The sequence below is a fragment of the Mobula birostris genome, chromosome 15 (genome assembly GCF_030028105.1).
Source record: "Mobula birostris isolate sMobBir1 chromosome 15, sMobBir1.hap1, whole genome shotgun sequence".
Taxonomy (NCBI): domain Eukaryota; kingdom Metazoa; phylum Chordata; class Chondrichthyes; order Myliobatiformes; family Myliobatidae; genus Mobula; species Mobula birostris.
This window is the reverse complement of record NC_092384.1, coordinates 35698372-35842550: the sequence shown is the minus strand read 5'-3', so window position 1 is coordinate 35842550 and position 144179 is coordinate 35698372.

The following is a 144179-nucleotide window of genomic DNA, read 5'->3' as shown; positions in this document are numbered from 1 at the left end:
GCTTTTTTTCTGGGTGTGACAGATTATATTGCTCTCCTAGCCTATTAAAGAAGACACTGACAAGACTTTAGTGGAGTTCCTTTTGTATTGTGGATTTTCATAATTAATCAATATAAAAGAAAGAGGAAAGATTATCAAGGAAAGATACAATAACAGCTAATTAAAAGGCTTGTTCACCTTTTACGCACAGGGATCTTTATAACTTTGCTGGCTTATTAAACTACAACACGTTAAAACAGTGTTATCTAGCGGCTGCACATGAATCCCTGTGACCTGATTCACTTAATTATGTTTTGCATAATTGTGCTTTTTTAATTTCCATAGACATTGTTTATCGCTCTTCACATAAAACAATATGAGAAAATCATTTTGTGTGAGTTGTAAAAAGCTCTTTACAATTTATGTTTTATTAAGTACTTTTAGACGGGAAGGAAACAGATAAACACATAATGGATGCAATAAAGAATTGCCAAGAGTCTAAAACTACAAAGTGTTCAGGTGATCTCCAGCTGAGGATGTACTCATGTGTGCAAGGGGCTTTTGAAGTACTTACCCATGTGGAACTGAGTAGCTGTTCCTTGGCCATTCATTAAATGGATCAACTCTTCAGGAATTCTATTTCCTTAGCAGAACAGTAAAGCACTTTACAAATTTAAATGTTTCATATTCTCCATTGTTAATTTTGAAGCTAGTTTTTGCACAGCTTTCTTTGCTCTCAATATTCTAACAATGATCCCCATGGTCCAGACCTTTTCCTAATTCCTTACATGTCTTTACACAAACAGAATGGCAGCTTGCTTGTTTCAATATAACATTGTATTGTGCCACAAGACCCTTTCCAAAGAGGCAGCTGATATTACATCAGACTGATGGCTTGAAGTGAGAAGAAATTTTATTTTGAAATAAGCAATAATCTGAAATTAATAATATTTTAATTGGATCAATAACCTTTAGGAAGAAAGTACTGATATAGTTCAGGCTCCTCTTTGTTATTGACAACATTTAACTACATTATAAATTCAGTTTAGCTTTGCATTTTGCATTGCAGTTTTCTTAATACATTTTCTTCTTTAACTCCTAGCTCCTCTCTTTAAGTTGGTGGATTGGACAATATTCAGGGATTCATCTTTGAATCTGAACTAATACCCATAGTTAACACCAACTTCATCAAGAGTGTGTACCTTCGAGAACATACTGGACATACCAAAACAAAAAGCTGTGGATAAACCAGCGGATTTGTAGTCTGCTGAGAGCTATATCTATGGCATTCAAGATTAGTGATTCAGAGGTGTACAAGAGATCCATGTATGAACTATTTTAAGAGTGAAAAAATACAATTCCAATTGTTAGAGATGGAATCAGATGCACACCAGCTCTGGCAGGGTTTGCAGGCCATTAAGTCCTACAAAACAAAATCTAACATCGTGAATGGCTGTGATGCTTCACTCCCAGATGAGTTCAATGCCTTTCATGCATGCTTCGAAAGGGAGAATAAAACAGCACCTGTGTGAATCCCTGCAACTTCAGGGTTCAGCAGTGGAAGTGTGGGCAGTTTCAAGCTCCTGGCTGTCAACATCTCTGAAGATCTGTCCTGGGCCCAACATATTGATGCAATTACAAAGTAGACATGACTCCAGCTATATTTCATTGGGAGTTTGAGGAAGCTTGGCATGTCACCAAAGACACTCCCAAGCTTCGACGGATGTACTTTAGAGAGCATTCAAACTGGCTGCATCACCAGTATGGAGGGACCATTGGACAGGATCAGAAAAAGCTGCAGAAAACTGTAAACTCAGCCAGCTCCATCATGGGCACTAGCCTCGCCAGCATCGAGAACACCATAAGACCATGAGATAAAGGAGCAGAATTAGGCTGTTTGGCCCATTGAGTCTGCTCCGCCATTTCATCATGGATGATCCAATTATCCTCTCAGCCTCAACCTCCTGCCTTCTCTCTGTATCTCCTCATGCCCTGACTAATCAAGAATCTATCAACCTCTGCCTTAAATATACATAAAGAATAGATCTGTATGGCTGTCTGCTTCAAAGAATTCTACGGATTCACCACTCCCTGGCTAAAGAAATTCCTCCTCATCTCCATTCTAAATTGATGCCCCTCTATTCTGTGTTCTCTGGTCTTAGATGCTCCCACCAAAACATCTTCAAAAGGCAATGCCTCAAAAAGGCAGCATCCATCATTAAGGACTCTCATTACCCAGGACATGCCCTCTTCTCATTGCTACCATCGAGGAAGGGATACAAGAACCCAAAGACACACAGTCAACTTTTCAGGAGCTACTTCTTCCCTTCCACAATCAGATTTCTGAATGGACAGTGAACCTATGAACACCACCTCAATAGTTTTTCCCCTTTCTTTTTGCACTGCTTATTTAATTAAATTTTTATATCTATACTTCTTCTAATTTATAGTTCTTTTTCTTTTATGTATTACAATGTACAGCTTCCAAATAACAACAGATCTCATGACATATGCCAGTGAGATTAAAACAAATTGATTCTGATTTTAAGCATTCATAGTCTACAGGGAACAGAAAGTAGTGAAGGGCTCTCTGTAGAATGAGTCACATATAAAACACATAGTGAACCCCTCTCCTTCCTGTCTTCTCCTATCATTTTGGATCTCCCTCTCCCCCTCCCACTTTCAAATCTCTTACTAGTTCTTCTTTCAATGAGTCCTGACGGAGGGTCTTGGCCCGAAACGTCGACTGCACCTTTTCCTATAGATGTTGCCTGGCCTGCTGCATTCACGAGCAACTTTTGTGTGTGAATTTGTGAGCAAGCTTTGTTAAAGACAATTGCCCAAATCCTCTGAAGACAAAAGGCAGACCTTAACTAATACGAATATGGTGGATGTATGATTGTATGATTGGGATGTTACAATTTTCAAATGCAAATTAAATGCTTATGTTATATTTCATATCTCCTTAAGATAGGAGGTCATTTGGCCCATTGAGTCTCTGCTTAAGTTCTAAGTTCAAAGTAAATTTATTACCAACATACATATATGTATGTCACAATATACAATTCTGAGATTAATTTTCTTGTGGGCATTTACAGTAAATACAAAGAAACACAATAGAATTAATGAAAATACATATAATAAATACAGACAACCAATATGCAAAAGACAGTAAATACAAAAAGAGAAAAAAAAATGATATTATTAATAATAATAATAAATAAGCAAAAATATTGAGAACATGAGTTGTAGAGTCCCTAAATGTGAGTCCATAGATTGTTCATAGGCTGTGGAATCAGTTCAGTGTTGGGGTGAGCACTCTCTGGTTCAAGAGCCTGATGGTTGAAGGGTAAAAGCTCCTCCTGAACCTGGTGGTGTGGGACTTGAGGCTCCTGTACCTCCTTCCTGATGGCTGCAGTGAGAAGAGAGCATGGCCTGGATGATGGGGGTCCTTGATGATGGATGCTGATTTCCTGTGACAGCGCTCCTTGTAAATTCGCTCAATGGTTTGGAGGGATTTAGTTGTGATGGACTGGGACATATCCACTATTTTTTGTTGGCTTTACTGTTCAAGGGCATTAGTGTTTCTATACCAATGCATGATGCAACCAGTCAGTATACTCTCCACCACACATCTATAGAAGCTTGTCAAAGCTTTTGATGACTTGCCAAGTCTATACTAATTTCTAAGAAAGTAGAGGCACTGCTCTGCCTTATTTGTAATGGCACTTATATTCTGGACCCAGGAGCGATCCTCTGAAATGATAATACTGTGGAATTTAAAATTTGCCCACCCTCTCCACCTCTGATTCACTGATGAAGACTGGCTTGTGGACATCTAATTTAGTCCTCCTGTAGTCCTGTCGTCAATAGTCAGCTCTTCAGTTTTGTTGTCATCGAGTGAGAGGTTGTTGTTGTGGCACCACTCAGCCAGATTTTCAATCTCTCTCCTATATGCTGATTTGTCACCGCCTTTGATTTGGTTAATGACACCGGTGTCATCAGCAAACTTACATATGGAATGGGAGCTGTACCTTGCATTGCAGCCCTAACTGAGTGGAGTAGGGGGCTAAGCACACAGTCTTATGGTGCACCTGTACTGATGGAGAACGTGGAGGTGTTGTTGCCAAACCGGAACTGACTGCTGTCTGAAAGTAAGGAAACCAAAGATCCAGTTGAATAAGGAGGTACTGAGGTTTAGGTCTTGGAGCTTATCGATTAGTTTTGAAGGGACGTAAGTATTGAAAGCAGAGTTGTCATCAACGAAGTGCATTCTGGTGTATGCATCTTCACTGTCCAGATGTTCCAGGGTCGAGTGAAAAGCCAATGAAATGGTTCCTGCTGTTGACTTGTTGTGACAGTAGGCAAATTGGGGTGGATCCAAGTCAGTCCTCAGACGGGAGTCAATATGCTTCATCAGCAACATCTCAAAACACTTCATCGCAGTGGATATAAGTGCTAATGCACGATGGTCATTAATGCAGGTTACCACGCTCTTCTTAAGCACTGGTATAACTGAAGCCTGCTTGAATCAGGTGGATAGCTCAGACTGCCAAACAGGATATCATTGAACACTCCAACCAGTTAAAAGCAGACGTCTCTAGTACTGGGCCAGGTACTACACCTGCGCCAGATGATTTCCACGGGTTTGCTCTCATGAAGGATGCTCTCATCTGGGATTCAGAGACTGAAATCACAGGGTGTTGGAGGTTGTGGGAGTTTGTGAAGATACCTCCATGTTTTACTGCTCAAAGTGAACATAAGAGGCATTGAGCACATCTGGGAGTGAAACCTTGATGCCCCATATGTCACTTGTTTTTACTACATAGGAGGTGATAGCATTCAAGCCATGTCCTTCTGTAATTCCCGTTTGGTCCGGGATTGTCACTTTGCATGGGTAACTTTGATGATGAGACTCAAGAAAACCAACACAAGCTTCTGTTAAACCTAGTATTATTTTCTATGGAACGTGCAAGTTATTTAACGCACAGTCCTTTGTTTCCTATCAGAACATTTTATCAGGAGGGCAAAAAGGAGGCAAGAGATGGGTCTGGCGGGTAGGGTTAAGGGGAATCTTATAGCGATATTAAGAGTAAAAGAGTGACTAGGGAGAGAGCAGGTCTCCTTAGAAATCAGCAGGTCTGCCTGTATTTTGAGCTGTAGGAGATGGGTGGGATTTTTAATGAATAAAAATCATGATCATGTGTTTACATGATCATGGCTTCACAAGAGATAAGGGAAACGGGCGATATTTTGGAGGACATTCATATTACAAGGGAGATGTTACGTTCACCCTTGTAGTGTATTAAGGTGGATAAGTCCCCAATACATCCTCAGACTTGAAGGCCGGATATTGTTTTTAACAAGGCCTCTGACAAGGTCTCACATGTCACGCTGGTCTCAAAGGTTAGATTTAATGGGATTCAGTGAGAACAAGTTAGGAGGTTCAAAATTGGCTTGGAAGTAGGAAGCAGAGAGTGGAGTTAAAGAATGGAGGCAGAAGCCAATGACTAGTAGCGTGCATAGGGATTGCTGTTGGAACCTTTGTTAATTGTTACTTATATAAATGATTTGGATGTGAATGCACAAGGCTTGATCAGTGAGTTTGCAAATGACGCAAGATTAGGAGGTGTTGATAGTGAAGAAGTTTAGATTACAAAGGGATTTTGATGAGCTGATCATGCCTCTGGCAGTCAGTTCTTTCCACTGATTTCAGCGGGGTCATTGTACTTGTTCAGTCTGGGAATTGGGAATTCTGAACACAAAATACTCTGCAGATGCTGGGGTCAAAGCAACACTCACAACATGCTGGAGGAACTCAGCAGGTCGGGCAGCGTCCATGGAAATGATCAGTCAACGTTTCAGGCCGGAACCCTTCATCAGGACTGAAGAGGGAAGGGACAGAGGCCCTATAAGGAAGGTGGGGGGAGGGTGGGAAGGAGAAGGAAAATTCTGGGAATTCTGTGCTGCAGAGTCCAAGGAGTCACTAACTCAACACAAGGTTGGTTCACTGTAGGTTGGTAGGTCACTGTTAAACTTACTTCCTATATGCAGATGAGTGGTAGAATCTAGGGGGAGTTGATAAGAGTGAAGGGGAATTAAAAATAGGATTGAAGTTGGATGAGTGTAAATGGGTGGTTGATGATGGTATGAACGTGAAGCTTCTCTTTTCGACTCTTATGAAAGACATCACTGTTGCTGGCTTTAGGCAACTGCAGTGCTGGGCTTTGTGGAGAAGTGGCAGTAAACCTCAATGAAGCACTAGTGGCTGGACAGAAGACCTGTATCTTGTTTCTGAGCTGAACACCAATGAGGCCATTCAGTTGCCGTGGTAGTGTAGCAGTTAGTGCAGTGCTCTTACAGCTTGGGGCCTTTCAGAGCACCATGGACTGTGTGGGTTTTCCTCACCTGCTCCGGTTTCCTCCTTCAGTCCAAAGAGGTACTGGTTAATTGGTCATTGTAAATTATCCCATGATTAGGTTAGGGCTAATTGGGTTTGTCAGGAGTTGCTGGGGCCATGTGGCTCACAGGGCCGGAAGAGCCTACTCCATACTGTACTGCCACATAAATAAACAAACAAACAAATAAGTAAACAAATAAGCAAGACAGCGCAAAGGAAAGGAGGCATGGTGGACACAGTAGGTGAAGCAGTAAACGTGAGGTGTTTGATTCTCATTCTGAGGAAGATCAGGCAGATTATTGTTTTTCATTAGTCATAGTCATAGTCATAGTCATACTTTATTGATCCCGGGGGAAATTGGTTTTCGTTACAGTTGCACCATAAATAATAAGTGGTAATAAAACCATAAATAATTAAATAGTAATATGTAAATTATGCCAGGAAATAAGTCCAGGACCAGCCTATTGGCTCAGGGTGTTTGACCCTCCAGGGGAGGAGTTGTAAAGTTTGACAGCTACAGGCAGGAATGACTTCCTATGACGCTCTATGTTGCATCTCGGTGGAGTGAGTCTCTGGCTGAATATACTCCTGTGCCCAACCAGTCCATTATGCAGTGGATGGGAGACATTGTCCAAGATGGCATGCAACTTGGACAGCATCCTCTTTTCAGACACCACCGTGAGACAGTCCAGTTCCATCCCCACCACATCACTGGCCTTCATTCAAGAAATATAAACCTTTGGCAAGTGATGAAAACTAAGGAACCACTTTGTAGCCAAAAGTTCACAGCTTTTGCTTGAAGGAGATGAAGATAGTTTTTGTCATTATTAGATCAATACAAATGACTTACATGAGGTCCATGAGTACACTACCCTATGTGCTTATGAATACCCTGATGTATGAACTTGCTGATATGATCAAAACAAATCAAAAGATTTTTTCAGTTTGCAAATCTCCCCATGCAGCCGGTGGCAATGTGCAAGAGAAACATTTTGACAACGTCACAATACCACACAACATTGTTTTGTGGCATTCTCCAACTATAACAAGAATAACTTTTGGTTATTTATAATCTGTTATTGCTGTGAAAATTTTGCAAGAGGCAAGACAAATTTTAATGGTGTGTTAATCCTTCATTATTGTTTAACCATCCCTTTATCCTTAAAATTAAATTTATGTTAGTGGATTAACATTTCCACAGAAAAAAATACACTTAAATCTCACACCTGCTTGAAATAATGTTTTATTATACTTGTTAAAGCTTAAATTTCAACTCTATCCTTCATCTCCTATGTATGTTCCAATCTTTATTATGCTTTTAGAAATGTTTAAAAATTAATTGTAGTACTTCTGGTCTACAGTCCGAGAGAATTATTCAATAGTGAACAGGTAGTTTAATGCAGGTTACCAGAGATCATGTACTGCCTTCACATAATCCTTTCGATGTTTGCATTCGCCAAATTTTAATTTTTTGTTGTAACATTCAACTTGATTGTTGATGCCTTCAAATTCTTTGTAGTTTCTAACTTGTTGATGGAGTGAAATTGTTTCATTTTCACGGCCAGCCGTTTCTGGCATCTCCAAGCCTCAATGCTTGAAACTGCAGTGAGAAAAATGCTTCTAAATTGTCTTACTGCTTATTTCTCACCAACTATCAGTGACAAAACTCTTTGCTCTTTGAACGCAAATGCACACAACTGACACTATTTTAAAACTGTTCACTCTAAGCATGGTGTAGTGCCTAATGGCCTCACAAGTACACGTGACTGATGCTAGTTAGAAACTGGCAGCATTCTTCTGCCCAGTTAAGCACCACAGTGTCCCAAATAAACAAGGGAATCTTGGCTATTTTCTTGATGAGCTTTTGTTCTTTAGGAGTTAGCCCAAATGAGTGGCTGCCCTGATTAACTGTCAGCCCAATTACCAGTATATACGTAGTTTCAATACACCACTAATGAAGGACATTCTTTATTTTTCCCATAGACTAGCTATGTTCAGCCACTAAATGGTCCACTTCTAATATTGTATCATCCAACACCCCTCTGGCTTTGCAGGCATTTATTTTCATTTTAAACAAATGGAGAAGTTATTTAAGAATAATGCATTCATTGAGGACGGTTTGGGTTCAGGAGCAAACGCTTCACTATAGATTCATGCCAGCAATAATAATGCTTGAATATGTTGTAATTTCTGTCTTCCACCACGTGCAAATGTTCAGAGAAACTCACCTGAGATTAATTTGAAAAAGCAGCAGCAGACTTGGCTGTTGGAAAGTGTAGGTAATAAATAATAGAATGTAGGAGTCGCATTTGACTGTGTCCTGGCCAGTATTAGGCTGAACAAATTTTATTGATGCAGGCAATGCAAAACATCCATGGCTAATAAAGGAATCGTTCTTTCTGTTATTAACAGTAATTTACTGAACCCCCTCTTTTGTGACTCAGTCACCAAATAACACTATGACAGAAATGCAATTCTTCTTTCAAAGTTAAACATAACTCTGTATTAGAAGTAAATGGTATTACCAGCTCCCAGTTTCTAACTTGTTCACAATCTTCCTCGAAGACTGAGTGAATTAATTCTTGCTTATAGAGTCATAGAAAAGTACAGCACAGAAACAGGCCATTTGGCCCATCTAGTCCATGCCAAACCATTTAAGCGGCCTAATTCGGTGAGTTACATTCATCTCTATATTTTGGCAGGTTTTAACAATGCGATGAAACAAAATGAACTAGTTGAAACTGTAAAAACAAAACTGCAGAAGCTGAAAATCTGAAATAAAATGTGGAAACACTTTGCAGCTGCAGCAAGTTAGGTGGAAAGAGAAGCAAGTTAATAAGTCAAAGATCCAGGAATGGTCAGGAGATGTTATCACAGATAGTAAATTTGTGGGGTAGACAGCGAGGGTTGGGAATAGCGAGCCCTCCAGGATGAATGGAGGTGCTTTGCTAGGTTGTCTTTTAATCTGTGTGTGGTTGCTCCAGTGCCAAGGAGACCTCAGTGAATTTAATGTACTTGACTGGAATGAGGATTTATTAGGGATAATAGATAGCTTTGTGCAGGGGAAGTCACATCTTACAAACAACACTGGAATTAGAATTGGAATTATTTTACTATTGTCACATGTACTGAGATCCAGTGGAAAGCTTGTTCTTGCATACCGTTCAAAAAATCAGGTGGTTACCCAGTGCATTGAGTAGAACAAGGTAAAACAGTGACAGACTGCAGAGTAAAGTGCAACAGCTACAGAGAAATTGCAGTGCAGGTAACCAATAAGGTGCAAGATCATAGCAAGACAGGTTTTGATGATTTTGAGGGATAATGATGATGATTGATTAGGGTAGTGCAATGGATGTTGTTGTACATGGACTTCAATTAAAAATCGACAAGCTTTCCTCCAGGTAGGCTGATCCAGAGGTTTATGGTACATGGGATTCATAGAGGCATTTTTTATAGGGCCTCTGCCCCTTCCCTCTTCAGTCCTGACGAAGGGTTCCGACCCAAAATGTTGACTGATCATTTCCACGGATGCTGCCCGACCTGCTGAGTTCCTCCAGCGTATTGTGTGTGTTGCTTTGACCCCAGCATCTGCAGAGTATTTTGTGTTGACACTTTTTATTTATTGACATACAACATGGAACAGGCCCTTCGAGCCACGCCCATCACCCGGTGCAGGTAAGGCCCAAGTGCGGAGTGAGAGACACTGAAGCAGGTCGATAGTTCACAGACCTTAATGCGAACGGTATTAATGAGAAAAGAAAATAATAAACGCTAGGCCAAACAGGGCAGTTAACTAAAACTCTCAAATGGATAACAAAGCCTACAGTGCGGCTGAAAAGAACAACTAAAACGAATACCGCTAGTCTTCAGAGTCAGTTGACTCGACAGTCCAATTTCTCGGGCAAGGCAGAATGCAAGCAGGTAGTGAAGCGTCGTTGTGTCCAAGTCTCGACAAATACTATAACGGAATGAATGGAGTTAAATACTACCAGGATGAAATAATAATTAGTTGATACATGCATATTCACGAAAACAATTGCTGTATTTACTGCACTGCCGATTCCATGGTTGTGACAGGGCCCCCCTCTCCAGGCGCAGCCCCTGAGGTGCCACAGACCTGTGCCTGGTAGAAGTCCTGTATGAGGAACTTGTCCAAGATGTCCTTTAGTGATGCTGGCAGGTAAGTGCCATGGTGTGCACTGCCAATATTGGAGCCAAAGACTTCCATGTAGAGACAGGAACATGAGCTTTTACAGAGGTAGCTTGAACAAGTGACACTGTGAGATGGATCATGCTCAAAAATGTGGACCCTCCGATTGGAGCTAATTGGGCATCTGCTTCAACAATAAAACTAACACAGAATCCCTGAGCCTATCAAAATAAACTTAAACTTAAATAGAAAGCACCAGGAAACCGCATTACAAAGAATGTGTCACTCGAGAAAAAAGGAACTCTTAAACTACTAATAATTGTTGTTAAGCAACAATTAACCAATTCAGGTGCTCTTAAAACCTCAGAGCCCAATGCTCTCTGATGCCCTGGACAGGCCTGAAGAAGTCATTACAGGAACCCCTCCCTATAGCTGGCACCAGATGACCCAGAAAGACCTGAAACCTTGAGATCCAGAGATGACTCACAAGATCTGGGGAACTTGAGAGGGAGGCATGGGGAACTGAAGAAGCAGGGAGACTCGGGGATCCAGAGAGACTGGGAGACCTGGGAATCCTGAGACACCTGGGAACCCCAACAGACTGAGAGACCAAGAGACCTCAGGTGGGGCCAAAAGGGAGGCTTGGGAGTCCTCCAGATGAGGGGGACATTGAGAAACCTTAAACACATTGAATAAGCCTGGGAAACAATTGGAAAAAATAAAAACCTTGGGAACATTAGGAAAAGTCCTTGGGAAACCTTGAAAACATGAAACTTGAAACCTAGAGAAGGAACCTTTTCAAATTTTGTTCACGCTATTTTATCTTTCACAATTTTTCCAGAGGCAATTAGGATATACTCTAAATTTTACAGATCAAGACAGCATAGACAGGTTTCTTTAATCGCTAAGCTAGACGGCTCTCCGTAGATCTGGTTAATTTACTACATGAAAGTTCAATTTTCCCAGTCTGTACTATGACTTTCATCAAGAGGTTAAAAATACTCTTGGTAGGGTTACACTACTTGTGTACTTGCACACTGCAGCCAGGGATCAGCTTTTGGACTAGGGCTCTTCCAGAATTTCCACTATTGACCTGAATGATGGTTTGTTGAATCAATTGATAAGCTTGCTGGAAGCGCTCATTTGTTACGCAGACCTGAGTTATGGGACCAGAAAGCTGGGAACCCAGGTACTTGTGACTTGAAAAATTTGGAATGGATACCGGAGAAACTCAATGTAGACTAGAGAACCTCGGTATGTAGACTCAAGACTCTCGGAATGTAGAGTCAGGATATGCACTCAGAATAAAGACACTGTCTCCTCAAGCTACCAATATCAAAACATCACTATTCAAACTTCACTGGGTCCATTACTTGGCAAGACCCTTCTGTCACGTTGGAGACAGAAACAAGAGCTCATACATAGGAATTCCAATGGAACATTGTTGCCTCGACAAATCACTCTGACCATTGAATCCCATGGCCAAGGTCAGCTGCCCTCTTCCTGCTGGGTCCATCTTTGTGTGGTCGGGACTTGCTGTCACCCAGTTCAGATATGGACCAAGTACGGAGTTAGAGACACTGAAGCTGGTTGACGGTTTGCAGACTTTAATGCGAACAGTGTTAAAGGGAAAAGAAAACAATAAACGTTAGGCCAAGCAGGGCCTTTAACTAAAACTCTCAAATGGAAAATGAAGCCTACACTGCGGCTGAAAAAAGCAACTAAGAATAAAACGAATACCTAGTCCTCAGAGTCAGTTGACTCGACAGTTTAATTTCTCTGGCAAGGCGGCATGCAGGCAGGCAGTGAAGCATTGTTGTGTCCAAGTCTTGACAAATACTACGATGGAATGAATGGAGTTAGATACTATTGCAATGAAATAACAATTAGCTGACACGTGCATATTCACGAGCACAATTTCTGTATCTACTGCACTGCCGAATCCGTGCTTGTGACAACGCCGCCCAGCAAGGTCCGATTTAACCTTGCCTAATCACCGGGCAATTTGCATTGACCAATTAACTTACCAACCTGTACGTCTTTGGATTATGGGAGGAAACAGGAACATCCGGAGGAAATCCACACAGTCATGGAGAGCACATACAAGTACCTTATAGAGAGTGGAGGGAACTGAATCCGAGTTGCTGGTACCATAAAGCATTAATTTGGATTAAAAATTGGCTTGAATCTAGGAGACAGAGGGTATTGGTGGAGGGGTATGTTCCTGACTGGAGGCCGATCACCAGTGGTATTCCATTAGTGCTGTTTCTAATCTAAGTGATTTGAACAAAGAAAAAGATGAGCGTATTGAGAGGCTGGCCAGGAAAACAAAGGAGCATGAGTCACTTAAAGATTGCTGGGATCAAGCAAGTCCCTGGACAAGTATAGAGGATGCAGGAGTGTAGTCAAGAAACGAATTAGGAGGGCAAAAATAGAGCAGAGAGGAGATAAAGGAAAATCCAAAGATATTATATATTAAGGGAAAAGGAGTAGCTTGGTTGAGAATAGGGCTTCTTGAAGACCAAAGAGGACATCTTTGCGTATAGCATTGGGAGGCGGAGACGGTCCTTAATGAATATTTCTCCTCAGCTTTTACTGTAGAAAAGAACATGAAAACTTCAGAACTAGAAAAGGCAAATGGGGAAAGATGCTGAATGACTTAAAAGGTATGAAGGTAGACAAATCTTTAGGGCCTGACCTGGTATTTCCAGGAAAAATGTGGGAGGCTATAGAAGAAGTTATGAGAGCTCTGGATAAAATAGCTGTAACATCAAGAACTAGAGAGCATAGCTTTAAAGTGAGAGGGGGAAAGAATTAATAAGAACTTGAAGTACAAACTTTTTTACATCAAGGGTGGTATCTATAGCTGCCAGAAGAAGGCACAATTGAGGCAGGTACAATAACAACTTTTAAAAGGCAGTTAAACAGGTAAGTATATTGGAAAAGTATAGAATAGTGGTTTCCAAAGTGGGCACTATCAGACCCCTGGGGGCAGCAAGTGTTTCTAAAGGGGCTTTAAAGATAAGGGGGGTGCTTGGCAGCAAGGAGGCTAGCTGAGGGATTATAAGTTTAATATAAGAAATTACTTACTTATTATAAGCATTTGATCCTCAGTGCCTCATAATTGATTACAATGATCACATAATCACCTCATTTCTTGCTAATTCACCGTTCTCTTAGATTTTGCTTGAAGCATACTATGGTTGTTGAAAAACATTGTGACATTTCTGTATTTGGCATACCATGAGAAATCTGGACTGAAGAAATCATGTTATTTCTGGGATCGGGCCACGCATTATTGCCATTCACTACTGTAGTACTGTGTTAACTAGTACGATTCCCATAGTGCAAAATAATACATTTCTTGTGAAATAGGATATGGCATTCAATGGGGTAAAATTCAGAATCTGTAATCTGTCCTTTCGAACGGTCTTGACTGCATTTCTCTAGCCCATGGCCCAATCGAGATATTGCTGCCCCACTTTATGTACCTTCAGGCAGAAGATTAATTTTGCCTGAGCAATGATGATAATCTAGATTTAGCAATGAACAATGAAATATTGCATGAAGCACACAAACTGTCACTGTTTTGTGCAGTGCTGGGAAACCTTTTTTGAAGTGTTTTCTGCTTTTGAAAGTTTTCACGAAGAGACTAAAAGTAAACCAAGTCCTTGTTTGTTTTATCAGACTGAAAGAAGCTGCAGAAGATCATGAACAGGACGCAGCACATCACACAAACCAATCCTCCGTCCGTGGACTCACTTTACACCGCACGCTGTTGGAGCAGTGCTGCCAGGATATTCAAGGACAAGACCCACCCAGCTAACACACTTTTCGTCCCTCTTCCCTCCAAGAGAAGGTTCAGGAGCTTGAAGACTTGTACGGCCAGATTTGGGATCAGCTTCTTTCCAACTGCGATAAGACTGCTGAACGGATCCTGTCTCGGATCTGCGCCGGAACCTCCAAATATCCGGACCTGCCTCTCGGTTTTTTTTTTGCACTATCTTACTTCCCATTTTTCTATTTTCTATTTATGATTTATAATTCAAATTTTTAATATTTACTAATTTTAACTATTTTTAATATTTATAATATTTAATATTTGTAATCCAGGGAGTGTGAAGCACAGAATCAAATATTGCTGTGATGATTGTACGTTCTAGTACCAATTGTTTGGCGACAATGAAGTATAAAGTATAAAGTATCTGTTCAAATGTTCAAGGAGCCTGGATAGTTTCATTCCCTCATTTGAAAAAACTTTTGGAGAAGAACTGATTCTGCCAGTACTAAAGGAGGTTCTGAGTACAGTTTTGCATAAGCCTCCAGACTGGAAGTTCTGGCTGAAAGTAAAGGTGTGCTCCCTACTAAAAGCTGCCTTCAAATCAGGCGACAGAACAGCCAGGAGTATCCTCATCTTTGCCATCAAGAGGGCAAAGACCAGCTGGGCACAAAAATTTAGGAACACTTGTCTAATAATGATTCCGGTGACTTACAGACTATGCAAGGAGAAACAATGTCATCTGTACCAGTGATGCCTCTCATCCTGGTGAACTAAGCAGGATTTATGCATGCTTCAAGGCATGCAGCACACTGCCAGCCACAAAAGCTACATCCCTCCCATGTGAGCAGCCACTGTCTGTAACAGGAGCAGACATAAGAAGGACTATGCGGAGAGCCAACCTCCATAAGACGGTTGAGCCAGAACGTCCCAGGCTGAGAAATCAGGGAGTGTGCGCACTACCTCATTGACGTCTTCATGGACACCTTCAACACTTCACTCATCTAGGCTTCTGTCCCCACATGTTTCAAGTCAGCCACCATCATTCCTGTAGCAAAGAACTCTACATATACCTTCAGAAATAAATGGCTACTGCACAGTGGTGCTGACAACAGTCATCATGAAATGCTTTGAATGGCTAATTGTGGCACATATCAAAAATTCCATTGCTGCCACATTGGACACTCACCAATACAATTACCGACAGAACCACTCTACAACAGATCCCACAGCATCTGTCATGCACCTGGTCCTGACACACCTAGAAAACAAGGACACTTATGTCAGAATACTGTTTCTTGATTTCATTTTGGCATTCAACACTATTGTCCCACAGACCTTGGTAAACAAAACTTGGTCTAAATATACTACTGTGAAATTGGGTGTTGGACTTCATAACAAATAGACCTCAGATAGTCAAGATGCACAACCATTCCTCTCTCCCCTTCATTCTCAATACAGGTGCCCCCCAGGGCCGTGTGCTGAGCACATTGCTGTACACTCTGCTCACACTCGACTGCATGGTCAAACACACGAGCAAGCACGTTGTCAAATTTGCTGATGACATTAGAGTGGTGAGACCAAAAATGATGAGATGGCCTGCAGAAGGAGGTGGAAGAGCTTGAGGCCTGGTACCAGGCAAATAACCTCTTCCTCAATGAGAACAAGGCAAAGGAGATGGTTATCAATTTCAGGAGAATTCATGTGACTCCCACCCTTCCTCTGCATCAATGGCACAGCACGCACAAACTCTCATGGTTCCAAAACACATCCTGCACAGTTAAGAAAGCTCACCAATGCCTTTACTTTCAGAGAAGGCTGAACATATCTGAACTTCACTCATGCATACTTATGACATTCATCAGATGCGCAATAGACAGCATCATAGTCAGCTGCATCGCTTCTGGGTACAGAAAATACACTGTGTTAAATATGAAGGCTCTACAAGGGTATTCAGAACAGATCACTGGTACAAGCCTACTTGTGTTCAAGGGCACATATACAGAAAGGTGCTGGAAAAGAGCCAGGAATGTATTGAAGGATCCCACAGACTCTGCTCATGGACAGTTTGTCCCATTCCCATCAGGGAGGAGAGTACATAGCATCCACACCAGGACCACCAGACTCAAAAAGAGTTATTTTCCCCAAGCAGTAAGGCAGATCAACACCTCCAACCACTAACTCCACCACTACTTGATTATTTCCCATCAGTCACCTTATGCACAACCTAACATCACTTTTTGGACATAACAATCAATCTACGTATATAAGCTATTTCACGTATTTATCTTTATTGTGTGTTCATTATTATTATTATTATTATTATTATTGTGTTCTTTATCTTTTGTGTTTTTTTGTGCTGCATCAGATCTGGAGTATCAATTATTTTGTTCTCCTAACACTACGTGCAGGAAAAGACATTAAACAATTTTGATGCTTGAATCATGAATCTTAAAATGATTGCACTCAGTGATAACTGTTCAAAGATGAATAGATGGAATGTCTGAATGTGGAAGACACATTGTACGACATATTCAGGACAACAAAATTTGCCCTGCAGTTGCATGAGTCAACTTTGCCAGGCAACAATTCTTTGCTTCTCGGTTATGTTCATTTCATAAAACATTCAAGAGTTATTATTTGCAAGGGATTAGAAACAGAATTGAAGGGCTAGTCAATATTTGGGGGGTTGAACTTTGTTTTCAAAGAGAAGGATATTCTGCTCACCAACATTCTTTCTTGTGCAACAGATGAAGCATTATCAATAGCCACTGTGGGGCTATTACATTCTTGAAAAAAAGCTGTACCTAACATATTTACCATTGCCTGTGTAATTCACAGACAACAACTTATCACAAACAACCGAAGTGATTGGCTGCACAAATCATTAAATACAGCTATCACAGCAATAAATATAATCAAGACCTATGCTCTCAATTCTCAACTATTTTGAGAGTTTTGTATTGAAAATGAAAAGTTTGAATATTTGCTGTTGCACACAGAAGTTCAAAGTTCAAAGTAAACTTATTATCAAACTACACATATGTCATCATATACCACCCTGAGATTATTTTCTTGCAGGCATCTCAATAAATCCATTATAGAATAACAACCATAATAGAATCAATGAAAGGCCGCATGAACTTGGGAGTTCAACCAATATGCAAAAGACACAAACTGTGCAAATACAAAAAGAAAGAAATAATAATAATAAATAAATAAGCAATAAATATCAAGAACATCTGATGAAGAGTCATTAAAAGTGAGTCCGTAGGTTGTTGGAATTATCCCCTTTGGTTCAAGAGCCTCATTGTTAAGGAATAATAACTATTTCTGAACCAAGTGGTGTGAGTCCTGAGGCTCCCATACCTTCTTCCAGATTGCAGCAGCGAGAAGAGAGCATGTCCTTGGTGGTAGGGGTCACTGATGATAGACGCTGCTTTCCTGTGACAGTATTTTATGTCGATGGTGGGGAGGGCTTTACCCGAGATGGACTGGGTCATATCCATGACTTTTTGTAGGATTTTCTGTTCAAGGACATTGGCGCTTCCATACGAGGCTGTTATACAGACAGTCAATATACTCTCCACCACACATCTTCAGATGTTTGTCAAAGTTTTAGATATCATGCTGAATCTTCACAAGTTCCTATGGAAGTAGAAGTGCTGCTGTGCTTTCTTCATAATTGCACTTACGCGCTGGGCACAGGACAAGTCCTCCGACATAATAATAATTGAAGTCAGATAGCTGTCAAAAGGAAACTGCCCAAAATGCTTTCGTGCGCTTTTTGAAACTGTGATAAATTTATATGAAGACTCAAATTCTTTATTCAGTAATCTACTCAAGAATATTAGGCATGACATTGCTTATTTTTCAGTATTATTGTTAGAAGTTTAAAGTTTTAAAGTTTAATGAAATCAATCTTTAGTTTAACAATCAGTCATCTCCATATTTCTGTCCAATTTAACCTTATTTAAGTGCAACAGTGGCCGTAGTGACCTCTTCCAATTTCCAAGCCCCCCTGAGTTGGAAGAGAAAGAAGGAATACCAGATGATGATCTTCAAGTGCATTGTGCCCACCTGGATGAGCTGCATAAAGACATGTCAGAGAAATTTCAGAATATTCTTTCAAATCCACATTCCTGATTGGGTAATAAATCCATTCTTGAGCACTTGTAATGAGAAATTAACAGGACGAATGGAGGAAGAACTGATATAGCTACAAAATAACTTTGAGGTGAAGCTGAGGTTCAGAAAATCATAAAAAGACTTTTGCTTGTATAAAGAAATCTCTGAACGCCATCCTGCACAGTGGAAAAAGGTCAAGATGTTCTGTATTGCATTTTCAACATCATATATAGTGGAACAAAGTTTCAGAACAGTCACCCCACTTCTATCAAAGCAACAAAACAAACTGCAAGCTACTGAACATAGGGTTCTGAAACTGCTGAGTGACACTCAACCTGATGGGGGGAAGCTGATATCACTGCACCAAGCCCACTGAAAGGTGAGCAAGCAATGAAGTAGTGATTAATTGGACTACTAATGTACGCTCTAAAATTGATGAAAATTGTATTTACTCTAATTAACTAAAGAAATAATTTTATTTGTAGCCTTAAATAGATTTTAATGATTTTTACAATTATTTGTCACTATTTTGAATTTGCAGTTCCTATTTTCTTTCACTGTGCATCATAAATCAAAAAGATTGGGAACCATTGGTTTAGAAGGTTGGATGGGCATTTTGGTGTAGTTGGGTCAAGGGCCGATTTCTGTGTTGTAAAACTCTAAAAATGGAACTGTGAACAGAGAGAAGGTTGTGAAAGGATAAAACATCAATTGGAAATACGGGTGAAGACATGCAGGTGGAGTTTAATCCAGACAAGTGCGATGTTTTGCACTTGGGGAGGTCAAACATAAGAGGAAACTATACAATAGATGGCATACTCCTTTAGAGCATTGATATATAAAAAGACCTTGAGGTGTAAGTCCATGGCTTCCTGACATTGATGTTGGGATTGGTTTATTATAGTCACATACAAAGATACGGTGAAGAGCTTGTCTTGCATATTATTCATATAAGATCAAATCATCATACAATACTTTGAGGTAGAATAAGGTAAAACATTATTAATGTAGAATAAACTGTAAAAGCTGCCAAAAAGGTGCAATGTAGGTAAATGATAAAGTGCAAGATCTTAATGAAGTAGGCCAAGAGTCCATCTTATCATACAAGAGGCTCATTCAAGGGTGTGATAACAGTGGGATAAAATCTATCTTTGAGCCTGTGGTATATACTTTTAGGCTTTGTATCTTCTGTCCAATGGGGAAGGGTGAAGGGAGAAGGCTATAAAACCATAAGACGTAAGATCAGAATTAGGCCACTCAACCATTGAGTCTGCTCTGCCATTCAATCATGGCTAGTTTATTATCCCCCTCAGTCCCATTCTCCCGCCTTCTCCCCGCAACCTATGACACCCTTACAAATCGAGAACCTATGAAGTTCCACTGTAAGACCATAGGAGTGCCTGTCGGGTCTTTGATTATGCTGGCAGCTTTACTGAGGCAGCAAGAAGTAGAGACAGAATCCGTAGAGAGAAGGCTGGTACCCGTAACATGCTGATATGTGTCTACAACTCTCTGCTGTTCCTTGTGGTCACATGCAGAGTAGCTGCCTTACCAAATTGTTATACATACAGTCATAATGGCCACACAAGCAGATAGTGGTAAAGACAGGATGTTGTACACAGGCCTTCGTCACATGGGGTAATGAGGATAAAGTAGGGAAGGTATGCTGCAGCTTTATAAAACGTTGTTTGGGACTCATTTGGAGAACTGTGTTTAGTTATCATTACCGTATTACAGGAAGGATGTGCAGGCTTTGGAGGTTTACCAGGATTAGAGAATATTAGCTATAAGGAGAGTTTCGACAAATTTTGATTGTTTTCTCAGGAATGACTGATCTAAGGGCCAACCGGATAAAAGTTAATAAAATAATGAGAGGCATAGATGAGTAGATAGTCGGAGACTATATCTAAGGCTGGAAATGTCAAATACCAGAAGGGATTGATTTAAGCTGATAGGGGGAAGTTTTAAAGGAGAAGGATGAGAATTATTTTTTTTCACAGTGGCACTGAGAGCTCTGAATGATGCTCTGCAGCTCTCCTGTTTCTGTGTTCTGGAATTGGAATTGGAGAGAGAACATTCCTTTTTGTCTCCTGATCCACGCTGCCATCCCCACCAACCACTCCCCTGTCCTTGGCACCTACCCTTCTGCTCTTTTAATTTATCCCTTCCCACCATCCGGGGATCCAAACAGCCTTTCCAGGTGAAACTGTGTTTCTCTAGCACATACAAGAGTGTACCACGGGACAGGCAAAAACCTCCTCACCCGCCCCCCCCCCCCAACCACCCCACCACCACAATGTCTGTGTCAATCATGATGTCAAATTAAACTAATCTCCTCTTCCTGTACACGATCCATATGGCTGCATTCCCTGCCTGTTCATGCTGGAGGAAGCATATACAACAGCAAGAAACAACCAGATCAGCATGGATTTTAATGGTGAGCTTATGAAGTACCTGGCCTGTCTGACACCCAGCTAATAAAGATGGAAATTGAAGTTTCCATTGACTGCACAAAATTCTGGTTGCCCAACTGTGAAGACTTTGGAAGGGTGCAGAATAGTTTTAACAGGATGCTGCCTGGGTTGGAAGGTATCAAAAGTTCAAAGTAAATGCATTATCGAATTACGTATCTGCTACCATATACTAGCTTGTGGTCATTTGCTTGCAGATATTTACAGGGGGAAAAAAAAAGAAATGCAATAGAATTTTCAAAAAATTATACATGATGAGGCCAAGGGTGATAAGCAAGCAGTGTGGTAAAGAAGACAAACTGCAAATAAAAAATAACACCGAGAGCACGAGTTGTAAAGCGTCCGTGAAAGTGGGTCTGTAGGTCATAGAACGAATTCAGAGTTTTGTGACTGAAGCTGTCCGTGCCACTTCAGGAGCTTGAAGGTTGTCGAGCAATAACTATCCCTGAACCTGTGGCACGCGACCTAAGGCTTCTGTACATCCCGTCTGATGGCAATAATGAGAAGAATGCATGGCCTCGATGGTGGACATTGCTTTCTTGTGAATGTAAATGTATACAATGGTTGGGAGGGCTTTGCCTGTGATGGACTGGTCTGTAGCCTTTTCCATTCCTGGGCATTGGTGTTTCCACACCAGTTGATGCTGCAACCAATTCGGATATTCTCCACTGTGCACCCATGGAAGTTTGTCAAAGGTTTAGATGACATGCCGAATCTACACAAACTTCTAAGAAATTAGAGGTGATGAATGCTGTCTTTGTGACTGCACTTACGGCCTTGTGCCAGGACCGATCCTCTGATATGTTAACACTAAAGAAATAAGAGGTTGGACAAACGAAGCTGTTTTCTCTGGAACACCAGAAACTGGTTGAAGTTTACAAGATTGTGAGACAATAGAAAGGGTAGACAGGCAGATTATTTTCTCCAAGGGGAGAAATGTCAAGTACTAGATAGAGGACATTCATTTAAGGTGAGAAAGTGACAGTTTAAAAGAGAGGTGTGGGGCAAATTATTTACACAGAGTGCAGTAGGTTCATAGAATGGCACGCTGGGGTCATTGATTGAAGCAGATACTACAGTCGAGGTTAAGAGGATGTTAGATGGACACATAAATGTTCAGGGAATGGAGGGATATCGATCATGTTGAGCCAGAAGATATTTAGTTTTCCTTGGCATTGTGTCAATACAGAAGTGGAATTAAAATTGGTGGCTACTGTGAGATCCTGCTTGTTCTGGCGGATGGAGTGTAGAATCTCGGCGAAGTGGTCTCCCAATCTACGTCAGATCTCACCAATATACAGGAGGCCACACTGGGAACACCGAAAACAGTAAATGACCCCAACAGATTCACTGGTGAAGTGTTACCTCACCTAGAAGGACTGTTTAGGGCCCTGAATGGTAGTGAAGGAGGAGGTGTACAGGCAGGCATAGCACTTGTTCCACTTGTAAGGATAAGTGTCAGGAGGGAGGTGAGTAGGGAGGGGTGAATTGTCAAGGGAATCACGTAGGGAGCAATCCCGTGGAAAGCAGAAACTGTAGGGGCGGGGAGAGAAAGACGTTCTTGGTGGTTGGATCCCGTTGGAGATGGCGGAAGTTTCGGAGAAATATTTGCTGGACACAGAGGCTTGTGGGGTGGTGGGTGAAAGCAAGAGGAACCCTATCCCTGGTAGGGTGGCGGGAAGATGGGGTAAGAACAGACATGCGTGAAATGGAAGAGATGCGGTTGAGAGCAGTTTTGATGGTGGAAGAAGGGAAGCCCCTGTCTCTCTCTCCGGAGACAACTTATCCACCGAGGTCTATTATAAACCCACGGACTCTCACAGCTACCTGGACCACACCTCTGCCCGCCCTGCTACTTGTAAAAATTTCTCTCAGTTCCTCTGTCTCTGTTTCATCTGCTCTCAGGATGAGGCTTTTCATTCCAGGATGAAGGAGATGTCCTCCTTTTTCAAAGAAAGGGGCTGCCTGGCCTGGCCTGCTGAGGTTCTCCAGCATTTTGTGTGTGTTGATGGGAATGTGTGTGACTGGTGCAGGGCAGGCGAGAAGGAATCACTCTGTAGTGTCTGTGCACAACTACTTGGCTATCAAATAAAAGCACGCATCAGGGAGATGGCTTTAACTGAGGTATTCACATTGCAGCGAGAGAGTGAGAGAGATAACAACAATGCATGCGAAGACAATGGGTCAATACGTAGTGCTGGGGGGGGTCATTGCTCTAAAAGAAATAAGATCCATATATTACACTTCCTCCCCTTTTATATTAATGCAACATAAACTGTATATGGACAAAACATTAAATTTCCTTTTCATAAATGCATGTTCCAAATAAACATGCTTTCAGCATAACAGTTCATAACTAACTTCACATTTCTAAAGATTCAATCTTTTTTGTAGTGCTCTGTTTCTTTCAGGATAGCGCATCTGGACCTTATGGAGTGGCATCAGGTTTGGTAGGTGTCTTGTCTAAGACAACATTTTTGGTTTCCGGTGTCACGTTGCTGTTAGTGATGTCATCACTGAGAGGCAAGTCCGGAGACTGTAATGTGTCCGTCTTCTTGGATGCAGTCAACTCAGGTGTGTTCTTCGGTTGAACATCCAGTGTCTGGTCCACATGATGTCTCCATATCTGATCTCCAACTTCCACTGTGTACCTCAGAAGTCCAGTCCTTGTAGCTATCCTGCTGAGTGTCCACTTGTCTTCTCGGTAATCACGTGCGAGGATTTCCTGTCCAATCTTGAAGCTCCTTGCTGCTTCACTTGACAACTGGATGAGCTGTTTATTCTGCACTTCCCTCCATAGATCTGGTTTCAGGAGGTTTATGTGAGAGCTCAAATTCCTGTTCATGAACAGCAATGCAGGTGTTTGATTTGTCATCACATGAAGAGCTCTGATACACAAAAAAGAAGTTGTCCACCTTGTGCTGTGGAGAAATGTCCTCCTTGTCCACAGCTTTAATGAACTTCTTGAGGGTTTGGATAAACCTTTCAGCTAACCCATTCATTGCTGGGTGGTGAGGAGTTAACTTGAAATGTCTGATGCCATTTTTCTTCATGAACAGTCGGAATTCTTCTGACATGCATTTTGATTAGTTTTCACTCACAATTTGTTCTGGTAAGCCGCTTCTGGTGAAGATAGTCCCCAGGGCAGAGACACTCTTTGCTGAGGTGGTTGACTTCATTGGTATAACCTCCAGCTGCTTCGAATGAGCATCCACGACAATCAGAAACATGGAGTCCATGAATGGCCTATGGGGGTACATTTTGAACTCTCTGGCATCCCAAACTGCTCTTGGCCAAGTTTTCAATCTGTTTATCTATTCCTGGCCACCACACATAGCTCTGGGCAAGGCTCTTCATTTTGACTGTACCCAGGTGTCCTTCATGCAGATGCTCTAACACTCTGGTGTGCAGTTTAGAGGGAACCACAACACGAGATCCACACATCAGTGTTCTTTGACATACCGACTGTTGTTCTTGTCTTGCTGAGACCTCTGGAATCATAGGGCTACCATGAGCTGGCTATCCTTGCAGGGTGATTTCATAGTTTTTTGACAATGTCAGATCATTCCCCGTTTCCCTCTGTATTTCGGAATTTGTTACCGGCAACTGGTCCTCCAATGCGGTGTGGAACAGTTCTGGTGGGTCACAGTATGAAGACTTTTCTTCTTCAGTTGCCAATAGTGGAAGACATAACAAGCCATCAGCATTGTTGTGTTGTTTGGTACCCTTGAACTCTATGTCATAAGAGTGGGCTCTGAGAAATAGTGCTCAACGTTGTAACTGGGTAGCAGTCATGACCGAAATTCCCTTCCTGGTTTTGAAAATGGACACGAGGGGCTGGTGATCTGTCACTGGAGTAAACTTTTGCCCGTAGAGGTAGTAGTGGAACTTCTTTATTCCCCATAAAAGACTAAGGGCCTCTCGGTTTATCTGCGCTCACCGATGACCTTGAGGCAAATGCAATCTGGCATTCAGAACCAGCTTTCATAGTGTGTGACAAAACATCTCCCATGTCATAAGGGGATGCATTGCATGCCTAGTCTGATGGGCAGAGATGGGTCATAATAGGTGGGCGGTTCATCAGGTGTTATTTGTCTCTTTGTTTCTGAAGGCTTTTTCACATCTTTCTGACCATTCCCACTTTGCTTCTGTCTGTAACAGTGTGTTCAATAGATGCAGCACTGTAGCAATGTTTGGGAGAAACCGGTGGTAGTAGGTTACAAGACCCAAATATGACCTGAGTTGTGACACATTTTCTGGTTTGGGTGCCTGTAGCACTGCTTCAATCTTTTCTTGTGACTTATGTAAGTCATGCTTGTCAATGACATGTCTACGATATGAGATTTCATTCTTGAAAACTCATATTTCTCAGACCATACTCACTCATCCTGGTAAGCACTTTATCAAAGTTCTGGAGGTCCTCTTCATCATTTTTGCCAGTCACGATGATGACATCAAGCTAACATTGTGTTTTTGGTTCATTGCTCTTTGCCAAATTGCTGGAGCCGATGTGACAAGACAAGTATACTGGAACAGTCCCTTGTGAGTGTTGATTGTGGGGACCTTCCTGCTTGATTCCTCAACCTCCATTTGCAGATAGGCCTGTGACAAGTCAATCTTTGCAAACCTCTCCCCACCTGCCAAAGATGCAAAAATGTCTTTTATTTTGTGGCAGAGTATACTGCACAATAAGCAGCACCAGGTCGATGTTCACCTTAAAATCCCCACATATGCAAACGGTCCCGCCCTTCCCTTTCTTGATCACTGTGAAAATGGGCATGGCCCAATCGCTCCCCTCAGCTTTGGAGAGAATTCCAGACACCCCCAAGCTCTACAGTTTAGGACGCAATGTGTAAGGCACTGGATGCGCTTTATGGAGTCTTGGTGTTGCTATTTCATCCAGTTCGTGATGCAGTTTCATGCAGCTTGTGATATTTTCTGACATTCAAGTTTGTACTCATTGCCAATTTGCTGTATTGATTAAATAAAAGCACGCACACGGGAGATGACTTTAACTGATGTATTCAAACTGCAGCGAGAGAGAAAGAGAGAACAATGCTCATGTGTAGACAACAGTGCATGCGCAGACAACAGATCAATACATAGTCAACAACAGGAATTCTGCAGATGCTGGAAATTCAAGCAACACACATCAAAGTTGCTGGTGAACGCAGCAGGCCAGGCAGCATCTCTAGGAAGAGGTGTTGTCGATGTTTCAGGCCAAGTCCTGACGAAGGGTCTCGATCAATACGTAGTGTTCAGGGGGAGGTCATTGCTCGAAAAACAGTAGATCCATACATTACAGACACAAATAATGGTGGTGACGGCTGTGAGAGGGTGGTGAAGGAGTGATCATCATAAATGATTTTGTTTTGGAGGCGTTGTCTATAGAAGCAGATGAAAACAGAGGAGAGAAACAAAAATCAGGTCTGAAACATGGATTACAAAATACGTCAGATACTGTAAATGTGAAAAAAATCATCAAGTGTTGAAAATACTCAGCAAATCAGGCAGCTTCTGTGGAGAAGAAAACAGTGCTAGTCCTAAAGGTTGCAGATCTCAAGTTTACCATATAATCATATAACAATTACAGCACGGAAACAGGCCATCTTGGCCCTTCTAGTCTGTGCTGAACTCTTACTCTCATCTAGTCCCATCGACCTGCATTCAGCCCATAACCCTCCATTCCTTTCCTGTCCATATACCTACCCAATTTAACTTTAAACGACAACAACACGGGCTCTTGGATCTCTTTAGCTCTCCTCTCATTCTCCCTTTCATCCCACTGCAATGAACCGTAAGTGTCCATTTGATACTTCCACCATCTCCCTCCCAAACATCTTCTTAGATTTCATGTTCTCCAAACTGCTTGCCAGTCATTTCCATGTACTAAATTCCTAACTGGTTATCTTCCTAACACTCAACCTCTGCTTTCTTGGAAGTTGGACATAGTAAGCTTAAAGTCATTTCAGTTTGGAAGAATGAGAGATTGTCATATGGAAATATATGATTTTGAGGTGATTGATGCACTGGATGTTAAATTGGTTGTTTCCTCTGGTGAGTTTATCTAGAACTAAGGGCACAGTTTCAGAAAGAAGCGTTACCCATTTAACGTAGAGGTGAGGAGGAGCTTGTTTTTTAAGCAGTCTTCAGAATTCTCGACCCCATATGGTAATAAAGGCAGAATATATTGAAGAGGAAGACTGACAGACTTCACATGGTTACTGAGAAGGTTTGAGGATGAAAATTATGTCTGACTCAGTTCCCTTATATTAATTCAATATTTCCTCACAGACTTTCTGTCACTTGGAAACAGTTTTCCTGTTAATACTTAACCTCAAAGAATAACTGTTTTTTAAAAAGTTTTTAGAAAAAGCAAACATAATTATTATCATACTCTGTCTGAGTCTTGCTTGAAGCACTGAACAGATTGCCCACTAAGAAGCATTTTGTGAGCTTTCTTCAAAGTGCTTCCATTGAGTCAGACTGTGACATGCTGGGAATTGTCATCATAGGTGCTGGCTGTTATTGTGTAGGAAGATCATCTACTCAAGCCCTAGGCTTTTCAGAAAGGTGGGGGCTTCCAATGGAAATCATTGTGGGATACATTTTAAAAATAGACCACATGGTACGGCTCTATTTAATGGTTTTCTTGTAAATTTTGTACTTTACTTTTATCTGTTGTGTTGTAAAATGACTTCCAGTGCCATGCTTTGTAGTTGGTGACACCTCAAATAGCTTTTCAAAGACATACTTCAAATGATTTAATTCAGTGTGATATTTTTATGGTGGATCTGCTACCAACCATGCATTTTAGTATGCAATTATTTAGTCAATATCACTCATGCTGTAAACTCCTGCTGATGTTAACGTATCAATGACCTGTCCTGGACCAAGCTTATAGATGCAATCATGAGGCATATAAACCAGCTTCTTTACTGTCCTTTTAGGAGTTTCAGCATGTTACTGAACACTCTGACAAAGTTCTACAGCTTATTGTTGGAAGTATCCTGACTGGTTGCTTCATGGTCTAGTATGACAATTCAAATGTGCAGGAATGTTTTAGAAAAGTGTTTGACAAGGTTATCAAAGGTTATGTCGAGAAGGCAGGTGTATGGGGTTGAGTGAGATCCGGGATCAACCATGATGGAATGGTGGAGCAGACTTGATGGGATGTAGGGCCTAATTCTGCTCCTATGTCTTTTTAAAAATTTTATTTTTATTTGGATAATGTATTCACAAGTAATACACAAACCTTTCTTTTACATATATAGCCTTTTCCATTTTTTATGTGAGTAAATCTATATTAATTTGTACATTCACAAGTGCACATTGAGATAATATAGAAAATAATTAGGCACTCAGATAGATGTTTATGTGCAATTGTAATTCCATTCTATTAAACTAAATAATGGTAACAGTTGTTATAAAAATATTAATAATAGTGGTTGAATACTAATTTCCATGTATCTCTTCTGGTCCATTTCTTTCTGGTCCAAAATTTCCCTAGATCTTTTCTTTACTTGTGTTAGTTCCACATTTTCCAAAAAAAAAAGAACAGTAAACATTCGAGCCAAGGGTGCTTACGTTAACACTAATGCTATGTTGGTGAGACAATGCTCCTATGTCTTATGGTCATTTAGTCTAAGGGTTCCCATGATAGGCTCATTCAGAATGTCAAGGGGCATGGAATCCAGAGAAACTCCAGTAGCACTTACATCCACTGTTACAAAATGCTCTGAGAGGCTGATGATGAAGCATATCAACTCTTCCCTGAGGAGCAAATTGGATCCACTCCGATTTGCCTACTGTCACAACAGGTTCACAGCAGATGCCATTTAATTGGCTCTTTACTCAAACCTAGAACACTTGGACAATGAAGATGCATACATCAGGATGCTCTTCATTAAGAACAACTCTGTGTTCAATACTCTCATGCCCTCAAAACTAATCAATAAGCTCCAAGAACTAGGCTTCAATATGTCCCTGTACAGCTGTATCCTCAATTACCTCACTTGCAGACCCAGTCAGTATGGATAGACAACAACATCTTCTCCACAATCACCATCAGTACAGATGCACCACAAGGCTGTGTGCTTAGCCCCCTGCTCTACTTGCTTTTTACTTATGACGGTGAGGCTAAGCACAGCTCCAACACCATATATAATTTTGCTGAAAACACCATTGTTGTTGGCCGAAAAATTATTGACTACAAGAGGAAGAAAATGGAAGACCATGAGCCTGTCCTCATCATGGGATCAAAGGTGCACGGGGTTGACAACTTTAAATTTCTCAGTGTTATCATTTCAGATGATCTCTCCTGGGTTCAGCACGTAAGTTCCATTATATAGAAAGCATTGCAGCACCTCTACTAGAAGTTTGCAAAGATTGTGCATTTCATCTAAACTTTGACAAATTTCTATAACTGTGCAGTGGAGAGTACATTGACTGGTTGCATCACAGCCTGGTTTGGAAACACTAATGCCCTTGAATGGAAAAGTCTACAAAAAGTAATGGATACTGTCCAGTTCATTACAGGTAAAGCCCTCTCCACCATTAAGTGCATCTAAATGGAATGCTGTTGCAGGAAAGCAGCATCCATCAACAAGGAACCCCCCACCATCCAGACCATGCTCTCTTCTCACTGCTGCCATCAGGAAGGAGGTACAGGAGCCTCAGGACCCACACAATCAGATGTTACACCTGAATTACCAGGCTTCTGAACCAGAAGGGATAACTTTGCTCATCTTCACTCACCCCAACACTTAACTGTTCCCATAACCCATGCACTCACTTTCAAGGACTCCTCATCTCTTGTTCTGAATATTTATTGTTTATTTATTTACTACAATAATTATTATTACTATTAGTATTATTTTGTTTCTTTGTATTTACTGTGAATGCCTGCAAGAAAATGATCTCTGGGTTGACATATATGTACTTTAATAACAAATTCACTTTGAACTTTGAATTTTGAACTTGGCTGTGTGGATTCAGATTTGAAGGCAGAATGTGCTAATAGATGGTCTGTACTCTGCCTGGAGATCTGTGACTAGTGGTGTTTCACAGGGATCTGTCTGGGATCCCTGCTTTTTTAAATTTTTATAAATGACTTAGATGAGAAAGTGGAAGGGTGCATTTGTACATTTTCAGATGACATGAACTTTGGCAGTGTATTGAATAGGGTAGAAAGTTATATTAAATTATAATGGGACATTGTCAGGATGCAGAGCTGGACTAGGAAGCGGCAGATTAAGTTCATCCAGGGAAGTGTGAAGTGATACACTTTGGAAGGTGTAACTTGACGGCAGAGTTCAAAACTGATGGCCGGATTCTTAGCAGTGTGGAGGATCAGAGGGATCCTGGGGTCTAATTCCATACATCCCTCAAAGTTTCTATGCAAGTTGATAGGTTGGTTAAGAAGGAGTATGGCATGTTTATCTTTGTTAATTTAAGTGTTGTGGGATAATGTTGTAGCTCTATAAGTCCCTGGTTAGACCACACCTGGAAGACTGTGTTCTTTTCTGGTCACCTCATTATCGGAAGGATGTAGAAACTTTAATAGAGTGCAGAGTAGTTTAGATCTTCTCTTCGGTGGGAGTTCAGTGAAGCTCTCTCTCATTGCCTCCCCTCTGTGATCTCTGCTGCTCTCGACTGTATGACCATGTACCCACCCAGATATGCTACCACAGCCAAGTGTCCTTTCTGGGAACTATCTGCCCATCACCTCCCTCTGGTGCCATTCCTCCTTCCCTTTCTTCCTTTGCCCACTGTCCTCTCCTATCAGATTCTTTTTTTCAGCCCTTTGCCTTTTCCACATCTCACCTCCAGCTTTTGACTTCATTCCTCTTCCCCACTCACCTGTTTACACCTATTACCTGCCAGTTTGTACTCCTTTCCCTCTTCCAACCTTTTTATTCTGGCTTCTTTCCCCTTCCTTTCTAATCCTGATGAAGGGTCTTGGCCCGAAACATCAACTGTTGACTCATCTGTATAGGTGCTGCCTGAGCTGTTGAGATCCTCTAGCACTTTGAGTGTGTTGCTCTGGATTTAGAGCATCTGCAGAATTGTTTGCGTTTTGTGAGTGCAGAGGTGTTGCTTGGAGAACATGCCTTATGAGGAAAGGTTGAGTGAGCCAGGGCTCTTCCTTTTGGACTGAAGGGGGATGAGAGATGACTTGATAGAGGTGAGTAAGATGATGAAAGGCAGAGATAGACTCAGCTGCTATGCAAGCAAAATTTCCATTGCATTTCAGCATACGTGTACTTAGGACAATGAAGTTGAATTTGACTTTGTATTTTTAGATCTTGATGGATAGCCTATTGCATTGACAATTATTTGTGTTTTATAAGTTGGACCAGTCAAATCTACATAAGCCATAAATCTTTAGATCTCAGAGAAACAGTATTTTTTGCTGGTGTACAAGAACATAAATGCAACAATACAAAATGTATGCAGTATATAGGTACACAAGAATGTAGGACAAGTTGGCTCTCAAGACTGTTCTAGTTTTTAAAAATGCCATGACTGTCTATGACCTGATCATTAACTGTTAACTCCAGAATAATTTTAATTAATGAAAATCTATTAATCCCAGATGCTAAATTAGTAACTAGCCAATCAGTTAGCAATTTGCAGAAGAGAACTCCAAATTTCTCCCATCCTGTTTGGAACACTGTTTTCCAAATGAAGTGTCTCCAATACTTTAACTATATACCTCCTGTAGACTCTCCACCAGGGAAACTAAATTCTCCCATGAGCTTCTCTTAATATACTGTAATGAAAGGATCAATCAGTCAAATGGTTTCAGTTCAAAAGAATGCAACAATATTTTTTGTAATTCTGTGAGGCCTCCATTGGTCGCGGTCATCCATGGATGTTGTGTCCTAGCTACCTATAGAGTCAATACACAAACTAGTACACAAGACAGGGCAGTATGATATTGAGAGCAAGCTGCTACCCATGCAGCAGGCTCCCCCTCCACGCAGCTGATGAATCTAAAGGAACAGCAGAGACTGTTACAAATCGGCACCAGCAGCGTCACAATCAATGTTGAACTCAATGTAGGACAGCCTTAGATTGTTAAATCCAGCTCCAGATTTTACCTCAGGGCTTAATCCCAAAGTTTTGCCCACGAGTGGGTATAGCTGTAAAGTCAAGGCAGATGAGGTTTGAGATCAGAGTTTTCCTTCTCCTAGAGTAACTGCCAGCCATAAGTGACGAACCCCATCTGCAGGACTTTGTAATTCTACTGCAAAGCTAAGCACAGAGTTCAGCTAACATTCTTGTAAATCGAAGAGACAGACTCTCCTGAGCCAAAATATCCTTTCTGAAGTGTAATCTCAGAGATGCCGCACAGCATTCCACAGCTGTACCATTGACTATCTTGTTTCATTCCAGACTGGCAATACAAAAGTCACCACTCTGTTAACCTTTTGTTTATTCTCCTTGTGCGTCCATGACGTCTTAACAATCCATTTGCCCAAATGCCTCTGTGGACTTCCATTATTCAAAAAGTACTGTGTCACATTGAAATCTATTTGCCACAGTTCTGTCCATTTACTCAATCCACTCATAGTCTTTTGTAACTTAATAGCTAATTTCATCTACACTGGTTACAATGCCACCTATCTCTGAGCTATAACAGACTTGAGTATGTGGCCTTTAACCTCATTATCTAAATCATTGATAAAAGGAGGGTAGTCATAGAAACCAAGAGTTACATCCTGCTAATTATTCCTACTTCTGGTGTTTTGTCACTCACCCAGCTTGAGTCATAATGATAATTTGCCTTGGGTTCCATGAACTTTGCCTTTAGTTAACAGTCTCTTTAAGTTCATCAAGATTTATCAAGAACCTTCTGGACGCCTCCAGACTGATATTTCAATCACGCCTTAACGAAAGTTTAAATGGACTTGTCAGCTACAGTCTAACTTCACAACTGCACGTTACCAATCATGATTAACTGATAATTTACCATCTGTTGATCATTTTATTCTGAATTATAGATATAATTGTATGTTTGGTTATTTGTCTGCAATTCTTTGGTGGTTCCCTCTCTGCTTTCTTGTAAGGCAGAAAGGGATTTTCTGACCAATAGAAACAGGATCCATGGTTTTCTTTGATTTGTGGCTGTTCCATGGGTGCCTGTGGGGAAGACAAATCTCAGGGTTGTATACTGCATCCATACTTTGAATCTTTGAAAAAGATGAAAGAAAGATTAGCTTTATTTGTCACATGTACATTAAACATTGAAATGTACAGTGAAACGTATCGTTTGGGTCAATAACCAACGCATTCTGAGGATACACTTGAGTAGCCCACAAATGTCACCATGCTGTGGGCCAACACAGCCTACCCACAACTTACTAACCCTTACTGACCTATACATATTTGGAATGTGGGAGGAAACTGGAACACCCACACAGTCCCGGCGAGAACACAAACTCCTCACAGACTCTGGCGGGTATTGAACCCCAATGGCTGGTACTGTAGTGCGTTACACAAGTCGCTATGCTACTGTGCCAAACGAGGATTTCCGTGTTGATTAAATTTTGGAAAATTATACACAGGACTTTGAAAAACAACGCACACAAAATGCTGGAGGAGATCAGCAAGGTCAGGCAGCATCCATGGAGAGGAATAAACAGCCAACGCTTTGGGCCTGAAATTTTGACTGTTTTGTAGCGGTGTGCTACACACAGCGCTAGAATAACCACACGGAGTCGGTGAGTTAGAGTTGCGATGAAAGAGATTTATTCAAACTTCGCGGCCTGTTTTAAAGCCTTCCCGTTCCCGCCCTCCCTGGGGCGGGACTGCTGTGGGGAATGCATATTCCCAGAACCTTTCTGCGTGCGGGATTTTCCCCCTGCTGGTGAAGATGGCCTGGCGCCCTTTTTGGGGCCAGCCCTCTGCCTACGTGTGCTGTTGTGAGCCGGTTTGTGGGTGCCAGAAAGTGGGTCGCCACATAACCCCCCCCACAGAACCGGCAATACCTCCCCCAATGTCCACAGTCTGGATCGGCCTCTGTTTGGGTGGTCTGCCCCTACGCCGCGGTGCCTGAGCCTGGACCGGCTGCGCCAAGTCTACATGGGCCGGTTTGAGTCAGTCCACCGTGAAAACCTCCTCTCTCCCCCCAATGTCCAGCACGAACGTGGACCCGTTGTTCCTGATCACCTTAAACAGCCCCTCGTAGGGCTGCTGTAGTGGTGACCGGTGTCCGCCTCGTCGTACAAAAAGAAACTTACAGTTCTGCAGGTCTTTGGGTACGCAGGTCGGGCTCTGTCCTCGCTGTGAAGTGGGGATGGGGGCCAGGTTACTGAGCCTCTCCCGTAGTCTGTCCAGGACTGCTGTGGGTTCTTCCTCTAGCCCCCTTGGGGCTGATATGAACTCTCCTGGGACTACCAGGGGTGCGCCATACACCAACTCGGCCGACGAGGTGTGCAGATCCTCTTTGGGCGCCGTGCGGATTCCCAGCAGGACCCAGGGAAGCTCGTCCACCCAGTTAGGCCCCTCCAGGCGGGCCATGAGAGCCGACTTCAGGTGACGGTGGAAGCGCTCCACTAGTCCGTTTGACTGTGGCTGATAGGCAGTTGTGTGGTGTAGCTGAGATCCTAAAAGGTTGGCCATAGCCGACCACAGGCTGGAGGTGAACTGGGCGCCCTTGTCGGAGGTAATGTGGGCCGGTACCCCAAAGCGGGCTACGCAGGTTGCGATCAGTGCTCGGGCGCAGGATTCGGAGGTGGTGTCCGTGAGCGGGACTGCCTCTGGCCATCTGGTGAACCGGTCTATCATAGTTAGGAGGTACCGCGCTCCTCGTGACACTGGCAGGGGCCCCACGATATCCACATGGATGTGGTCGAACCTCCGGCGGGTGGGTTCGAACCGCTGCAGCGGAGCCTTGGTGTGCAGCTGCACCTTGGCCGTTTGGCACTGCATGCACGTTTTGGCCCATTCACTGACCTGCTTACGAACCTGTTGGCGACCAGCGGGACGGTTGTCCTGATGGAGGGGTGCGCTAAGTTGTGAATGGACTCGAAAACCCGCCGGCGCCAGGTTGCTGGGACGATGGGGCGGGTTTGGCCGGTAGCTACGTCACATAGTAGGGTTCTCTCACCTGGGCCTACGGGGAGGTCTTGGAGCTGCAAACCGGAGACTGCAGTCCTGTAACTGAGGATCTCAGTGTCTGCCTGCTGTTTTGGATGCGTCCACCGTGAGGGCAGTAGGAACGTCCGTTCTGGGGTGCACTAGCATCGCGGCGTTTGCCAAGGCTTCTTTGGTTTTAACGAAAGCGGTTGCGGCCTCTTCGTCCCAGGTAATGTCCTTGCCCTTACCCGACATTAGAGTGAACAGGGGGCGCATGGTTCGAGCTGCTGAGGGGAGGAAACGGTGGTTGAAATTCACCATACCCACGAATTCCTGCAGGCCTTTGATTGTGTTGGGTCCGGGGAAGTTGCGGACCGCGTCTACCTTGGCGGGCAACGGGGTTGCCCCGTCTTTAGTAATCCTGTGGCCCAGGAAGTCGATGGTGTTGAGTCCGAACTGGTATTTGGCTGAGTTGATTGTAAGGCCGAATTCGCTCAGGCGGGAGTAGAGCTGGCAGATGTGGGACAGATGCTCCTGCCGACTACTGCTGGCTATGAGGATGTCGTCCAAATAGATGAATGCAAAGTCCAGGTCGCGTCCCACCGCGTCCATTAGCCGCTGGAAAGTCTGTGCGGCATTCTTTAGACCAAACGGCATTCGGAGGAATTCGAAAAGTCCGAACGGGGTGATAAGTGCTGTTTTGGGGATGTCATCCGGATGTACCGGGATTTGAGGGTATCCCCGGACGAGGTCTACCTTGGAAAAGATCCTTGCGCCGTGTAGGTTTGCTGCGAAGTCTTGAATGTGCGGCACAGGGTAGCGGTCTGGCGTTGTAGCCTCGTTCAGTCTGCGGTAGTCACCGCATGGTCTCCAGTCCCCCGTTGCCTTGGGCACCATGTGAAGGGGGGAGGCCCATGGGCTGTTGGACTGTCATATGATCCCCAATTCCTCCATCTTCTTGAACTCCTCCTTCGCCAGTCGGAGCTTGTCCGGGGGAAGCTTTCGAGCACGGGCGTGGAGGGGTGGTCCCTGGGTCGGGATGTGGTGCTGTACTCCGTGTCTGGGCATGGCTGCCGTGAACTGCGGTGTCAGTACTGATGGGAAATCCGCCAGGACCCTGGTGAATTCGTCGTCGGACAGCGTGATGGAGTCTTGGTGTGGGGCTGGCAACTTGGCTTCACTCAGGGAGAACGTTTGAAAAGTCTTGGCATAGACTAATCGCTTCCCTTGCAGGTCGACCAGCAGGCTGTGGGCTCGTAGAAAATTCGCCCCCAGGAGTGGTTGGGCCACAGCAGCCAGTGTGAAGTCCCACGTGAACTGGCTGGAGCTGAACTGTAGCCGCACCGTGTGGGTGCCGTAGGTTCGTATTGTGCTGCCATTTGCGGCCCTCAGGGTGGGTCCCGGTTCTCTGTTGCGGGTGTCGTAAATCGTTGGAGGTAAGATGCTCCGGTGTCGACCAAAAAGCGGCGTCCCGACTGCTTGTCCCAGACGTACAGGAGGCTGTATTGATGGCCAGCCGCCGTAGCCATCAGGGAATTTGCAGGGTGGTCTGCAGCGGTGGGCCTCTGTGCCCCACCGCTGGTGGTAGAAACACTATTGTTCGTTGGGCTCCTCACTCCCATCGCTGGTTTTGTAGGCTCTGCTGCCGGGCCTGGTCTGGTCTGTCGTTGGGCACGCGGCTTGGTGATCTGTGCGAAGGGCGCCCCACTCTCTTTCCTGGCATTCCACAGCACATCTGCTCGGGCCGCCACCTCCCGGGGGTTGCTGAAATCAGCGTCGGACAGCAGCAGGCATATGTTCTCGGGCAGTTGCTCTAGGAACGCCTGCTCAAACATGAGGCAGGGTTTGTGTCCTTCAGCCAGGGCCAGCATCTCGTTCATTAATGCTGACGGCGGCCTGTCTCCCAAACCATCCACGTGCATTAAGTGGCGTGCTCATTCGCGCTGTGAGAGTCCGAAAGTCCTTATGAGCAGGGCTTTGAATGCTGTGTATTTGTTGTTCTCCGGGGGCGACTGTATAAACTCCTCAACTTGTGCAGCTGTCTTCTGGTCGAGTGAGCTCAGCACGTAGTAGTAGCGAGTGGACTCCGAGGTTATCTGCCGAATGTGGAATTGTGCTTCTGCTTGTTCGAACCATAAATGGGGCCGCAGCGTCCAGAAGCTTGGCAGTTTTAACGAAACTGCGTGAACAGATGCAGCGTCAGTCATCTCTGGTCCAAATATCGTTTGGGCTGTCGGGGTCACCAATTGTAGCAGTGTGCTACACACAGCGCTAGAATAACCACACGGAGTTGGTGAGTTAGAGTTGCGATGAAAGAGATTTATTCAAACTTCGCGGCCTGCTTTAAAGCCTTCCCGTTCCCGCCCTCCCTGGGCGGGACTGCTGTGGGGAATGCATATTCACAGACCCTTTCTGCACACGGGACTTTCCCCCTGCTGGTGAAGATGGCCTAGCGCCCTTTACGGGGCCGGCCCTCTGCCTGCGCGCACTGTTGTGAGCCGGTTCATGGGTGCCAGAAAGTGGGTCGCCACAGTTTATTCCTTTCCGTAGCTGCTACCTGACCTGCTGAGTTCCTTTAGCATTTTGTTTGTGTTGCCCTGGATCTCTAGCATCTGCAGAATCTGTTGTATTTAGGACGTTCAAAAAGTTCTCACACTTTTCTTAATAGTCTGAGACAATTTGATACTGTCATCACTTTTAAGCCAATGTTATTTTACTTAATGTTAATTTTGGGAAATCTCTGTTCTTCATTTAGCATCTTTTGGCTACATTTTTATTTAGTCAAAATATTGAAGTGAAGTGACCATTCAACATGTTCTTAATTTTCTTATTGTCACTTATAATATCAGCATTAATCATTTTAAAGGGTTTATACTTTGAATTTATGATATAATCTTAATTTTTTTATTGTCAGATAAAAAGCCTACACCCATTTTCTGACGGTTGAAATATACATTTGCATCTCTTCTCACCAGAATTTGCACTTTTTATTTGCCTTTTCTGTTCCTTTGCTTTGATTTTCTTCCTTATCTGATTAGTTACCAGTGGTTGGTTGTTTTGACAATGGAAATACTTATCCCTCAGAATTAGAAACTGGTACATAACATTTCTCTCCCAGCAATATGAAATATTTTTCTACCTCTGAGTAGTTTCTCCACAGAAAATATGCAGCAGTTAAACGTTTCCCTCTAGGAGTCACTTTGTATTCTTCACTATTCTTCTTCACTATACTTCTTCACTATCTTCCTCACGTATTATTCTCAACTGAACCTTTTGATATCTTCTCTAATTTCTCACCTGCTCAGAGGTTTCAGTAGTTGGGGATATTATCTTCCTCAAAGATGTTACGTAAAGTGGTTGCTACATTGTGAGTTTGATTTGGCATGGTGGAAGATAAAGCATATAAATGTAATTCATGAAGCTGGATTTGAATATTGTACAGTATTTTGTCTTTCTATTTGGCAGTGAAGTCATCAGTCTGCTCATGATTTATACTGACTACTATAGCCTGAACAATTTTAAATGGTAGAAGCTCTGACAGGCAACTTTTGCACAATTCTAATGTGCAGTACTAACAGTGAAAGGGAAACAGTGGAAATTTACTGTGCACAGTCACTGTAACTGTGACTCTCTATAAAAGTACGAAAAAGAATTTGTGGCCTGCAAGCTGCCTGGGTGGTCATTCTAAGGGTGAAACGTTGTACCAACTGGATGACCTAATTCTGAAGCCCAAGCTTGGCCAGTGAACAGATTTGTTTACCTGTATTTGCCAAGTTAAATCTGTGCTGAACTGTGTTGCTGGGAGTAAGGACATGAAGAATTGGGAAAGGAAGAAAAAAATGTTGAAGTTAGCTTCATGATGTGGAAGCCCATGCCCTGTCATTCAAGGACAGAGCAGCCTCAACAGGGGCTGCGGAGGTGTGCACAGTCCAGGCACCAAACTCATAGCAGAGAGCCAGCTGTTGGAAGGACATGGAGGGAGAAGGAACAGAAATGTTAAAATTAATCATCCTGAGTGGATTCTGCAAACAGAGCCCATTTGGTTTCACCCACTCTGGAAATTTGGTTAGGTACTTTGCTGAATTCAGTTTCCGCTGGGTTAGATGTAACAGAATAAGCCACCTCTGATTTTGAAAGAGAGTATAACTGATTTGTTTGAAAGGAATTTTATAAAATGGTTAAAGGAGACTGACAATTTTGATGCAATTACTTTTATATGGAGCTTACGCTGAAAATTACAGGAAGCAGTAAAGCAGACTGGATTGCTGGCTTCTTTTTCTTAAAAAAAGAATCAGCTTTCCTTTGAATAAATATACAGGATTAATATAGATGCCTGGAATTTTTCTTCTGGAGACTACAGCCGCAATATAAATTTTTATGGCAACACAGTTAGCCACAGTGCAGTGTTTATGTAGCAAACAACACATAGATAAAGCTCAGTGGATTCAGCAGGCTCTACAGCAATTGGAAATCTTCACAATATGCAAGTATCTATAAAATTTGAGCAGTTTCTTTCAGTGCAATTTTTGGCAAGTATCCTGTTACAGATAAACCAAACTGTAAAAACATAATGTTATCTATTACAGTGTCACTTGCCACATTGGCTGACGTATGTATTCAAAGTTAAAAGTGAATCTATTATCAAAGTACATATACGTTACCATGTACAACCCTGAGATTCATTTACTTGAGGGCATACTCAGTAAATCCAAGAAACATAATTGAATCAATGGAAGATCATACCCAATACGATGGACACACAACCAAAGTGCAAAAGACAGCAAACTGTGCAAACACAAAAAAGCAAAATAAAGAAATAATAATAATAAAAAATAAAAGCAATAAATATCTTGAACATGAGATGAGAAGTCCTTGAAAGTGAATTTATAGGTTGTGGGAACAGTTCAATGCAGGGGTGAGTAAAGTTGAGAGAAGTTATCCCCTCTGGTTCATGAGCCGAATTTCTGAGGGTTAGTACCTGTTCCTGAAACTGGTGATGTGGGTCCAGAGGCTCCTGCTCCTTTACCCTGATGGCAACCACACAAAGAGATCACGGCCTGGGTAGCAGGGGTTCTTGATGATAGATGCTGCTTTCCTGCAATTGCACTCCATGCAGATAAGCACAACACACAAAATGCTGGAGGAACTCAGCAGGCCAGGCAGCATTTATGGAAAAACATACAGTCAACGTTTTGGGCTGAAACTCTTCGGCAGCACTGGATTTCCAGCATCTGCAGATTTTCTCCTGTTCGTGATTTTCTCCATGTAGATGTGCTCAACAGTGGGAAGGGCTTTACCCGTAATGGACTGGGCCATTTCCACAATTTTTTCCATTCAAGGGAATTGGTGTTTCCACACCAGGCTGTGATGCAACCAGTCAATATACTCTCTACCAAATTTAGAAGTTTGTCTGTAGTTTTAGATGTTATGCTGCATCTTCACAAACTTCTAAGGAAGGAGATGCACTGCTGTGCTTTCTTCGTAATTGCACTTACGTGCTGGGCCCAGGACAGATCCTCTGAAATGATAACACAGAGGAACTTAAAGTTGCTAACTCTCTGCTCTCTAATCCTCCAATGAGGACTGGCTTATGGACCTCCAATTTCCTTCTTCTGAAGTCAATAATCAACTCCTAAGTCTTACTGACATTGAGTGAGGGGTTGTTGTTGTGGCACCACTCAGCTAGATTTTCAATCTCCCTCCTATGTGCTGATTTGTCACCATCTTGGATTCAGCCAACAACAGTTGTGTTGTCAAACTTAAATATGGCAGCTACCAACCTGATGGCATGAACTTTGACTTCTCTAACTTCTGTTAATGCCCCTCCTCCCCTTCGTACCCCATCCCTTATTCATTTATCATTTTAAATTTTTTCCCTTTTTTTTCTCTCTCTTTTTTCTCCCTCTGTCCCTCTCACTATAACACCTTGCCTGCTTTCCACCCTCTGGGCTCCGGTCCCCCACTTTCTTTCTCTCTAGGCTTCCTGTCCCATGATCCTCTCCCTTCTCCAGCCTAGTATCCCATTTGCCAATCAACTTTCCAGCTCTTAGATCCCTCCCTCCCCCTCCTGTCTTCTCCTATCATTTCAGATCTCCCCCTCCCCCTCCCACTTTCAGATCTCTTACTATCTCTTCTTTCAGATGGTCCTGACGAAGGGTCTCAGCCTGAAACGTCGACTGTACCTCTTCCTATAGATGTTGCCTGGCCTGCTGCTTTCCACCAGCATTTTGCTTGAATTTCCAGCATCTGCAGATTTTCTCGTATATGGCATTGGATCTGTGTTTAGCCTCATAGTCAGAAGTATAAAGCGAATAGAGCAGGGGGCTAAGCACACAGCTTTGTGGTTCACCTGTGCTGATGGAGATTGTGGAGGAGATGTTGTTGCCAATGCGAACTGACTGGGGTCTTCAAATGAGAAAATTGAGGATCCACTTGAGGCCATGGTCTTGAAGTTTATTGATTAGTTTGGAGGGGATGATAATATTGAATGCTGAGCTGTAGTCAATGAACAGCATCTGTCCTGATGCTCCAGCGTTGACTTAAGAGCCAATGAAATGTCATTGGCAATGAAATTGGGATCTAGAGATGAGAAAGTTCAAGTACAAAGGGGCTAGATGGAGTAGTGGGGAAAGCAAAGAAACATATGCTAAACAGCATTTACTCATAGTTCATTTATTGGAATATACGCAGATAAGCTAAGGGATTTGCATCAGCTCAGCATTAACACCATATGGGTAGTTTATTACAAAGTAATTACTGCTTGGTCTAAACTGACAAATCACAATCAGAGAGATGGCAGATGATAAATAAATAAATGATTCCACCCTGCAATTAATCTCCGCACCCAAACAGGTGATTATAAGGAATTACAAGAGATTGATTTATCAGAATTGTGTGACTTCTGTACTTCTTTTAAATCCCATGAATAGAAATGGATGCATAATATTTTATTTTCAATTTCAATAATTTATGACTATATTTCACTGACATGAGCAACTAATAATCAGAAAAGCTTCCATACTCAACCCACTTATCTGGAGAAAATTGCCCATTCTCCCATTTTACTTATGATGTCTGGATAAAGCTTTACAAATACAGAAGGCAAATACTTTGATAATCAGGTCACATGTAAAATAGAAATGAAGACAATGTCATTTAAATATTCAATTTGATTTGGGGAATATTGGGTGTTATTTTGAGTGCCTCTTTATGCAGGGTGCAGGGAAAGTGATACATGGAAAAACCACACCAGTTGCATCAAATGCAGTAGGCATGCTGAAACACTGCGTGACTGCAGCATCCAAGCCGTGTTAACATTGGTCTTTATTGACTGGATACATCAAGAGGAGGGCGGTGGGGCAGATATTGTGAGTGCTTATATCTGGTTAAAGCTTTGCTGTACCTCTTAAAGGGGAGGCTCAACTGAAGCAATTGTCGAGCCTTGCTGGTAGGTGGACCTGATGTGGAAGAGAGAACAGCAAAACAAAATGAGCTGCTGTAAGAACTCAGTGGGTCAGGCAACACCTACAGATGGAATGGACAATTAATGTTTTGGGTCAGGAATAGAGGGGAGATAGTATAAAGAGGTGGGGGTAGGGATGGCAAGCGATAGGTGGCAAAAGAGGAGGCACGATTGCTTGGCAGATTGGCAGTGACAGAGGCTGGGAGGTGATAACCAGAGACAATGATAGACTATAGATTATGGATTTTGGTAAAGATTACAATGATAAAGGTTCAAAAAAATTCGATAAAGAAAGAAAGGTGAAGAAGGGAAGAAGTGAGAAAAGTTGGTGCCAGTGCATTCTGCTGACCCAGATGACTTCTTCCAGTTCATCCATGAAACAGCTTGTTTCTCTCCTCTTATGCCTTTCTCCTTTTTTTTAAGGTGGTTGTGGTTCTGTCGGAGTCCATGATCTACAGTTCAAACTACGGTTCTTCACAAGTGGTGGGTTTTCAGACTGACAGCACGGCCTAGTGCTTTGCTAGCTCCAGGTCCAGCCTGAAAGGTGTGTGCCCTTGAGGCCGGGAGGTTGGCAGTCAGAGTAGTGGCTCTGTGGACGACCTGGTTCCTTGTCGATTTTGCCAACTGTAGCGTCGCGGGAAACTGAAACGTCGAGGCCGGAACATTGAGACAACAGGTGGTGTGTTTGCTAATGGCCGGCTACTGCTGAAGCAATCCCTCTCTGTCTTTCAATGAAGAGAGAAAGACTGTTAGTCCTCGAGACGGAGTGCTTGGAGAAGCAATGCAGAAGATTGTAACATCGGAACAGCAAGTTGCTGGTCTCCACTTTCATTGTTGCAGGGGTGCGAGAGAGCCTATCGGAGATACCAAAGTGTAGGTTTGTGGACTGGGATTTGATGGACTCTTTGGTGCTTCTACTGTTGTTTGCATGGTGCAGGGTGGGGAGGGGTCGATGCTTCTGCTAGTGTGGGTGGGGGGAAGTCAATGCTTGTGCAAAGAGAGGGGGTGGGAGACTTTGATATTTCTATTGTTCTATGTGGTTTCTTTGTTTCGTGGAGGTCTGTGAAAAGAACAAATTTCAGGTTGCATATTGTATACGTACCCTGATATTAAATGTACTTTGAAAATTTGAATGGAACCACATATGGAAGGAATGGTAAGTAGTTGGGAACGGTGTGGGAAGGCGACAGGAACTCAGTGAGAGGAATGTATGGCTGTTGGGAAATAGAGTTGGGAGGAGGGTAAAGAAAGTGGGTGATATGAGGCCAGGAAGGTGGAAGATTGGAACTAAGCAGGGAGTCACAAAGAGAGTGGTCCCTAAGTAAAGCAGAAAGAGGCAGGGAATGGAAGGCATGCTGGTGCTGGGATCACACTGTATCTAGCGCAAATGTTGATGAATGATGTGATGGACGCAGAAGCTGGTTGGGTGAAAGGTAGGGACAAAGGAACTGTATCCCTAACCTATCTGTGAGGGAGGCAGAGTGAGGGAAGAAGTGTGGGAAGTGGAGGTATGAGTGAGTTTTATCATCCATTGTATGGCTGGGGGCGGGAGGCACACTCTCCTGAAAAAGATGGACATCTCAGATATCCTGGAGAGGAGAGCCACATCTCAAGAACAGTTGTATTAGAGACAGAGACACTGAAAGGGACAGCATCCTTATAAGATACAGGGTGGAAGGTGCAATCTGGGTGGAAGAGAGGGGAGAAGGATCTAGCTGTAAGGTTTTCTGATGCTGTAATGTTGGACAGATATCTTGTTTCTCCAGATGGCTGAGGATGGTACCTGCAAGTGCAGGGAACTGGAATGGAGACAAAACTAGAGCAGGGAAAATCAGTAAAAAATTTTACACGGATTTTAATAAACAAAACATTTCAGGAATCTCAAACAGCCATTTCATATGAGGACAATGAGCCTTGCTGGGGATTCCTGGATTGGGATATCTCCTACACAATGTCTATCACCCACTGCTTTGAAATTCTTCAGGTGCATAAAATTCGCGAGCACATGAATAGTCATCGTTAGCAGCAATGAAATTCAGAGGAATCTGAAGTTGAGTGTTAGAATATTTTGATCAGGCGAGACTGGCAGCAATCTTAAATGTTGCAGTTGAACACTTATCCTAAACAATAGGTAAATAATGTTTCTGTTTGTTGTTTCCAAACTTCACATTGGAAACTAATTTTAAAGGATTATTCTGTACAATTAAAAGTGCTACACATCTTTTACCTGGAGCACCACACCCCTCAAATATGCATGAAACTTGACTCAAATGTGTTTCTACACCTAGAGCTATTTAAATTTAGTAGATTGTGGCGACCCACTTTCTGGCACCCACGAACCGGCTCACAACAGCACACGCAGGCAGAGGGCCGGCCCCGAAAAGGGCGCCAGGCCATCTTCACCAGCAGGGGGAAAATCCCGCACGCAGAAAGGGTCTGGGAATATTCATTCCCCACAGCAGTCCCGCCCCAGGGAGAGCGGCAACGGGAAGGCTTTAAAGGAGGCCGCGAGGTTTGAATAAATCTCTTTCATCGCAACTCTAACTCACCGACTCCGTGTGGTTATTCTAGCGCTGTGTGTAGCACACCGCTACAATTGGTGACCCCGACGGCCCAAACGATATTTGGACCAGAGATGACCGACGCTGCATCTGTTCACGCAGTTTCGTTAAAACTGCCAAGCTTCTGGACGCTGCGACCCCAATTATGGTTCGAACAAGCAGAAGCACAATTCCACATTCGGCAGATAACCTCGGGGTCCACTCGTTACTACTACGTGCTGAGCTCACTCGACCAGGAGACAGCTGCACAAGTTGAGGAGTTTATACAGTCGCCCCCGGAGGACGGCAAATACACAGCATTCAAAGCCCTGCTCATAAGGACTTTCGGACTCTCACGGCGCGAACGAGCACGCCGCTTAATGCACCTGGATGGTTTGGGAGACAGGCCGCCGTCAGCATTAATGAACGAGATGCTGGCCCTGGCTGAAGGACACAAACCCTGTCTCATGTTTGAGCAGGCGTTCCTAGAGCAACTGCCTGAGGACATATGCCTGCTGCTGTCCGACGCAGATTTCAGCAACCCCCGGGAGGTGGCGGCTCGAGCAGATGTGCTGTGAAATGCCAGGAAAGAGAGAGGGGCATCCGTCGCACAGATCACCAAGCCGCGTGCCCAACGACAGACCAGACCAGGCCCGGCAGCAGAGCCTACAAAACCCGGCGACGGGAGTGAGGAGCCCAACGAACAATAGTGTTTCTACCACCAGCGGTGGGGCACAGAGGCCCACCGCTGCAGACCACCCTGCAAATTCCCGGGAAACGCCAGGGCCAGCCGCCGCTGATGGCTACGGCCGCTGGCCATCAGGACAGCCTCCTGTACGTCTGGGACAAGCAGTCGGGACGCCGCTTTTTGGTCGACACCGGAGCAGAGATCAGCATCTTACCTCCAACGAGTTATGACACCCGCAACAGAGAACGGGGACCCACCCTGAGGGCCGCAAATGGCAGCACAATACGAACCTACGGCACCCGCACGGTGCGGCTACAGTTCAGCTCCAGCCAGTTCACGTGGGACTTCACACTGGCTGCTGTGGCCCAGCCACTCCTGGGGGCGGATTTTCTACGAGCCCACAGCCTGCTGGTCGACCTGCAAGGGAAGCGATTAGTCCACGCCAAGACTTTTCAAACGTTCTCCCTGGGCGAAGCACAGTTGCCAGCCCCACACCTGGACTCCATCACGCTGTCCGACGACGAATTCACCAGGGTCCTGGCGGATTTCCCATCAGTACTGACACCGCAGTTCACGGCAGCCATGCCCAGACACGGAGTACAGCACCACATCCCGACCCAGGGACCACTCCTCCATGCCCTTGCTCGAAGCCTTCCCCCGGACAAGCTCCGACTGGCGAAGGAGGAGTTCAAGAAGATGGAGGAATTGGGGATCATACGACGGTCCGACAGCCCATGGGCCTCCCCCCTTCACATGGTGCCCAAGGTAACGGGGGGCTGGAGACCATGCGGTGACTACCGCAGACTGAACGAGGCTACAACGCCAGACCGCTACCCTGTGCCACACATTCAAGACTTCGCAGCAAACCTACATGGCGCAAGGATCTTTTCCAAGGTAGACCTCGTCCGGGGATACCCTCAAATCCCGGTACATCCGGACGACATCCCCAAAACAGCACTTATCACCCAGTTTGGACTTTTCGAATTCCTCCGAATGCCGTTTGGTCTAAAGAATGCCGCACAGACTTTCCAGCGGCTAATGGACGCGGTGGGACGCGACCTGGACTTTGCATTCATCTACTTGGACGACATCCTCATAGCCAGCAGTAGTCAGCAGGAGCATCTGTCCCACCTCCGCCAGCTCTACTCCCGCCTGAGCGAATTCAGCCTTACAATCAATCCAGCCAGATGCCAGTTCGGACTCGACACCATCGACTTCCTGGGCCACAGGATTACTACAGACGGGGCAACCCCTTTGCCGGCCAAGGTAGACACGGTCCACCACTTCCCCCGACCCAACACAATCAAAGGCCTGCAAGAATTCGTGGGTATGGTGAATTTCAACCACCGTTTCCTCCCCTCAGCAACCCGAACCATGCGCCCCCTGTTCACTCTAATGTCGGGTAAGGGCAAGGACATTACCTGGGACGAAGAGGCCGCAACCGCTTTCGTTAAAACCAAAGAAGCCTTGGCAAACGCCGCGATGCTAGCGCACCCCAGAACTGACGTTCCTACTGCCCTCACGGTGGACGCACCCAACACAGCGGTCGGTGGAGTGCTGGAACAACTCATCGAGGGTCGCTGGCAACCCCTGGCATTCCTTAGCAAACACCTACGACCACCCGAACTCAAATACAGTGCTTTCGACCGGGAGCTATTGGCACTATACCTGGCAATCCGGCATTTCAGGTACTTCTTAGAAGGTAGGCACTTCACCGCGTTCACAGGCCACAAACCGCTTACTTTGCGTTCATGAAGGTGTCCGACCCCTGGTCATCCCGCCAGCAGCGACAACAGTCCTACATCTCCGAGTACACGATGGACATCCGGCATGTCTCTGGAAAGAACAATGTCGTGGCGGACGCACTATCCAGACCGACCATACAGGCGATGTCCCAGGGGGTGGACTGTGCAGCGCTGGCAAAGGCACAGCAGGCAGATGCTGAGATCCCCAGTTACAGGACTGCAGTCTCCAGTTTGCAGCTCCAAGACCTCCCCGTAGGCCCAGGTGAGAGGACCCTACTATGTGACGTAGCTACCGGCCAACCCCGCCCCGTCGTCCCAGCAGCCTAGCGCTGGGGGGTTTTCGAGTCCATTCACAACTTAGCGCACCCCTCCATCAGGACAACCGTCAGGCTGGTCGCCAACAGGTTCGTGTGGCATGGACTGCGTAAACAGGTCAGTGAATGGGCCAAAACGTGCATGCAGTGCCAAACGGCCAAGGTGCAGCTGCACACCAAGGCTCCGCCGCAGCGGTTCAAACCCACCCGCCGGAGGTTCGACCACATCCATGTGGATATCGTGGGGCCCCTGCCAGTGTCGCGAGGAGCGCGGTACCTCCTAACTATGATAGACCGGTTCACCAGATGGTCCGAGGCAGTCCCGCTCACCGACACCACTTCCGAATCCTGCGCCTGAGCACTGATCGCAACCTGTGTAGCCCGCTTCGGGGTACCGGCCCACATTACCTCCGACAGGGGCGCCCAGTTCACCTCCAGCCTGTGGTCGGCTATGGCCAGCCTTTTAGGATCTCAGCTACACCACACAACTGCCTATCAGCCACAGTCGAACGGACTAGTGGAGTGTTTCCACCGTCACCTGCAGTCGGCTCTCATGGCCCTCCTAGAGGGGCCTAACTGGGTGGACGAGCTTCCCTGGGTCCTGCTCGGAATCTGCACGGTGCCCAAGGAGGATCTGCACACCTCGTTGGCTGAGTTGGTGTACGGTGCACCACTGGTCATCCCAGGAGAGCTCATACCAGCCCCAAGGGGCCAAGAGGAAGAACCCACAGTAGCCCTGGACAGACCACGTGAGAAGCTCGGTAACCTGGCCCCCATCCCCACTTCACAGCACGGACAGAGCCCGACCTGCGTACCCAAAGACCTGCAGAACTGTAAGTTTCTTTTGGTACGACGGGGCGGACACCGGGCACCGCTGCAGCGGCCCTACGAAGGGCCGTTTAAGGTGAGCAGGAACAACGGGTCCACGTTCGTGCTGGACATTGGGGGGAGAGAGGAGGTTTTCACGGTGGACCGGCTCAAACCGGCCCATGTAGACTTGGCGCAGCTGGTCCAGGCTCAGGCACCGCGGCGCAGGGGCAGACCTCCCAAACAGAGGCTGATCCAGACTGTGGACATTGGGGGAGGTATCGCCGGTTCTGGGGGAAGGGTTATGTGGCGACCCACTTTCTGGCACCCACGAACCGGCTCACAACAGCGCGCGCAGGCAGAGGGCCGGCCCCAAAAAGGACGCCAGGCCATCTTCACCAGCAGGGGGAAAATCCCGCGTGCAGAAAGGTTCTAGGAATATGCATTCCCCACAGCAGTCCCGCACCACGGAGGGCGGGAACGGGAAGGCTTTAAAGCAGGCCGCGAAATTTGAATAAATCTCTTTCATCGCAACTCTAACTCACCGACTCCGTGTGGTTATTCTAGTGCTGTGTGTAGCACACCGCTACAAGATGCCTCTTACAATTAAATTCCTGCATCACAATGATGCTCCACTGCGTATGCTTTACTGAAATCTTTGCAGGAAGGTGTTATTGGAAGTTGAGCATGCCACAACTTTTGAGTGAATAATTCACATCGCTGTGGAGCTCAGTGTTCCATTTATTTTTATCCTTTAGTCTGTAAGGGTTGTAGGGCTTCTTTAGAAATAATTAATTCACTTTGGTTGCAGACTCTTGGAGATTTATCAAGATCTCAACTCCTCTGTTAATAAGTGCTGTGGAATATTGCACAGGTGTTTCAATGCAGTCTGGGCAGTGCTGGTGTAAACTTGAGAAGGCCCCATTTTTAGAAAGCCTGAAGTTTCTCTCTTTACTGCAGGTTGTTTGGATCACATGGGGCATCTGTGGCTTGTATAATTTAATATTGAAACACATACTGACTGATCCTTGTCAAGTTTACTGGAAAGAAATCTGGCAAAGACTCACTGGCATTGTCTGTTTCACTGGAACTGGCAGTGCACTGTTCATGTTGCTTCATGCTTATACTCCCGCAGAGTATAAGTGCTTGATAATTAACAGTCTCCTCACCCACTGCAACTTGGTGAGGCTGAAGTGCTGGTGGTGAAAACAGTGCCCGGTTTAGAAGTGACTTTAAGCATTTGCCCCTAGTAACATAGATTCTCGTTCTCCTTTTCTATTTCTTCAGTACTTCCAATAAAAATAACTTTTTACTTACTATTGAGAGATTTGAAATTACCTGCCCAGACGTTAATAGCGACTGCCAGGGGAATATGGGAATCTACTTAAAATCCACAACTTCTGTTCATGGAGCCCCTCAGTAGAGCTCAAACTCATTGATGTTTCCAATATTAGGGTACAGGGTTCCACTGACTTCAGTGGGAATTGAAGGACTGCAAGGAGTAGAAGGTAAAAGCATTGTTATTCATATTGATTTGTATTTTGTTTCAGATTTTTAATTACTTAAGTATGTTTATTGCTGATATTTTTAATTTGTTAATTATTTTTTATTGGTTTAAAAATTGTTACTTACTTTTAGAAACCTTTGAAATCGTTTTCTTTTTCTTTTTTTTCCAAATCTTTTTATTATTATTATATTATTCAAAAAATAATACCGGTACACTGAAGAAAGCAACACTTACAATATCTCAAGGAAAAAAAAACATTATTTTAAAGATTGAAAAATTTTGGTGATAATAAAATAAACCTACTAAGCAGAAAAAGTGGGGGAAAAAAGCCATTAGGTGTACAACCCCGGAGCCATGTGTCATACAAAAAGCTTCAAAAGATAAACATTGAAATCTCATAGCTTTGACAGCTGACAAAGCAGGGCTGCTCTGGTGTGTTGTTAATGGCCCTGGCACTGGTGAGGCTTATTGCTGGAGTCTGGACCATTTGGGGCCATTGACGTAGACCATCTATATCTTGGTCAGACAAGTTCTGGGTGTATCTGCCATCCTGACTGCATCTTTCTTAAACTTGAAATATTTCTTAATAATGGACAGTTGAGTTTACAGTTTGGGCACCGCCCAACCTCTAGTTCGCAAATAGAAAAAGATCATTACTAACGTGGACAGAACTCATTATTCTTTAACCAAATTTGTAATAATATTGCCCAATTTAAATAAAACATTTTTAGAGGCTTCATTTAAACCACAAAGTAGTGAAAATAAGGGACAAGATAATTTTTAAAAGATCTACCTTTTGGGTTGGCTGAAGCCTCATCTTCGGGGGATTTTGACTGCATCCTTCAAGCATCCTGCTCCATTTGCAAAGTGCTAGAGGAGCTCAGCACATCGGGCATCATCCACTGAGGAAAATGGACTTTTGGGTTGAGAGCTTTCATCCAGATTACAGGAAAATGTGGAGATAGCTCTCTCTTTCTTTCAATCTATGTGGAGGGTCTCAAGCCAAAATGTTGACTGCCCATTCTCCACCCTAGATGTCCTCTGATCCCCCAGCACTTACTGCGTTGCTCGAGATTCCACCATTTGCAGCCTCCATTTAATACTTCACTTGCCTGACGTGCGGCCATTTTGGGATGTCTTAGTATGTAAAAGCAAATAACTATTATATTTCCTTTCACCAAATATCCAGCTGTTGCTTTGTGCTGGAGCTCTGCTTACTGAGTGCAACCTTCATAGAGGGTCTTGTCAACAGCTGGAAGAGAAACTGAACATCTTTTGTGCTCAGTAAGTTGGTAACCTTTCAACTTTACTCTGTGTGTTCATTTGGCTCAGGCAAATCTAGGCAAATGGATATTTGATCTGTTATAATTAATGTTGGCAGCAGAATGAAAACAATGGTCACATCATGAAATAGTAGTCATAGTCATACTTTATTAATCCCGGGGGAAATTGGTTTTCGTTACAGTTGCACCATAAATAATAAATAGTAATAGAACCATAAATAGTTAAATAGTAATATGAAAATTATGCCAGTAAATTATGAAATAAGTCCAGGACCAGCCTATCGGCTCAGGGTGTCTGACCCTCCAACGGAGGAGCTGTAAAGTTTGATGGCCACAGGCAGGAATGACTTCCTATGACGCTCTGTGCTGCATCTCGGAGGAATGAGTCTCTGGCTGAATGTACTCCTGTGCCCACCCAGTACATTATGTAGTGGATGGGAGACATTGACCAAGATGTCATGCAGCTTAGACAGCATCCTCTTTTCAGACACCGCCGTGAGAGAGTCCAGTTCCATCCCCACAATATCACTGGCCTTACGAATGAATTTGTTGATTCTGTTGGTGTCTGCTACCCTCAGCCTGCTGCCCCAGCTCACAACAGCAAACATGATAGCGCTGGCCACCACAGACTTGTAGAACATCCTCAGCATCGTCCGGCAGATGTTAAAGGACCTCAGCCTCCTCAGGAAATAGAGACGGCTCTGACCCTTTTTGTAGACAGCCTCAGTGTTCTTTGACCAGTCTAAATAACCAGTTAATTAGTTATTCATAATGAATAATTTCTTTAAAATCTACAATATCTTTTTCCTCAATATCAAATCTGCACACAATTGCAGAAGAATTTTAAAAATTCAACAAGATGCAAGGAATTGTTGCAAACTCAGGGGGGATAGCTGATTGGATGCTCGTGCAAGATGGCTCTATCAATAATTCTCCTGATTTCTATGTATTTTGAAGACAATGGAGAGATGTCAAACAGGTGAAAAGACTGATATTGCCTACTTTATGCAAAAATAACTCCAAATCCGAAGTGTTGCAGAGAAACGAAAATAAATGAATGTTTTAAAGAAATAAAAAAAAATCATTTTTGCTGTTGTAACTGTGATCGAAGTCACGGGAGAGACATTGAAGCTGGTGATACAGAAGTCTTTATTTGTCACAACAAGCAGGTCATCATTCTGAAGATACTCTCAGCAGATGGTCACAAACCTAAGAGTACATTTGGTAAAAAATAAATTTAAGATCAAAGTAAACAGTAGGTGATTCAATACAATTTTATTGGTTACAATGACATTGTTTACTTCAACACTTTGGGTTGACGAATGTTTCCTTTGTGATACATATTTACAGTGGAAGTGCATTGTAATTGATAAGACACCTCTGAAGGTACAAGCACCTTTTCTTGGAAGAAAATAATCAGCACAGATACTCTAAAAAATTCTGACGACAGACAGCAGGGCACCCAAAATTAATGTTGACAGGTCTGCACACACAAAATGCTGGAGGAACTCAGCAGGCCAGGCAGCATCTAGAAAAAGAGTACAGTTGAAGCTTTGGGCTGAAAACTGGAGAAAAAGCTGAGGAGTAGATTTAAAAGATGGCGGGATGGAAGAGAGAAGCACAAGGTGATAGGTGAAACCTGGAAGGGGAGGGATGAAGTAGAGAGCTGGGAAGTTGATTGGTGAAGAGACAGAAGGCCATGGAAGAAAGAAAAGGGGAGAGGAGCATCAGACGGAGGCAATGGGCAGGCAAGGAGATAACACCTCGGACTTCAACTACTGCACAGAGTCTTGTCATCTTCAGAAGTTTTCGGATGACTCTGCCATAGTTGGAAGCATCAGCAAGGGAGATGAGGCTGAGTACAGGACTACGGTAGGAAACTTTGTCACATGGTGTGAGCAGAATTATCTGCAGCTTAATGTGAAAAGGACTAAGGAGCTGGTTGTAGACCTGAGGAGAGCTAAGGTACCGGCGACCCCTGTTTCCATCCAGGGGGTCAGTGTGGACATGGTGGAGGATTACAAATACCTGGGGATACGAATTGACAATAAACTGGACTGGTTAAAGACCACTGAGGCTGTCTACAAGAAGGGCCAGAGCCGTCTCTATTTCCTGAGGAGACTGAGGTCCTTTAACATCTGCCGGACGATGCCAAGGATGTTCTACGAGTCTGTGGTGGCCAGTGCTATCATGTTTGCTGTTGTGTGCTGGGGCAGCAGGCTGAGGGTAGCTGACACCAACAGAATCAGCAAATTCATTCATAAGGCCAGTGATGTTGTGGGGATGGAACTGGACTCTCTCACGGTGGTGTCTGAAAAGAGGATGCTGTCTAAGTTGCATGCCATCTTGGTCAATGTCTCCCATCCACTACATAATGTACTGGTTGGGCACAGGAAGACATTCAGCCAGAGACTCATTCCACCGAGATGCAACAGAGAGCGTCATAGGAAGTCATTCCTGCCTGTGGCCATCAAACTTTACAACTCCTCCCTTGGGGGGGGGTTAGACACCCTGAGCCAATAGGCTGGTCCTGGACTTATTTCATAATTTACTGGCATAATTTACATATTACTATTTAACTATTTATGGTTCTATTACTATTTATTATTTATGGTGCAACAGTAACGGAAACCAATTCCCCCCGGGATCAATAAAGTATGACAATGACTACGACTATGACTATGAAAAAGGTGATGGGAAATGGTGAAGACGGGGTGGGGGACATTATCAGGTTACAGAAATCAATGTTCATGCCATAAAGTTGGAGGCTACCCAAACAGAATATAAGGTATTGTTCCTACAACTGTGGCCTCACCACGATGGTGGAGGAGGCCAAGAATGGACATATCAGAATGGAAATGGGAAGTGGAATTAAAATGTCTCTGACTACACAAGCATCTTGGGTACACAAAAAACTATTGATTGCTAATACCTATGACCGTGTTTCATGTGCTAAGTGACAACTTAATTTTCCAGTTCCATGGGACAGAGCCTCAAGATTCGAGGGGGTAGATTTAGGACGAAGATGAGGAGGAACTGCTTTTCCCAGAGAGTGGTGAATCTGTTGAATTCTCTGCCCAATGAAGCAGAGGGAGCTACCACAGTAAATATATTTAAGGCAAGGTTGGATAGATTTTTGCATAGTAGGGGAATTAAGGGTTATGAGGAAAAAGAGGTAGGTGGAGTTGAGTCCATGGTCAGATCAGCCATGATCTTATTGAATGACGGGGCAGGCTCAGTGGGTCAGATGGCCTACTCCTGCTCCTATTTCTTATGTTCTTATGTTCAGTTTAAGATGGCACAGACGAAGCATAGCGATGACTTACTGGCAGCCAACAAAACTACTAATTACTTTATTAATCACACTTTTTCTGAAAAACTGTCACTGCAGTCAATACCCTGTAACTTCCTTTTTGGAGCTGAGTTTTTGAACTGCTTGTACGACCTGGCATTTTTGTGATGTGAACTGAAGTCTTGAAGGTGCAGGATGATTGTGGTGTGATGTGTACTGGCCATTGCTGGAGCAGGCTTGGAGTCAATTCAAAGCAGCAGATCCGAAGCGAGGCAGAGTCGAGGTGGAGGGGCCTGGGATGAAAAGTGAGGGACAAGTTGATGTTTGACAGATTTAAGTGCCGGGCCAGATTGGAAGGGTCAGATATGGGCCAAATTGAGGTGCAGGGTCCAGTGCCTGAGAGCATATCGGAATGGCAGGGCCTGGCTCCAAAAGTGGGGAATGCCGGGCTAGATTGAAAAGGTCAGGAAGTTGAGGCTGGAGGCAAGGGAATGGGCCAGTACTTTTTCACTGCTTGCAAGGCTTACTGATCTCTGCACTGAACTGAGGCTGTGGCCTCTAATTAACTAAGTGTTCTATAGCCTGGATCAACTGTGACTGGCTTCGTGGTTAAGACTCACTTTCATGAACTTTGGTTCTGAATGCTCTTTGCTTACTTTTATTGTTTGTACAATTTGTTCATTTTTTTTGCACATTCGGTCTTCTTTAATAATTGGTTCTCATTTTTTTTTGTTTGTGGCTGCCTGTATGAACATGAATCTCAAGGTTGTATATGGTATACCTACTTTAACAATAAATGTACTTTGAACTTCGAACTTTGACAGCATCAGTCTAGTCTGCTCGCTTGAACTCAAGTCGCACTGGTGCAAATAAATTAGACAATGTTGCCTGGATTGATGCAAGTTGATTAACAAAACCCCATTGTCTTAACATTTGGCTCATGCATATACAAATGTCTTATGGTCACCATTTTGCAAACCATATATCTTGTCTGTTGGCTTTAAGCTTCAGTTTATTGCTTGCAATTTACAATAGAAACTGAACACTGGTTTCTGCTTAAATTAATATCTGCTATATTCACATCCAGTAACCCCCTAACAGTTGCTTTGAGAACAAGTTACTTACCACTTCAAACCTCTGGATGGGGAAGTTGCGGAAACAGTACTGCCAGACATATGTATGGAACAGGAAATATGCTTTTCTCAAGATATTTAAAGCACAGTTCATTAATTCATCCCAGAATTAATTTGCTATTATAACTGTGTAAAACTGTTATTTCACTTGAATTCCTGTGATCATAACTAACATTGAGACCCAGTCAAAAATCCAAAAGCCAGTGAGTTGAAACAAATAGCATATACCTAAAATGGTATACTTGTAGTTACAGTTGATTATTAGTGTTTCTGAAACTCCTATATCTATGCTAAACATTTAATGGAGTGATTAAATATAAATATTCTCCTCAGTCCACTGTCACTGTTTCATGTACTTGCATTATAAAGTACTTATCTGGGAAACTAGCAATAAAGCCCTGATGAACATTAAGATGACACGTGCACGGTGCAGTTTATGCGAGTAGATGGAACAAGGTGCAGGTGTTTAAACTGTTGTTCATGTCTTTTCATGATTCATTATGTTCTTGACATGAGATACTGTTAGAAAAAAAAATTGGAGACAACGATACAATGAATAGAATTCATATGGAAAAATCAAATTTTAGATCAACTCAGTTCTTCTGCACAAGAGAGATTTTCTACAGCCTGAGAGGCTCCCATGTGGATTCATAAAGATCAAAAGAACTAAAGATCCTAAAAATATGAATCCAAACCAGAAAATACTCAGCAGGTTAGGCAACATCCATGATAAGAGAAAAAGAGCGAATGCTTCAGGCCAAAGGTCGTTTGTCACAGACCAGATGACACAGGAGCAGAATTAAGCCATTTGGCCCATCGTGTCTGCTTCGCCATTCCATTGCGGATGGTTTATTTTCCCTTTCAAACCCAATCTCTTGCTTTCTTCCAGTAACCTTAGACGCTGTTACTGATAAAGAACCTATCGCCCTATGCTTTAAATATACCCGATGACCTGGCTCCACAGGTGTCCGTAGCAATAAATTCCACAGATTCGTTGCCATCTGGCTAAAAATATTCCTCCTGCTCTTTGCTCTAAAAGAGAATTCCTTGTATTCTGAGGCTGTGCCCTTTGGTCCTAGACTACCCCACTATAGGAAACAGCCTCTCCATGTCCAGGTCTTTTAATATTTAATAGGTTTAAATGAGATTACCAGCCCCCTCCCATTCTTCTAAACTCCAGCAAGTATAGGCCCAGAACTATCAAATGTCTTCATATCTTTACCCTTCATTCCGGGGATCATTCTGGTGAACCTCCTCTGGGCCTTCTCTAGTGCCAGTATATCCTTTCCCAGATAAAGGAACCCAATAAGTTACTTGCAGATATTGCAAACATACTCAGATTTTTGTTTAACCAAAGTACATTTTATTCATAATAAAAACTATTTGTAAGAATAAACCATGCTTACATTTTCATTCTTACATTCATATTTAATGTTAACTTACATATTTAAAAAACAATAGTGTCGATGCACTCATGTGACCCCCCACCCCCGGCGTGGTACACTACTGCATTCATTACGGGCTTCCTCACCCAACCCAGCTTCTCCCTGTCCAGTAGCGAAAGAACGCTGTACTGTGATCCTTCCCAACCAAGTCCTTGTGCTGGCTGCACCAAGCTTCAGTGCATCCTCAGCATGTACTCCTGCAGCCTGGAATGTGCCAGTCAGCAGCCATTCCTCCATGGACATCTTGATGTGCTGGCAGACCATAGGCTGTGGCCAGAAAAGGTGTAGCCAGTCCAATAAAGCAGTAATCACATTGCAGTTAATTAACTGTGTCAGGAATACAGCCATTAAACTAAATAGGCACCCAAACATGCCAGCTGTTCTGTTGGGAGCAGCAGCGCAAGAAGAAGAAGTCAAAATGGTTATTAAGCCTTGGAGGATATAATCAATTGTGTGAAACTTACAAATACAAAATGAGGTTTAAACCAATCAGTTTGGGTCAATGTGGGATGAGTGTGATGGGGTAGTTTCAGAAAGAATGGTGAGTGTTCATAGCAACTTAAGGACAACTGATCAACTTACAATACAGAGTAGTAACCTAAATAATGATAAACATATCTGTCAAAAACAAAGTGGCAGCACAGTGGCATATCTTCACCAGTCCAGTGACCAGCGTTTGCTTCTCACCTTGACTGCTCTTTATATGGAATAACTGTGGATTTCCCCCATGTGATCTGCTATCCCTCTGTATCTCAGAAACCATAGGTTAAACACCATTTAAAATCACCATTCTTGCCAGTAGGTGGAAGGAGATTCTGAGTGGAGCTGCTTGACATGTGAAATAGATTGGGTTACAGGGAAATAAGTGGGAGAATTGGATTGATGGGGTAGTTCTTTGAGTCAGCAAGACATGTGAGGATGAATGGCCTCTTTCTAAGTAATACAAAGATAAAAAATAATTCAAAGTAGAGTAAGACCAGAAAAAAAGATAGAAAGGTAATGCTGATTCTTTATCTGAGTGCACTCAGTAATTGTCACAATGCAGAGTGCAGTGTGAATAAGCTTACCTTACTACTGTAAATTGTTCTTGTGTGGAGGAGTGTTGGTGGATATTAAAATGAAATTAGTGTGTGTGGTGAAGGAGGGTGAGGACCTAAGTTATTGAAAAGTGGTTCGGAAATGTGGCAGATGCCCAGCAGGTTATGCAGCGTCAGTGGGAAGAGAAAAACTGAATTATGTAATATGAATTCTCATTTTTTTCTCTCTCTCCCTCCTTTCCTCTCTCTCTCTAATGCAAAGAGGAATCAAGACAATATGAAAAAGACAACTAAATGTGAGGACAAGGTTGAAATGTCATGTACAAAATTGTGACATATTTGGTTTTGGTGGAGAATGTGCAAAGGTGGAATAAGTATTAAACAGAGAGAGATTGAGAGGTAGGTGTTCAGAAGGACTGGGTTTTCTTGTAAATGAATCATTGCAAGTAATTGTGCAGGTGCAGCAAGCTGTGAGGAAGGCAAACATGTCAACCTTAATTGCAAGAAGATTTGAGCATGGAATAAAGACATCACACTGCAATTACATGGGGACTTGAGACTAAACCTGAATATTGTGTACATGTCTAGTCTCCCTATTTTGCAACTGGGGAGTGCAACAAAGGAATTCATAAACACAAGAGATTCTGCAGATTCTGGAAATCCAGGGCAACACACACAAAATGCTGGTGGTATGCAACATGTCAAGCAGCAACTATGGAAATGAGCAAAAAGTTAATATTTTGGGTTGAGATCCTTCATCAAGCCTGGAAAGGACAGGGGAAGATGCCAGAATCATAAGATTAATTCCTGGGATGGTAGGATAGATGTACTCCAAACACAAAGAAATACTCAAATGGCAAAATATTATAACTGTGGCTGACAAGGGAAGTCAAAGTTAATGTAAAAGCAAAAGAGTGGGCATACAACAAAGCAAAAATTAGTGGGAAGATAGAGGATTGAGAAGTTTTTAAAAACTTGAGAGCAACTAAAGAATCATTGGCGGGGAAAAGAGGAATTATGAAAACAAACTAGCAAACAATATCAAAGTGGATAGTAAAAGCTCTTTCAAGTACGCAAAAAATAAAAGAGAGGTGAGAGTGGGTATTTGGCTGCTAGAAAATGAGGCCAGAGGAATAATAGGGGACGAGGAAATGGCAGATGAACTAAATGAAAATTTTGCATCAGTCTTCGCTGTGAATGACACTAGCAGCGTGCCAGATGTAGAAGGGTGTTAGGGAAGAGAAGTGAGTGCAGTTACTATGACAGTTCACACCACTCTTTAAGAAAGGAAGAAGGCACTACTACTACTACTACTACTACTACTACGTCGACTCAGGCCTAGGGGGCCGGCATTGGGCACGATGATGGACTCTCCACTTCTCCCTCTCCCTCATCAGTGTGTTCAGTTCATCTACATTAGCTGCGTCGCTGTCTTCTAGGAGCGTGTTGACCATAGTCTTGGGAGGGTGCCCAGGGTTCATCCTCCCGTGCTTGTGCTCCCATATGATGACTAGGCTGGCAGGTAGCTCGGGGTGGCATAGACAGTGCCCCGCTAGTTGCAGTCTTCTCACCTCGATTTTAGTGGAGAGCATCAGTAGGTTGTTATGGAGCTCAACGTTCATCATGTGCTGTTGCCAACTCACATCAAGAGCCATCTGGAGTATTCGTGTATAGCAACCATCTAGAGACTTTCACATCATCTTGGTGAGTGTCCACGTCTCGTATCCATACGTGAGAATGGACTCTATGACCACTATGAAAATCCTCTTTTTAAGCCCTCTGGTCAGGTCCGATTTCCAGATTTCCTTCATGTCGTTCATAGCCCTCCACACCAGCGCCTTCCGTATCTTTATGTCCTTCTCCGAACTCATTTTTCCTGACCTGATGTACTTGTAGTCAAAGACTTTCTCAATGGTATCATTCTCTACAGTCTTGAGAGTACCTTCTTCTCAGTTAAACGCCATGTACTCCCTGTCTTTTTAGCATTTAGGTGAAGTCCAACTTTATTGCATTCTATTTCCACTTTTGTCAGTAGCTGCTGTGCTTCCTCCATCTGGTCAGACAGCAGGACTATGTCATTTGCAAAATCGCGATCTGTGAGTGTAACTGGTCTGACCCTTTTGGTTCGCCCTGGTTTTATGGTAAAACCAAGCTTATCATGATCTTTGGTAGCTTGACGCAGGGCGTAATCAAGGACGATTATAAAGATGTAGGGTGCCAGAGTATCTCCTTGCAGCACACCAGCTAGGAGCTCAAACACTGCTGTTTCTCCGTCTGGTGATACAACTTTCGCCATGGTTTTGGTATAGCTGGACTCTATTGCTCTCAGTAGATGGTCTGGCAATCCGTAAGCTTTCAGGATCTTTAGCATTTTATCTCGATGAATGGAGTCAAAAACTTTGCAAAAATCAATGTAAGTAAGCACGGCTGGTAGGTTGTTCTTCTTGACTTCCCCGATGATCCTACAGAGAGCAAGTATTTGCATTACTGTTGTGTGCTTCTGCCAAAAACCATTCTGATTAAATCTTAGCTTAGGGTCAATGGTGGTGCGTTGAAGGTTGAGATGATCGTTTTTACCTTACCACGCAAAAGAGGCGCAGTTTGCTCAGCCCCCTTGTCGGACTCAACCCTCCCTGTGGGCTTTGAGGTTGCATCTTCATACTGCAGGAAGGAAATTATAGACAATTAGCATGACCTCAGTGGTTGGGAAAATGTTGTAGTCATTTGTTAAGGATAAGGTTATGGAGCACTTGGTGACATAAGACAAGATTGGAAAAGATCAGCATAGTTTACTTGAGGGAAATTCTTGCCTGACAACCTGTTGGAATTCTTTGAAGAGATTACAAGTAGGATAGATAAAGGGGATGCAGTGGATGTTGTATATTTGGATTTTCAGAAGGCCTTTGACAAGGTGCCACTCATGAAGCTGCTTACCAAGAGCCTTTGGTATTAAAGGAAAGATTAGGAGAATAGACAAGAAAGTGACAAAAGAAATACAATGTTGGAAAATGCCACTTTGGTAGTAGAAATAAATGTGTGGACTATTTTCCAAAACGTGGAGAGACTCCAAGAATCCGAGATGCCTTGGGAGTCCTTGTGCAGAACACCTTAAAAGTTAACCTGCAGATTGAGTCCGTGGTGAGCAAGGCAAATGCAAATGCCATGTCAGCATTCATTTCAAGAGGTCTACAATACAAGAGCAGGGATGTGATGTTGAGGCGTTATAAGGTACTGGCATTATGTGCTGGCATTGGAAAGGGTTCAGAGGATGTTCACAAGGATGATTCTGGGAATGAGAGAGTTGTTGTACAAGGAACGTTTGATGGCTCTGGGTCTGTACTCGCTGGAATTTAGAAGGATGAGTGGAAATCTCATTGAAACCTTTCGAGTGTTGATAGGCCTAGAGAGTACACGTGGAAAGGTTGTTTCCCATGGTGGAGGAGTCTATTAGAAGAGGGTGCAGCCTCAGAATAGAGGGGCGTCCACTTAAAACAGAGATGCAGAGGAATTTCTTTAGCCAGAGTGTGGTGAACTTGTGGGATTTGTTACCATAGGCACCTGTGGAGACCAGATCGTTGGGTATATTTAAGGCAGAGATTGATAGATTCTTGATTGGACACAGCATCAAAGGCTACGGAGAGAAGTCCGGGCAGTGGGCCTGAGGAGTGGAGGAAAGGATCAGCCCTGGCTGAATGGTGGAGCAAACTCGATGTGCCAAATGGCCTAATTCTGCTCCTTATGGTTATGTCCTGCATGGAGAAATTAAATCAACTGGACTTCTACTTGTTCGCATTCAGAAGAATGAGAGGTAGTTTCACTAAAACATTCGAAGTCCCTGTGAAGCTTGACGGAGAAATTGCAAAGATGGTGTTTTTCTTGGTAGTGGGACCTTCAAACGGGTATCAGCATCTCCACAAAAGGGGTCACCTATTGAGGACAGAGATAAAAAGAAACTACTTCACCCTAAAGGTGATGAAGTTTTGGTGCTATCTATCCAAGAGGGTTGTGATTACTCAAAACAGAGATAGATTTTTGGGCATTAAGGGAATCAGAGGAAATTAACTATTGCAGGAAAGTGGTATGGGGTAAAGATCAGCGTGATCTAAATGAATGGGAGAACAGGCATGAGGGTACAATTGGTCCACTCCTGCTTCCAACTCTTGTATGGAAGCATTTGTTAGAGCATAGTAGTAAAGTGGAAACTGGTGGTGATGGTGACTAGGCACCCGCACTAATCATTGTTATTCCCTTTAACCAAACAATGTCTAAAAAATGCAGTACATTGGCAAATTGTGAATTGAAAAGTGAAATATGTTTTGTTTTCTTAAGCAATGTAAAAGTTATGGGATTACTTTTGGAAATTATAGAGAGCAATAACACTCGAACTGGGAATCAGCAGTTGGGTGGGACTATCAGCATGTGTGTTGTGTGCTGTTGGAGGACTTATCTGGCACTGCACCTTTATCACTCTGCATTGTATGGCTAGTTTGTTTGTGGCTCAGTGATGTGAAGACTTAATCAAAATTATTAGAATCTCATATATGCTGATGTATATACATTTTACAACATCTATAGAGATAGCACAAAATAATGCAAGTGATTTTCATGCAAAGCAAGGTACAGATACAACACCAGCTTAGTCACTGAGCAAGAGTGAAGGCTACACTTTCAATGCATGTATGTCAATGCAAATCTGAATGGTGTGATTTTGTCACAGTTGGGAAGTTTTCACACTAAAAAGCCACAGAGAGGGTCTACATGCATTGAGGCTTATGAAATCAAAGGAGAATTGGGCTTATACAGTGCTTGTTTCATTATAGGCTACATTAGAATGCATTAAGACTTCAAGACAAAAGAACTATTAGTAGACAGGTCAGTAAGTTGTAGCTTAGCATAATATCTAGGTAAGTTCAGTCATGTTCCGGTGGGAAAGTGTAAAGTGATCATAAAATGATACTCAGGTAAATTACTGAAGATGTTTGGACAAATGAAATCAGAATAGTCAGGAATAAGAACCACAAATCGGGGGACCGCTTCATCGAGCACCTCTGTTCCATCCACCAGAAATGGAACTTCCTGATGGTCGAAGATTTTAATTGCCATTCCCATTCCTGTCCGACATGTTGGTTCGTGGCTTCCTCTTGTGCAAGATGAGGTCACTCTCAGAGTAGAGGAGCAATACCTAATATTCCTTCTGGGTAGCTTCCTACTTAATGACATGAATATTGATTTCTCCTTTTGATAAAAAAAATTTCCTTTTCCTCTGCTCTTCTGTTATTCCCCACTTGGACAAAGGTGTACATGGTGAGTGGGAGGCCTTCAGAAGTGAAATTTTGTGAGTACAAACCCTTTCAGAATAAAAATCAAAGATGACAGGTTTAGGAAACCATAGTTTTTGAGAGATATTTTGAGAGCCCTGGTAAAAGTAAAAAAAAATAGGTACATAGCAGTTATAAGCAAATGAGGTACTTGAGTATAAAAATGCAAGAGAACAGTTATGAAAAAAATCAAGAAGACAAGAAGAAGAAGGCATTAAGTCATTCTAGCAGACAAAGTGAAGGAGTATCTAAGGGATTCTACAAATATGTTAAGAGCAAGAGGATTGCAAAGGACAAATTTGGTCCACTGGAAGATCAGAGTGGTAACCTATGTGTGGAGACAAAAGAGATGGGGGAGACCTTAAACTGATAGCAGAGGAGAAGGTGTTTGCTGTCTTAAGATAAATCAAGGTAGGCAAATCCCCAGGGCTTGACAGGATGTTCCCTTGGACCCTGTGGGAGGCAAGTGCAGAAATTACAGGGGCCATAGCAAAGATATTTAAATCATCCTTAGCGACAGTAAGGTATTGGAGGATTGGATTGGACAATGTCGTTCAGCTGCTGTTTAAGAAATGCTCCAAAAATAAACCAGGAAATTATAGGCCAGTGACCCTGACACCTGCAGTGGGAAAATTGTTGTAAGGTATTCTAAGAGTTTTTTGAGGAAGTTACCAGAAAAGTTGATGAGGGCAAGGCAGTAGATGTTGTCTAGATGAACTTATGCAAGGCATTTGACAAGGTCCCGCATGCGAGGTTGGTCAAGAAGATACAGTTGCTTGGCATTTAAGATGAGGTAGTAAATTAGATTAGACATTGGCTTCGCTGGAGAAGCTAGGGAGTGGTAGTAAGAGACTTTTGACTAGTGGAGTGCTACAGGGATCAGTGCTGGGTCCTTTGTTGTTATTTGTCATCTATATCAATGGTCTGGATGATAATGTGCTGATACCAGGATTGGGGATGTAATGGACAGTGAGGAAGGCAATCATGGCTTTCAGAGGGATCTGGATCAACTAGAAAAATGGGCCGACAAATGACAGATGGAACTTACTACAGACAAGTGTGAGTTGTTGCACTTTGGGAGGACCAAACGGGGTAGGTCTTACACAGTGAGCAGTAGGGCAGTGAGGAGTTTGGGAGAATAAAGGAATCTGGGAATACAGGACCATAATTTTTTGCAAGTGGTGTCACAGGTAGAAGGGTTATTAAAAAAGCTTTTAGCACATTGGCCTTCATAGATCAACGTATAGAGGACAGGACATGTTATGCTGGTTGTATTTGACATTGGTGAGGTATTGTGTGCAGTTTTGGTCCCCTATCTACAGGAAAGATGTAAATAAGATTGAAAGAGTGCAGTGAAAATTTACAAGGATTTTGTTGGGACTGGAGGACCTGAGTTTAAGGAAAGATTAAGTATGGCGGAACATAGAAGACTGAAGGGAGATTTGGTAGAGGTATATAAAATTATGAGTGATATAGATAGGGTAAATGCAAGCAGGCTTTTTCCACAGAGGTTGGGCGAGACTACAACCAGAGGTCCATGGGTTAAGCGTGAAAGACGAAATGTTTAAGGGGAATATGAGAGAAAACTTCTTCACTCAGAGAGTGGTGAGAGTGTGGAATGAGCTGCCAGCTCAGGTGTGAATGTGATTTTGATTTCAACATTTAAGAGAAGTTTGGTTAAGTACATTGATGGGAGGGATATGGAGAGTTGTTCCAGGTTAGGTCAATGGGACTAGGCAGCTTAAATGGTTCAGGATGGACTGGATGGGCCAAATGGCCTGTTTCTGTGCTATGGTTTTCTATGACTGTGATTCTAATAGCTTTGCGACAATTATCCTTAACACTAGTGCCCAACAAGGCACTATTTTTAGCCCCCTTCTTTATGCTCTGTTCATCCATGGCTCCATCTAGAAGTTTGCAGATGACGCCATCATAGTCGTCTGTATCTCAAATGATGATGAGTCAAAGTAGAGGAAGGAAGTAGACATGACAACATACTTACCCTCAAATTCAGCAAGCAAGAAGAGCTGGTCATTGACTTCAATAAAGGGGGGAGGTGGGTTTGTGGTGCACATGCTGCTGTTTATATCAATGGTGCTGACAATCTCCAATTACCTGTCCTGGTTCGACCACGTAGATATCAGGGCCAGTTGAGTAGAAGATACAAAAGCCTGAAACCACATACCACTCAGCGGAAGGATAGTTTCTTCCCGCTATTGAACACACACATTGTATAATAAGATGGTCTCTTGACCTAACATCCACCTTATCATAGCCTTTCACCTTATTTTCTTCCTGCACCGCACTGTCTGTGTACCGCAACACTCTATTCTGCATTCTGTTATTGCTTTTCCTTTGTACTGATATGATGAGATCATCGGTATGATGGCAGGCAAAACAAAATTTATCACTGTACCTCAGAACATGATACAGCAATAGACAAATTTCCTAAATTATTGGTAATTGCAAGATAATAGTTAATGATGAGTGATCCCCTTTACAATCTTTACAAGGAGCCAGGTGCAGACGTAAAGATAAAGATATAAAGCTTAGCCTTACTTGTCACATGTTCATCAAAACATCGAAACATACAGAGAAATGAGTGATTTTCATCGATGACCTACACAGCCTGAGAATCTGCTCGGGGCAACCCGCAATTGTCACCAGGCTTTAGATGCCAACATAGCAAACTCACAACTTACCCACAGTCACTAGCCTGTAGGTCTTTGGAACATGGGAGAAAACTGGTGCACCTGGAGGAAACCCTCGTGGTCATGGGGAGAATGCACAAACTCCTATGACTATGACTCTAATAGCTTTGTGACAATTATCCTTATCACTAGTGCCCAACAAGGCACTATTTTTAGCCCCCTTCTTTATGCTTTGTAGCCAAGAATATAAAAGAGGATAGTAAAAGCTTCTTTAGGCATGTGAAGAGGAAAAAATTAGTAAAGACCAAAGTGGGGCCCTTGAAGACAGAAACGGGTGAAATTATTATGGGGAACAAGGAAATGGCAGACGAGTTGAACAGGTACTTTGGATCTGTCTTCACTTGGGAAGACACAAATAATCTCCCAGATGTAATAGTGGCCGGAGGACCTAGGGTAACGGAGGAACTGAAGGAAATTCACATTAGGTAGAAAATGGTGTTGGATAGACTGATGGGACTGAAGGCTGATAAATCCCCAGGGCCTGATGGTCTGCATCCCAGTGTACTTAAGGAGGTGGCTCTGGAAATTGTGAACACATTGGTAATCATTTTCCAATGTTCTATAGATTCAGAATCAGTTCCTGTGGATTGGAGGGTAGCTAATGTTATCCCACTTTTTAAGAAAGGAGGGAGAGAGAAAACAGGCAATTATAGACCAGTTAGTCTGACATCAGTTGTGGGGAAGATGCTGGAGTCAATTATAAAAGATGAAATAGCAGCATATTTGGATAGCAGTAGCAGGATAGGTCTGAGTCAACATGGATTTATGAAGGGGAAATCATGCTTGACTAATCTTCTGGAATTTTTTGAGGACCTAACTATGAAAATGAGCATGGGAAAGCCAGAGGATATAGTGTACCTGGACATTCAGAAAGCCTTTGATAAGGTCCCAAGTAGGAGGTTAGTGGGCAAAATTAGAGCACATGGTATTGGGAGTAGTGTACTGACATGGATAGAAAATTGGTTGGCAGACAGGAAACAAAGAGTAGGGATTAACGGGTCCTTTTCAGAATGGCAGGCAGTGTATAGTGGGGTACCACAGGCTCGGTTCTGGGACCGCAGCTATTTACAATATACATCAATGATTTAGATGAAGGGATTAAAAGTAACATTAGCAAATTTGCAGATGACACAAAGCTGGGTGACAGCGTGAAATGTGAGGAGAATGCTATGAGAATGCAGGGTGACTTGGACAGGTTGGGTGAGTGGGCAGATGCTGGCAGGTGCAGTTTAAAGTGAATAAATGTGAGGTTATCCACTTTGGTTGCAAGAACAGGAAGGCAGATTAGTATCTGAATGGTGTCAAGTTAGGAAAAGGGGAAGTAAAATGGGATCTGGGTGTCCTTGTTCATCAGTCACTGAAAGCAAGCATACAGGCACAGCAGGCAGTGAAGAAAGCTAAAGGCATGTTGGTCTTCATAACAAGGGGAATTGAGTATAGGAGCAAAGAGGTCCTTCTGCGGTTGTACAAGACCCTGGTGAGACCCCACCTGGAGTATTGTGTGCAGTTTTGGTCTCCAAATTTGAGGAAGGACATTCTTGCTATGGAGGGAGTGCAGCGTAGGTTCACTGGATTAATTCCAGGGATGGCAGGAATGTCATATGTTGAAAGATAGGGGCGACTGGGCTTGTATACACTGGAATTTGGAAGGATGAGAAGGAATCTGATTGAAACATATAAGATTATTAAGGGATTGGACACGCTAGAGGCAGGAAACACGTTCCCAGTGTTGGGGGAGTCCAGAACCAGAGGCCACAGTCTAAGAATGAGGGGTAGACCATTTAGAATGGAGTTGAGGAAAAACTTTTTCACACAGAGGGTTGTGGATCTGTGGAATGCTTTGCCTCAGAAGGCAGTGGAGGCCAATTCTCTGGATTCTTTCAAGAAAGCGTTAGGTAGAGCTCTTAAGGATAGCGGAGTCAAGGGATATGGGGAGAAGGCAGGAACAGGGTACTGATTGTGGATAATCAGCCATGATCACAGCGAATGGCGGTGCTGGCTCAAAGGGCCGAATGGCCTACTCCTGCACCTATTGGCTATTGTCTATTATCTATTGTCCTCACAGACAATGGTTGGAACTGAACCGCAATCACTGGGACTGTGAAGCATTATGCTACCCACTACATAACCATGAGCTGGCAGAAACCAAAGTTTTCACCAAACTATTCCAGTCACATGCTAATGCTTAATTAAATGTTGATAAGGAAAAGAGTAAATTTGCAATTCAATACATACGAGGGTCTTTAATCAACAACAGAACATAAGAACATCAGAAATAGGAGCAGGAGTAGGTCATCTGGCCCATTGAGCCTGCTCTGCCATTCAATAAGATCATGGCTGATCTGGCCATGGACTCATCTCCACCTACCTGCCCTTTCCCCGTAACCCTTAATTCCCCTCTCCTTAATTCCTTCACAAAAGTAACCTATGATGTAAATTCATTATTGAAGATCTTTCAGGCAATCACAGATGTGACCTAACTGCATAAAAATCATTACCAATGCAGCCTTTGAATATGAGGAGCAGTTTAAGGCAGCGTCAAAGAAACAGCAAAAGGCTCTAAGAAAACAAATGTGCATTTTTATAGAGAGAAGTAGTTTATCTTGGACTAAAACTAAATGGAGAGGGATAGCAAATGGTGGAAGCAGTAATGAGAACAGTAATCTCAGCAGAGACAGACACCAAAGGTGCTTTTCTAGAGCTGGCAATGATCAATGAAACCTTTTTAAACACACTAGTTATTGGAAGAAAGTGATTGATGAGCTTTTTTCTCTCAAAATGGGTCAACGTGGAAAATAGTGGATGTTGTCCAGGTTCCACTAACGTGGAGGACTGTACTAAGGACACAAGGTTGGTAGGGTTGCTGTTTGGTGTTCTCCTATCCAGACTGTTGTTGGTCCATGGCACCTTAGATTTCTTGGATATAACAGTTACAGCTGATGCTTAGGCGTCAAATAACTGATTGCTGCTGACTGGAGACATAAGAAATGTGAAACTGTCTATAATCTCCAGCAGCACATTTTAAATGCTGATTGATGTACATGACATTTATTTAGCTGATGCTGGTGGTCAATTGAATCTCTGGAAAGGCACATGAGAGCCCATTTATTAGCTATTAGTTGAAGTCAGTGAAGAGTAATTCCCTGATGAAGACCTGCCACACCTTTGTCTTTCAAGTAGTTCTGTTTCATAAATAGATGTCCTCTATGGATATGCTAATGTCATATGATGATAGGAGCGAGAACAATATGGTAAAGAGTGTTAATGCAAGAAGACAATCCTGTTTGATTCTACTGTGGACCTTGAAGAGTCTGATGCTGGCATTCCATAGCTGGGCTTGCTACTTATGTGAATGGGATACATCAAACTGAGCAGCTCCAAATCAGAATCAGATTTCTGATATGAACAAACTGCTCCAGCTCATAAATCAAATGCCTAGTTAAGACTAATGAAGACAATATACTACGGTCTTCTTTGTGCATGGAACTTCTCTTGCTTTTGCTAAATGTAAAAGAGCATATTAATTGTGGATCCTTCAGTTATTAAACTACTCTTGGTAAACAACTCTAAATGATATTAAGCACACTATTATCTAGCATCACATGTTGCAGCTGTTAGACTGGCTGAAGGCTCAAAGGTGCACAGTAGAAGCAGACATTACTTGAGTTCTAGAATTAAATATTGAGACGTTGATTAACAGGTCTTTTGTTAAATTGGAGAACATTGTTTCCATCAAAAATGGGTTATATTAATAATGAGTTATGAATGCACAGGATAATCAGAACACAATTCAGCTTAATTCATCCTCATTGTTGTAGGGAGTGTGGTTGTGAAACAGATGAATCACAAATGAAATTCTGACTCAAGCCATGGAGAGACATCACAAACAAAACGACAGAGTTGTAATGCTAACACCACTTAACAAATCTGATACTTGGAGTTGGGACATTGCTTTAATGGGAAGTATGTGGAGCTAAGGAAGATTTTTAAAAATGGAGAACAAATTAGAGATGTGGACATAAATCACTCAGAGATATTTGACAGAATTTCAAAGAATTGTGATCATTTGAACATATTTCTGAAGATGATCTAAAAGAGACTGTGTAAAAGACATAATTTTCCCAATCTTGGGGAAAAAAAAGAAAAACAGAATCTTCAAGAAGGAAAAGCAATGGCAATGACACACGTTCCTTTATTGAAGGTTAACAGAACTCAGGAAGCCTGTAAAGAGGTTAATTTTGTCAATATGTAATGTCAATATGTGAACCAGTTTCTTTTAAAGCAGTGTCGTATATGTAAATGTTTGGCATATGTATGATGCAGGTGTAAATGCACAGTACAGCAGAGAACACAAATTAAACAAAATACACTTGATTTAGCAGCTCTCCATGTTTCACAGTTATTTATTATATTCCTGAAACTACATGCAGTTAAGATACGAACCCAACATCTACTTTCCTAATATAGACATCAAACCTCAAGTGACAGAATGCTGTAATATCGCAGAAAGACCTTTTTGCTGTCAACACGTTTTACACAATGTCATCATCAGGAGACTATATACACAGAATAAGGGGACATGGCAATGAAAAGAGACCAACCCCTCCCCATAAATCAACATGCCCAACACATGGATTGATAATGAAAAGTATAGTCAAATGTAAAATTAATTTGAATTCTATTGCTGGTATTCTGCTCCTCACGTCCTTTAGCTGTGGTCTTTTGTGTAGCTCAGATTTCCTTTATGAACTTTTGGCAGCTGTGCATTCATCTGCTTAGGCCTCATGCTCTGGAATACCCTCCTATACCTCTGCATCTTTCTCTCTCTCTTTCTTTCTCATTCATTAGAGCTTCCCTCAAAACCCATCCCCTTGACAGTGCTTTTAGTTATTTGTTCTAACAATATCTCAACTGACTCAGAGTCAGAATTAATCTGATAGCCCTCTGTGAATGCCTTGAACATTTCACTTTGTTAAAGGCTTTGTATATAAGAGTTGCCCCTGTTGATGCCCTGCCTGAGTATAAGCCATGTTACATGATGTGACAAACATCACCATTTCCAAAGTTGCACTCACACAAAGCATCAACAGCAGAATGTATAATATGGGTTATGTTTTGTGACCTACTCTCCAATAATGGCACAAGCAGAAAATATTTACAGCAGTGTTCAGTGTATAAAGGAACCTTCCAATTAGTATTAACTACAGCTGAACAAACATTAAACACTCAATTAATACCTCTGAAAGGAAATAAGCTCGAGATATCCAGATTTGCAAAAATATCCTTACATGTTTATGGTTTAAGTCTCCTTCCCTGATTTAACAGTGTCTCCTAAACTTTTTATTGAATATAGGTTTCCTTAGCTGATTTGAAAAATTACCATAGCCATAGAACAGACACAATTGAGGAAAATTTTTACTCACAAAATTGTTTTTGTTATTTAACAATGAAGATGTGAACTGCATTATTCTATTTAAAATCAAATGGAAAGACCAGGTACAGGTGTAACGTTGTGAGAGGATTAATCTTTTGTTTTCCAAACTACCCCCTTGAAATCATTTGTGCAATCATTGTGGAGCTTGCATGTTTCAACAACCTGGAGTGGGAGCTTTGAGGAGGTTTCTCAGTGGCATGTCAGCATCCACTTCCTGCCCTAAATTTCAAAGAAGAACACCATAGTGTTAAATGAATCAGGCCTAGCTCACCCAAGTGATTTCTCAATGAGAAATTTAAATAATGGAGCCCTCAACTTTTATCAATCTTTGATTTAAAGTCTATAAAACTGTTATATTCTAATAAGCTTGAGAGATTTTTCTCATAATTCCAAGTTGTTTGATTCTCTTCACACCAAATTCTACACTCAAGTTGTTGAGAGAACAGGTTGCTCTTGAAGTAAATTCTAGTAAGTACACTGCTGCAATACAAGCTCTTCATTTTTCTTCTGCTTTTCTTCATGGAAGCATTCCACCTCTGCTCTTCCTTTTCCTGGATACACCACTATTGTGAAGGGGTGGAAAGGACGGGTGTGGGTGGGCAGTGACCTGGAGACAACTTGCACTCTGCCACACTTTGGAGAAATATACTCCAAATATGTGACATCTTTGTGAATAAAAAATATAAAATGGGCAACAACTTAAAATTAATACATTTCTACTATATAATGGGTTCCTTGTTCTTATTCCAAAGGCTAGTAAAGCAATTCTAATGTTAATAATCAACTATTTTGTCAGTTAAACCTCTTTGAGAATCTGAGCACTTCTTAGTCCGGAAGCCAGATGTTTGCTGTACTTTGCATTCTTTATTAGTTCTCAAGGTAGTTAAAACGGCAGAATTAATACTGCTGAATAATTTGCAATTGAATGTACTTGCAATCCGGGAAATATATCTCACAATTGAATGTAAGTTAGATGGACAAACGACTGCTTTGTTAGAGAAAAGGAAGTGAAATAGTGTGTTAATTTATTACAAGCTACAAGCATTTCAACCCTGATGTCCTGGTAACATAGACCTTTTCAATTTAGTTTCCCTTAAAGCATTGGTTATATAAAGAACATAAGGCAATGTGAAAAATAATAGATTACCAACAAAGTTTATTTGCATGAAAGTAAGATAATTTCATGAAGCAAACAATACTTGTTCTGTTGTTTAATACTAAAGAATTGCTTCAGTTCTCAGATGTACGCCACCAAGAAAACACTTAATAATCATGGAATGTATCCTGATTGTTTTCATTCTAAGGTGCTTACTTTTTGTTGTACTTTTTAAAGCACTGAACTTGTTGTTATTACATGGCCAGTAAACATTTTTTTCTAGGCGTCAGTGCTATTCAAAGCAGTTATTCTTTTATTGAGGTCACATGACAAATTTAGCTGTTTCTGTCAAAGGTTTCATTCTTCATTCTGTTACAAACATGGCAGATGGGTTTTGGTAATATATCAGCCAGTGCTGTTGGTTTTTTTTAGAAAGAGCTCAATAAATCCTACTTACATTCTTTGATTTTTTTTTTCTTTGCTATTATTCTTTTTACCCAGTTTCAATTGTGATTTGCAGAAAGCATAAGTAAATGAATATGAACCACAAAGAAGTGACTCCTTGCTTTCATGGGCTGAATGCCTGAGTGATCTGCCTCACATTTTTTTCTCAGTAAGAGCAGCCATGAATATCACTAACAATCACTAGTAATGTATCGATTTTCACAATGTCCTCCATTATGCCCATGAAGAACATAAGAAACAGATTTCTGTGTGGTCCAAACCATCTGCACTTTCTCAGCAGTTTGAAAAGAAACAAAAATTGCCCAGTGGTATAAAATTTGAAGAAAAATTACCAAAGAAGGAATGAGCATTAGGCATGCTTCAGTACATCCCTTTTACTAGCTTTCTAGGCACTTTCTTTCTTTCAGATTCACAGTGGGTCTAAAGAGGTGAAATGCTGGACAAAAAATACTCCCTTTCCAGAGTGGGTATGAAATATGAAGGCCGACCAATTGTCTGGACTCACTGCTTTGGAATAACGCTAGTTAAATTATGGATAGTTTTGAATAGTGTCACTTTATGCAGATGGCTGTTCACACAAGAATCCCAGGCTGCATAATTGTATCACTAATAAGCAGTAAGGCAATTAGTTGTATAAGTGTGCTATAATCGTTCTAACAGAAGAGATGACGAAGAGACAAAGAGGAGGGACAAAGAATTTCTTTTTTCAATTCACCAACTGACAGGCATAATTAGATATATATAATTGAAAATTCCGCAGTAGGGGAGCAGGCTTATACAAATGAATTTTCATTGCTTTCCTTATACGTTTCATTGTTCCTTTTGCATCTGAAATTTGTCATTCTGTGAGCATTTACTGTATGAGTTGGAGCCTGTTCGTTCCGGGTAATGATGTCAGAATAAAAAACTATGGAAAATCAGCAAGAAACAGAAAATGCATAGAAACTTCTCTGTTGACTTTTTTCCCCCCTCTCTCCCCACCGCCACCAACCCCCCCATCCCCGCCACTCTACTGAACTGCTTTTGAACCAGAGCCAGACCTGATCATCCATATCAGCTTTCAGAACATGAACTGAAATGTAAAACTTCGGGAGACAAGGTCATCATCTGGCATCGACGTGAAGAGGTTTTGCTGTTTCTTATTAGTACATTACATCATCATCTTTTGCAGGGACAGAGATTTCCTGAGCATTGATTCTGCTTATTAAGGACATAATTAAACTTGCACCAAAGATGCTGAAGAGCTTATGAGTTTGTGAAAACTACACACAAACAAAAGCCTTTCCAGCGCATTAATCAGCCCGAAACTTTTATTCTGTAGTTTTTCCTCCTCCTTTTACTGGAAGCAAACAATCGGCATCATTATTAACAACAAACTCTTCTGAAATTTAATTGGGAGCGAAAATCCACAAAGTACTTGTTTTGAAAAATGAATTCACAGAATAGTGCCTGTGCAAACTAAGTTTCACTTTTTATCTTCAATTTTGCAATGCTTTTCAATTGAGTTCATCTCTTTTACTCAAAAACTCCAGCCAATTTTTTTTTGTTGCTCAAATACAAGTGGAAACAACTTAAAAGCTGGGATTGAAAACTCAGCACTGTACTGTCTGCAGCTATTGACAGAGTGAGCCTGTTTCCCTTTCTTTTATATATTCTACTATTATGCAACATTGGTCCCAAAAATGAGTGTTAAAAAGTCTTTAGAATATTATTGTTTATATAAATGAAAGATGGCTTGTAACTTTAAATAGAGCAAGAGATTAAATAACTACCTGCTACCAATTAGCTTCCAGCAGACAAAAGTTTATTACATTAAAGAACATTGCTAAAAAGTTAATGTTCTTCTATACACATGGTTATGGTAACTGACTTACTATTAATGCAATATGAGACCCTAACTAAATTGGTTTTTAGTGTGTGGAGTGTGAACCAACATCACTCATCCTTCCCATTCAAAGTGATAGAGAAATTTCCGGTTGAAATGTATCTAACTTCTACTACTGAGTATCAAATGTTTTCAACAAGCATGGACTCACAGAAAAGAGGTTTACTTCTCATGAACAATATGTCCAAGGGCCTTTTCCACCAGCTATAACCAGCTACATCTATGATTTCTCTCAGCTACACTCTTCATCCCATCCAGGGTAAAGATTGTCTGCTGCTGGCATTGCCATTGGGAAGTAAATTTGATTGGTCAGTGTTGGTTGGCAGTTTAAAAGTTAACATGTTCAAGGATGAAATGAGAGTGGGAATGAGTGTTACTAGTTGTGTACCAATGTGGTGGTGGCGGTGAACAAAAGCATATTGAAGTAAAATTGTGAGCAGCTAGTCTTTGTTCTTAACTAAGAAAATTATATTTTTATCGTAACTATCAGGAAACAGTAATGTGAATCTCCTTGACTCATTTGGACATTTACTTTTAAGAAAGTTACACCCTGCCAAAACTGTAATGCTGAATATTTAAAATATATTTGGAATAAAATGAAAATTTTTGAGCTCATAGTAATGGGTCAATTTAGTTTTAATTATGACAAGTAGCATTTTGACCCACCAATAGACAATCCCTTAGAAGGACATCATATTCGACTAAAGTGATCACACTACTACTACTATGACAAGTAGCAAGATGACAACAGGGACTGCAAATACTGGAACCTTGAACACAAAAGCAAAATGCTGGTAGAGTTGATCAGGCCTAGCAGCATCCGTGAAGGCAAAAAGTGTAAGTCACCATTCGTAGCATCTTGATGTGAAACATCAGCTATATCCTTTTACCGCCAAAGACACTGCTTGACACATCGCGTTCTTTAAGCTTACCATCTTTTGAATTAAGATAGAGCTATTATTTCATTTTGATAATTTAATCACTAATTTATGTTAGTTTGCAAAGGATTGCTGCTTTTCTAATGAAAGTATCTAATAGCTATGGACAGGTCTAACCTTGTGTTGCTTTAAGTTTGCAGTCACATGCAAAATGGAACTTTGAGTAGATTAGATATGTCTCCAAAGACTCCAGCAAATGTCTGCAGTGGTACTGTGAAGAGCATTCTGACTTGATGCAACACCATGCACTGTTGGAAAAGGATGCAGAGAATTGTAAACTCAGCCAGCTCTATTAGGGGCCCTCACTTTGCCACTATCAATAGGTGATGTCTCAGGGCAGCATCCATCATTAAGGACCCTGGCCACCCAGGACTTGCCCTCTTCTCATTGCTACCATCAGGAAGGAGATACAGGAGCCTGAAGACACACACTTACTGTTTTAGGAATGGCTCCTTCAGATTTCTGGATGGGCCAAGAACACTACCTCACTTTTTGCAGTTTATTTTATAGATATTTCTAATTGTAACTTATCGTAGTTTTCATGTCTTGTTCTGTGTTGCTGCTGCAAAACAACAAATTTCACATCATGTTAGTCACTACAAACCTGATTCTGATTCTTCTGGTATTTTCCATGAAAGATTATGCTTTTAAGCTTTTGAATATAGCTTGTCAATACTGCTGAAATATTATAACTTTGGCTGAAAAGATATAGTGCTCATCTCCTGAAACAGTTTGTAAGATTGGGGGGATGGGAGGGGGAGGAGTGAGGGGGGAGGGGGGAAGGGGGGAGTGAGAGGGGAGGAGAGATGGGGGAGTGAGGAGGGGAGGTGTGGAATCAATTAATTCACATTCTTGATTGTTGATTTGCTAGTCATTTAAACTGAAAAGTGTGCCTGTGTAGATGTCAGGTGAGAACAGAATTGGGCTCAGCTGCGATGCCCTCCATGTGTGAATGCCTGCCAACAATTGTTGTCTCGTTCAAGTTCAAGTCAAGTTCAAGTTCAATTATCATTCAACTATACATGAATATAGCTAAACGAAAGCAGCTTCATGCAGAAAGAATGGTCACTTGAGTGAAGTATCAGAAGGCTGCTTGCACTCACAGAACTGTAGCACAGTAAGAGCCTTCAGCAGGAAAGGGGATCGAACTTAAAGGAAAATAAAGCATTGATGTAAAGTGACAAGGCTAAACTGACAGGGAGTCACAGTGTTACCTTCGTCTGGGGATTAAGAAGGAAACCTCTCAGTCATAGTTGGTCTGGAACTTTATCCTGAGGCAGTAGAGTGAACATTCAGCTGTGGACATGACTGGGTTCAGTTCTGATATCAAATAGTGAAAAAAGCCCCAGTCACTCACTGTTTAGCACTGTGCAGAGTACCGCAGAACATTGAGTATTCTTGGAGCTACAACAGGTCATGTTGTAAGGTTTATAGGGGCAGGATGGGAGAAAACAGAAGGGCAATGGAATTCTTTAAAAAAAGAATAAAAGGATTGAGAACGTAGAGAAAGAGATAAATAGGAAGCAAGGCTAATGGAACAGCTGGAGAGAATCGGGCAGCTGGGTAAAAATAAACAAAAGCAATTAAAGGTGGAAAGATAGATTGAGACAGAAAAATTGGGATGAGTAAAAACAAAAGGGTGAGATATTTGATTGCTATTGATGAACGTGTGTGTGTGTGTGTGTGTGTGTGTGTGTGTGTGTGTGTGTGTGTGTGTGCATGTGCGTATAAGCAACTGGTTGTAGTCAATTCCTTATATTCAGTTCCTTTGTCATTAATGGCAGCCAATACACTTGGACACATTCAGTGGTATACTAGTTAATGCCTATGTTAAAAATTGTGAAAAATAAAGCCTGCTGTTAGAAAAGAAACAAATATATTAATAAGACAGCTTTACTGTGAACTGGCAGTTTCTGCTCTAGTTGTATGCTGGAAATGCTCTTGGAAAGGGCTACTGTTTAGTCTTCAGATTGGTTTGTTTCAGTTTTTTTGGCCAATATTAAACTTTACAGAGTCTGATATAGATACTGTAAATTTCACACAGGTTTGTGTTTGACAGATAACAAATAAAATATTACTTGCAATCTGTCAGCTATATATCAAAGCAAAATTTATTTAATCTATTTTAGCCTCTAATGATTTTACTGATACATAAAGTAACTAAAAATAAATGAAGCAGCAATTCTGCCTCTGTCTTTAGGTTCTTGAACAGCTACTTAAAAAAAATTCTTTCTATTGTAAATCATTTCAGCTTAAAATGGTTGTGGCTGTGATGTGATTTCAAGAGTAGGGCTGGACAAAGGAAAATTAAAAGTTTATGGGATAATCAGCAACTGACTGAAATATTCATGATTTTGTGATGGTGTTCAACTCAGCTGTCTGATTCGTGTTTACTACTGCAAATTAAATTTTGCTTCAAAGTCTGTTGATAGTGTTTTATGTTTATTTGGTTATTTACAATATAGCAATGAATCCTCCTTTCCAAATGATGAATGGTTTTCAGTGCAGAACAGACTCACTTGAACCTCACTGACAGTCGTGTTAGTTGACATATGTGTGACTAAGGGAGGACCAAAAAGAACATCAACCATCCTCCTAGTTATCCTCGGACTCCTCATGGTCACATCTATATATGGAAAACAAAACAAAAATTTTCAGATACTGGAATTCTGAAATAAAAACAAAATATGTTGCAAGTGTTGCAGTCAGGTAGCATCTGTGTAAAGAACACGAGGAAATCAGCAGATGCTGGAAATTCAAGCAACATATACAAAATACTGGTGGAATGCAGCAGGCCAGGCAGCATCTATAGGAAGATCTTTTTCTTCCTCTGTCCCTCTTACTATATCTTCCTCTGGTGCTCCCCTCCCCCTTTCTTTCCCCCAGGCCTCCCCTCCCATGATCCTCTCCCTTCTCCAGCCTTGTATCTCTTTTGCCAATCAACTTTCCAGCTCTTGGCTCCATCCTTCCCCCTCCTGTCTTCTACTATCATTTTGGATCTTCCTCTCCCTCTCCCACTTTCAAATCTCTAACTATCTCTTCTTTCAGTTCGTCCTGACGAAGGGTCTCAGCCCGAAAAGTCGACTGTACCTCTTCCTATAGAAGCTGCCTGGCCTGCTGTGTTCCACCAGCATTTTGTATGTGTTGCAGTGTTAATGCTTTCAGGTCTGAGAACTATGTTTATTATGTGTTAATACTCTTCTCTAAAAACAGTCAACTTTCTATCATAGGCCTATTGCAAATATTGGCAGTATTTAGAGTGTTATATAATAGAATTTTTGGGAAGTCTATCACATAGACCATTTAATGTTAACATTAGGACATTTTTAAAACCATTTAAGCTTCAAGAAACAAGAATCACATTAATGCTAGGATGTACTACATAGCTTAATAAACAAGCAGCATCTATGGATGCATAATCTGTTGGGTATATGGAGAAGGTATAAATCTAAATAATTACGTTATGTGGAAACAGTTCCATCTCCATCACTGCTGTTTCTGATGAATCGAAGGACAATCATATCCAAAGAAATGTGCCATCCACCAACAAAGACTCAGAACTGGCTCTCCAAACATGGGGTAGAAACATGACAGATGATAACACAGGTAATCTTTCAGCATTTGGCTTGACTTGGAGTGGTTATTCAAAAATGACCTTCAACAGTAAGCGCTATCCAAACTTTTTGTCATTGAAGCCAAAGCATGTGGCAAGCACTGGGCATCTATAGTAAATTTCTGCTCCCAACACAATCAGGCATCAGTTACCATTTTTATTGACCTTAGCATCTTCTGGATGCAATGGTTGAGCTCAGTGCAGGCCAAGCTGAAGACTTGGACTCTCTTTTCTTCGATCGAGTTGAACAACCCATTCTCTGAACTTTCTATTCAGGAGTTGATGATGATGGTGATGAAAATCTGCCCAGTCATTCTGCCTTGTTTGATAATACTATGCAAGTCATTTTTTTTTTCAATTGGGCTTTGCAAAGGAATAACTAATTTAAATTAATTGCTGCTTCATGACTAATTCACTATCAGCAAATATTCTCTGCGATCTTCAGAGGCTTAGGTTGTTAGACAATGTTGTCTTGATATAAGAAGATGGTGGTCCAAAGGCTCTCTGCCAGGATTAAAGGCTAAAAAATACGGCAACAGTGCAGTTATGTAAAATTTTCTTAGTTACAAAACAGACTTAAACTTAACATGGAGAACAGCATCACTCTATTTGTGAGTGTAGGTTCAATGAAAATTTAAAAAGTGATTTACAGCTTTAAACAGATTTTCAGCTTTAGTTAGAACCTATCTGTAAGTTTGTTTTCAACTGCAATCTTTCTAAATTGTTATTATATTTCTAAGTAAAAAATTAGTTATTTAGAATTTTGCTCCATTCCATTTTCAATTTTCAGTTTTTGCATTCAAATTTCAATGTATGTTTCAATAGCTGTACATGGATAGATAAATGTGAATATGAATCTTCCTTTCAGTTGTGACGTGCAGTTTCACTGTAAAAAAAAACTAATAGCAGTAAAGAAATGGTTAGAAAAAATGAATGCTTCAGAATTTAGAGAAACCTGTAGTTCTAGGGACTGAATGATCTGATGCCTTGCTGTCTCTGAGGGAGTTTGGTGAGGTTTCAAGCACAGCGTGTGGCCTGGAGAAGGGTGTTAGCCCACGATTGACTCCATTTATCACTGATCTCGCCAGTTAAAGCATTGGACAAGATTGAAATCAACGAGGACGAGAGCAGAAGGTGAGCTGGCGTTCAGTGCCGTCTGTCTGCATTTGACCGGCCCCCTTGCTTTCTGCTCCCAGAGGATGGTGCCGGAGTCTCGGGTCTTGGCAAAATTTAATCAGCGGGTTTTGCAGATTAGACTCTGTAGTCCATGTTACGATGTCACTCCTTTTTATTGCTATTTTGTGCGATTTTGATTAGGGTGGACTGACTCTGTGGCCTGCGGTCAACAAACAACAGCGCAAAATTGAACGGAACTGAACTAAACTGGACATTCCTAAACTGTTTCAATGATTGTGTGGTTTAAAGTTTTATATTCTGTGCTTTTCACTCGTTTTTTTTGCTCTGTGTGATTTTTTTTGCATGTTGGATGTTTCATGTTTTCTTTGAACGATTCCATGGTGTTTCTTTGTTTCGTGGCTGTCTGTGGAAGGATGAATCTCTGGGTTGTTTACTGCATACATACTTTGATAATAAATGTACTTTGTCTTTGACTTCGAAAACATTGCCTCAGAGCTGAAAGAAGCTGAGGCCTTAAGCATTTCAACAGAAATCAGAATCAGAATCAAGTTTAATATCATTGACATACGTTGTGAAATCTGTTGCTATATATAATAATAATTAAATTAAATAAGTATTGCAAAAAGGGAGCAAAAATGAAAAAAAAATAGTGAGGTAGTCTTCATGGGTTTATTGTTCATTCAGATAAATGATGGTGGAGGGGAAGAAGTTGTTCCTTAAACATTGGGTGTGTGTCTTCTGGCTCCTGCACCTCCTCCTTAATAGTAGCAATGAGAAGAAGGGATGTCCTGGATGATGGGGTGTACTTAATAATGGATGTTGCCTTTCTGAGGCATCGCCTTTTGAAGATGTCCACAATGCTGGGAAGCCTTTTGTCCATGATGAAGCTTGCTGAGTTCGTACACCTCTGCAGCTTTTTCTGATCCTATACAGTGAATCCTCTGTAGCAGACGGTGATGCAACCAGTTGGAATGCTCTTCACGGTACATCCGTAGAAATTTGCTTGAGTCTTTGGTGTCATATCAGGTCTCCTCAAACTCCAAATGAAATATAGCCCCTGTTGTACGTTCTTTGTAATTGCATCAAAATGTTGGGCCCAGGATTAACCCTCAGAGATGTTGACACCCCAGACTGGAAACTGCTCACCCTATCCACTGATGATCCTCAATGAGGACTGGTGTGTGTCTTCTTGTCTTCTCCTTCCTGAAGTCCACAATCAATTCCTTGGTCTTACTGATGTTGAGTGCAAGGTTGTTGTCTGTGATACCACTCAACTAGTCGACCTATCTCACTCCTGTACGCCTCCTCGTCACCATCTGAAATTGTGCCAACAATGGTTGTGTCATCAGCAAACGTATAGATGGCACTTGAGCTATGCCTAGCCAAACGGTCGTGTGTGTAGACAGAGTAGAGTAGTGAGCTAGGCATGCATCTTTGAGGTGCACCAGTGCTGATTGTCAGTGAGGAGGAGATGTTACTTCCAGCCTGCACTGACTGTGGTCTCCCAGTGAGGAAGTCAAAGATTCACTTGCAGTTCAGAGGCTCTTGCTGATTAGTACTGAGGCTATGATGGTGTTGAATGCTGAGCTGTCCTCAGTAAATAGTAACGGACATAGGTATTGCTATTGTTCATGTGATCCAAGGCCATGTGCAAAGTCAATGAGATTGCATCTGCTGTACACCTATTCTGGTGGTAGGAAAATAGCAGAGGGTCCAGATCCTTGCTTAGGCAGGAGTTGATTCTGGAAGATTTTATAGATGTGTTTAATCATATTCTTTGATACTTTTATTAGAAGTAGAAAACCTACATGCCTAAAGGGTCAGTAATGTTAAATATTTTGACAAATTATATTTTGAACAATTTATTTTGACAAATTCTGTTTTGAACAGTTTAATTACTTCTGTCCAAAAGACCTATTTGTAACTCTGATGCATTCGGTTCATAATTTTTGCACGCAACTAACCAAAAGGTAGAAAGATGAGAGAAGGGATTCATGGAACTGTGCAGAGAGTTTCTTCTCTGTCATGAGAATATGAGAATGATGGATAATGGGAAATGCACAGTGATTTGATCAAATAAAATACAGAGGCAGTACAGCTGGTTTTTACCACTGACTTTCTTGTAGAAAGAACATTGTCAATGCCACCTTGTGTTGGTTTACTTTCTTAATACTAATTAAAGTGGAATTATCGTTTAACCCAGTGCAATGGGTCAATTGGAGCTGAATTTGACAGACTGTGCACTCTGGACACAGATGGATTGAGTTAACCCTTCTCACTTGGCAAGGCCCAGTTGAGGCATTATTGCTGAGAAGGCCTCAGGCAATGCAATGCCCTGACAGCCATCAACACATGGAGGAGTGGCGGGGACAGAATGCTGCCTTGTATGAAAGGTTTGCAGCACATTTTAAACGCAGGTGATATTTCAAATCTGTGAAAAAATTTGCAAAGTAAAACAATATTATTAGTTAAATCACACAGAAATGTTAAAAATGAAATAAAATAATAAATAATAACTTACCCCTTTTCTCCTGGCCTTCCGGTTGGAACTTCCGTTCAAATGAATAGGAAGTCTGAATTTGCACCAGGTTTGACCGGTGTGGGGTTGAAGGGGGGATTTCCCAGTGTAATGCAAGAGAATCCGAATGCAGTCAGACTCACTTGGAGTCCAGCGATTAAGCTAGATGAAAGTGAGTCATCATTTCTCACCGAGCACATCCAAATTTACAGCATTAACCCCAGGTTTACCCGGAGCAGAACAATGTCAATAATTTCCTTTAAAACCTTCAGCCACAGCCAGGGCATTTTAGCCCAGAGCGTTACCTTCTTCTGAGATTGACACCTTACATCAATCTTATCTCAACAGCCAACATATTTCCTTTATGTGAGATAGAAATGCTTACAACATCCAGGCAATTTGAGCATCATTCCCCCATATTGTCTCAGCACAGGTTCTTCCTGCATCATAAAAAAGAAGTGAAAATACAATTGGATGATGGACTGGCCACAGTCCAGGGCTGTAAACAGGACCAATGATTCATAGCTCTGCAGCAGGAAGCAAATTGATCCCATTTTGGGAAGGCAGATAGTGACATATGTAAAAAATTATTTGCCGTTTACCATTAGTCTTCAAAAATAGCTGTATTCTGCTTCAGGGTTAGACTGTAACTAGTTTAGATTTGTGACTAATTGGTGCAGTTCCAAGAGTTGTTTATGTTTTGAAAAGACTTTAACACAGAATGCTGGTAGATGTATAAAATCAAAAGACAAAAATAATTTAATATATTCAAGTGCACCCCAGTGTGCAGATTACCTGGAAAAAACACTCTCAAAATTATTGCCAAGACTTTAAAATGTGAATGTAAAATGCCGGATTAATAAGTGTACCCAAATTCCACAGCCTAAGCTGCAAATTAACTATAAGCATACTCTGTGAAGCATGACAAGACAATCTACATGGAAAGTCTAACCTATTAATTTAATCAGTCTTTAAATTCTGATCTTCTTCCCTGTTTTATTAAACCGCTGCATTGCATTTTGTGGAAAAGGAATGCAAACTCCAGATGAGTAATCACAGGAAGCAACAGTGCTTTGCATATGCTCAGCTAGCAACTCGTCGCCACACTATACAATACACTTCAAGTTGGGAAATACCTTGCAAACTCATGAGATCAAAGCATGCAAATTCTGCTTTCCGGCAAACTACCAAGAGTGGCTAAGAAATCTGAATAATAACGAATCCTAGGTTAATCGCACTTAATAGTTGCTTTAATTAAGAGGGACTCGGTCTTTTTATTTTTGTTGAATTTTTAAACCTACTTCCATAATTTTAATGTCGTGCGGATCTTTTAACCTACTCTAAGATCAATTTGTAGGGTATTGTAAATTTCAGTAACATTTAAGTAATATTGTAGATATATTGTTTGATTAAGCAATCTTTGTTTGTTTACATAATTCATTATGGGCTATATGTAAGAAGTGCATGAATAGCATATATCATGCCTTCATGTCATACATGCATGCCTCACCAAAGAGAAACTAAGTAGACAGGTTATCCAAGGCTCCTATGTTTTTCTTTTGATTAGTTTCAGGAGTAACAAAAAACATGACAGAGGCAAAGAAAAAGTGTTAAAACAAACACGAGACAATTGCCTACCTGTTGAAGCTCAGCATGTTCTTATTTTCTTTGGAAAGGAACGAGAGAGGTTTAAGCTTAAAAGAAAGCACAGTACATATTCCTTTGGAAGGTTTGAGAGATGTTTTAGTTAAAAAAAAGGCAGAAAATGGACAAAATTTGTGGGTTAATAAATGGCCATTACTAGGTGATAATAATAAATTTTAAAAAAGCAGAAATGGCTGGACACATCGGATAGATAGATGCATTCAATTGCACAAAAGATAACTGGATTATGTATACTGAACAAATTAAACAGTATTTTAAACCAAATGGAATACCAATAAGAAATAAGTGCCAGTTTTGCCGAGAGTAATAGGTGGAAAAACATAGTTCGTTTGTAGCAATACACATCGAAGTTGCTGATGAACGCAGCAGGTCAGGCAGCATCTCTAGGAAGAGGTACAGTCGACGTTTCAGACTGGGACCCTTCGTCAGGTCTAAGGACCCAGTTAGACCTGATGAAGGGTCCTGGCCTGAAACATCGACTGTACCTCTTCCTAGAGATGCTGCCTGACCTGCTGCATTCACCAGCAACTTTGAAGTGTGTTGCTTGAATTTCCATCATCTGCAGAATTCCTTGTGTTCGTTTGTAGGGTTGTTCGCCGAGCCTGGAGATTAGGTCACAAGCATTTTGTCACTAGTTGAGGTGACATCACAGTATGCAACTGAGTTTTGTTTCTGCTGTGTGCTCATGTTTATATTGGTCTGACTCACCGTTCTGATTGATTGGCTGTCATGCTGGCCATTAGACTCTGCTGCGTCCCAGCCAGCTGGGTAACTGAATGATCTCCGCTGGTCCATATCCCTGGTCATCAGTCGTTCTCAGCATTGGTTCCTCGGGTGTCTGTGGCTCACCCCTTGGCCCTGATACCACTGGTTCTTAAATTGTGTCCAGTTCAATCTGTTGGTTAATAGATTCTTCCTTTGAGAAGCAAGCTTCTTAGAATTCTCTTGATTTCTTGTTTTGTACTTCTGCCAAGATTTTTGTAGTTTCCCAGGTGAAATTGTGTCTCTCTTGGTCTTCATGTAATGAGATGAGTGACAGAAAATCGTGCCTTCTTATCGCTAGCTGATGTCCATGTTTTCTTGTGGATAGTTTTCTCCCCATATATCTTACATAATGCTTGGGGTGCTCTCCACATAGGATTTGGTATATTATGTTTGTTCTTTCCATATGGGCTATTGGATCAAATAGTCGCAATATGAGCATTTTGATGGTTGTACTGAGTTTGTGTGCTGCCATTATTCCGTGTGGTTGGAGCAGTCCAGCCGTCATTTTGGAAACATTTCTGATGTATGGTAGGGTTAGCATCTTTCTTGTCCATTCTGTAGGAGTTAAATGGTTGTTCCTCCAGACGAGACACCGTCGGATGCAGTTTTTTGGACAGCCATTGCATGTGAACACTTTTCAAAGGTGATTTTATTCTGTCTTCTTGAGGTCCGTGCTACTGCAGTGTGTTTGCATTTGGTTGAATAGTGTTCGGATGTAATTTAGTTTGTGCAGTTGGGTTGATTGCTATAACAATTTGGTTTGTATTTGTTCCTTTCTGGTACACTGATGCTTCCAAACTTCTGTCCACATTCCTCCTGATCAGCAGGTCTAGGCAAGGGAGTTGGTCATTTGCTTCAACTTCTTGGTAAAGTTAATACCACTGAATACTTTTGTGGTCTCATGACAGGGTTGTTTGTTGCTGGTTTTTAAGCAGTTGGCGTATTGTTTCTTTTGCTAGGTTGTGGTTGATTGACGTGAAGAGTGCTGTGATGTCGAACGAGAACATTATTTCATCATTGTCTAGCTGGATGTTCTGCAGCTCTTGTAGAAACTGTTCTGCATTGGTTATTCAATAGCACGATCCAGCAGTGAGATGCTTCAAATGTATCCACCATTCTTAACACTGGGCAACATTGCCCTGGCAGAGGATTTTGCCAGACCACCTCCTGAAGTTAACACTTACCATCGTGACAGAGGAGGCCCCGGAACTTGAGATTGTTTCACAGATACGAGTCTCACCTGCCAAGCAAAGTGACCCCACCCCCACCCTTATCAAGAAAGACACTATCCCACAAGAAGCAGGGAGGAGTGTAGCGTATTTAATATTTCAGTAATATTGTAAATATATTGTTTGATAAGCAATCTTACATAATTAAAAAAATATGCACAGATTGACAGAGATGCCTTGAGTCTGCTTAGGGGTGTAAAACGTTTCAGCCAGTACTTGTCTGGGAGAGAGTTTACCTTCATTTCTGATAATCAACCCCTGGTGTCCATTTTAAATCCACAGAAGCATGTTTCACTAATAGCAGCAGCATAAATTTTAATATAATTCATTATGGATTATATATAAGATGTATGTGAATGTCAGATATCATTACACCACCTTGTCACACGTGCATGCCTCACTAGAGAAAAATTAGATAGATAAGTTTTCTGGGCTCATGCGTTTTTCTTTCAATTAGTTTCTGGAGTTACAAAATATAATACAATCTAACCTCACGCTCCCATATACCCTCTATTTTCTATCCTTCATGTAGCTATCTAAGAGTCTCTTCAATGTCCCTAATGTATCTGCCTCTACCATCGCCCCTGGCAGGGCATGCCATGCACCCACAACTCTCTGAGTGAAAAATGTACCTCTGACATCTCTCCTATACTGTCCTCCAGTCACCTTAAAACAATGTCCCCTCATATTAGCCATCAGTTAGTTTGAGAAATGGTGGCAAGTGTTGATCTTGGGAAGACTCTCTGCTGTTGTAAACCCCTATATAAAGGTAAAGATACAGTATTTGGAAGATGGTAAATAGGTGATATGGCTTATAGAAGTGTATAAGTTTAGAAATGCTTGCAGCAATGGTTTGCAACATTGCTCTACTATTGTTCGAGAAGAAATTGTGATGTAAGAAGAAAGGAAAGCTATGATAGAAGTCCTTTTCACTGCAATAAGATTGCAAAAGTGAGAAGCGATACTATGTCATTTTTGTACATCGGTCCCAATGTTTGTATGCAAGGAAAGAATTGTCAAACATAGCTTCAAAATGTGTTTTTTTAATAATTCAAACCAAAATGAAAGTAGTATTTATTAAAGACAAAATCTGCAAAGTTCTGATCAGCACAATCACCATTTAAAAGCCTTGCAAGAAAGGTTTAATTTCTGAATAGCCTTCATCTACATAACAGTAATTGCAGTCTAACGTTACTCCATTCTATGCAACACTTCAACAATGTAGTAAGATGCCATACAGATTTAAGTATACCTTTGTTTACATTACCCAGTCTGGAATGATCCACACAAAGGGTTAATACACGCAGATGTTCATATTAACTCTTTGTTTCATATCACTCAGTCTCAGAACCAACCAACCTCAAAAGTTAAAATATGGGAGAAACAACACAAAGTCCTGAACACTGTTTTCACAGAAATGGCACAAAGAGACTTTTGTTGACCCTTATTTAAACTGCTGTTTACAGGTCTCTGAGCTCTAATAGAGAGGAACTTGCCATTAATATGAATTGAAGCAGTTGGTCCCGGCACAAAACCCTTGAATGTGCAAAACTCTGTCAAGTATGGGGCGATTGATTAACTGATGTGACTGTTAGTTATCCTGAATAGTGCGTTTCTTACACAGTCAGTGGGATCTAAGAAACTTCTTTGAAAAAACTTAAAGATCACAAAATGTGCATCTCATGTGAATTGAAAGACTATAACAGCAAGCTACTTTCTTTTTCACCTCTCCCTGTTCTCCATCCTCCCCAGTTGTGCCTGCAAAACAATCACACTTTTAAATTCAAATAAACTAACACTAGAGTTTATGTTTTACCAGCTTAGGTGCCTAGTTGTAATACTTCAAAATACTGCATTGCGTCGCACAGTGGCAAATGGGCTAAAATATGCAAAATGAAATTGGTTAGAATACAGTTTTGGGTTAACTCTGAACAAGTTATAGTCTTTCTTTGGTATTATGTAACTTCTTGTACACCACCTGGATTCCTGCATCTGAATGTGGGTAAAATGGATGTTATAGTAATGAGTGTCTGTATATGGATGAGAATATACAAACAAATCCACCATCTCTTTGAAAGAAATTGGAATATGCATTATACACCACCCATTCACCATGTCCTCACTGTTCTTCCTAGGCAGCGTCCCATATTCAAGATTACTGTCACTTGTCAGTACACAAGTGCAAGGAAGAACAAAATGATTGTTACTCCTCATCCGAAGCAGCATAAAAAACACAACAAGTATAAAGAACATAACTTTAAAAAACACAATAAATGTAAATATAAAAGCAATCCTATAAAACACCATATGTAAGTAACTGAGTGTGGCTTCATATCCATAAGATTAGCTTAAATACATAGACTGATTATATGTACGTAAAGTGATGCTAAGTGCAGGAGTCACATAAGGTGACTCTTGGCAAGAGGAACTCTTCTAGGTAGCTTAAGGGCTTATGAAAATTGAGTAGAACAGCGACGGTGTCAGTGTAGGAATGAGATCTGGAGTATAAGCATAAAGTGGAACTGCATGGTGGATGAAGGGTGCTGAGGGTGTTGATCCGCCTGACAGCTTGGGGAAAGCCACTGCTTTTGAGTCTAGTGGTCCTAGCATGGATGCTGTGCAGCCTCTTCCCCGATGGAAGTGGGACAAACAATCTATGAGCAGGGTGGGTAGGACCTTTCATGATATCGCTGGCCTTTTTCTGGCATTCCTCTGTTTACATCTCCTTGATGGCAGCCACAATGTGCTCTGGCATCATGTCCCTCATGAAGCTCAGTGGTGAAAAGTAATGTTGCAGCTATTCCTTGGTACTTTCACCGGGCAATTTGCCTGTTGAACATACACCAGTGTAGGTCTGATCCAGGAACCTTATCTTCATTTATCTCAAGAGAGGGGAATGGAACTGGATGTGAATTATTCTGATGGCCCCTCCTCCCAATACCTAATGGCATCATGGAGCAACACACAGAGAAAGGTGGAGGTCAGCCAGCATTTATGGAAGGAAATGAACATTCGATGTTTCAGGCTGAGGACCTTCATCAGGGTTGGAAAGAAAGAAGATAGAATCTAAAGTAAAAGGGTGAGGGGATGGGAAGAGTACAAGCTGGGTGATAGATGAGTCCAGGTCAGAAAGGGAAGGTAGCTGTGTGGGGGAGGTGGGAGATGATCAGTGGAAGAGGCAAAGGGGTGAGGAAAGTGGAATCTGATAGGAGGTAGCCTGTGCCAGTACCTAGTAGCAGTTTGACTATGATAGACCTGCTAAAGATAAGTGCAAGTTCTCACTTTAGTCTACAGCAAAAAACATGGGTGGCTCCCTTCTTGCAGGAAGTTCAAGCCTATGGTTAAATGTAAGGAAATTCAGCTGTTAGTAAACACTTTATGAAATTTAGAGAGTATGATTCTTCTGTTTTTATTCTGGGTTTTGGAATCTGTTTCCTGTATTTTTGCTATTCCATACTTTTCAGAGCTACTAAAGATTTTGAGTAAGTTAGGTAACTAAATAGGCCATGATATAACTGAACACATTATATTAATACCAGTGAAAGGAAAATTGTGTCAACAACTAAGGCTTTGGGTTTAAGTATGCCCATTTTGAAGGGAGCGATTCTGTAAAGAACTTGTTGGCATAGAATTTCAAAGTTATTTCCAGGAAAATTGATGTACCAAATAATGGTTCAATTTACTCAAGGTGATCATTAATATTCAATAAACAAGTACCTGAAAAAAGTTAACATTTCTGTGCTGATATAACCACAACCCTGAGAGAGGTTGAGATAAAGAGGTAGCATCAGGGGGCAGATTGGGATCCTGAATAAGGACTTGGAATGTTTTAATAAGCAAGAAAATAAAATCAAGAAAATGTGTCATAACTGAAGCATGAAAAAATAATTATTGATTCAAATGCAGTAATGATTTGCTTTGTACTTTTGGAATATGAGATGGTTAAGAGCTATCATGATGAAATCGTTTCCGCTAACAAGTTATCTGAGGAGATGAGTCTGTGACAACTCCTCCCCTTATGTGGGAAAGGACAGAGGAGTACAATCGGGAATTTTAAACCATATTGATTGTAAATGAAATACTGTTCATTGAACTCAGACTCCAAAACTAATTGAGGAGCTAAAACAAAGAATGGGAATTAAGTGATGTAGAGTAAAGGAGGCAACCACAATTTATAGATTTGTTGCAGTGCCTAACAAAATTGAGGAGTGTTTATGACATCATTCCTTTATGCTATTCCTTTATTCATCTGGCTCTCTTCCCCAGACTACTTCCTATTTCATTACCTTATTGAGGACTGATTAATTTGATAGTAATATGCTATATTGTTTACACATAGGCAGCCATGTCATGAATTAACCATTGCAATGTTTACAATAAAATTTTGTCATTCATACTGGTACAGCATATACAAATTAATTTTTTATATGGCCACCAATATGTGAGATATACACTCACAGTAGACCATTTATTGTAGAAAGACAAAAACAGAAGTATTTTTAAAAAAACTGTCAATCTGCTATAATTTAGGACAACTCTTTATTCCAAAATTTTGAACACCTTATGGTTTATCAACGATTTTGAATTATTCTTCTTTCTTCAAAACAACTTGCTGCATTAGTTCCTCACCATTAGCACTCGAAAGCATCGGCTCCCTCCCTCCATCCCCCACACCCTCACACCCCACTTTCAAAAATCAAGGCAAACAATTGCAAATAAAGAAAAACATTCAGTGTGAACATGCAGCTATATGTCACAGGCTCATGCTGACAAGATTTAAGTTCCTTGAATTGACTCTGTGTTTGTCAGGTGCGCTTTTCTGATTGCAATATTCTGTCATCTGTTAATCGTTGATTGAAATTGATATTATTCTGTGACATGGGGCAGTATTAGTCACAGGTAGGAAGCTCTTCTGTCACAGGTGGAGTGTGCTGATATGGGTCAGGGGAAACAACTCAGTGATTCACTGGATTCTGCAATGGAGTTTTTGGATTGCACAGTTTCACATGGGTTGAATGATTTTAATCACAATATGCACAGCAGTGTGAGTTACAAAAATAACTGCTCTAAAACAAATTTTTCAGCAGAAGTCTAAGTGACAGAGCTCACAGGAAGTCAGTAAAGTGTCATTTCAGTGACACTAGTTTGGTCTGTGGGTGCCCAACTTGCAACTCTTTATTACAGGCAGATTGTTTGCCATCCCATTATTTCCAATGTTAAGAGATATCATGTACTAATCCAAGCACCATCCTTTAAACTTTTATTTCATCTGAAGGTTGGCTAAACTGATTTTTCAAGAATGCTCTTTGATATTAATATTTGAATGAAGTGCAGATACATTAACGGTGTTGTAGTTGAGAACTTCAAGTCCTGGTCCAACCATGTTAATATCACGGCCAGGAAAGCTCACCAACATCTCTGCTTCCATGGGAGGCTAAAGCAATTTGGCATGTCTACATTGATTCTTACCAATTTTTATCAATGACTCATAGAAAGCATTCTGGCTGGATGCATGACAGTTTGGTATGGAAACTGCTCTGCATATAATCACACAAAACTGTAGAGAGTTGTGGGTATAGCTCGACACGTGACAGGAACCAGCCTACCCTCTGTTGACTCTGTTTATACTTTTCCGCCTCGGTAAAGAAGCCAGCATAATCAAAGACCCTACCCATCCAGAAAATCCTCTCTCTGCGCTCTTCCATTGGGCATTAGATACAAAATCCTGAATGCACATACCCCCAGGCTCAAGGACAATATCTATCCCACTGTTATTAGACTCTTGAATGGATTTTTTGTATGGAAAGACAGACGATTAATCTTGCACTTTATTGTACATTTGCACTGCACTTTCTCCACAGTTTTTACACTTTTTTCCTGTATTGTTATTATTTTACCTTATGCTAACTCATGCACTGTGTCACGATTTGATCTATGTAAACAGTATACAAGACAGGCTTTTCATTGTACCTTGCTGCATGTGACAATAATAAACCAATGCCCATACCAATCATCTCTGGGGACTTTTTAAAATATTGACAGGTCTTTGTGAAGAAAATTACCTAAATGAAACGTTCGACATCATAAGCACACTGCAGAAATGTAAATAAATAATTCCAAAAACAAATTATTTATATTTTTCCTTAAGGCATGAAATTTCCATCCTGGTACAAAGTAATTTAACCCATTTTTTTTTAGCAGATGGAATATTTATTAACTAGACCACTGACAGAATATCAGTTACTGTTATGCAATTCCAAAAATCTAATTAAATATTCTATGATTAGAAAAGACACTTTAAAAATGTTACCTTGAAACCTATTCCAATGGTCAGAATAAATAAAGTCTGCAGAATAATGAAAACTGTCTACATCTTACCATGTTTGTGACGATACCAGCAGCACACAGCCTGGTGGGATCACCCCTTCAGCCATGCTGTGCAGTTCCCTGCTGGCTATTTCTCTGCCTGACCCGTTGTGAACTGGACAGCCCTCTTGTCATACAATACAACTCCACTTTGTAAGCCTGCAGGTTTGGATGGTGGCCTGCATTGTCAAGTGCCATCTCTCCCCAAGCCATCATCTTTCATGGCTCTTTTGAATAGTTGGCTTTTGAAAGCTATGTTTTAGAAACTTAAATTTTAATGTTATTCATAGAGCTTTAGTAAAGCCAAATGAGTGGATGCACCAGGCAGATGGCCATGTTTCTTTAACTATGCTCTATTTCGTAATTCCTCTCAAAGAGCAACAACGTTTTTAGTCTGCTTCTGTGAGCTTCAAGTTTTGCAATATTTATTGGGAGCTTACTTTGCAGAAGTAATTTGGTCAAATTTGTAAAAACTGTGGGTTACACAGACAAGTGAAAAAAATCACAACACAATGCCGATTCATATCATGATATCTGCAGAAAATTAATCTGAATGAATAGAAACATAGAAACATAGAAAATAGGTGCAGGAGTAGGCCATTCGTCCCTTTGAGCCTGCACCGCCATTCATTATGATCATGGCTGATCATCCAACTCAGAACCCCGCCCCAGCCTTCCCTCCATACCCCCTGACCCCCGTAGCCACAAGGGCCATATCTAACTCAAAAGTTGAGGCTCCTGTCGGATGGATGTGTTATGTTTGCAAAGGTTGAATCAAACTATGACATTCAAGCCACATCTGACACAGAGCTACATCCATTTTGCTCCAGTACCGTAGACTGCTTCTAGCCTCCACCTCTGAAAGCATTTTGAATAATCTCAAGGGTTAGGCATTCAGGTTTGAGATGAAAGAGCAGCAATTTATCCAGAGGGCAATGAATACTTTTCTTTCACTTTCACCCACTGTCACTCTATAGCATGACATCGATAGGATGCAGAGCTGGGCTGAGAAGTGGCAGACGGAGTTCAACCCGTATAAGTGTGAAGTGATTCATTTCAGTAGGTCAAATTTGAAGACAGAATATAATATTAATCGTAAGACTCTTGGCAGTGTGGCAGATCAGCGAGATCTTGGGGTCCGTGTCCATGGGACACTCAAAGCTACTGTGCAGGTTGACAGTGTTGTTAAAAAGACATGTGGTGTGTTGGCCTTCATCAACTGTGAGATTGAGTTGAAAAGCCATGAGGTATTGTACAGCTATATATAAGACCTTAGTTAGATCCTACTTGGAGTACTGTGCTCAGTTCTGGTCACCTCACTACAGGAAGGATGTGGATACTATAGAGAGAGTGCAGAGGAGATTTATGAGGATGTTGCCTGGATTGGAGAGCGTACCTTATGAGAATGGGTTGAGTGAACTTGGACTTTTCTCCTTGGAGCGACAGAGGATGAGAGGTGACGAGAGAGGTGTATAAGATGATGAGAGGCACTGATCGTGTGGATAGCCAGCGATGGTGGTGGAGGCAGATAAAATAGGGTGTTTTAAGAGACTCTTAGATAGGTGCATGGAGTTTAGGAAAGTAGAGGACTATGTGGTAAGGAAATTCCAGACAGTTTCTGAAGTAGGTTACATGGTCAGCACATTATTGTGAGCTGAAGAGCCTGTTATGTGCTGTGGATTTCTACGTTCTAAAGAGGTCTTTGTCATTTCTGCCACTGAATATCACATGCAATGTGCTAAATAACTTCTCCTTCTTCTTCTGTTCACATTCTTCTGGTTGTCAGCCACATTTCTGAATCTCTCCCTCCAATTGTCTGTGCCCAAAATACTTTCTTTATGATGAATTTGTATGAATTCATATGTTAAGATCATTTATAAAGGCATATATTGCAAATTATTTTCCCTTCCAATTTGGAGATGCATTTCCTAACACAATGGATTAATGCTAACTTGCTTCCCTGCTGTTAGGGGGCACAATGTGTTTTCTGCCTTTGTTTGTACTGAGCTGTACCTTATCAGTTGCTCATGGCAATAATACAGTTGCTGTCTGACATTCAATATGATCACTGCAGATGAAGGTTGGCAAAATGTTTTCACCTCCTGTAGAATTCAAGATTCAAGATTGTTCTTGTACACAAGTGTAAGAAGAAGGAAACTACTGTCACTCTGGATCTAATCGAGCACAACAACTCAAAAGATAGAGAAAACAATAATAATAAGATAAACACACAATAAATATAAATACAGGTACATAACTGTAACCTGTCGAGTGGTGAAAGGCCCCAAAAGAGTGGATGTGGAGAGGATGCTTCTTATGGTGAGGGAGTCTAAGATCAGAAGAGACAGCCTCAGAATGGAAGGGTGTCCTTTTAGAATGGAGGTGAGCAGGTATTTCTATCGCCAGAGAGTGATGAATCTGTAGAATTCGTGGCTGTGGAGGCCAAGTCATTGGGTACAGGCAGAAGTTGAAAGATCCTTGATTAGTCAAGGCATGAAGGGATATGGGGAGAAGGCAGGAGGTTGGGGCTGAGAGGGAAAATGGATTAGCCTTACTGAAATAGCAGAGCAGACTCGATGGGCCAAATGGCCTAATTCTGCTCCTATATCTTATGGTCTTATAAGATTGCTTATATACGTAGATTGATTGTATGTCCATAAAGTCACGCTAGGTTGTGCATAAGGTGACTGATGGGAAATAATAAATTAATGGTGGAGTTAGTGGGTGGAGGTGTTGATCAGCCTTACTGCTTGGTGAACGTAACTATCTTTGAGTCTGGTGGTCCTGGAGTGGATGCTATGTAGCCTCCTCCCTGATGGGAATGAGGCAACAGTCCCTGAGCAGGGTGGGTAAGATCCTTTGTGATGTTACTGGCCCTTTTCTGGCACCTTTCTGTATATATGTCCTTGATGGCAGGTAGGCTGGTGCAGTTTTGACTACCCATTGTACAGCCTTCCTGCCTGCAGCAGTGCACTTTCTGTACTAAGCAGTGATGCAGCTTGTTAGGATGACCTGTAGAATGACCTGAGTATGGATGTGTAAGGTCCAGCTCTCTTCAGGCTCCTCAGAAAGTAGAGGCATTGGCAAGCTTTCCTGACTGTGTAGGACATGTTCTTGGACAATGAAAGGATGTGTGCATTGTGCACACCCAGGAGTTTGAAACTGCTTGATAAATTTAACTGAATGTTGTTAAATAATTATGAGGCCATTTGTGATCAGATGGTTGCTGAAGTCATGAACATAAGCTGAAGGAACAGCTGTTTGAACACCCTAAGTGGCTGACAGTTACACAGAAAGAACATGTGATCTAAGAACATAGAAACATAGAAACATAGAAAATTGGTGCAGGAGTAGGCCATTCAGCCCTTCGAGCCTGCACCACCATTCATTATGATCATGGCTGATCATCCAACTCAGAACCCTGCCCCAGCCTTCCCTCCATACCCCCTGACCCCCGTAGCCACAAGGGCCATATCTAACTCCCTCTTAAGTATAACCAATGAACTGGCCTCAACTGTTTCCTGTGGCAGAGAATTCCACAGATTCACCACTCTCTGTGTGAAGAAGTTTTTCCTAATCTCGGTCCTAAAAGGCTTCCCCTCTATCCTCAAACTGTGGCCCCTCGTTCTGGAATTCCCCAACATCGGGAATAATCTTCCTGCATCTAGCCTGTCCAATCCCTTTAGGATCTTATACGTTTCAATCAGATCCCCCCTCAATCTTCTAAATTCCAATGAGTACAAGCCCAGTTCATCCAGTCTTTCTTCATATGAAAGTCCTGCCATCCCAGGAATCAATCTGGTGAACCTTCTTTGTACTCCCTCTATGGCAAGGATGTCTTTCCTCAGATTAGGGGACCAAAACTGCACACAATACTCCAGGTGTGGTCTCACCAAGGCCTTGTACAACTGCAGTAGTACCTCCCTGCTCCTGTACTCCAATCCTCTCGCTATAAATGCCAGCATATCATTCGCCTTTTTCACCGCCTGCTGTATCTGCATGCCCACTTTCAATGACTGGTGTATAATGACACCCAGGTCTCATTGCACCTCCCCTTTTCCTAATCGGCCACCATTCAGATAATAATCTGTTTTCCTATTTTTGCCACCAAAGTGGATAACTTCACATTTATCCACATTAAATTGCATCTGCCATGAATTTGCCCACTCACCCAACCTATCCAAGTCACTCTGCATCCTCTTAGCATCCTCCTCACAGCTAACACTGCCACCCAGCTTCGTGTCATCCACAAACTTGGAGATGCTGCATTTAATTCCCTCATCCAAGTCATTAATATATATTGTAAACAACTGGGGTCCCAGCACTGAGCCTTGCGGTACCCCACTAGTCACCGCCTGCCATTCTGAAAAGGTCCCGTTTATTCCCACTCTTTGCTTCCTGTCTGCTAACCAATTCTCCACCCACACCAATACCTTACCCCCAATACCGTGTGCTTTAAGTTTGCACACTAATCTCCTGTGTGGGACCTTGTCAAAAGCCTTTTGAAAATCCAAATATACCACATCCACTGGTTCTCCCCTATCCACTCTACTAGTTACATCCTCAAAAAATTCTATGAGACTCGTCAGACATGATTTTCCTTTCACAAATCCATGCTGACTTTGTCCGATCATTTCACCGCTTTCCAAATGTGCTGTTATCACATCCTTGATAACTGACTCCAGCAGTTTCCCCACCACCGATGTTAGGCTAACCGGTCTATAATTCCCCGGTTTCTCTCTCCCTCCTTTTTTAAAAAGTGGAGTTACATTAGCCACCCTCCAATCCTCAGGAACTAGTCCAGAATCTAACGAGTTTTGAAAAATTATCACTAATGCATCCACTATTTCTTGGGCTACTTCCTTAAGCACTCTAGGATGCAGACCATCTGGCCCTGGGGATTTATTTGCCTTCAATCCCTTCAATTTACCTAACACCACTTCCCTACTAACATGTATTTCGCTCAGTTCCTCCATCTCACTGGACCCTCTGTCCCATACTATTTCTGGAAGATTATTTATGTCCTCCTTAGTGAAGACAGAACCAAAGTAATTATTCAATTGGTCTGCCATGTCCTTGCTCCCCATAATCAATTCACCCGTTTCTGTCTGCAGGGGACCTACATTTGTCTTTACCAGTCTTTTCCTTTTTACATATCTATAAAAGCTTTTACAGTCCATTTTTATGTTCCCTGCCAGTTTTCTCTCATAATCTTTTTTCCCCTTCCTAATTAAGCCCTTTGTCCTCCTCTGCTGAACTCTGAATTTCTCCCAGTCCTCAGGTGAGCCACTTTCTCTGGCTAATTTGTATGCTTCTTCCTTGGAATTGATACTATCCCTAATTTCTCTTGTCAGCCACGGGTGCACTACCTTCCTTGATTTATTCTTTTGCCAAACTGGGATGAACAATTGTTGTAGTTCATCCATGCAACCTTTAAATGCTTGCCATTGCATATCCACCATCAATCCTTTAAGTGTCATTTGCCAGTCTATCTTAGCTAATTCACGTCTCATACCTTCAAAGTTACCTCTCTTTAAGTTCAGAACCATTGTTTCTGAATTAACTATGTCACTCTCCATCTTAATGAAGAATTCCACCATATTATGGTCACTCTTACCCAAGGGGCCTCTCACGACAAGATTGCTAATTAACCCTTCCTCATTGCTCAAAACCCAGTCCAGAATAGCCTGCTCTCTAGTCGGTTCCTCGACATGTTGGTTCAAAAAACCATCCCGCATACATTCCAAGAAATCCTCTTCCTCAGCACCTTTACCAATTTGGTTCACCCAATCTACATGTAGATTGAAGTCACCCATTATAACTGCTGTTCCTTTATTGCACACATTTCTAATTTCCTGTTTAATACCATCTCCGACCTCACTACTACTGTTAGGTGGCCTGTACACAACTCCCACCAGCGTCTTCTGCCCCTTAGTGTTACGCAGCTCTACCCATATCGATTCCACATCTTCCCGGCTTATGTCCTTCCTTTCTATTGCGTTAATATCTTCTTTAACCAGCAACGCCACCCCACCTCCCCTTCCTTCATGTCTATCCCTCCTGAATATTGAATATCCCTGAACGTTGAGCTCCCATCCCTGGTCACCCTGGAGCCATGTCTCTGTGATCCCAACTATATCATAATCATTAATAACAATCTGCACTTTCAATTCATCCACCTTATTACGAATGCTCCTTGCATTGACACACAAAGCCTTCAGGCGCTCTTTTACAACTCTCTTAGCCCTTATACAATTACGCTGAAAAGTGGCCCTTTTTAATGCTTGCCCTGGATTTGTCGGCCTGCCACTTTTACTTTTCTCCTTAGTACTTTTTGCTTCTACCCTCACTTTACACCCCTCTGTCTCTCTGCACTGGTTACCATCCGGGTCTCTGGACTACGTCCACAGAATCGCAGACTATGAGTCCGTTTTATTCGTTGGCCTGGCTTGTCATATTTCTCCAGGTTTAGATTTTGTAAATAGATGCACTACTATTTATATGAGCATTTAAAAAGAGGAATAGCTTTATCTTAATAACATTAGTATGAACCAAGGATGTCTTCTTTAGGACATTGGTTGTTTGTCAGTATGGACTTATGTTTAGTTTTCATAAAATTCTGTTGTATTTCTTTCCCCCCTGCAATTTCCAGCAAGAAAATGAATCTCAATGTAGTATATGGCACATATGTACGTGGATAATAAAGTTACTTTGAACTTTGAATGAATTGGCCTTTAAATTATGAGTATGCAATAGTGAATGGAAGCTCATCTGAGGTGATAGGTGCCTTGTTGTTTGGAGGTAAACATATTGTTTCCTTTTGAAGAAGAGGACACATTCCACAAACGGCTTTGGTATCATTTCTGCTGGCTATTTATGTCATTTAGTTTAGCTCTCATATGTTACTTTTGCAAAAAGGCTGCTACATTTACTAGATTCCGATAGTAACTGATCTTCAAAACCTGATTCTTTTTTCTTCTAAAGTGATGTTGTTACTGCTGATCAATGATCTTTGTGCCCAACCCAAAATCAAACCCAACCCAAAGCACAGGAAGTATGAATCATACTGATCTACTGATCTACAAAATTAGTTACTCAATATTTGTTTGGGATTCCAAAATGAGGTCAGCTTCTGTTGCCTGTACAATATACAGGTTACAATGTACCCAAAAATATAACATATAGTTCTTATGCTAAACAAATCAAAATAACTTGGTTAAGAACAGATTAATTTAATCTGTTTATCGATGGGCATCTCTTCTGTATTGGTCTTATACTTGTGATGAGAGTACTTGACGAGGATGGCTTGGACTCAAATGCTGGAGTATCTGAAGCAAGGATCAAGACATGGTATCAAACTGGATTAAGGACTGAGCACAGAATCTCAGTTCAGGTGCTCTTTAATTACTCAATTCTTGAACCCCAAAACCTGACTGCTAATTAGTGGAACATCCTGAACCCTTGGACGGGCCGTGCAAGCTACCCATTCTCTGGAGAGTTAGGGCATCTGAATCCCGGAAAGTGAAGGGGATAATAATAATAACTGTCTTATGCTTTATTTTTCTATATGTTCTATGCTCATCAATAAATATTCCATGCTCCCTAACCCATGCAACATAATAATTCATCTTATGATGAATAGGGTCTTTTAAGAGGCTCCTGGTTAAGTACATGGGCCTTAGAAAAATAGAGGGCTATGAGTAACCCGAGGTAATTTCTAAAGTAAGTACATGCTTGGCACAGCATTGTGGGCCAAAGGGCCTCTATGTTTCTATGTTTCTATCTGGCAATATACTGCATGTTCTGAGTCTCTATGATGGGAACATGTGGAAGTCGACAACAAATAGAATTGCACAATATCCCCAACAAATAACGCATTTTCTCCACAGAGCAGTTCTTGATCACTTGTAGCTGAGTGTGAGATCCACATGTCAGCCCCAGTAGCCACAACTGAATCTATAGAACCAAAGTGGAGTCAAGTTATCCTCAGTACCAGGTATTTCACAAGGAGAAAAGTTTTATTTCATCTTGTGTTTTTTTCTTAATAAAAGTATTACTCCAAAACACTGCCCAAACACTATAAAACTTGTAATTAAAGAGAAAATGCTTCTAAACTTTAAAAATTACCAGGTGTTTCAAACAGAAGTAAAAGATCTTTTATTATAAACTATATATCCTTCATTTTTAAAAAATTCATTGATAACATTCAAGGATAATGTAAGAGTTTTACGAAATCATGACCTACTTAGAAGGCTGCTTTGTGATTTGAGGGATAACATTTAATCAAAGAGTAACGTGGATTGAAAGACATCATTAGGAAGGGTAACAGGGTAATATTAGCAAATGAAAACTGATGTAAAAATAGATCAGTAGACACAAAGTATTAACAACTATTTATGTTACCTGAAGGTGAAACCTCACTTACTTTTCCCCCTCTTGTGCAAGTTATATTCCTTAGGAAAACAGTTGATGAGATTAACATCATGATTGCCAAAACAATCGTTCATGTCCCTGGTACGTTCCATTTGCTGAGTAAGAAGGATAGCAAATTTTTGCAGCCCTCAGACTTGGGGTCCCTGCTGTGGTTCGGAGCTCCATACAGTGAGAGGCTGCATTTCTCTGCTTCCCAGGATTAATCTGCTATGAAAGAACTCTTGGGATCTATACAAACTCCCCAAATATATCCACTGTTCATTTTAGTTACATTAACATTTTTCCTCATAAATACATAAAAATACAGAAGATGCTGGTTAATTGGGGCAGCCACTGATTGTGACAGCTCTTGAAGGACACAAAAATTAATCAAGAAAATAGCTGGTATTCCCTTCACTTATTTAGGACACTATGCTGCTTAATTGGGGCAGGAAACTGTTGCTGAACAGTTACAAAATAGCATCAGTCGCGTTCACTTGTGTGGCCGTTAGACACTACAGTACATCATGCTCCGAGTGAACAGTTTTTCGATAGCATAGTTATGCTTGCTTGTGTTCAAAAAAGAATGATTTTTGTCATGGATAGTTGGCGAAAAATAAACAGCAAGACAATTCAGAATCGTTTTGCTCACTGTGGTTTCAAGCATTAAGGCTTGGATATGCTGGGATTGGCCAAGAGTGAAAATAAAATGACTTCACTACTTCAACAAGTAGGAACTACGAAGAACTTGAAGGTATCAAAAATCAGCTTGAATGAACATAGAACATAGAACACAGAAATGTACTGCACATTATAAGTCGTTCCGCCCACAATGTAGTGCCGACCATGTAACCTACTCTAGAAACTGCCTAGAATTTCCATAGCTCATAGCCCTCTATTTTTCTAAGTGCCATGTACTATCTAAGAGGCACTTAAAAGACCCTATTGTATCCGCTTCCACCACCGCCGCTGACAGTGCATTCCACTCACCCACCACCAACTGTGTAAAAAACTTACTCCTGACATCCCTCGGTACCTATTTCCAAGCTCCTTAAAACTCTGTCCCCTCGTGTTAGCCACTTACAATGTACAATGTTCAATGAAAATGAAGATTTGCAGGATGCAATCACCAAAAGCATTGTATGAACGCAGTCCATTATCTGCACTAGACATCTACACTGATTTTGGTCATTTACAGGCAATCAAAAGAACATGGCATCATACATTGGATGTATTCCCCTGCCGACAATTATTAGGTACTAATACATAGCTTTATAGTATAGTAGTTCCAATTTGTTTTGCATTTATGTTCCCGCCACTGCCTGCAAGGAGTTATTACATTCTTGCCCATGACCACCTGGGTCTTTTCCGGGTGCTCTGGTTTCTTCCCATAGTCCAAAGACATACTGGTTGGTAGATTAATTGGTCATTGTAAGTTGTCCTGTGATTAGGCTAGGATTAAATTGAGGGTTGTTGGGTGGTGTGGCTCGAAGGGCTGGAAGAGCTTGTTCCGTGCTATATCTCAATAAATAAATAAATATATAAATAAATTTCTATGAAACTTTGGCTAATTGGGGCAATCCCTTAATTCGGCCAAAATGTACTGGTCTTGATATATCCGAGTCAACTAGGATCCACTATATTAGATTTCATATAACCTTCTAGAGCTGTTATATACTGTTCATAATACCAACAGTACAGAATACAAACAGAAACGTCCCAAATGCTTTTTAGTGTTTCTTCCCAAAGATTCTGATTTGTAGTATATCTAAGGTTCATAATTAAAAGTTGTAACATTGTTATCTATGTTATGTACAAAATGTTTAACTCAAAACATTGAATCACATGAACCAGGCTAACACTAGCTTTTGTTTCATTGTTTTCTTCTTGCTTTGATATGAGGTCAGTGAAAAAATCAACAATTTGTAACAATAAACCCTGTTTGAGAATATAACTGTTCCATAATTTCTTTCCTGAACACAATGAGGGTACTTAAAACGAATCTGATTAGTTAATATTAACCAACTGGAACAATAGTTAATTACAAGTCTTACAGTTCAATACCTCTTCATCTTCATTTGAAATGAAATCTTAAATTCTGGGCATCATGGGATTTAGTTACTGATAAGATCTAAATGGCTGTCTAATTGAATGCAGAGACAATATAAATAAAAATCAGAACAGGAAATTTATCAATGTTTAGTTGGCAGATTAATCAGGTTCAGTTGGTTAAATCTAAAATTGTGATATCCGTGGACGTGGCAATTTCTAATATACTGATTGGCTCACTTGAAAGGGATGGTTTTACTGTCAAAATTTGTTGTAGATTTCTGTTGGTTATCCACTTGTTGTTTGCGAGTACAATATAATGCTGTATTCAGGAGTTTTGCACACTATTAGATTTTTAGGTTGCTATTCAGTAGCAAATTACAAAGTGCAAAAGTTCATTGATTTAAAAAAAATCAATAAATGTTAATTTTCGCAGGATTCAATATGATTATTTTGGGAAAAACGTAATTATCTTTGTACATGAGTTAAGTTTAGTGATTGTTGTAATGCAGACAAAATAAAGTGGCAATTTTCACTTCTAGATGAAAGAGGAGGAAGATCCTCACCATCATATTCAAACCCAGATTTCGTCTGTTTCTATCTGCCTCCCACTTCAATTACAGTCTTGCACCTCCCTTTCTCTGCTTGGTCGGGTATCTTTGCTCAAATACGTGTTAACTAAAGTTGTTATTATAACTTCATATTTGTTATTCTATTATTCTGGCTGGTATTTTCCATACTGTTAATGAAGAGTACAAAAACTCTGTGCAGGTCAATGATGTATAAACTCAACACTGGTCTCTCCCAGCTAATCTGCCCTGGGGATCAACAGTTTACAATAAGGAAGTGTCCCTGTAGAGTCTAAGGTCTTGAAATGTTTTGGCTGTTTGTTCCAGGTTATTTTACATTTCACTGTCCCGGTTACAGGGTATGTCTCTTTTGTGAGAACAACCAAATTTTGTTTTCATTGTAACACATAATATGGTTATGTACCTAATGTGACTCCATATTCTCTCCCTCACATAGAAGGTCATCTTCCACCCTTGAAACATTATTTCATTCCAGCCTTTACACTTTCTTATCAGCTGAATCCTTCCATGTTCCTGACTTACCTCAAATTCAACTGATTCAATGCTCCCCTGGACAATGTGATTAACATCATCACTTCCCAGCATGTTTCTTATCTTCATTCTATTGTTGGCTGTCAAAGTCATACTTAAAGTTCTAGTGCTTACTACCAACTGCAGTCTTCTCCTTCCCACTTAAGCAGCTCTCTCTCTCTGACTTTGCCATTGTTCTGAAAACATATAGTTCTCTCCATTTCAGTGGTTGCTTTGACTTCAGGTTTCTGGACCTTCTACCCAAATTCCTCCAACCAGCCCCAACCCCCAATCCTTCTGAATTGGAGACCCTCTTTTTTAACTGCGGCTACAGTTTAGCCATTCCTCATTATCACAACGACTCAGTTCAGCAGACACAAATATTGAATAAATCAAAACCCTTCGGTGGTTTTCACCACGCACCTCATGGCATATGAAGCCATTTCATTTTGTGCTATCCTACACAATCAGGAAAGCTCACCAATGCCTCTACTTTCAGAGAAGGCTGAAATGAGCTGAACTATGCACATCTATACTCACTTCACATTTGACAGATGCACAGTAGAGAGCATTTTAACGTGCTGCATCACTACATGGTTCAGAAACTGCACTGCAGCAGACAGTGAAGCTGTACAACGGGTAGTCAAAACTGCCCAGCTCATTACCTGCACCAGCCTACCCACCATAAAGGACATATATGCAGAAAGGTGTCAGGAAAGGGCCAGTAACATCATGAAGGATCCTAGCCACCCTGCTCATGGGCTGTTTGTCCCACTTACATCAGAGAGGAGACTACATAACATCCACAACAGGACCACCAGACTCAAAAACAGTTATGTTCCCCAAGCAGTAGGGCTGATCAACACCTTCACCCATTAACCCATTCTTCCACACCCTGCCCACCACCACTACTTTATCATTTCCTGTCAGAGTCACCTGATGTACTGACACTCCTGTGCCCAGCTTCACAAGACCATTGAGAGTATTTCCCAACAAGAAGCCCTAGATGAACCGAGAGGTCTGCAATCTGCTGAGGGCCAAATCAGTCGCATTTAGGTCTGGTGTCCAAGTAAAGTACAACTTCTGGACAGCCATCTGACATGCAAAGTGGCAATTCCGGATCACAGAAGGATGCTCGACAGCTGTGGCAGGGCTTGAATGATATAACGTCCAACAAAGTGAAACCAAGCGACATAGGTGACTACAAGGCTTCACTCCCAGATGAGCTCAATGACTTTTATGTTGTTGTGACTATCAAAACATGGAGGCACCATCACAAACTCCCACAAGCCCTGCTGACCCTGTGATTTCAGTCTCTGGGATCTATGTGAGAGCATCCTGCAGGAGGGTGAACCCATAGAAATCATCTGGCCCAGATGGGCCACCTGGCTGGGTAGTAAAAACCTGTACTGATCAACTGGCTGGAGTGTTCACTGATACCTTTGACCTTCACTTTGACATTCTGAGTTTGCTTCAAGCAGTTTCCAGTTATACTGGTACCCAAGCTGAACATGGCAACAAGCCTCAGTACAGCGACTATCGTCCAGAGCCCTCATATCCATGGTGTTGAAGTGCCTTGAGATGTTGTTGAAGAAACATATCAACTCCTGCCTGAGAAATGACTTGGATCTGCTCCAATTTTCTGACTGTCACAACTGGAACATCTGGACAGTAAAGATGTGTAAATCTAGATGCTCTTTATCAGCTACAGCTCGGCATTCAATACTAACATCCCCTCAAAACTAATCAATAAATTTCGAGATTGGGCCTCAATAGCACCTTGTGTAATTGGATCCTTGACTTCCTCTCCACAACTTTAAATTCCTCAGTGTTATCATTTCAGAGGATCTGTCTTGTGCCCAGCAGGTAAGTGCAATTACAAAGAAAGCATGGCAGTTCCTCTACTCCTTCAGATGTGTGTGAAAATTCAGCATGACATTTAAAACTTTGACACACTTATATAGATGTATGGGTAGAGAGGACATTGACAGGTTGCATCATGGCCTGATTTCGAAACATCAATGCCCTTGAATGGAAAATCCAACCAAAAGTAATGGATATGGCCCAGTCCATCGTGGGTAAAGCTCTCCCCAAAAGTGAGCATGTCTACATGGAATGCAGTTGCACGAAAGCAGCATCCATCATCTGGGATCCTCACCATCCAGGCCATGCTCTCTTCTTGCTGCTGCCATCAGGAAGGAGGTACAGGAGATTGAGGAGCCATACCCCACATTCAGGAACAGTTATCATACCTCAACAATCAGGCTCTTGAACCAGAGTGGATAACTTCACTCATCCCATCTCTGAACTGTTCCCATAACCTATGGACTCACTTTCAAGGACTCCTTATCTCAAGTTCTCGATATTTATTGCTTATTTACTTATCATTGTTGTTTTGTTTTTTTTACATTCACACAGTTTATTGTATTTTGCAGATCTGGAATAACAATTATTTTGTTCTCCTTTACACTTGTGTTGTAGAAATGACATTCAACAATCTTGAATACTTGAATTCTGAATCTTGACCACTAGAGGAAGTTATAATAACAGAACATAATGTATCTCTTAAAGGGACTTCTCCCATCAAGGATTACCACACATTATCTCATTTGATTTAATTTGGTGTTTCTTATTTGGTTCTTTGTTTTATAATGGGGCAGATATTGTTGTTGTTCCTTTTCGCGACTTGTGGCACATTGGGTGGCACTTTTGCCGCTTCGATAGCATTTGGCTGTGTTTTACGAGACTAAGTTGTTAACTCGATGCTCAACCCAGCACAGATGGAAAGTGTGCAAGGAGCTGGCCAGATTTGATCTCAGGACCATTCACTTTGAAGTCCGGTGCAGATGCCACTGCAACACAGGCCGGCTTGTGGGACAGATACAGTATCGGTAAATTTTCTTCCGATGTTATTCATATATGTAGCCATTGTCTCCATAATGCAACTTAACTAATGGGATTCGGGGGTGTAGTTGCCTTAGGCTGAATGGTTTTGCAGTAATTCTGAAGATTACCTCCACTCCTTTGGGAAATTTGTTGGATGGAAGATGCAACATTGTAGTGACAAAGACAGAGGAAATTGTTGGGATAATGATGTTGTTTGCATGCATGTCACCTGATTCCTGAAGTAGGCCATCTATGCTAACCTCTGTCATTGGAACAGATCACCAGACAGACGGGGAAAACGATTCAAGGATGGGACATCTGGACTACATCACCCAACACGAGGAAGGAGCATTTGGGATGATATTGAGGACACTGAGGCCCTACATGGGGAACACACAGAAACCCTGCATGTGGCAGAAAATAAATGCACCATCTCACAAGCAATCTACCCATCTGTCCCATTAGCCACATCCTGTCCCATTTGTTGAAGGATCTAAGGTCATACGCTGGACTGATCGGTCACTTCTGAATCCACAATACTGGAGTGGAAGCAGTCATCCACAATCCCATAGGACTAAGTACACATGATGTTGCTTTTGACACATGTAACCTTTTGTATGCTGGAACATCTTTTTATGAAAGTTAACTTGAGACGAAACAACTTAAACTCAAAAGTGTCTGAAAGCTACAGAGGAATAATGAAATCTCAATACACCCAAACAAAACAAAAGAGCTGGTCACTGACTTCACACCACCAGACTCAAGAAAAGCTCCTTCCCTTCAACCATTCAGTTTTTGAAGACCTATTTAAGACTTATAAGTTCTTCAATTCTTATTTAAATGGTAAAAAAATTGCAGTATGCTGCTGTGCAGATGGATTTGGGAGTGCTTGTGCACGAATCACATAAAGTGATGCGGCAGGCTATCAAGAAGTCAAATGGAATATTGGCCTTCATTGCTAGAGGGACCGAAATTAGGAGCAGGGAGGTGATGCAGCAACTGTACAGGGTACCGGTTAGGCCAGACCTGGAGTGCTGCGTGCAGTTCTGGTCTCCTTACTTGAGGAAGGATATACTGGCTTTGGAGGTGGTGCAGAGGAAGTTCACCAGGTTGATTCCAGATGTGAGGGGGATAGACTATGAGGAGAGATTGAGTCATCTAGGACGGTATTCACAGGAATTCAGAAGAATGAGAGGAGATCTTATGGAAACATATAAAACTATGAAAGGGATAGATAAGATAGAGACAGGAAAGTTGTTTTTCCACTGGTAGGTGAGACTAGGATTAGGGGACATGGCCTCAAGATTCGGGGGAGTAGATTTAGGATGGAGATGAGGAGGAACTGCTTTTTCCAGTGGATGGTGAATCTGTGAATTCTCTGCTCAATGAAACAGTGGAGGCTACCTCTGTAAATATACTTAAGGCAAGGTTGGATAGGTTTTTGCAAAGCAGGGGAATTAAGGGTTATAGGGAAAAGACAGGTAGGTGGAGACGAGTAATCGTCAGATCAGCCATGATCTTATTGGATGGTGGAGCAGGCTCCATGGGCCAGATGGCCGACTCCTGCTCCTATTTCTTATGTTCTTATATTGAACCAACCAGGAAAGCGCTAATCATGACAGTTTAGCAACACTACTACCACTTTGATCACATTGCAGTGAAATAGAATTTTTTTCCCCCAGTAGTGTTTACTTGTAAAAATTGCATTTAATTTACGTTTATTTAATGGTTTGCTTGTAACAGCTGCTGATATGATTCTATATGCCTGTGATGCTGTTGCAAGTAAAATTTTCACTGCAGCTGTGTATACGTGTACTTGTGCATATGACAACAAACTTGACTTTGATTTGTCTTCAATTCAGTCCCTTCCATTATTGTCACTTCAGCATTTCCTTTTGCCCTACTTCGGATTGTACTGCTGAACTTTTCACCATTCTGTTGCTCTGCACTTATCTCTGCAATTATTATTGAATTTTGTATTACCTTGCATACTGCCTTTTCCTTGAGTTTCAGGCAAGCAAGGGATTTCGTTGCATCCTGGTGTACATGAAACTAATCTAATCCCTAATCTAAATTATAGACAAACCATCCAGTGCTATGCTTATATTTCTCCAGTGGGCCCTCAGAACTGAGGGGTGACTTGCTTCTATTCCGGTTCCATGGGTTCTGAAGGAACTGATGAAGTTAGTGAGTAAACTACAGCCTCTTCTGCAGGTTGGGCAGGAGGTGCTTTGCAGGGTAAGCAGGTGGGAGTGCTGCTGGTTGGTTCGTGATGTTTTATGCTCCCTTTTGCCAGATTTGCAGGGATTCTGTGTCCCACAGGCAAATCCACAGAGTTGCTGGACTAGCTAATTTTTAAGGTAAACCTCACTCTGAGAAGATAGAGTTCCACTTCAAGTTTGTTATGAAGAAGAAGAAACATCCGGTACTGGACTCATTTCACTGCCCACCTGCTGTGTCTCACTCTGTACAGTGGTCAAAGTCAACGTATATGAGTTCTTGGCTAGGATTGTCAAGAGCTGTTCAGGTCTGTCATTGTTGTGATTGTGCATGAATGTCTTGATCTTACAGGTCCTAATTCTAAGTTGTGCACTGGAAGAAGTAGCTTCTACTGCCTGGCAGAAACAGCTGCCCTTATATCCAGCTTGCTGAAACTTGTCGGGAGAAATGATGAGGAAAGAGAAGGGCAAAGATGTTAAAAAATCCTGCTGAGTTCTCTTGGGAGGGTACAATCTGCTCCAGTGCCACTGCATTGTGAGACAGGAAAACTTGCCAGAGCCACTACTGCTGAAGGGCGTTGCAATTCCACTGTTAGATGTGAGTGAATGTGTGGATTTTATTGAGAAGTAACTGGATTGAGAACGGCTTCACATCTCTCATGACCGAATAGATGCTACTTTTTATCAAGGCTCATGTCTAGATACATACTGTTTGGATTGGAGAGGGTGACTGGAGATATATCTCATAAAAGGATTCAATTTACTCAGGAGAGGAGAAAAGGAGGGGAAAAATTATATCCGAAAATCTAAATGAAAATTAGTAGAAATAAACCCTTGATTTAATTTTGAAGGTTTTTTTTTGAATTTCCTGAATCATGTGTGAAAATAAGCCGTAATAAGCTTGGACATTTTATTTATTTTGAAACAGGCTTTTAACAATGGGAGGATCGAACACATCTATAAACTGTGGAAAAAAATAGAAACTAGGCATTCTTTCTGAAGATCTATTTATAGATTTTATCTACTTTGTGGTCTGAGACAGGTCAGCAGGTTGGTTCCAGGATGTGTAATTCAAAGCGCAATCATCTTCTAGGCTTGCTAAATCAATCATAATTAATGCACTCTGCTATTTCTGTCAGACTGATTACTGCTAGAAGACAGAATAAAGAATCCTTTCATAACACAATGTGAAAGTGGAGCAAATTCTTCAATTGCATCTAATAACTGTCTAAAGTGAAATGATGGGGTCAGAGTTCCTTCAGTGACCTGTGCAAATTGAATTATGGATTAATTATATCCACATTATAAAATTTATGTTAATAATCATTTGATCATCTGTGAGCTAGTTATTACCAACACAAGGTCTGCATGACACATTTTATAACAGTAAGTACTTAGATTTCTGTCATTATGGATGAGCAAGATAGCTAATTTTTTTTAACAAAGGTTTCTAAATTAGTCAAACAAATGTGAGGAAAATGAAAGTCACACATTCAAAGCAATGCTTATAAGTATAATACCCTTGCAAGTATACAGTATTAAAAGTAATATTCTGGTTTTATTGCATTGTTAGAAGCTGGCCCTTAGCTTCAGGGGTCACAGAAGATCTGATCATCTGATCAATGCATTCCATATTTTAAAGTGGCCACTTTAATGCATCACCTCCTAGTCATGTGCACCACAGGCCACAGGCAGACTAGAAAACTTACAAATTGTTAAATCCAACAAGACATAAAGAGTAGGATCAGATTTTGAAGCTTAATGTCTATCTACAGTAAATTTCATGTAATTAAGAATTCCCCAAAGAAAACAAAATCTTATGTCGGGGTGGACAGGTGGCTATTTATCATTGTAAAAATCAGATTTTAAATAAATGTTACAAAGCTGTACTTCCTTTTGTATATCATAGCAGAGAACTAGTGGATCCATATAAGCTGAAGAGCTTTGAAACAGCAACTGGCAAACTATCATCAGGTGTGTTTAAAATATACTTTTATAGACACAGAGATTCCGCAGTTGTTTGACATCTTGGGCAACACCCACAATGCGTTGGAGGAACTCAGCAAGTCTGGCAGCATTTATGGGGCGGAACAGAGAGCCCACGTTTCCATCCCAGGCCCTCTGTCAGCACTTGAGAGGGAGGTGGCAGAAGCCAGAATAAGGTGCAGGGAGTGGGTAGGAATAATAAACTGTCAGGTGATAGATGAAATCAGGTGAGGGGAAGGTGGGTGGCGGGGAGAGGGTTAAAACAAGAGGGTAGGAGATGAAAGATAGAAAAGGTAAAGTGACTGAAGAAGGAGGGAAAGGTGTTTGGAATATATATGTACACCTTTTAAGTGTTTAATACCAAACATAATTCCTTTACACCTGCTGTGGGTCGTGACTGAGGGGGGGCTGGGGGGTGGGGTGGGATATGCAGTTTATTCAAGGTGCTGTTCCTGAGGATCCATTAACACACTGCTGTGTAGATGTGGCACGTGATCATATGTTGGTTTTGATACCACACAGAGTATTATGCTCCAGATAAACAGGTATCATTAAAGCTGCAGCTTTTAGACAAAGAGCTTTTATTCCTGTACTGCTAAGGTAGTTTTCTGCAATAAAACTAACTCAGGAGGAGCAGCGCACGTGAAACATAATTGGGACGTAAACTTAGCAGTGTAAACACTCTTACAATGGTTCACGTGGAATGGGAACTACTTTTCAATTGAATGCCTCAATTTGCCAGGAATTCCAATTGTTGACTCTGAACAGTGCTGGATTTTAGTTTGGAAACTCAATTAATGCTGTTTAAACTATTTTCTTTCCTTCTGTAATAAAATTTGAAGAGAGAAATTTTCGGTTCATTTGCAATTATGTAGATAATTTTATACTTTAATAATTTTCTTATGAAACTAAGAATGATCTTAAATATTAAAGATTTCCCATAAAATGACGAAACCAGAGATTTGCTTGTATATCTCCTGATCAGTTTACACAGCTGTGGGAAGTAAAATAATTCAAGATGATGTTCATGATGTGTAGTAACATATTTCTTTCCTGAACATTGCTATTATAAAAGAAGGAAAATAATTGGATTTATGGTTTAAAAAAAAGTTGGTCTTTATTGAGGTAAGATTGTTAACGCTTTGTGATTACCTTCACAGGATAGGGTTGAACAGCATAGATGTCTACACAGATGGTTAAAAATTGAAGTTTTACTGGCAAAAATTTATAAAAGCCGGTCACTAAAGAACTAAGTGAATATGGTGACAATCACAAGAAGGGGAGAAATGAGTGTGAGTGTGTGGAGTCTGCTGACTGTGCTTAAAAGTCACTATGTCATATATGACTGAGATTCTATGAATCTACTGCCTGCAGAGTGGCTATTACAGCCTCTTTATACTTACCTCACACAGACTTCTGACATGGGTAGACATGTCAGTTAAAACAACAGGACTACAGGACAGCTTTCTGTCTATTGTATCATGTTGGAAATATAAGCTTTGGTTTAACATCCAGTGTGTAATGAATTAGGGATGGGCCAATATGGCAATGTCCAATGCATGAGAGCAAACAAAATGCAATTCCAACTCCAGGGTTTAAAGAATAAAGCCAAAGATAAGTTTTGGAAGAAATGGAATTAAGAAACAGGAGAGGAAGCATGACTAAAAATGAATTACCATGACTGTTCAAATTCTGCCCTACAAAGTACAACACCTCCCACTTGTTCAAATTAAATCCTGCCTGCCATTCCTTAACTCACTTCCCGGTTGTTCTAGATTCCATTGCAATCCTCAACAGTCTCTTCATTGTCCACTACACCACCAATACTGGTGTCATCTGCAGACTTGCTAACCAAGCCAAATGCATGCTCACCCAAATCATTAAAGTAAATGACAAACAACAGTCTGCATATCCCTTCGTCACACTGCTGGTTGTAGGTCTCCAATTTTAGCAATCGTAATTCACTGTCCTACTCTGTTTTCATGTGCCCTCCTGCTTTCCTCCTGAAAAAAAGTCATTTCGTCACTTAATCATTTCCTGTCAGTCACCGTCAGTTTAGGTACTCCTAAACCTTGCATCACTTTATGTACATACATTCAGTCTATCTAGGTAAGCTAATCCTATGTATATTTAGTATGGCCACACTCAACAGTTAGTTGTACATTGTGTTTTATAGGATTGTTTTTATATTTATATGTATTATGTTTTTATGCTTATTGTGTTTTTTTATGCAGCATTGGATCTAGAGCAACAATCATCTTGTTCTCCTTTACACTTGCATACTGAAGAATGACAACAAATAATCTTGAATCTTGAATCTGACAAAGAACTCTCCACTTCCACCCTCTGATTCCTACCACCAAGCCAATTTTGTGTCCAGTTGGCTAGCACGCCCCGGATCTCATCTGATCTGTCTACTGGACTAGACGCAGGGCCCTGATTTATTGCTGGCACCTTCCGGGACATAGATAGAGGGGTAAAGAAAGCTTGCTGCTGACTCAGGAAGTCATTGTTGATGGTCGCCAAGAAGGAGAGAAGCAGAATCATTCAGCGCAGGGAGAGGTTTACTGACCCAATCAGATCAGAAAAAGGGAATATTGTTGAGCAGCAGTAGAAAACATGTAACCTGCTGGCAGGCCTTTGACAAACACAGCCCAGATTTCCAGGGGAAATGCAGGTGCCCATGTAAGGCTGACTGGGAGATTGCTGCAGAGATATTTAACTGCATGGATGACCTCTGTAGAGCATAAAATGCAGCAATCAAGTCAGACCATCCAAAACATAGAAACGAAAACATAAAAAATTACAAATGTTGGAAATCTGAAGTGTGCATGCCTTCAAGTCTAACGGCTGCAGGAAGCATTCAAAGTTTTTGAACACTCCTGGTAAATGGGATTGCTAAAATAGGATACCGAGAGACTAGTGAAATTGATGGAGTCAATGATAGACCTGGAAAGTCAGACAGAGAGTCAAATCCGAGCCCAGTCTTCTCAGACTGGAGCAACAGCATGTGTAATTCACACTGCTGCCAGCCCTCAAAACCATTCTCCAGCTTGCTGCCGTGCACTGGTGGGTTGCTGAGCATCTACAGCAAAGCCCTGGGGGGAAAAATCTGGAGGGGGTGTGGGTGGCTTAGAGAGCCTGTAGGCAGCAGAGCCAGCTGGCTGGGAATTTCGCTGCACCAGATGCTTGTCACCACCTGGATCGACTTACTCGCCTCTCCCAAAGCGCTGCTGTTCCAACAGTTCAAGGAATCTCTTACTCTCTGCCCATCGACCTTGAGCTGCTGGCTTCCACCACTGCAAGCTGCTCCCCTCCCTCTCCGCTGTCCACTTGCAGGTTCCTGACTCCAGGCTGCTGCTGTTACTGGTGCTGGTCATAATCTGGCTCATCTGAGATCCCAGCTGTTGCAGCCAAGGTAGCATCCATCTGGATCCAATTCAATGATCTCAGAAGTGTCAAAGAAAACTTTCTTCAAATGCATTATGTACAAACTATTCCTATTGGTCAATAAGCTTTTGTATTAAAGGAGTCAGTGGATTCTCCAATTAATTACCTTAATTGCCACTACAATTTTTTGCGCTCTTTATTTTTGTATATTTCTTATTATAACTTATGGTAATTTTTTTGTGTACTGCACTGTACTACTACAAATTTCACAACCTACATCATTGATAATAAACCTGATTCTGATGCTATTTTCTTGGCCTACTCTCAATGGCAATTTTTTGAGAAAAACGTTGCTCCCTTCCATTATCCCCCCTTCCCCCCACCCCCCATCAAGCCTGCACAGGCTTGGGGTACAAAAAGCACTCTTTAGTTTAACTTTTGCATTTACTGGTATGCAGGAGAAAAGCCACCTCAGTCCTTAAAGGGCCCTGTGGTGCCAAAGAGTTCAGGGGTCAGGCGAAAAAAGATAAGGTTCACGGTAACCCAAGTAAACAAAAACTTTTTTTATATATAAGCAAAGGAACCTTGTTGGTCGAACTGGAGGTCATTCCAGAAGTAACTAGCTGTGACTTAAAACTATTTTACTCCCTGAGGAATTTTAATAGTAAAAGCTTTCTAGTAAAACATCTTCCTGAAAAGAAACCTAAAGGGACACATGAGGAATCACCTTTCATCAGCATAAATTTATCTGCACCACAGTGCCTAGTCACCTAAACTTTGGAACCTAAAATAGCCAGAATGAAGATACACAAGTAAACACTAAGGCCTAAGTAAGTCTTGACTAAATTTAGGAAAATTTGCCATTCCGGTCATAATAATTACAGCAATTTCTCCTCCCTTGTCAAATTCCAAAACAATAATTTGATAGATGATTTCATTTTTCTCTGCTGTATAGACAGCATCCAATTGAAATTTATATTCAGGAAATGAGAAATGCAAAATCATAACCTACTTTTAAACATAGAGGTGTCTTAGTTATACCCTGGATACCACTGGCACATTCAAAGCCTCTCTGATTAGCAACGGCATTAATAGTTGCTTGCACAGGACTGTCCCTTCCTTCCATTCCACTCACCACCCCTCACCCCTCCCCTTCTCCTGTTTATTTTTTGCATTTCCTGATTTTTATCTTGAGAAAACAAAACGCAGCTGGGCTAGTGTCTTTAAAAAAAAGCAAAGCTGCCCAATGATTTGTGGATCTGATTTAAGCTGTGAAGAAATGTAAGCGGTGTCACATAGCCACTTTCTTGGAGCTGTATTTCTAATCAGCTGAAATGCAAAGAAAAGTCAGTCTTTTTGTGCATTCTTAACCTTCTGTCTTATGCATGGATTGCTGGTTAGCTTAGAATCACGCTAACACAAAAGGGAACTGCCATGTGGTATTAGATGACAATAATGGCTGTTTATAAGCCTAATCCATCACATTTAGTAGACATTTCCATTTTTGTCCCTTGAAAAGGTATAAATAATAAAAATGCAGATCTCAACAGAGAAATGTCTTGGTAAATATTTTAACTACTTATATCATTTGCACTGATGACAAAAGAAACATCTGTGCAAGCGATGGTAGGCTCTCATAAACATGAAAATGGTTGCAGATGGCTTCCCAAACGTAGTGCCCAATAAACATTAAATATGTAAAACTATATATCATTTAGTAACAGAAATCTTCCCATTATAATTCATTAGAAGTGCACTCAGACGTTTTAGCACAATGTTAAGACTGTTTGGCTTTACAAAGCACGGTCCCATTGAAATTATACCTTGTAGCACCCATTGCTTGACCACTAGGGGCGCAGTTTGGAGCAAAATGGAATCCGCTGTGTGCACACAAACATCCCCCGCAGCAAACTGTACCAGTTGCTAACTCGATGAGAATATATCAGAAGTGAACAGAGCAGGGATACTGTGTCAGCTGACAATACGTATGGCAAGTTGATGATAGAGCTACCATTTTGAAATGTATTTCTCCCAGTGACCCCACTCCTTAACATGCATTAAATAACTTCAAGTGAGGAGTGACAATAAAAGGAAGGGTCCCCTATATGCCCAGTTCAAATGGATCTATGATTGCCAGATTTGTGCCTTCCATAATCTCCTAAGATGTAACAACTCACAGGATGGGGTGTGGCATGACCTTTTGTTGCCTCAAGTCTTGGGCACAAGCCAGTGACTATCAGATATTGGTACACAGGTGGCCTTCCACTTGCAATAGAACTTGGCTGAGAGAATGAGCAGAGGCTACCCAGGTCAAAGCAATCTGCTAGCAGGGGAATAAGTAGGATGATGAAATCTTCGAGATTTTGAAGATGGAAGGAATTCAGCAATCTAGATGGCCGCTTATCACATCGCAAACCCATGTTGTAACACAGAGTTCCCATCACAGACCGATTGTCACCCTATCCATAATAAAAAAGGTATCCGTTAGTCTTGCGAGACCATGGATCTGCGCCTGGAAAGTCTTCACTTTCCAGGGCGCAGGCCTGGGCAAGGTTGTATGGAAGACCGGCAGTTGCCCATGCTGCAAGTCTCCCCTCTCCACGTCACTGATATTGTCCAAGGGAAGGGCATTAGGACCCATACAGCTTGGCACCAGTGTCATCGCAGAGCACAGTGTGATTAAGTGCCTTGCTCAAGGACACAACACGCTGCCTCGGCTGGGGCTCGAACTCACGACCTTCAGGTCACTAGCTGAATGCCTTAACCACTTGGCCACGTGCCCACCATCCCATCCATACTGCACAGTTAAAAACCACCACAAAGGAAAGATTTTGAACTAATCGTTCTATGAAGTTATAGCATATTAGTTATAGACAAACTTTTGTATTGCTGGACAGCAGTGTAGGTAGTGGTTAGCACCTCACTTCACAGCACCAACAATTACTGAATGGGGTTCAAATCCTGCAGCCATAAGTAAGGAGGGTTTATGCTTTCCATGTGACTACAAAGTTACCTCCCACAATCCAATCTCATACAGTTAGGATTAATGAGTTTGGGTATGCTATGTTAGCACAGGAAGTGTGGTGAGACCTGCTGGCTGCCCAGCACAAACTTCATTCATTTGACACAACAAAAATGATGCATTTCAATGTATGTTTCGATGTTTCAACGTTCAAAGTAAATTTATTATCAAAGTACATATATTTCACCACATATACAACCCTGAGATCCATTTTCTTGCAGGCACACTCAATAAATCCAATAACCGTAATAGAATCAAAGAAAGACTGGACCAACAGGGCAGACAACCAATGTGAAAAAGGCAACAAACTGCACAAACACAAAAAGAAAGAAAAAAAAATAAAACAAATCGATAAGCAATAAATATTGAGAAGATGAGGTGAAGAATCCTTGAAAGTGTGTTCGAAGGTGTGAAAACAGTTCAGTGATGGGGCAAGTGAAGTTGAGTGAAATTATCCTCCTGATTCAGGAACCTGATAGTTGAGGGGAAATAACTATTCCTGAAGCTGGTGATGTGAGTCCCAAGGCTCCTGTGCTTTCTTCCTGATGTCAGCAGCAAGGAGAGAGCATGACCAGGGTGGTGGGGTCCCTGATGATAGATGCTGTTTTCCTGGAACAATGCTCCATATGAACGTGCTCAGTGGTGGGGAGGACTTTACCCGCAATGGACTGGATCGTATCCACTACTTTTGTAGGCTTTTCGGTTCAAGGGCCATATTTCCGTACCAGGCTATGATGTGTCCAGACAATATACTCTCCACCACACATCTATAGAATTTTCTCAAAGCTTTAGGTATCATGCCAAATCTTTACAAACTCCTATGGAGTTAGAAGTGCTGCCATGCTTTCTTCATAATTGCATTTATGTGCTGGACCCAGGACTGGTCCTCCAAAATGATAACACCGAGGAACACCAATGTTTCAATGTGCATGTGACTTAATCTTTATTCCTTTATAGCTGATCTATTCTCTACTTTTACCTGTCTTCTACTCCTTATGGCTATGCTCTAGTGATTGCAGCTTGGTCAGTCGAAGGCTGTTGATTTTTAATGGAGAGAATGACAGATAGTCCCAAAGACAGGCAGTTTTGGGTAACGAAGACTCAACTTCAGATTGCACTGTTTCAACATGGGGGCATCAGTCAGGTTTTGGCAATCGATGAAAGAAAGGATGTAAGGACAAATGCTGTTGCTTTGAGAAACAATAGTTTTGTGGTGTTGGGAGTCTTAATTCTGCACGTTAGTATGTTTTATTTCTAACTTCCCCACTTCTGACTTGAAATATTGACTTGACTTCCATCTAAGCTGTTAAGCATTTCCATAATTTTCTATTTTTATTTCAGAATTTTATCATCCGTGGCACTTTGCTCAGTTGCAGGTTATTGTCATTTCCACCGGATATCGTCCAGTCCCTGGTCCATTGCAGAGTGGCTGCCACTAATGATCGTGCAATCCATCTCAGGAGTTATCTGTCCTTATTGAATAGCTAACTGTGTGCTGTGACAAGAATACACATAGATTAAGATGTAGCTGGCCTGGGCTGGCACCAGTGGAATCAGCAGTTGGTCTGCCACCTGTCTTCAGGAGAGAGAGAGATAAGGAAAACAATGGAGCAGCATTTGGAGATGTTAATGAAGAGGAAGGAGAGCTGTCAAGATCGGCTCCCCCTTTGAACCCCGAACTGTTTGAAGTGATGGACAGGTGATACCCCAGCAGGGGGATAAAAAGGGACAGGTTCGCTAAGGCAAGACGCACACGACACCCGAGGTAACAAGACCCCGGAAGCGGTGCGTCTCTCACAAGTCGGTGGGAAGTACCGGGCCATAAACGCACAGGGTGGAAAGGCACGATCGGCGGGAACCTGGTGTGTGTCCACCCTTGCCTGGGTGCCAGGTTCACCACAGGGAAACGATCGTATCTGAAAACGGAGGGGGTCACAGTCGGTGACCTCAGATGACATCACAAAGGACTCGCCCGAAAGCTGACTGCGAAGGTCTGTGTGGAAGCCTTGAATATTCATTCATTTTTGCTCTCTCTCTCCTTCCCCCCACTGTCCATCGCCACGGCAGCGATTACTGTGAACTGAACTAAACTAAATTGAACTGAACTTTGCGTCACTGTGAAACTGGTCATTTACCCCTAGACAACGATAGAGCTTGATTGATCCTGTTATCTTAATTTTGTGCACATGTGTGTTTATCATTGCTGAACTGTTGCATTTATTATCCTTTTGATTAGAGTACTGTGTTGCTTGTTTCTTTAATAAAACTGTCTTAGTTCTAGTAATCCAGACTCCAACTGAGTGATCCATTTCTGCTGGTTTGGCAACCCAGTTACAGGGTACGTAACAGTGTGCATATTGTTAAGGGTGGGTATAAGAGTGGCAGCAGTACCCTGTGGTCACACTACAATGGGAAAACAGAATAGTCTGCATGGTTCTGGATTGAAGGGATTTGTTGACAGGTGAGGGATGGGATGAGGGTATTAAGCATTGAGCCATGCCTTGACCCGGTGGAGCAGTTGGCGTGATGAGCCATTTCAAAGTATATTCTCTAATCTTGTTCAGCTGGGTGAGGTCTGTGATCGTTGTAACCGCATCCCAGTTACTGGAGTCCTGAAAATGAACTCCAGCTCTGTATATTATCACCACCCTTTAAGAATTTGACTGGACACCTTCTGGACCCTCTCCTACACTTCACTGCTTGTAATAAGACCTCTAGCTCAGTGTCTTCAAACCCTGGAGTCATAGTTTTCCTTGTGCCATTCTTCATCACTTCTCCTATCAGATTCATGATGGTCACGCCCACCTTGCACCCCTGTAGGCCTACCCAGCTTCTAAAAAAATGCAGGATAGCTTTGAGTTATGTAGGGTGGACCAGGTAGATGCTATTTCTGAATCACTTGTGATGCATACAGCCAAAATATTACAGGGATAACTCCAGTTGCATTCATTGTAGTGCCATACAGTCATGTGGAATGAAAACGGGCTCTTCAGTCCTCTGTGCCCTTGTCAATCACCACACAACTTTTAAATCACACTAATCGAATTTTATTTTAGTTCTACTGAGCTGGTATCCTGAAGATGGCTCTTACCTGAACTGCAGACACTGGGAAGTGCATCACAGTTTCAGAGCAGTCAAATTTCATCCCACAAGGATATTACCTGCCTGCGGATGAAGATTTGGCAATTCTGTAGTGTATAAGTTGTCAACCTTTAATTATCCCAATTTTTTTCTGTCATGACCCTTACTGGTACTCCACACAAAAAGCACAGGAAGTTCAGGTCACATTACAAACTGCATTCGGTTTAGTAATTACATTAACTTTACTGTTGTCCTGAATTGGTTTACTGATTAGTCAACCTAGTGACAGTCTCCTTTTTAATAACAAATGGCTTCAATAGTAATCTTATCAAGTCTCACAGATGGAATGAGGCTGATACAATCTGTGAGTTTAATAAAACATTCCAAACTAATGTTGCCTCAGAATATTAACAACAATCATTGTGCATTTACCATAACACAGATAGTTTATAAACTTGAAGCCCGATATATTAGTACGCTCATAAAGAAGACTGAAAGGAAACATTTCATGATGCTTTCTATACTTTAAGGAACATTGTCAACAATTAAAAATTTTAGATGTTTTCCAACCTGAATTAAAAGTTCCAGTCTATTAATGGTGCAAACAGTACTCTTCTTCATAATTAGTGAAACTCTTGAAGGGATGTAAAAAGTTGAATACGAAGTATTAATTTAAACTGCTGGTTTAGATTTCTTTGGCAAAGTGCAAGTGTGAAAAAACGGGCTGATTTACATTTCGATGCAACTTGGGAAGCTCCCACCAATGATCTCAAAATGCTGTCTTGCAAATACGAGAGAGAAAAGATTGCACTGCAAGTCCTGATACTGCCATGATCCTATTTCAGTTCAACAACTCAGGCATTGTTCACTCAACATATAGTGCATTTGTATAATTAATACAATTATTTCCAACTGATGGTTCAGTAATTTGTGTCCAGTTTCTCTGGAAATCTACCTGTGCCTGAACAACTAAGTTCACTGGAGTCCAAATCCACTTGTGGGTCATGTGGTGATAAGTCACCGCTAATTATTGTGAAAGAACGGACACTTGTGATAGTCTAGTGGCATGCAGGAACACCCTGATCACTAAAAAGTGTAAATGTAAGAACCTGATCATTCAGAGGATATGAAGGTTATCGGAATCCATGACCAATTTCTCTGTCTTAGGTATGTAGTGCCAAGTTTACCTTGATTACTCATATAATGGTTAGATAGAAGAGCAAAGTTCCTTCATATTGCTTGGGAACTCTGTTCACTGACACGAGCCATTTTATGGACTCACTTCCAGAGGATAAACCACCACAATAAGTAACGTTCAAATAACAACAATTTTTGCTTGTGGGCCATGACTAGTAAAGAAAGAATAAATTATTTCTCTCATACTACTTGGTTGTGCCAGAGTGCGTCACAGCCAATTAAATATTTTAAATGCGACTAACTTGCATGCGGCATAGTTCTACAACAATAAATGAGACAAATTATCAGTTAATATTTTATGTGGAATCGTTTTCAGGATAAAACATTGGTTAAGGTCAGAAACATGGGAGATGTTGAAATAAGCTGTAGAATTATTTATGATCATCTTAGCAGAAAACTTTTTCAACATTTTATCCAAGAAGCTGCATTTCAGAAGTGAAGCATTCCTTCAGCCTTGTTTAGAAATATACATTGGAATTATGTGCCTGAGATTCCAGAATGAAGCTTGAAGCTGGAACTTCCTGATCTTGCAAGAAGATTATCATTTGGCCAAGACGTTTCAGGAAATTGACCTGCCATGGGTAACAGAGAGAGGATGCTGTTCAGCCAGCTGTTTCTACTCTGTTATGTTATCAATTCATACGTTTCAGAGTCATGGTGTCCTAGTGACAGGACTGGGGGTGGGGGGGGGGGGGTGGCAGATATGTGTCCAGGGCACCTGCCAGCCCAGCAGTGATGCTCTAAGGGGTGTGGAGTCATGATCAGTCTTGACTTGGGAAAGGGGATGGCCTAAATTGCTATTTAGTTTTGGCAGTGCATCCTGATCCATTGAACCTGACAGGTGCCCATTGATTCAACAGCAGTTCCTTGTCCTACATCTGCCCTTTAATATCTATTCAGCAAACTTTTGAAATGTTAATCCTAGATATCTGTAGATAGAAGGTAGTTTAACTAATTATGTGCAATTAACAGGCAGCTATTGGAGAAACTTCTGTGCCACTTGCACACTGGGTTAAAAATTGGTCAAATGTCAGGTTCAGTGGAGCCCAAAACCCAACTCTTTCATTTCTCATCACAGCAGAATTTGGTGATATAAAAACCATGGTCTATTTCCTATCTGCCAGAAAACTGGCAGACTATGTCCAAGATCATGGATCTCCATGTGACTACCACTATAAACATGTCTTGAACAGAATGAAAAGTTCATCTCATCAACTCCTGCTAACAGAACAAGATCTAGCTTTTTTAATACACTAAAAATACAGAAAATTCTGGTTAATTGGGGCACATTGGGATTTTTCCCAATTAAGCAGCTGCTCCAATTAGTTGAAGTTTCATGGAAATAGTTAAAAAATTATAAAAAAGACAAACTACCATTTAACTGAGTAACAAATTATGTATTTAAATGAAGTACAGAACAAATCAGAACACTACCAATACTACTAGAGTACTAAAAACTGTATTTTTCCTAATGGCTATTGATGGAGGAATTCATCCAGTGTATGCTGCCATGCTCTTTATATTGATTGCAAATGAATAAAATCAGTGCAGACACCTCGTGCCGATACCTTTATAGTGCCTTTGTGCAATACTTTTGATGATTGCATCCTCCAAATATCAATTTTCATTGTAACCTTCAAGATGATTGTTGTTAATTTCAAATTCTTCATATTTCTAACTTGTTGAAGTAGTGAAGTTGTTTAATTTTCACCCTTGCCCATTTCTGGCATCTCCAAGCTCAATGCTTGAAACCGCAGTGAGCAAAACAGTTCTAAATTACCTTACTGCTTATTTTTCACCATCAATCAGTGGCAAAAATCGCTGCTTTTGGAAAGGAAACTGATGCTATTTAAAAAGTGTGTGCTCCAAGTACAGTGTGGTGTCTAACGGCCATACAAGCGCATGCAGCTGATGCTACTTAGAGACTGTTCGCCAACAGTGTCTCGTCCCAATTAAGCAGCCTAGTGTCCCAAATAAATGAAAACAATCCCAGCTTGTTTCTTGATTGTTATTCGTTCTTTAAGGGTTGCCCCAAATAAGCAGCTGCCCTGATTAACAATCACCCGATTAACCAGAATCCACTGTATTGCTCAAAATATTATTAAAGTAATCCTGAACTGAGGGACGCCTGCAAAAAAGAAACTATTTGCATTTCAAATTCATCCAAAATATGAAGCAAGTTATAAAATGAAAACAGAATAAAGTGTATCTGCTCAGTTCTGGATCCTATAATGTCTACAGGCCTACGTTCAGCTGGGGTAACTGTTTAGTCTTTGAGTGCAGGAAGTCTTTGTTTCCATTGTGTGCCTGCAGAATGTGAATTTTTCATCAGACATACATATATAATGATGAAAATCCCGTGATTTCGATTGTGCAACCACGCACACATCTAACATCCTGACAGCTGTCACCCTGTGAAGGTGTTGTGTAAACAGGGCAGTTCCATATCCTATCAGGATCGCACCGGAACCCAAGAAACCAGGGTGAGCTTGGGTCCCTGATGTAAACAGTGCATCACTTGTTCCGCTTCTGTTCCTAAAGTGTTTACACAACGAAAGAAAGATTCAGACTGGGTCAATGATATGCTATTGTCATGATCATAAATAAAACTTCTGACACAGATGCACAGGGACAGTAAGCAAAAAAGCAAGGAGTCTTTCTGGGTTTGGCGATTTATTTAACAGGATAATTTAAAAACAAGTGTGAGTAGCCGGTTGTGGGGGTAAGGGACAATGTTAATATCCAATGCAAGCTGGATTGTGTTTTCTGAAGAAATTAAGGACAGTAATTTTCCTAAAATCAAATCGATCGAAACAATCAAAATTAGTTGAAAAAAATAATATTTTTCTTTACAAACTTCACATTTATTTGCAATTGTAACTCAAGTTCCCAAAGAATAAATGTTGAGTACATCCACTTGACTGCCGTGTAAGACTGGTAAGTAATATACTACTGAAGCTCCATAATATCGGGTAGTAGTTCCGCCTGAAATGTTAACTAGTTTCACTTCGGTGTTTACAGATCTGCTTTCTACTGTTCAAATTTTCATTTCAATTTTCCAGTGATTGCATTTTATGTTTTTTAACTGCAACTTAAACACCACTCCAATTATCCTCCCTCATCCGTGCTGGGTTAGCTGACAGAGGTGGCTTAGCCAGGGTAACAGTGGCACAATGGATCTGTTGGAAAATACAGCTGTTCCGAATGTTGGGATCAGACAAAACGAGGCTGACCTGTGATGCCCCTGTGGTCAAATCGCCTGCTGATAGTCAGTTTATTGGTTTGGATAGAAAAGAAGGCTCTTAGCTGAATTGTCAGCCGGAAACTTCCTACGGACTGATACTAAGAATGAGCCACTGACTTCAGGAGGAACGACTGTAAAAACTGCAGTGGAGGGAATATTGAAATCTGTTCAGTTTGTTGCATTTCATCCCAGAATAACTGGATGAAATGTGCGTCTATATTTGCATGTCAAATATAATTTAAACGCAGTTTGTTTGAAATCCATCTGCTCTCATTATGACACTGATTGCCTGGTTTCCTCTCATGATTTGGTGCTATTATTTTTAATGCCATCCACGGTAAACATGGACAGCTGGCTTAGTCAATCGAACTCTCATCTCTCTCTGGGAATGTCACTGAGAGAAGCCTACAGCTACGTTCTTTGGAGACAGATCATGCTGAAATGAGTCAAGGAACCCAAAGTCAGGGAAAACCTTTAACCCATCCCATTCCACTCCCATTATCTGAACCAGGTGCTGTTTAGTGCTATGTTTTATGATTATGGTTAATCCAACTGATTTGGGGTTGCATGGTCTTCCTGAAGGACACTGATAATATAGATTATCTGTAGAGTTCTGCAAAAATAAAATATCTTATAAGGTGAGGTATACTTTCTTACCTGTGAGACCTTGTGAAATGCAACATCCTGCCCACCCCTCCCCATTCCATGGCCTCATCCCTACCCATGCATGAGTGGAGGAAAGTTTAGAGGAGATGTCAGTAGTAGATGTTTTATGTAGAGAGTGGTAGGTTTCTGGAATGCACAGCCAGGGCTGCTGGGAGAGGCTGATACATTGGGGACATTTAAGAGCACTATTCCCTCTAAGCCTTGTGGGTGCTTGGCCACACGGCAGCGGAAATGCTCCCGTGTACATAGCCTCTGTTGCCATGCAGCTGGAACTTTCTTTTTAAATAATGTTTTATTAAAATGCTGAGCAGTTTCAAGGACCTGTAAAGTTTCCTGTTCAGAGTAATGGTTGGTCTGCATGGCTGTAAAAAAAAGTTAGAAGGTATATTGTTTAAGAGGCTCTTAGATAGAGACATGAATAAAAAAAACGGAGGGTTATGGGCTATGTGGGAGGGAAGAGTTAGATTAATCCTGGAGTAGGTTAAAAGGTCAGTACAACATTATGGCCCATTCTGTGCTCTACTGTTCTATATTCTATGTCCTACATCCACATCACTTCCCAGCAAATCCATAAGTAGCACTTAGACCACAAGATCGTCAACTGCAGTCACAGAGAATTCGCTTCCCTGTGACACAAGCCTCTCCACCATCGAGGACATCTTCAAAAAGTGGTAACTCAAGAAGGAGGCATCCATCATTAAGGACCCTCATTATCTGGGTCATGTCCTCTTCTCCTCGAGGAGGAGGTACAAGAGTCTGAAGACTCCCACCTATCATTTTAGGAACAGCTTCTTCCCTTCCTCCATGAACACTACATTGTTATTCCTCTTTTGAACTATTTATCAATTTTTATTACAATTTATCATAATTTTTTATGTCTTGCACTGTACTGCTGCCACAAAACAACAAACTTCATGGCATTCCATATGTCAATGATAATAATCTTGACTCTGGTTTTGTTGGACAACTGGTCAGCTGATTGCGAATAAGGCCTAAGGTTAAATAATTCATTGATAAGAACATAGAAACATAGAAAAACTGCAGCACAATACAGGCCCTTCAGCCCACAATGCTGTGCCAAACATGTACTTACTTTAGAAATTACCTAGGGTTACCCATAGCCCTCTATTTTTCTAAGCTCCCTCAACCTATCCAGGGATCCCTATCATATCCGCCTCTAGCACGATCACTGGCAGCCCATTCCACACACTCACCACTCTCTGTGTAAAAAACTTACCCCTGACATCTCCTCTGTACCTGCTTCCAAGCACTTTAAAACTGTGCCCTCTCGTGACAGCTATTTCAGCCCTGGGAAAAAGCCTCAACTATCCACACGATCAATGACTCCCATCATCTTGTACACCTCTATCAGGTCACCTCTCATCCTCTGTCGCTCCAAGGAGAAAAGTCCAAGTTCACTCAACTTATTCTCATAAGGCATGCTCCCCAATCCAGGCAACATCCTCGTAAATCTCCTCTGCACCTTTTCTATGGTTTCAACATCCTTCCTGTAGTGAGGTGACCAGAACTGAGCACAATACTCCAAGTGAGATCTGACCAGGTTTTGAAGGGGAGGGTAACGGACTATGATGAGTTAATGCTCACTCTGCTTTCCCCACTGCAGCATATCTTTAAGCGCGGAGATTTGTTCTCTATGTGACCGTCTATACATGATGTGTCTGCTTAGCAGCAATATGATAATACCATAGCTAGTCTGCAATCTTCAGATTAAAATCTAATTGTGATTTGTGGAAAGAAACTATTAGTAGCTCTTTGGGGTTGATAAAAAAATATGGTGACTCTTAGTTGGCAAATTTATTTATTTTTATTTAGAGGTACAGTATGGAACAGGCCCTCAGGCTTTGCTGGGCTGCACCACCCAGTAACCCACCTATTTAACCTTAGCCTAATCACAGGACAATTTATAATTACCAATTAACCGACCGACCAGTACACCTTTGGAATACTGGGGAAAACTGGAGCACTTTGAGGAAACCCACGCATTCATGGGGAGGAATGGACAAACTTCTCACAGGTGATGGCGGGATTGAACTCTGAACTTCAACGCCCCAAGCTGTAATAGCATCGTGCTAACCACTACACTACCGTGGCATCCGATATTTGGTTGCACAAAACTAAGCTTTTGCAGCTCTTTGCGTGGAATAGTAATATAGTTTAATCCACATATAGAGTGTGCATACTGCAGAGCGCTACAGCCACAAGAGACAGTTGCGTTGACTTGTCTCACACGACGCTTAGCTGTGTTATGGTGGGATAGAATAGAATAAAATAAAATAGTTCATCTGAGTTAATTGGCTATATGGGCAAACAGCATTTATGACCAAGCTTGAAAATTATGTGTGTTGATGGTGAGAAATACTTTGGACTCTTCTACCATCTCAATATGTAGGTAGGCCTCAGCTATGCTCATCACGGTAGCGTATGGTTAGTACAACACTTGACAATTCCAGTGACCTGGGTTCAATTCTCGCCGCTGTCTGTACCTTCCCCTCTGACCATGTAGGTTTCCTGCATATGTCTCCGCTTCCTCCCACAGTCCAAAGTTGTACCGATTAGTCTTCATAGGTTAATTGGTCATTGTAAATTGTCCCTTGATTAGACTAGTGTTAAAGTGGCTGCTGGGTGGCTAGGCTCCAAAGGCCTGTTCCACCGTACACCGTACCTCAATATATATTTTTTTTTAAATTCAAAATAAATAAAATGAATCTCAGGGAGTTCTATATGGTGGCATGTAATATATGTACTTTGATAATAAACTTACTTTGAAATTTGTCTACCTGCACAACACTTTCTCTGTAACCGAGTCCAGAGTAAAGTTTTCTCGGTAGCACTTTATTCTGGACTCTGTTATTGTTTTTTTTGTTGTACTGCCGGAATGCACTATTGTAATGAAATAATCTGCAAGAATGACAAACAAAACAATGTTTTTCCACTATACTTCAGTACATATGAGAACAATTAACCAATTTACCAACTTAACAGCTATGTCGGCATAACTGGGTAACATTTCACACTAGACCTCCGAACTCATATCAATCTTGTTTGCTATTAAGAGTCAAGTTAAAAAAATGTGTGAGCTTAAACAAAGTAATCTTGTGAAAATAAACCTGTAAGTGTTCACTACACCAATTGCAAATGTAGACAGCAGCATCTTACAAAGTCACATGAAGTCAAGTTGTAGACAACAAAAACATATCTGGTACTCAACTGCAAGTTTGTTGCAGATAATACCTTACTGTACGCTGTACCCTGTGAGAAAAGATTTTAACTGTTCTCCGTACTGAACGCCTAGGAATCGTCACTATGAACGCAATTGCAAGAAGCTCTGTTTACTGGCCTTGTTTGGACAGTGACCTCAAATCTTTGGTAAATAACTGCTGTATTTGCCAAAGTTGTTGGAACAAGCCACCTTTGCAGTTAAAGACGTGACCTGGTAGACCTTTTCCTAAAGTGCCGCAGAATATTGTTAAAAAAGGAATGACAGTTTCTTAGTTCTGAGTGATAGTCACACAAATTGGATTGAAGCAAAATACATGTTGACAGAATCAGAATCAGAACCAGGTTTATTATCACCAGCCTATATCGTGAAATTTGTCATGAAATATGTAGCTTTATGGGCTCTGCTTTATGTGAAGAGATAGCTTCTGAATTGGCTATTTTTCAGTTTCAATCTACTCTGTTTATAAACTTTATGAAGTTATCAAATCCAGGTCATTCCTTCATATCATCTGGCTTCAAGTGAAACAGATGAAAGGTCAGTCAAAATAGTTACAAATCTCTCAAGTGACAAATGTCGCAGTGATATTCAAAACTCGACATGAAACAGTACTTGACCAATTTTTTGGAAGTTTACAATCACTGTATGCACAATTATGGACTATACACCTGACAAAGGCAAGACTGAAAAACACATTGGAGTCGTGATCAACTAAATTTGGCAGTTCAATCAACATTGTCATTGTGACTAATTGGAAGGAACAGAGTTTCAAGCAAAATCAATGTGTTCACTTTTTTTTGGCCCAGGGATTTGTGTAACCAAGAGATAGCCAGTTGAACCTGGTGACATAATCCATGGTTTTCCTTTTGATCAAATGATTCCTGCTACAGATGAACCAAGTTTAGATCCTAAACCACCGGGTCATGAGGTTATGTCCAGACTGGATTGGCTGCGGATTTCAAGAACATTGAACAGGTGGTATGTTTGTAGTAGTTGGCATTACAGTATTACAGTGCCAGTAACCGGTGATCGAGGTTGAATTCCTATCTCTGTCTGTAAGGAGTTTGTATGTTCTCATGATAACCACTTGGGTTTCCTCCAGGTACTCTTGTTCACTCCCACATTTCAACGATGTACGGTTAGGATTAGTAAGTTTTGGGCAAGCTATGTTGGTGCCGGAAGCATAGCGACACCTGTGGGTTGTGTAGGACATTCACACAGATGACACATTTCACTGCATGTTTCAATATTTCACTGTAGATGTGACAAATAAATCCAATATTTAGAACAGTATAGCACAGTACAGCCGCTTCGGCCCACTCTGTTGTGCTGACTTTTTAACCTATTCCTCAATCAATCTAACCATTCTCTCCTACATAACATATTACTTACCTTTTTTTTCCTTTTGTCCATGTGTTCTATCTATGGGTCTCTTAATGTCCCTAATACAAAACCTCTACCATCACCCTGGTAGTGCATTTCAGACACCTACCAGTCTCTGACATCTCCCCTAAACTTTCCTCTGCTCACCTTAAAAATGATATCCTTTTAAATAAAATAGCAAACCAAAAGAAGTTTGACAAGTTCAAACCCAGGACCAAACAGAACAAAAATTGATTAAATACCAGAATTTGTAAAGAGTTCGTGAAAGCTCCTGATATCAGATTCATTTAACAATTATTGTTTATTAAATGTGTATATTTATAAGTTATTTGTACCTTGGCAGGATAAAAATAGGTCGAAATGCAGCGGATCTCTTAGCATGGATTATGCAGTTCATTTTGTATCCACGTGTGCTTTCACTGAAAACTCATGGAATGGTCTATCAGGCAGCAGTGATCACTGATCTCCTATAGACTTCTGAGGCCTGGATTACTTGCATGAGAAGACACCAGTAAGATACCACCAAGATATCTCTGCAAAATCTCCAGGTTCACTGAAAAGTTAACTGAGCCAATGTCAGGTCAACACCTGCAGCTTAGAGTAGGGCCTAGCTACTCCGAAGGAAATGCTGGGCAGGCCAACTTAGTCACATGCCTGACACCAGCACCCCAAAAGAAATACATCATTCCAAGGTGTGTCATAGAAGCATATCAATGGATAAACAGAGCAGACGTTTTAAGGGTATTCTCAAAATTTGCTTGAAGAAATGCAACATCTGTCACCAAGGAACCTCAGGCCCATGGCCCCTCAAAGTGAAAGAAGAAGCACTCAAGATGGTGTTGAGAACCTAGGGTTCATGGATTGGGAACATACAGAACCCCATTTTGGAAAGAGTGCAGCACCTGATAAACTACACTCCCTCTCTTCCACTTCCTTTCCATTTGTTTTCCCATATTGACCCTGTTGTGGTGTGGATGAAATCACCGGAGGAAGTTACTGGTAGATACAAAGCAGCTTCTTTATTCGACACAACAAGGTACAGCAGGCATCATACGGACGGAAACACGAGGAAATCTGCAGATGCTGGAATTTCAAGCAACACACATAAAAATTGCTGGTGAACACTGCAGGCTCGACGTTTCAGGCCGAGACCCTTCGTCAGGACTAATTGAAAGAACAGATAGAAATCTCTTACTATCTCTTCTTTCAGCTAGTCCTGACGAAGGGTCTCGGCCCGAAATGTTGACTGTACCTCTTCCTATAGATGCTGCCTGGCCTGCTGTGTTCACCAGCAATTTTTATATCATACGGACAGAGACGCTTTCGTTGGAAAGGTCTGCTAGCCCAATGGGGGCTCAATATTTATTTGCTAAACACAAAGGACAATTCCTATTTACCAAGTTATAGACAATGCATAGACAATGCTTTCTTTTGAAGCTACATACAAAACATCGCACCTTCTGACTTCATCCTTTCCTCCCGACGCCAACAAAGGCTGTACTCACAGCCTTTAGGAGTTCAAGTCAAATCCACAATACATTCATTTGGTATTTTATGTGCTAACATAGAGGACAGTTAATATTATAAAGTATAGATAAGGCTATCTTCGAAACTACCTGTAAACTTCCCACTTCCATCCACAGCGTCTGGCTAGTATTCCAATATTCACAGTTTTTAGGAAATGCATTTTTGTGAACTTAATCCACAGTACTTCGTCAAACAGAATACTGGTGGCCAGAGTCATTTAAGTGTAAATAAATCATCTACCCAAAAACTCACTCTAACAGACCCCATTAATTACTTCGGAGCTCACGGACTCCAGTACAGCAAGTCATCCACAGTCCTGAGATTCTGTCTAAGAAGATGGATTCTACTTGGACATGAGAATCATTGATGTGTCTGCTTTGAAGCAATATAACAAAGTCACAACCATCTTAGGCTGGAAATCTTGGAAGTAGTTTCCCTGTGTGCAAATAATATATTGCTTTTTTATATTTTTATAATTATTTTTATAATTTATTGCTATTTTGTGCGGTTTTGATCGGGGAGAACTGACTCTGCAGCCTGCAATCAACAAATGACACAATACTAAGTTGAACTGACCTGAACTAAACTGAATATTTCAAGAAAGTTTTAATGACTTTGTGGTTTGCTAGTTTTGTATTCTGTGTTTTTCGCTCAGTTTTTTCTGTTTGCGTGATTTGTTCTTTTTTTTGCATGTTGGGTGCTGACGTTTTCTTTGAATGGGTTCCATGGTGTTCATTTGTTTCGTGGCTGTCTGTGGGAAGACAAATCTCAGGGTTGTATACTGTCATAATACTTTGATCGTAAATATATATTGATTTTGACTTCTATGTTCAGAGACAAAATAGATTCTGCAGAGGCTGGAAATCTTAAGCAACACATAAAGAATGCTGGAAGAAGTCAGCAGGCCAGGCAGCATAAATGGAGGGAAATAAACATTAGAGGTGTCAGGCCAGGACCCTTCATCACAAGATTTCCACCCGAAGGGTCTCAGCCTGAAATGTTGACTCTTTATTTCTCTCCATAGACGCTGCCTGAGTTCCTCCAGCATTCTGTGTCTGTACCTTAATGTTCACATCTGAACTTGCTTAGAAATGGGGTCACTGTTTTTGACCAGCTTGTGTTTATTGCCAATGTTCATCTAGGATCCTTGCAAAGATGTTGAAAATTAGTCAAAAAGTCACCTGAAATAGCATTAGGGTGCTTCAGGGCTCATGCTGCGAAAAAAGAGGGTAATATTTTCTAGAGCAGGATTTGCTTCACTTCCCAATGCTAAACGTACAGTAGTTTTTGACACCACCTTGCACCAACCAGGTAGTGCACCGGATCCTTTAAAGGCACACTCCCTGTGGTGGACAGGCAGCTGAAACAGACGTGGAGCAGAAAGAAGCCACAGGAAAGAGAGGAATTACCCAAATGTTTAATGAAAGAGACCCAGTGAATCTCATTTGTGAGATAACTGTTTGGTTGTAGGTCCTGTGTGCCTGGCCAGAGGTGGTTGCATGTGAAACATCCAGGTGTGGGGATCTCCATTCCCACTCTGATCACATCACACCACTTGAAAGGCTCAAAGGAATTTCACAACCAAACAAAAGTGGTCGAGGTGGGTAGTGGGCTATGGCAAACTGTTGTAGCAAATTGCTTCATCAATTATGTTGGAGTCTGTAACTGATGCCACACAATTAGTGTCAATGGACCAACAAAGCAGCATATGAGCTGATTATCAAGAGACGGCTGGGTGATTATTGGTGACCGCGGGAATGTGGAGAAGTCCACTTTTTGGGGGGGGGGGGTGGACGAATGAATCCACAGGTTCCTGAGGAAAAGTTTTCTCTCTATCATACCCTCACCTATATGATCTGTGCCTGCATCTACCTCTCAGTTGGGGGGGGTTGAGGCTGTAGCTGCTGAGCAAGATCATTCCACTGGTTGATGCCACCTTCTTCCTGGTGCTGCTGTTGTTCAGCCCCCGACTTGCGGCTGCTAGCCCTTTGGTGGTGGTTGTCTGACTATGTGCTGTGGCACACAGCAACCTTGTGTCTGAGGTAATGGACTGATGCACTTTCAGGAGAAGTTCACCAATGATTTGCATGTTACTGCAACTCTTCTGATAGTAACTCCTCATGGCTTTGATAAGAAAGCAAATTGTTGTGATAGCCCTTGTCCCTCAGGATTCACCTCTCCAGGCAGAATGGCTATGTGGTCTTTCTGAGGATACTACTGTCACGTGTCCTTCCTACAAACCTGGCAGTGACCGTAAGAAACTCTTTCCATGGTCCACCATTGAATGAATGTTGAGAACGTTTAAATATCTGTGTTGATGAAAAGGTAGAAATGAGAGCCCATAAGGCTCAGCAGTGCATTCAGTGGCTGCTGGCTCTGGTGGGAGGAGAACTACATTGGCAAATCCTCCTGTTCCTCGTTGAAATCAAATGAGGTGAAATCATTTCTCTGCAAGCACAGTGCCTGAGTAACCTCGCTGGTGCAGCACTGACCAGCAGATTGCTACAGTCACTTGAGAAGAGCCTGTGGTGGGGAAATTCAGAGTCATTGCGACCTTGACCACCATGGAGAGAGCTCCTCATGCACAGGAAGCTTGGAAAACCTTCCCACAGAACAGCACACATCTCAGTGTTGACAGCCAGTGGAAAAGCTGGCTCAGCAAATAAATTCATCGTCTGAGTACTCCAGCCTTGAAAGACTTTCTGGAAGTTGGCTCTTCACCTGATGGACCTGCCTCAAGGTCACCCTGAGCATTAAGAGATCAGTGGTGGCCTTAGCAAAATATGTAGTCATAGAGCAATGTCAGGAGCTTCATTAGCAGGGTAGCTATTCATGACTATCTGAGAATCTAAATGTTGGAGAGAAAATAAAAGTCTCTGGCAGTTTCAGTGTGCTCTGCACACTGAGGGAAGCGCTTAAGCATGTTGCAGTCAACATTGAAGTTAACAGTGGAGTGGCTCTTTAAATTGCGAGAAAACCCAAATAGCTGGAGTGTTATGCTCCCAGTTATACTGTGACTGTTCCCAGATGATTGTAGGTTGCACTTTTTTGAGCTCCAATTTATGTCAGCAAGGATGAAAATGGATATTACGCCAACAGTGACATCAGTGGTAATGCGCCTGCCACTGGGAAAATGTCAGGCACGGCCTGCTCCAAGATATATTGTTTTTTATGTGATTCTTACTCAAGGAACAGATGCTAACTAATCTGATTTTGATGCACGTGCACCTTAATGCTTCTGTGAAGGCATTATACTCACCACCACAAGTTATTTAAAATCGATAACCACCAAAGCTTAGATTAATCAGGATTAACATCAATGTGGAAAATTATTCAATCTATTTTAGGTTATTGTTCTAAAAGAATCTCACAGCTTTCTGTGAAGGACAGAAGAACATGAGAAATGAGATCAGGAATGGTAAATCTATCCCATTGAGACTGCTTCATGATTCAAATTGTTACACCAATTCCACCTGCTAATTTCACTCCTTTATCTCATGATATTTTTATTGCCCCAAAAAGATGTCTTGACTATCTGAAAAATATTGCACCCAAATGACATTCAATAATTTCAGCACTGTGCCTCTGTTGGACTACTTGGAATTCTTTACAAATTATTTGCAAGTTTTTCTTGTACCACTTCCCTGTTTCCCTTTTCCTCACTTGTACATCGCTTCTCACTTATCTTAATGCACAGAAAGAAAAAATCTGGGGGTTCTAGGGCCGCAAATTTACTCATCCCATACCCTTCTTCTTCGCCGTACTCCTGTAACATTTTCTCTCACACATGCCCATTAACTCTCCTTCATTTTTTTTGCCATTAATCCACACAAAGAGTTCAATTACTGTCTCCAGTTTAACTATCAGCACATCTTTGATATGTGCAAGGAAACCTTGGTCATGAAGAAAGTTCCTCACATACAGCAGCCAAAATCAGGTTTACCCCCATGTCCCTGGAGTGGTGAAGCAACAGCAATAATTGTGGGGCTACCATTCCCCCTGGAATTAAATCTGATGTAGTTTTCTGGACTTGCATGATTGTCCTGTATACCTGTCTGACCAACTAAGGCCAACAACTAAGTTCTTTAACTTTTCAGTTTGAAGAACTGAGAAATAAACAAAAGAAGAAAGACTTACACTTCATGATACAATTTTTCTTCATCAATTTATAACTTAATGTTTTTTTTTCCTCAGCGATGTCTGGTCTATGCTATTTTAATTACTTCTAAAGATCTTTCTTCTTGAGCAAAGTAAAGGCTTTGTTAATCACACTGGCAGCACATCAAGCAATCTGAGCTTTGCTACTAACTTCAACACTAGTGTTACTGTTGATATCTCCTGTAAGTACCTGTGCTCAGATGCAAGTCTGATGATAATGTTCTGAAGTTTGTGAGCAAACCAGCAATGCTGTATATGGGGTGACCTGCATTCTCCTTTGTCTAGTTTGTGACTGTCCAGTGAAGGTTTTAACATCACAGGCTTCTCATACATTCAGTTCGTAATCTTGATCAAATTTTACTTCTATTCAGAATAGTGCAATTGAGAGTGGTATCAGGTGTTCTCTCCTGTCTGTTTTTAATGTCCTCCTACACAAATCAGCCCACCTACACAACCACAGTCTGAAGGCTTTGACTCCGATTTGTCATCGCTGCAAATTACTCCACACCATTTATTAGGAAACATGTACAATGATTCAGCTGCAAAATGATAACAAATCGGAATCTGCAGCTGAAGCATAAATGAGACCTTAATTATGGTGATAACAGTGCTGGGTCTGTCTAAAGCCATGTGATGTCTTCGCTGATGTGTGTCACTCCACTGGGAGAATTGGGGAATCAGAGGAAGATAAACAATCTGAAGCTCTTCATGAAACCAACCAGCGATTGTTTTGATTAAAATTAGCTAATGGATGCAAATACTTTACGGTCCCTGTTGACTAATTAAAGATAAGAAAGAAAATGCCTGACTTTCCTTTCCCTTCAAAGTACAATATTAATTTGATTAAGATTATTAAAATCTGAAATTATATCCAGCTCTTGAATTTTTAGTTTTTTGGTTGTGTTTGGTATATATACTTTGATAATAAATTTACTTTGAACTTTAGAAGGTGGTACAAGTTTGTTTTGCTTATTAACTTTGGTTATTTGGTAATAGGTCAAAAGGGATTCTACATCCTGGATGCATCCAGCAAGGAAGCAATGGAAACCTGTGGGATTTGATATTAGACATGTCACTGTATGGTTCTTATTATTGAACAGAGAGAAGGCAGCTTTAGTCACGTGATTTCTAAACTCTTTCCAGCTGCTTTGAGGTTATGTAGTTTGTGGACTTCTCTTAGATACCTAAGGCTTTGCGTGATGTTTCACAAAGTGACTGGGAGCAATTGTTCAGTAATCTTCTTAGCCAAAGAGCGATTAGACCTAACTACTGGCCTTAAACAATGCATGAAAACCACACTAGACATCAGCATCAAAAAATGTATTTACAAAGACTTCGAACAACATGTAATGATGTATTGCAGTTTCCCCTGCAGGTAGGAATTATAGAGGATCAAAGAGTTTGAATGTAAAGAGCATTTTACTTTCTGTACTTCTAATTTCATAAGCAATAAGAATGTTTGTTATTTTATTAAAACAGATACAACGGAAATTACATTGTGGTGCATGATATTTATAATAGCTGTGCAATTATGATTTATAAACATCACGTCAGCAATATAATTAATCAGTTCTGCTACATTCCAGTCAAATGTGTGTGCAAAGCCACATGCAGCAGTCTGAGAAAAAGAAGACACTTGCAAAAACTGAACATAAAATTTTTTTCAGCTGAAGCTCCTTTCCACAGCTCAGCATAACAATGTACAATTGCTGGTCTCCATTGGCTTGTAATTTTGTTACAAATCGATATCAGTACAGAAGTCCTAAATAGGAGGAAATCTGATGGTAATATAGATTGCTCAGCAGTATGCGAGCTCCAGTTTTATACCAATACTAAAAACGATCCTGAGTGACTGGACTCTCTCACAGAGCTGGAATGACTCTGATACTACAAGGTTTAACAAAACCCAAAAAAGACCTTGAAACTTCCAAGAATCACAGCATCATACTTATCCTAAGGCCAAACAGTGCTGTATTTAGCCCTTTCCACCCATGTCTTTCATTTAAGCCTGACTTTATACGTCCAACACAAACTCAGAGAAAAACACATCGACTTCCATTTAAGCCAGATTAATTCCTGTTTATTATGCTTTTTTACAAGAGATTATATTTAGAGAATGAATGTATGTTAAGAGATCATTTTTAATTGCAAGCTGCCAGCTTTCAACAACCATTTTACATCAAAAAGCATGTTGGGTTTTTACTGGAAGCACTGTACTTTTCTCCTCCTAGAAACCAGTTACTGTGGCTGCATGGCACCTGGTTGTACTTAAAGTCTCACTTCTGTTCCCATTGACAGTAACCAGAGATTTCATCATTTTACACCTGGCACTAACCATTGACATATGTTTCTTCCCACCCTCCCGCATTGTCAGAGGTAGGGATCTGTGGCTGACGCTTGGAAAAGTTGGTGTGAACCACAGGTTAAGGTGGCCAGGAATGGTATCGACGCCACCCTCTCACCACCTCTGAGTAGAGAGGTCACTGATACAACAAGATGAATTACAAACTAATCCCATCTTCCAATGGTCATGGACTCAGTATAATGCAAATCTTCATTACGAAATGAGGCCAATGAAGACCATTCCCCAGAGACATCACCTACTATTATACAACACACTTTTGAAGGGATCAGGAAACATCATGAATCTGTATTTTTTAAAAAAGAAACCTGCAACAGATGAATATAACAGGCACTACACTCTAGTGGTGACCTGTGTATTCAGCACCTTCTGCCCAAAGGGTTTGCTGAGGCATTTTCTTTGGTAAGCAAGAAGCAACACATTTATACAACAGACCGAAGAATCTGTCAAGGGAAAAATAAGATAAGTTTAAAATAACCTTCAGTGATTCAATGAAGGATAAAGTCAGAACGATCTTTAAATTCAATTTATGTTGCAGTAAGCATTGGGACATCCCAGGAAGACTGTTTTATTTGTTTAAAATATATGTATGGAAGTCCTATTTGAATATTTTGCTATCATTGAAATGCTTCTGAGCTGCACTGATCTCATAGCCAGCAATTTCATTAAATTTGGTTTTGTTTACAAGTAAGAGACCTTATACATGGCAAAGGGATGGTTATGATTCAAGCACACAGGTCCTATTGTAAAATGAAGTGGAAACAAAACAGTAAGTTTTAATATACTTTTACAGGCATATTGAATTGCATAGACCTTAAAACAGAATTAGTGGGAAGAAGGCAATTATTCTCCATGACATGAAAAAGAAGTCACTTTTGGTGTCAAATACTCAAAGCTATTGCCTATTTTTTGTTGACTCCAAGAACAATAGTTTCTATATTCCAGCATGAAGTTATGGCCAGTTGTAAATTACATTTGTTATTTATCACATTACCAACTGGAAATTGTTTAGATTGTTTAAATCATTAGATTATATTGGGGTGGAAATTTATCTTTGGTTACCTGCACTAAACATAAATATGCTGTACTGGCTACACATTGCATTGCACTTCGAAGTTCAGCCCCATTAATTTAACTGAGCTGATCTCAGAGGCAGATTACAAAGAACATTTCCTACTAAATATGCACATTTAGCACGAGTTACTGAGGGCAGGCAGGCACAGGCTCAAACTCTATGTAAAACCGCCCAAACACTTGCAATATGTATTGTCCAAAGAGCAACATGAATGGCAATGGTGTCTTGTTTGAAGAATGTGCTAACACTACAATATATGGACCTGATAACAATATGAATATTAAAGAGAAGCATGCACTGTTGTTTAGTATTTATTTTTTATACTTCTTATGAATAAAATTAAGGAGCATTGATTGTCAGTACCAGATTCAAGATTCAAAATAGAAATGTATTTATCATGTGCACTTTGAAACATGCAATGAAATGTGTTGCTTGCGATAACAACCGAGACACCCAAGGATGAGCCAGGGGCAGCCCACAAAGTGTCACCACACATTCTGGTGCCAACATAACATGCCCACTAGAGCATACAATTAATGCTAGAGACCAAATATAGAGCTACAAAAATAGTGTCTAAAAGCAGCCAATTTTCTTTCCGCAGGTAGGTTGAGTAAGTCCATCAACTTGTGTATTTTATCTACTGACAAAATAGGTGCAACTAAACTGGCACAGTTCATGCTGGTGCAGCAGGTCAAATTGCTGCATTTGACTAGCTCACAAATAAGAGCTTGTAGGAATTAGGTTCTTCAGGAAAAGGAATAATAGGCCTCTGATTGATAGAATACTATTGTTTTGACCGTGATCGAAGTCACCAGAGAGACACTAAAGCTGGTGATGTAGAAGTCTTTATTCATCACAACAAGCAAGGATTCTCATGGAACACACATAAAATGCTAGAGGAACTGAGCAGGCCAGGCAGCATCTGTGGAAAAGAGTACTGTCAACTCTTTGGGCCGAGACTCTTCAACAGGACTGGAGAAAACAAAGATGAGGAGTAGATTTAAAAGACAGAGGGAGGAGAGGGAGAAACATAAGGTGATAGGTGAAACTGGGAGGAAGGAGGGGTGAAGTAAAGAGCTGGGAAGTTGATTGGTGAAAGAGATACAGGGCTGGAGAAGGCGGAATCTAACAGAAAAGGTCAGAAGGCAATGGAACAGAGGAAGAGGAGGAGGAGCACCAGAGGGAGGCGATAGGCAGGCAAGGAGATGAGGTGAGAAAGGAAAAAGGGGATGTGGAATGGATTCTCATGGAGACACTCTCAATAGAAGCTCACAAACCCAAATGTACATCAGATTTTTAAACCCCTAAGATCAAAGGTAACAGTAATTAATTTCAATAGTTGTAATAACATTGTTTACTTCAATACCTTTGAGGTACATATTTACAGTAGAATGACACTGTTTGGACCTCTTAAGGTCCAAATGTTTTGGGAGAAACTAATTAACACAACTATTCTAAAACTTCTGACGACAGAAAGCCAGACACCCAAAATTAATGTTGCCAGTACTGTGTCTGAGTACACAAAAATTGTAGGTATACAAAACCTATTGATTGCCGATACCTGTGACCATGTTTAATATGCCAAGTGACAATATCCATCTGGTCAGCCAGTTTGAACTCAAGTCACAATGGTGCAAATAATTTAGCCATGTTGCCTGATTTGATGCAGACCCATTGTTCTAACATTTGTCTGTTGCATATTCAATCTCTTAATCTGGAGGCCAATTTAATTTCATTTTACTGTTTGGAATTTACACTAAAAACTGAAAGCTAATTGCAAGCATGCTGAATCTATTTACATTTATAGTACGAACTGAAGACCTGTTCTTGATTGAACTAATATCTGCTATATCCACTTCACTCCAGATTATTCCCTAACAATAGCCTCCTAAATATTTACCAACACATCTTTTCAGTCAGTTGATAGCAGATACGGGAAATATAATCAATATGTCTGCAAATTCTAAATCTTCAGAGACACATAAGACCATATGTCTATAAGACGTAGGAACAGAATCAGACCATTTGGCTCATTGTGCCTGATCTACCATTTCATCATGGCTGAATTATTATCCCTCTCAACCACATTCTCCTGCCTTCTCCACGAAACCTTTGACTTCCTGACCAAACAAGAAACTATTAACCTTTGCTTTATATACGCTCAATGACTTTGCCTCCACAGCTATCTCTGGCAGTGAACTCCAGAGGTTCATCACCCTCTGGCTAAAGAAATTCCTTCTCATCTCTGTTCTAAATCGATGTCCCTCTATTCTGAGGTTGTGCCCTCTGGTCCTAGACTCGCCCACTATAGGAACCATCCTCTCCACATCCAGTCTGTCTGAGCCTTTCAATATTTGATAGGTTTCAATAGGTCAGTCTTCTAAACTCCAGAGAATACAGGCCCAGAGCCATCAAATGCTCCTCATACATTAATGGTTTCAATCATTCTCATGATCCTCCTCTGGAGCCTCTTCAATGCCAGCACCTTTTGTTAGATAATGGCCCCAAAACTGCTCACAAAACTCCAACTTTGGTTTGACCAATGCCTTACAAAGCCTCGGCATTACATTCTTGCTCTTATTTTCTAGCTCTCTCAAAATTGATGCTAACATTGCATTTGCCTTTCTTACCACCAATTCAATCTTCAAGTTAACCTTTAGAGAATCCTGCACAAGGACTCCTAAGTCCCTTTGCATGTCATATTTTTGAATTTTCTCTCCATTTAGAAAGTAATCTGTGTTTTTACTTCTTCTACCAAAGTGCATGACTATACCTCCCCACACTATATTTCATCTGCTACTTTTCTGCCCTTTCTCCCTGTCAAAGTCCTTCTGCAGACTCCCTGCTTCCTCAACACAACTTATCTCTCTGCCTTTTTTTGTTTCATCTGCAAACTTGGCCACAAAGCCATCACTTCTCTCATCCAAAGCATTGACATATAACGTGAAATGAAGTGGTCCCAATACCGACCCCAGTGGAGCATCACTAGTCACCAGCAGCCAATCAGAATAGGCCCTCTTTGTTCCCACTCTTTGCTGCCTGCCTGTCAGCCAAACGTCTATTCATGCTATCCTGTAATACCATGGGCCTTTATCTTTTTAAGCTGCCTCATATGTGGCACCTTGTCAAGGGCCTTCTGAAAATCCAGGCAAACAACATCCACTGGCTCTCTTTCGTCTATCCTGCCTGTTATTTCCTCAATTAATTCCAATAGATTTATTAGGTTAAGATTTCCTCTTAAGGAAACCATGCTGATTTTGGCCAACATTATCATGTGCCTCCAAATACCCCAAAACCTCATCCTTAATAATGGACTTCAACATCTTGCCAGCCACTGGAGTCAGGCTAACTGGCCTGTAATTTCCTTTCTTCTGCCTGCCTCCTTTCTTAAAGAGTGGAGTGACATTTGTCATTTTCCAGTCCTCCAGGACAAGTCCAGGATCTCATAATTCTTGAAAGATCATTATTAATGCCTCCAGAATTTCTTCAGCTACTTCTTTCAGAACCCTGGGGTGTATTCCATATGGTCCAGTTGACTTATCCTTATAGCTTCCCAAGCACTTCCTTCTTAGTAATAGCAACTACACTTACTTCTGTCTCCTGACAGGCTCGAACTTCGAGCATACTGCTAGAATCTTCCACAGTGAAGAATGCTGTGAAATACTTATTAAGTTTGCCTGCCATTTCTTTGTCCCCCATTTCAACTTCTCTATCATTATTTTCTGATGGTCCGATATCCACCCTCACCTCTCTTTTATTCTTGATATACCTGAAAAACTTTTTGAATCCTCTTTTATATT